Raw genomic sequence first — 144,179 nt, forward strand, 5'->3', positions numbered from 1 at the left:
TTCCATTATCCCATGCCATTCTCCAGAAGTTCTTACTTTGTGGCCAAACTATTCTTTTCCCTCAGATTTCAACAATGGTATCTGCACATCTATGTCTACTTTTTTAACAGCTGCTTTAGCCAATCTGCTCTTTCATTACCCACAATACCTCTGTGAGCCAGAGTCCACATTATCACTATATGTTTATTTTCTTCAGACACTCTATGATGAGCAAAAGGACGTCATACAAATTTACTTTCAATGCTGACAATGAATCACTACATATTATTACTTTTGAAATTCTGCTGTCTTCCACCCATTCTAAAGCCAACAGTGTGACATATAACTCAACTGCATATATACTCAGAAGATTTGATGTTGTTTTTGCAATCTTGAGCCTTAACTGCAGAATTACCACTGCTACACTTGTTGCTTCAGGTTTGGGATCTTTCGACCCGTCTGTATACACCTGTAAATAGTTCATTATAAAATTCTTCAATTCAATTCAATTCAATTTTATTTATACAGCACCAAATCACAACAGCAGTCGCCTCAAGGCGCTTTATATTGTACAGTAGATACATAGAAAAAAAATTACAATCATATGACCCCCTATGAGCAGCACTATGACGACAGTGGGAAGGAAAAACTCCCTTTTAACAGGAAGAAACCTCCGGCAGAACCAGGCTCAGGGAGGGGCGGGGCCATCTGCTGCGACCGGTTGGGGTGAGAGAAGGAAGACAGGATAAAGACATGCTGTGGAAGAGAGACAGAGGTTAATAACAGATATGATTCAATGCAGAGAGGTCTATTAATATATAGTGAGTGAGAAAGGAGACTGGAAAGGAAAAACTCAATGCATCATGGGAATCCCCCGGCAGCCTACATCTATTGCAGCATAACTAAGGGAGGATTCAGGGTCACCTGGTCCAGCCCTAACTATATGCTTTAGCAAAAAGGAAAGTTTTAAGCCTAATCTTGAAAGTAGAGATAGTGTCTGTCTCCTGAATCCAAACTGGAAGCTGGTTCCACAGAAGAGGGGCCTGAAAACTGAAGGCTCTGCCTCCCATTCTACTTTTAAATACTCTAGGAACAACAAGTAGGCCTGCAGAGCGAGAGCGAAGTGCTCTAATAGGGTGATATGGTACTACAAGGTCATTAAGATAAGATGGGGCCTGATTATTTAAGACCTTGTATGTGAGGAGCAGGATTTTGAATTCTGGATTTAACAGGAAGCCAAAACAGGAGAAATCTGCTCTCTCTTTCTAGTCCCTGTCAGGACTCTTGCTGCAGCATTTTGGATCAGTTGAAGGCTTTTCAGCGAGTTTTTAGGACATCCTGAAAATAATGAATTACAGTCGTCCAGCCTGGAAGTAATAAATGCATGAACTAGTTTTTCAGCGTCACTCTGAGACAGGATATTTCTAACTTTAGAGATGTTGCACAAATGAAAGAAAGCAGTGAAGTGAGATTAGTGCTGTAAAACTTCCATAACACTGAACAGATGCCACCACAGATATGTTGAAATCTCAGTCAAAACTAGCAAAGACAAATGAAATCCATGAATCAGAAATGCTGATTGTTGAACAGATAATTCAGTCTGTACATGAGGAGGATCCACTTTAGACTAAACTACATACAGAAACACAGGAACCAGGGCACAGTGTAAATCCAGGAGCTCTGTGTGCAACAGCTGACCTGTATGAACACAAAACACTGATTGAAGTCCACGTTGATGCTTTCTGTCTGTTTAACTTTTACATTTGAAGCAACACATTTTACTTCAAACACACAGATCAGGTAGAAAACTGTGGATTAGAAAACAAATTCATCAAGAAGGTCCTGAAGCAAGAAGTTCATCATTGAATAGAGTAAGAAAAAGGACATGAATCATCCCACGGGTCTGTGCAGTCGTTATGTTATCATCACCTAAATCATGTCTGCATACTGTGTGTGTGTGTGTGTGTGTGTGTGTGTGTGTGTGTTGCTTTTTTAAATCTTCCACTTAGAGTTCAAACTTGGATAGTGATAAAAACATTGCACTGCTTCATTTAATATCTAATTGAACACATCTGTGGTTGAATTTGAATCTTAAATGTTTTGATTTCAAAGATGTGGTTCTGATATGAAGGAACAGAAAGTAAATTGTTGCCATGGATACAGTGAGACAGACGCCTCAGACCCTTATTTTTTATTTCTTTCTTTTATTTTATTGATTCATTTCTTTATTTTTACATTTTAAAAAGTGTATTTGTCTGAATGAACTAATCCCCATTTCCCATGCTTTGTGTCACTGGTCATACTGGGAACAGCCATAGAAAATGTTTGTAAAGAAGAAATCTTAAACATGAGCAGATTCTCAGGCGATTTCTGTTTCCTAACCATTGTTTCAGTAACACGTCCCATCACTACATGTGTGTTAAAGATTTCTTTGGGATCAAAATCATCCACTGACAGTTATCAGTACAAACAGGATGCAAAAATCCAAAGTTCAGACTTCAGAGTTACTAAAACAGAGATCTGAGGAAAACTGGTTCTTCACACGACGTTTCATGTGTGAACAGTAGAGGTGGTTTCATTTTCACATGTAGGTGTTGCAGTGAGGATTGCAGGGAGACATTTGCTGAATAGCTGCAGCTCTGCTCCTGTAGACTGCCTCTGAATGTGTGTGTGGTGATAAAGTCACTTTAATTAAATGTCACCTGTCAGGGAAAACTTTGTGTTGACTGAAGAAAGTTCACTTCTCTTTCATTGCAGCTCCACTCTTATTTTGGATGCACTCATTTGTTTCATAAATGATTTCAATGATTTTGCCACAGCTCTGCATTGTCAGGTCGGAGCATGTGTGCTTTTGATGAAATGCTGATATGATGACGCTTGATTGGGGAAAGATTTCCACAGGTGGTGTTGTTGGTCTCCTTCTTCCAGTTTTCTTGTTGCTGCCTCTCTCCTCGCCTCAGTTGCTGCAGCTGTATCATGTATGTTGTTATGTTACATACAAAGAGGAATTTGTGACATTAAAGAGTAAAGATTCTTATTCTTAAATGAAGATGAATAAAGGTTTTGTGAAATAACTACTGAGTTCTGGTGCCGTCTCTGGATGCCTCGACGAATAAAAGAACCGGGGTAAAACTGATTTCGTAACAATTTATACCTATATTTTTCTATTTCTCTATTTCTCTGAATATTTATCTATCATAACTGTTTCTACACTCACTTTATATGAGTGCTTGTTGTTTCTTGTATATTTGCTGCTATGACAACTCAGTTTCCCTCCTGGATTAATAAAGTTTCTCTGATTCTGAAATACAGTGAGCCATTATATTTGTAGTTTCTAACTAACAATATAAAGGCTCAGCAACCGATAGAGCCACAGCACGTCCCACTGGCAGCTGAAGGAACTTTTAAACAAAGGACTTTGTAATTGAAGCTTTATTTATACAGGTCGGCTCATTGAGACTCAATGTCTCATTTACAAGAGAGACCTGTTCCACACAAACATATTAAAATTACAACAATAAGAGAAAAGTTTGTGTAATGTACTCAGTCACATTAAAAACAAGAACAAGTTCCCAGAGATGGTTTCACAAAAACATGTGTACGTCTTTTGAAGTCTGCAAGTGAAATCAACGGAGAGCCTTAAATCCTTCGGTTATGTTTTCCATGAAGACGGAGCAGAAAAGGAGAACGCCTTCTTCCCAAGCTCTGCATGAACTGATGGAACAGTGAATGTAATGATGTCCTGAGACTGCAGGCTGTGACTAAACTGTTTGCCTAACATGTACTCTGATGAATAGGAGGCAGTAACCCAGAAACAGATTGATAGATAAAATGATACTAATGGACCATCCTGTGTAAGACCAATGAGGACCAGTTAACCAGAGAACACAGAGTACAGTGGTGTGTTAAAGGTTTACAGACAGTTATAAATCTTAATGCCCCATGATGGACAAAATCCAACAGATGAAGAGAGCGAGCAGAGTCATTCATATAAATCATGTCACTGTAATCCAGGGCAGGTAAAAAAAAGGTGGCAGCAACAAGCTTTTTCCTGTGAAACATGATCTGTTCCTGGAAGAGAAGCCCAACTTCAGCCTCAGTGTCTTTATTAGATGTTCAATGTGTGGCTTATAGGAACGACTGTCATCAAGCACAATACCGAGGTATGTGTACGAGGCCACAGTTTCAATAGAAATACTTTGAGCAGATACAGGAGAAGGAAATAAAGCCGGACCCTCTTTCTGTTTGTGAACAACATGACTTTGGTTTTTTCTACATTTAAAGCCAGTCTGAGCCAGCTGAGACTGAATACTATCAACAGCTGCTGTAATGGTTTGAAAACTATGTTGATGGTATAAAATGAACAGATGCATCTAGATTTTGTGCCACACCGTTGACATAAGTAGCCCAGGACAGAACCCTGTGCACTCGTTTAGTGACATTTAAAAAGCTGAAGAGAGACCATTGAGCTGAACGCACTGCTGATGTCCAAAAGAACATTAGAGAAGCAGCCAGCTGCTCGGTCTGAAAGGCCTATTTCCAGTAATCTATGACATAAAATGCTGTGGTCAGCAGCTCAGCTCATAAACCAAGGGACTGGGAGCAGCTGCTGCTGAGTGTTGCTGGAGTTCCTGTGCTGTTAGATCCTCATCCTCTCCACGCAGCTTGGAAGTAGGTGAAGTTGTGCCAGAAGAGTTTTTGTTGTGGTCAACAGTGTCAAAGACTTTGATAGATCAATAAAAAGAGCTGCACAGTAGTTCTTTGCATCCAGCGCTTCATAGACGTCTTTGAGAACTTTTATCGAAGCAGTTCCAGTACTGTGCAGTTTCCTAAAACCAGACTGGAAGGGAGATAAAATCCTATTTTCATCCAGATAACTTTGAAGTTGATTATTTACCAGCCTTTGAAGAACCTTAGATAAGACACAGAGTTTGGAAATTGGCCTGTAATTACTAAATGTTGAAGAATCACCAGCTTTCAGTGGGGGAGTACAGAGGCACACTTCCACATCTGTGGTAAAGCCTTCTGTTGTAGAGAAACATTAAAACTATAAGACACTGGCTCAGCTATGATATTTGCAGCCAAGTGCAAGAAGGAAGGAGAACGATTGTGAGGACGAGTTTCTGGTGTTGGGGCTATTCAAAGCCTTACAAACCTCTTCTACTGTGACAGGTGTGAAGGAAAAGGTATCAGTAAGCAGGAACTACGAGCAGAGTTGTGTGCAAGAGGTTTACCATCAGATACTGTGCTGAACAAAGAACAAGAAGCAACAAAGTGTTTGTTAAAGCAACATTTCAGTTTTGTGTGACACAGGAGTGGAGTCGATATTTAAGTGAGGAGGAAGCTCTGAGGAGTCACAGCTGGCAGAGACACTTTATAGTTTGCCAAAACCTCCTACGGTCGTTTGGACTGTCAGTCGTTAAAGTAAAAAATAGTTACATCTTGATGATGGAGGCAGTAATCCGATTACACAGCTAATGAAAACGTAGCCAATCAGCATCAGAGCCAGACTTCCTGCCCAGGCCTGGTTTCTCTCATGTAGGAGATCGGCCGGTACTGAACCAAACCAGGCCTGTCCCGACCTTTCACCCTGACCTGGCAAAAAGGGGCGTGTCTGTCCACAAAGTAGACACAACTCTCCTGTAAATGTTCCCAAACTGACATTGTCAGCCTGTTTAATACGACCCCAGTTCAAACTGATGCGGGCTCGGAGCGTGAGATTTTAGTGTTTCTCACAGCACCAACTATGCAGTGATCACTCAGGTCGTTGGCAAAAACTGCAGATGTGGAAAACTTACGCAGCATATTAGTTAAAAAAGGGCAATAAGAGCAGATTTATCTGGGTGTTTTAAAAACAAGCAGTGTGCCTTAAAATCATCAGACACAGAAGAAAGCCAGTCCCAATGAAAATCATCCATCTGAAAGACGTCATTAAAATGCAGCTCAGATAAAAGTTGAACCAGAGACGGTGATGTGCTGGGGGAAGCAGGTGGAGGCTGATAGCAGCCAACAACAGTCTGATTTCCAAACAGATCAATAGTTAAGGCCAAGATTTCAAATGGCTGAGGTGCAGATGGAGAGAACAAGACTTGAGCAGCAAGACAGACCTTCACATAAACTTCCAGACCTCCGCCTTTTCTGGGACAGTCTGAGTGCTAAATGTTAAATCCATCAGTTGCTACGTTTTTATCCAGTAAAGATTTGGAAAGTCTCAGAAACAACAATGATACCAGCACCGCTTGAACAGCCCAGATTCCAATCATATCCATGTCAGGAAGCACACGACGTGATGCACGTGTAACCCAGACAGTTTTTAACATCTGCTGGTGTTTCACATTCAGCCAGAGGCCCAGGGTTAGGTTGGATACCAGACAATAATAAAAGCATCGTTATTAGACTCTAGAGCTCGTTTATAGCTGACACCACATGTAGAGTTTAAGTTCACACAGAGACGATGACATTTTTCTAAAACCAGCAAACAATAAACAAGAAATGTAACAAGAGTTTCAGAAGAAGCTGTTTTACAGAGAAATGATTCCCTGAAGACAAAATTATTATTATCATCTTTATTTCTCCAGGTGAAAATTTAATTGAGATTAAAAATGTTGTTTTCAAGAGAGACCTGGCATCATGGCAGCAAGAGTCAGAAATACATCATAATTCAAACAAATACAAAATAGGAAAAACATCCTACATAAACTTCATAAAGTTTCATTAACAGACTTTGAACAATGGACTTCAAACTTCCCCCCAAAACAACAGAAACACATTTGAAGATAATGAATGACATTTATCCCTCTAAAGAAGGACTTAGACTACGATTTAATATGAATGAGAACATGTTCATAAATGGATGCAACCAAAGATTTCATCAATCCCTGATTCAGAGACAACAGAACGTTTGGTTTGATTTCACAAGATAAGAATGACGACTGAGTTGGAAAATTGTTTTACGTTTAGTCAAATCTTTCCTACATAAAGTCGGATTACAAAATCATCCCCTAAGTTTGTTGTTTTATTCAAGGAATTGAAATTATAGAGAAAATCTGTGAAATGACTTAAAGAAAACAAACCACAAAAACTCTATGATGCTCTAAACCCCCTGGTTTAGGTCGGCAAAACTTTACTAGACCCGCCCCTGCACAGTTACAAGCTGTCAGCTACTTAGAAAAGGATCCTGGTGTTATTTGTCTCTCAGAAACAGTTCATAACTTCCCATCAACTCATTCATGTCACCTAAAAGGTAAACCTGTTTCTCAATCACCTCCTCAGCTCTGATGATTCATTTGTGGCTTTAATGTAGTGTTACATCCTGTTTGTTTGCTTCCATCTGTATACATGTCCAGATTCACTGTTATGTTTCTATTCTTACATTGCTGTGTGATCACTGTTCCCTCTGCTGACTGATGTGACCTTTTGTATCTCACACTGATACTTGTCATATTTGTATCTGCGCCTAAAAGATAAAAAGTTTTCCATGCTAAAACACAGCTCCACCTCCTGCAGTTCTCCCTCTGAACCACTAGATGTCTCTGTTATCTAAATGAAGACGTGCAGCACAGCAACCACAGCAGCGCTCAGATCACACGTGTCCTGTTATTATGTATAAAAGCATGAAACAGGTGAGACAGGTGGGATCAATATTAATGTTGTGGAAATATATGAAAAAGCAACAGAAGAGTGAAAACATTTCGTGTTTCTAGAAAGATCTTTCAGCTCACAGCTGCTCACAGACTGTATTTACAAGTGACAAACTGCAACTCTACAGTACATCTACAGTATATATCAAATATATTCTGTATTCAAATCTATTGAGTGATGTTTGAAAGTCTTTCCAGGTGAGTTTGATCCAGGAGGGTCTGAAGCCAGAGTCAGACAGAGACTGTGCAGAGACTGTAGAAGGACAGAGCAGCAGCAGAGCAGTCCAGATACACTGATGATCCTCTGTCAGATCCAGAGGGACACACAGGGATGATGCTGGACTCTACATTGTGTCTGACAGTGGAGCTGTTCTCAGAGCAGTTCACTCTGCAGCACTGACAGTCATCTGCACTTCTTCTCATTCCTCTGTCAGTCACTGCTGGATGAAGCTCTCCTCTCCACCTCCCAGTAACATGGCCCAGTCAGAGCGTCTCTACACACAAGCTGCTGCTGCTTCAACCTCTCTGGATCATCAGGACACAGCTCCTCCTCTCTCAGCACACACACCGTCCTGTTTACCATCATCAGCCCCACCTGCAGAGAGAAGAAGGAAGAGCAGAGGAGATAAACGAGTGTTTCCAGAGACTCTTCATCAGCTGTCAGTCAGTGATGCAGCACATCCAGTATAAAGAGCAGCAGGGACTTCAGTGCTGGGACTGTACTAGGACTCATTGTTGCTTCACTTTTTCTAATCTTTGGATTTTTATTGAAGTTGATGAAAATGTTTTTCCCTCCTAGTTTGAGTTTGGACTTTCATTCATTAGAAGAACCTTGGTGTGTCCACTCTGAGCTCTGTAGGAACCCCAACAACAAGCCCAACAATCCAGATGGACGGTTCCAGCTGTTAACTGGAGGAATTCCATCCAAACATCTGCTCTCACTAAATTCTTCCTCACCTACAGACTGTGTTCTTCACTGCTTTAAACTTGGAAATGAATGCAGTCATTGGTCTGCGTGCTGCTTTGTTCAGAGAGCTGATTGGCTGTTGACAGCGTTTGATCAGAGCGTGTCAGCTGTTACTATGGTGACCATAAAGGTCAGAAACAGGAAGTGTTTGTGTCCAATCCTGAAGCCTGTCACCATTCTCCTCTCACAGCTTCACTGAGAAGCTGCAGCTTTACAGGAAACACTGGATCTTTGTTTCATACTGACTGTGTTTAGTACAATACTGCTGACAGCACCACCCACTCACTCCATCACTCTACTTACAGCAGAGTCTCCAGTCTGTAGTCTGGACTCTGCTGAAGATCAGACAGCTGCTTCACATCTGGATCCTTCAGGTTGTTGTAGTACAGCTCCAGCTGTCTCAGATGGGAGGGGTTGGACTTCAGTGCTGCTGCCAGATAATCACAGCTGATCTTTGACAAACCACAGTCCCACAATCTGTATAAAGAATGAAAGATGTAAGTTTATTAGACAAAGTGTGAGCTTGAAATCATTCAGTGTTTCATCATCTGTTCAGAGCTGAAGAAGGTTCAGAATGTAGAAGTTTAGAAAATGGAAACTCCAAACAGCTGAAGCCAACAGGAAGCAGCTTCAAACAGGAAACTGTGCAGAGTTTCAGACTATATGTCCTGATGCAGCCAGTTGGATTTTGGAGATTTGAAACTCTGTTCTGTGACTAAGTCCTTGAATCATTTCTTCCAGTTGGTCCAACAAGACAGACTAAGTGTTGGACATGTGTTGTGGCTCCATTAGGGGAGCTTCTAAATGTGATGTGATGGCCCCTCTGGGTCTGTCAGGTCACAGGACTGAAGAGAGCTCAAACTGGGCACACAGTTGTTCCAGTCTGGACCAAAGACTCTATACTGGGACTGAGGGACTGCTTTGACTGCACCCACTGGGACTTTTTAAAGGCTCGTGTTCTCACTTAGATCATCGATTTCTACTTGCATTTCTTTCTGGGAAAAATGGGGATTACTTTTAAAACAGGAAGTATTTTCCCCAATAAGCAGCCCTGGATTAGTAAATCACTCCAACATGTTCTCAGGCAGAAGAAGCTGTCTTGTTATGAGGGAGAGAAGAAAAAGATTGAGGCACAGAAACTTGTTGAAAGAGAGATAAAGCAGCTAAAATCAGGTGTAAAAGTAAAGCAGAGGATGAGCTGAATAAAGGACACTCAAGGCTGGCTTGGAAAGGAATGAAGTCCATGGTGGGGATGCAGAACAAGGAGCAAAGATGAATGTGATGCTGAATCAGCAGAAGACTTGGACTCATTTGATTCCAGCTTTGATATCATTGATTTCAATGAAGAGCTTTGTGATTGTAGCAAAGGGTTGGTAGCTCTGAGAGTCCCACTGATGAGGTGTTTGTGTGGAAATCTCTTAGTGGGACCAAAGAGAGAAAAAGCCCTGGTCCTGATGCTGTGGGAGGGAAATGATTGAAGTGTGCTGTGAGGAACTGACTGGGAGATTTTCACACATTTTCCAGTCCTCCTTGGAACAACAGGAAGTTCCCAGCATATGGAAACAAAGGTTAAGTGTCCTATGGCACTCAGTGATGATGGTGCTGTGGCCCCACCACCTCCACCTCTTTGTAAAGGAACTAACTGTAATCTGAAGCTTCAAATGGAACTAAGACTTCCTCCACTAGGTGGCAGTGTCTGATGAGAAAGTGTTAGTGGAGCTGGCCTGGAGTCAGAAACAGGAAGATGCAGGATTTGGGCTGAAATGGGGAAAAGTGGTTCGCACTAGTGCCTTAAAGCAAGAAGGTTGTAGGTTGAAGCTTGTTGGCCTTTCTGTGGAGGTTGGATGTTCTCCCACAGTCCAATGAAATGCTGCTTAGGTTCATTGGTGCTTCTAAATTGGCTGTAGGTGTGGATGTGAGAGAATGCTTCTCTGTCTCTCTCTGTTGGCCCTGTGATGGACTGCTCACCTGTGCAGGTGGACCACGCCTCTTGCCCTATGACAGCTAGGGCACAGGCTGCAGCCCTGTGAGCCTAAGCTGAATAAACAGTTAGCAAAAATGATCCATAGATGGCCTGAAATCCCCCAGTTAGCAGTTTGGTAGATAGCTATGACATGCTAATCCCATCCAGCAGCTGTATTCTACCTGTAAGCTGATCCCTGCTGAGCCAAAGCACTTTTTCATATACAAATTACAACCTTTAATAGAAACCTATTGGTCAGCATCTTATTAGCCTGCTGTTAGCTTCATTCCACAGAAAACTGAGAGAAACTAACAAAGTTGATAAAGAATAAAGAGAAATGTGCTGATTTAAAGCCTTTGAAGTGCTTCAGATGATCTCTGTCCACTTCTGTCCACTCATTCATTCATGTAAGCTTTCTAATGCAGCTTTGATCTTCACAGTCTGCTTCATGAAACTCATTCTAACCCTGAATGTCAGAGTGTTCCTCCTTCTCTTTCCCATCATTCATGCTGGCAGTGGAGGAGATTTGGATGTTGGACTGTGTTTTGGATGATGTGTGTATGTTTGTGTTGGACTGCTGTCTGTAAAGCAAACGCACATTTTGCTTTGGATTTCAGTGTCAGACAGACTTTAAGGTGGAATGAAGAGTTGGAGAGTTTCACAGTGAATTATCCAGTGGAGGATTTTTCTTCTTCTTTGAAGGTTTGAAATGTGAACATTGTTCTGCTGCAGTCAATGGACTAAACCAGAGAAGAAGAAAACAGACTTTACCATGAAGATCCTCAGTGTGGATCAGTATAATATCAGCCTGATGTCTGCAGTTTAGTGTCAGCACAACTTTCACATCATATTCATCTCAGCACAACTAAAACATGCTGACTGACCTCAGAGTTTCAAGTCCACATCCTGGACTCTCCAGGAAACCACACAGATGCTTCACTCCTGAATCCTGCAGCTTGTTGTTAATTGAACACCTGTAGTCATTACTCAGGTCCAGCTCTCTCAGATGGGAGGGGTTGGACTTCAGTGCTGCTGCCAGATAATCACAGCTGATCTCTGACAAACCACAGTCCATCAATCTGTATAAAGAATGAAAGATGTAAGTTTATTAGACAAAGTGTGAGCTTGAAATCATTCAGTGTTTCATCATCTGTTCAGAGCTGAAGAAGGTTCAGAATGTAGAAGTTTAGAAAATGGAAACTCCAAACAGCTGAAGCCAACTGGAAGCAGCTTCAAACAAACACAACAAGAGAAAAAACTCTGAATGTTTCACATTAAAGTCGTACATTTATCATAAAAACAGGACAAAGACTTGAAAAAGTCGTGTTTTTCCTTCCAGGAACCACAAGGCTTCACTTTTAAAGGTGAAGTGTGAAAGAAATGGACATATTTGAAGTCCAACACCTTTTTCCAGTCACATTATTAAAGCAGACAAACTACAAGCTCATTTTCATTCCAACAAGTCATCTTCTGACCTGGACTAACAACACTGGTCTCTATGTGCAGCTGGCTGTGAGACCAGTGCTCAGGGAGCGTCTACAAAGTGCAACACTGAAAGAACATCACACACTCATTTGCTTCCAGCACTTTCACACAAACATCTACTGTCATTATTGTCACCAAACTCTGTGGATCCTTTATTGCAAATTCAAATGGGATCAAATGGTCAGACAAAAGAGGGTTATGAGGAAATATGATGAAATGTTGTGTATTAGCAGCAACTTATTGAATCTTTTTCCTCAGAAACCAAACAAAATGATTGACAAACACGTTTTTACAAACTCAGTGTTGGACTTGGATCAGCAGGATAAGCTGATGTTTAAAGGCGTTTGAGTCTCGCTGTATGAGAGTCCAGTTATTACTCAATATTTATGGATGATGTTCTTTCAGTGTTGCACTTTGTAGACGCTCCCTGAGCCTCACAGCCAGCTGCACATGGACCAGCTGACATTACCCAGCATTAGAGGCAGCTGTAAAAAAATGGATTTTCCTATTTAAATGGTTTTAATTTGAATAAAGCGATGTTGATTCATTCAATCCTGAATCGATTTTTAATATAAATGTATTTTGCCAGAATCTCAGGTTAAAGCTCCCAAAAGTATTTCAACAACAAGCAAACAGATAAAACAGTAAATGAGAGCAGCTAAACACACAAAGATGGAAACACAGAGCGTGGATCGTTCACTCGACGGCACGTACACGGACACGCCGTCGGGGCTGAAAGTGGACAGCTCACAGATCCTGAAGCTGCAGGTTTCATCTGTCTCCAACCAAAACTGACTGAAGCAGCAGCAGAAGAAGATCCAAACTACGCTTTACGTTTGATGAACATCGTCATGAATTCTCTCTGACTTTGACATTTACTTCCTGCACAGCTCTCTCTCAGTGTACTTCAAGAACAGTTTACCTTCAAAAATCTGTTTCCTGCATTATTCACTGCTTATTACGCACCAGTCTGCTGTTGTGTTCACTGCTGTCGGCCTCCGAAAACAAAGCCTCATTTCTGCTGTTCAATACTGAAGAAATGTAAACCTTTTAAAATGATGACAGATTACAAACTCTCAGCTGTGTCTGTAATCAAACCTCTGTAACTTTGCTTCACTTCAGCAGCATCAGCTCATGTTCACATGTTGATTCATGGTTTGCTTCAGTTTTTGATGGACTGCAGAATATTTTGAAGGTTATCTGCTATAAAAAGCCAGAACAGGAAAATCTGCTTCATGTGTTTCTGTTTGATCCTCAGTGACTTTGACACAAAGGCCTCTGCTGTGATGATCACACCTCTGATCAAGTCTCACAGTGTCAGCTTTGTTTTTATACATATGGATATGTGCTGATAAATGATCAGAATTATAATATTTCCCACTGTCTGCTGTGTGCCGTGACCTTTGACCTGCTAAAGACAGTCAGCTGTGGATTATTCATTGTTGTGTCTGATGCTTAGAACTGTGAGGAAGAACACTACACAGTTAATCAGGGTCCCCTCTCTCTGAATCAGGAAAGGTGGGCAGGCCGCGTGTGGGCCGCGGGCCATACGTTGAGTCTCACTGTTTGAAATGTGAACATTGTTCTGCTGCAGTCAATGGACTAAACCAGAGAAGAAGAAAACAGACTTTACCATGAAGATCCTCAGTGTGGATCAGTATAATATCAGCCTGATGTCTGCAGTTTAGTGTCAGCACAACTTTCACATCATATTCATCTCAGCACAACTAAAACATGCTGACTGACCTCAGAGTTTCAAGTCCACATCCTGGACTCTCCAGGAAACCACACAGATGCTTCACTCCTGAATCCTGCAGCTTGTTGTTGTTGGTCGAAGACCAGTAGTCATTACTCAGGTCCAGCTGTCTCAGATGGGAGGGGTTGGACTTCAGTGCTGCTGCCAGATAATCACAGCTGATCTCTGACAAACCACAGCTCTCCAATCTGTATAAAGAATGAAAGATGTAAGTTTATTAGACAAAGTGTGACCTTGAAATCATTCAGTGTTTCATCATCTGTTCAGAGCTGAAGAAGGTTCAGAATGTAGAAGTTTAGAAAATGGAAACTCCAAACAGCTGAAGCCAACAGGAAGCAGCTTCAAACAAACACAACAAGAGAAAAAACTCTGAATGTTTCACATTAAAGTCGTACATTTCTCATAAAAACAGGACAAAGACTTGAAAAAGTCGTGTTTTTCCTTCCAGGAACCACAAGGCTTCACTTTTAAAGGTGAAGTGTGAAAGAAATGGACATATTTGAAGTCCAACACCTTTTTCCAGTCACATTATTAAAGCAGACAAACTACAAGCTCATTTTCATTCCAACAAGTCATCTTCTGACCTGGACTAACAACACTGGTCTCTATGTGCAGCTGGCTGTGAGACCAGTGCTCAGGGAGTGTCTACAAAGTGCAACACTGAAAGAACATCACACACTCATTTGCTTCCATCATCCAACCTGAAGAGGAAACAGAGACGCCTCCCCTTCAAAGTAAAAGCTGCTCCTTTTGGACACAGTATCAAAGAAAGTCTACAGTATAACATAGAAAAGACAGAACAAAGTTTTGGTTGTTTTTAAATTTTGCAGAAATGAAACTACACTAAGCTCAATTATGTGACAGACATTTCATCCCATGTCAGTTTGGCCTCATCCTGGGCCGGATTATCCAGCACACACTCTGACCACAGGCCCAGGGGCCACGCACAGCTGGGCTCCATCCAAGAGACAGGAAACAAACCAACACAATAATAAAAAGCACCATGTGATCTTCTTACATCTTCAAGACAAACATAGTAAAAACATGAGCATATTTGTTTCCTGATAAAATGATGTGACAGGTAGAACAGAGTAAAGTGGTGGTGTTACAGCCTTTCTCCCCTCTGCTGCCGAGGCTGTTAGTCTCTCCCAAACTCAGCTACAGGACTTCCAAATGAATGAAAGCAGCAGAAGTGGCTTTACAAAGGAAAGAGGAAGAGGAGAAGAAGAGGAGAGGGAGGCCACCCTGACCATCACTCCAGCTGAAAACATCACACTTCCATTAAAGTTGGTGAGGAAATGTTGAGCAGGATGAGCTGCTGGCTAATCTGGAGGCTGTAGCAGCAGCTCACAGTCACAGTGGATTTCCACTCATGAAAAAGCTCTGGCTGCTTCATTTCTCATCTCATATCAGAGACTTTAAAGCTTCACTGAAGCTGTACTGTGATGCTTCCATATCCCAGTGAGGCCTCCATAATGATTTCAGCTGTTCTGTACACACACTGTGTGCCCTGTATGGCTCAAAGTCTCTGCAGCCTGTTATTATCTGCTATCATCAGATCTTCATCATCCTCATTCACATCCCTCACACACTCTACAGCCTCATCAGCACTGACTTCATCTTCACTGACTGATGGAGCACAACATGAACCTGTGGAGGCTGAAACACTGTCCTGTCAAACATCTCCCCGTCACCACTCCACTTCTGTCAGCCTTTAAATGAACCCTGCTCAAGTCTGTCACTTCTGTTTGGAGCCAAAAGGAAAAACTGTTGTTCAGTCGTTTGGAAAGACAACATTTCTGAAAGCACTCAAACTTCTTCACATTTGTCTTCAGACACATCCTGAACATTTAGGAACTAAAGAAAGTTTCAAACATCAATCAAAGACCTGAAATATAGAAAAACTACAACAGCCGCAGTCAGTGAACTCACCTCAGAGTCTCCAGTCGACAGTTTGGACTCTCCAGTCCAGCACACAGAAGCTTCACTGCTGAATCCTGCAGGTTTTGGTTTCCACTCATGTCCAGCTCTGTCAGATGGGAGGGGTTGGACTTCAGAGCTGAGGCCACAACTTCACAGTGAGACTCTGAGAGTCCACACCAAGTCAGTCTGTGATGATAGAAAATATAAAATGTGTTATTATAAAAGCAGAAAATCTGCATTATAAACACAGACTGAATGTATATGAAGACAAAACAGAGTGAGGTCATAATCTGATGAATCTGCTCTTCACATCTGTGCTTCAGCTCCTCTTACTGTGTTTGACATGACACAACGATTGAGTCTCTCTCAGACCTGCAGACTTTTAATGAGAATCTTTGTTTGGCTTTAATCTGCAGATGAAGGAGGAAGATGGTGTCACATTTAGGCTTCCATAATGTCCACAGTCTGTCACTGAGATCTGATCCAGAGTCAGAGTGAAGACACACATTTGGACTGTTTCCTGTTTTGACTCCAGAACATTTTGAATGAGTTCAGCTCAGTGAAGAGTTCCAGCTGGAAAGATGATCTCTGTTTGCTACCTGCTGTCAGGTACGACTGTTCACGTCCACACGCAGGAAAAACCTGCTGACTGTTACCAAACGGAGCAGAAATCTCATCACTGGACAATAATGATGAATGAACTCAGAGCTGCTGATATCAGATCTGATTTCAGGGGAACTAAACACAGAAATGATTGGCTCATTTTAGCTTTCTGAGCCATTATCTGCTGCTGTGTCGCTAGTTGGCAGAAAATGATTTGTATTCCTGTTCAGGGCTTCAGTGTTTATGAGTCCAGATCCAGGTGACAGCAAGTCAAAATGATGTTACCTGTCTGTGTCCAGCAGCAGCCTGTATTCACTTTGAATATTGTTATAACCTGACATGGATCAGTTTGTCTTTGATTGGTTTGTAAATGTCACTGTTTCCATTGGACCTGAGTGACGTACAAAGACAGAGAGGGAGAGAAAGGAGAGAGAGGATGGAGACAGCAAAGAGAGAGCAAACACAAACAGGTGAGAGTGGACAGGTGACCAAGGTCAGCAACCAATCAGAGAGCTTCTGTTTGACCCACAGTCACTGATGATGACTGCACATAACCAAGCAGTGTGTTACTCTGATATCAAATATGGATCCTGCTCTTATAATAATGATGATCAGATGATATTATTGTGTTATTTTGTAGCTGAATACGATGTTTGTGTGATTATCAGTGAAAGAAGCAGTGAGGAGGATGGAGAGAGAGAGAGGACAGAGGGTGAAGTTAGAAACACTAAAAGGATTTTTCATGGATTTCATGGATGATTTGAGTGATTTCCAGCAGGACACTTAAACATGTCAGTGGACGTCCTAAAGAACATATTCACTGATATGAAACGTGTCATTGAACAGGATTAATATCAGTGGAAACATGGTGGAAACAGCTGTGACTGCATGGATGTGACACACTTCAAATCTGTTCTCCACTCTTGGATTTGGGATCCATGGAGCTGCTGCTGAGTCTGTACAATAAAGGAATGGTGTGGAAGGTTGCAGCGTACGGACACAAACACTTTGTGGTTACAATCTGATTTTATTTTCAACATTAAACTACTAACCTACACTGATCAATGATGTTAATGATCACATCTGGACTCACCGAGCCTTTCTGCAGTTCCTCACAGCTGGAATCAGTCTCAGTCGTCCCTGCTCTGATGTGTTGTACTTCAGCAGGTCAAACTCATCCAGAACCTCCTCTGACATCTGCAGCATGAAGGCCAGAGCTGAGCACTGGATCTCAGAGAGGTTCTTCTCTGATCTGTTCTCTGACTTCAGGAACTCTTGGATCTCCTGATGTACTGAGAGGTCGTTCATCTCCATCAGACAGTGGAAGATGTTGATGCTTCTGTCAGGAGAGATTTTATCACTGTTCATCTTCTTCAGGTTGTTGATGACTCTCTGGATGGTTCCTGGACTGATCTCTGTCTGACCCAGCAGACCTACTAAGAGTCTCTGGTTGGACTCCAGACAGAGGCCATGAAGGAAGCGAACAAACAGGTCCAGGTGGCCATTTTTACTCTGGAGGGATTTCTCCATGGCTCGTTTAAGGAAATCATCCAGAGAGGACTCGTTGTATTTTTGTCCCAAGAAGTTCTCCAGCACCTCTGTCTTCCTGTTGGTGTGACAGTGGAACTTGAAGACTGCAGCCAGAAACTCCTGAATGCTCAGATGAACAAAGCAGTAGACTGGTTTCTGGAAGATCACACACTCTCTTTTGAAGATCTCTGTACAAACTCCTGAGTACACCGAGGCCTCTGTCACATCCAGACCACACTGCTCCAGGTCTTCTTGGTAGAACATGATGTTTCCTTTCTCCAGATGTTCAAACGCCAGCCTCCCCAGCTTCAGAAGAACTTCCCTGTCAGCCTCCGTCAGCTCCTGTGGACTCGTCTCACGTCCCTCATGGTATTTCTTCTTCTTCCTCTTTGTCTGAACCAGCAGGAAGTGTGAGTACATGTCAGTCAGGGTCTTGGGCAGCTCTCCTCTCTGCTCTGTAGTCAACATGTGCTCCAGAACTGTAGCAGTGATCCAGCAGAAGACTGGGATACTACACATGATGTGGAGGCTCCTGGATGTCTTCATGTGGGAGATGATTCTGCTGGACAGCTCTTCATCACTGAATCTCCTCCTGAAGTACTCCTCCTTCTGGGCGTCAGTGAAGCCTCGTACTTCTGTTAGCCTGTCAACACATGTAGGAGGGATCTGATTGGCTGCTGCGGGTCGGGAAGTTATCCAGACGAGAGCCGAGGGAAGCAGATTCCCCTGGATGAGGTTTGTCAGCAGCTGGCTGACTGATGACTTCTGTGTGACATCAGACAGCAGCTTCCTGTTGGTGAAATCCAATGAAAGTCTGCTTTCATCCAGGCCGTCAAAGATGAACAAAAGCTGAGAGACAGCCAGCTTCTCTGCTGTGACCTTCTGTAATGTTGGATGGAAAACATGGAGCAGCTCCAGAAGACTGTACTGCTCATCTCTGATCAGGTTCAGCTCCCTGAATGAAAGCAGAACCAGCACACTGACATGTTGGTTCTCCAAGCCCTCTGCCCAGTCCAGAGTGAACTTCTGCACTGAGAAGGTTTTTCCAACACCAGCCACGCCGTTGGTCAGAACCACTCTGATGGGTCTCTGTTGGTCAGGTAAGGCTTTAAAGATGTCCTGGCACCTGATTGGAGCGTCATGGAGGGCGTCCATCTTGGAAGCTGTCTCCAGCTGCCTCACCTCATGTTGGGTATGAACCTCTTCACTCTGTCCCTCTGTGATGTAGAGCTCAGTGTAGATCCTGTTGAGGAGTGTTCTACTTCCTGTTTCATCACTTCCTTCAGTCACACGTTCACATCTCCTCCTCAGACTGATCTTATGTTCATCTAAAACCTCCTGCAGACCAACATCTGCTGAAAGAAAGAAAAACAATGAGACTAAAGAGAAAGAAAACTCTTCAATGTCTGAACAACACAAGAAGTCCAGTTTTCAGAAATGAGTCCATCAGCAGACAGATGTTCAGTCTTACTTTGTACACAGCTGCTCTGACTGGCTGTCTGCAGTCCAGCTCTGCTTCTGGATCTTTCTCCACACTGGGGACAGGAGGAGTCTCCTGATGGAGCAGACTGGTCCCAGTATGAGGAGATGCACTGTCTGCAGAACCAGTGTCCACAGCTGGTAGAGACTGGATCCTTCAGGACGTCCTGACACAAAGCACAGCAGGACAGCTGCTCCTCCTCACAAATGCCACTCCTCTTCCTCTTCCTCTCTCTGTGAACACATTTCTTTATCACTAAAACATTTACTGTCAGTGAAAAACATCCAGATGTGACCAAACTGCAGTTCCTCACAGTTCCTTTGATGTCATCAACACTAATGAGCTGCTCTTCCTGTCTGCCTGTCTCATTAAACACTGAGTGATGAATACAAACTCAACACTTCCTGCAGACTTCCTGACTTCACAATAAAAGCTTTCCATCAGAGAGACAGTTATGACTTTCACTGTTTTACAGCCGCTGTGTGCAGCTTATCTGGGTCAGTTCACTCTGAAGCAGCTTAGACGTGTCCGTGTAAATGGTAAATGGCCTGCATTTGTATAGCGCTTTTCTAGTCCCTAAGGACCCCAAAGCGCTTCACACTACATTCAGTCATTCACCCATTCACACACTGGCGATGGCAAGCTACATTGTAGCCACAGCTGCCCTGGGGCGCACTGACAGAGGCGAGGCTGCCGGACACTGGCGCCACCGGGCCCTCTGACCACCACCAGTAGGCAAACATGGGGTTAGTATCTTGCCGAAGGATATTGGGCATGCAGCCAGGAGGCAGCCTGGGATCGAACCACCGACCTTCTGATTAGTAGCTGACCTGCTCTGCCACCTGAGCTACAGCCACCCCGTGGTCTGACACACAGAGACTTCTGATTTTCTCTATTTAAACAAACATGATGAAGATGAGCAGGTTTCTCTTCTAGTATAAACTCTGTGTCTCTGGCTCATGATGGCTTTTCAGGTTTTATGTTTTGCTCTCTCCTGCTATGGTTTTGCCTGCCTGGGTGGAGCTTGTAATGGCCTCTCGCTCTTGGTCCACACAGCTATGATGATTACACCACCTGTTGCTGACTCACCTGGGCTTACCGGTAACCATTTAACGCTGCGGCATGGAGCAGTTTGTCGCTGGGACATTGACCCTCCTGTGTTCATGATCTCAGCTCTTTGCTAAGAAATCTCTCTCTAAATTCACCAGCTGGGTTAACTTTGTGTATACTTTGAGTAAATATTTCCCCGGACCTGGTTACAGACGCTTACCTGTGATTCCTGTGTGTGGCTGTGTGAGTGGAGAGCAGGACAAGAGTGACTGAAGAGGAGTGAGAGTGGACTCCCTTCCCTCTTTTCCCTGGAGCCCTGGACCCCCTCCCCAACTCACTGTACATATATAGAGCACTGTGGTTCACCCCTTTGGTAAATAACCTGTCACCTTTTTGTTTGTCAGAACTCAGTCTGTGCTTGAGTTCCTCTGTTAGCCATGACATTTTGTTGGTTCTCTCTCTTCAGGTCCCTGTAAGTGTTTGATCTAAAACATTATATTTATTCTGCTTTGATTGTTTTGTGTGCTGAGGGACATTGTTGCATGATCCACTTTTTCTTATCACTCAAATATCCTGATACGTTCAGAAAGTTGGAGAGCTCTCCTGGCTTGCTTAGTCTTTGCTCTGTACTGCAGTACTTGCACTGGTTTCACTGGACAAGTCTGCATGTGAATCTACAACTGATCTGACATTGTGGCACAAACACAGTAAACAAACACTACGAGCACCTTGTTTCATGTGCAGTGGCTTTCTTCTCATTCTGTTACTGAACACTGTATGAAAAGCCTCTCACTGCCAGCATCCTTCCAGCCCCACGACAACAAGACCAACTCACATCTTCACAACACCAAGAATTTTTCCCCTTTTCTTTGGAGAAACTGAGAAGCCAATAGGATTGTAGCTCAAACTTGCCCACAGTCCTGCTTCATCACTGCTCACTCCTACCTGTGTTGGTGCTCAGTGGACAGTCATTAGGGTTGCCAACTCCCTGAAAAATAAATAAGGGACACCTCGTGGCCAGGGCCGGGCAACCTAGTTGTCTTCACCCTTCCCAGTGTGGTAGCTCTTTTTTGTGTGTGTGAAATTATTTTTTAACCATTTGACTTGAATTTGATTTAAGCAGATGCATATTCTTTGTGATATGACCATATGGGAAACAAATGATCATTTAGCCATTTATTTTTAGCTCAAAATGACAACATTAACACAGTAAAACAGGTCTCTTTCTTAAACAGAAGCCTGTCATGCTTAACTTTTGAGAATAAAAGTAAATCTTTCTTTAAAAGAACTCTGTCCTGCTTAACTTAAAATTATATAAATTAATAGAGAGCAATAGAAAGAAAAATATTCTTGTAACTGTGCACATTTAGTGCATTTAGTACAATTGGCTTCAGTTGAGGTATTATTTCAGCTTTTCTAAAGCTAATCAGCTGCTCCTGTTTGTAAACCCGCTTTTTCCCATGATTACGCATCATAACTCATCATCATTATTCATCTATGTATTACTTTTATATATTAGTCATCTATTTGTTGTAATCATCTATCCTTGCAGTGATATTCACTGCACATGCCCATATTAACCTTAACCAGAGGGTTTAAAAAACAAACCAGTGTTTACATACCATATCTGCTTCTGCCGTGGCCTGGTGGACAAGAAATTGGGTAAGGGTTCCCCGAGCTTTCACGCCCCTCATGTTCTTCATGTGCCCACCATTAGAAGCATGCCTATGGAAAAAGTGCGCCGGCACACAGTGCAGTGCGCTTTATATGTGTTATGGTGACCTTTCCCAGCCAGGTGTTTCCCTTTTCCCATTCCTCCCTGTACTTTTGCAGCCTTTTTTTATTTCTCTGAGCGAACAAACATTGCTGCTCTAATGCTGGGCTCACACTGTGCGATTTTTGGCCCATTTTGTTAAGTGGGTTTAGAGCTCTGGGTAGCTCCCCAGCTGGGTCTAGACTGGGTCTAGAGAGTATTTTAAATTCAGGGAATTTAAAATAGAAAGTAGCTCGTCCACAGAAGGACTGGTAGCTCCCCTTACGATAAGGGTTCAGATCGCGCGAACAGGTGTGAATGTGAATGTGTGTGTTTAGTTAGTTTGTTTGCTTGTTTTAATCAATTTTAAATCATGCTTTTTATCTGTTTTTGTTTCTAATGTCTCTGTAAAGCACTTTGAATCACCTTGTTGTTGAATTGTGCTATACAAATAAATTTGCCTTGCCTTTAATAACTGTGGATTCAGGTATCCTGAACCCATCTTTGGACATTTGTAATTAAATATTTTAAAACTCCATCAGAGACTCCTGATGTGGCTGTTTGGAGAAGGAAAAGAGGGACAAAGTGGAGCGTCGAGCTGAGGCTTCATTCACTGCAAACCTACAGTTATGTTTTCTTATTTCTGCTGTTTGCATGTTCACAGCTGAAATAAAGCTGCCTCTTTGACTTCATCCTGTTGTGTTTGGGTCCAATCCTGCCTGCCACACAGCGCTACAGGACAAAGTCTAATATTTTTATCTTTTTAATGAATCTTTGGTCATATTTATCCAGGAAAACACAAACATGTAAAGGAGTCATCACAGGTCTCTGACCTCGTTGGTCCAGGTTCAGCACTGAAGTCTGGAGGTTTAGCTTTGGACCAGTCACTCCTCACAGACGGACAGCTGGATCCTGCAGACTGTGACCTCTGACCTCTGCAGACACAAACATGTTTTATTCAATGATCAATTCTCTGATAAAGTGATTGAAGCAGCTGTGATCACACAGACTGCAGATAATGCAGCTGTTTCCTGTCAGTAACAGTCCTCTTAGATTAGAGTTCAGCTTTTTACAGGAAAACAAATGTCCCTGAATGCAACAGTGAGACACAGTCTGCCTGTGTGGCTGTGATAGCTGCCGTTAGGAGCGCTCATGTGTTTGCAGTTAGACGAGGAGATGTTACCATCATGGACACGTTAACAAATCCTGCAGCATCACGTGGCACAAACACTTTGTGTTCCTGTCATCTGCAAGCAACAGGAAGTTCATTAATAAAGGCGGGATGGAGACGTGACTGTGATGGTTCTCCTTCATCCAGCTGTTACACACATCTGGGCTCACAGGACGAGCCTTTGTCTAATACAGCAGCTGCTCTCTGAACACTTTTCTGAAGAGGAGCTGCACAAACCTTTGTTTGCTTTCTAGAGCAGCGTATCAAAGTCAAACTACCCACTGCTAGCAGCTGTTTCTATCATAGTTTAGGATCCAGATGTGTGAGGTCTAGATTTACACCTCTGATTAAAATACATAGTTAAAAACAGCCAATTGTGTCCAAATGTGTCTTAAACCAGATAAACTGACAGTTACAGCTTAGCCTGTGTGTCCTTGGAGACACTGCTCTGCTACAGAGATGCATTTTAGAAACCAGGAAACATCAAAATCATTTAAATCAGAGAGTTCATGTTACTAACAGCTCACCTCTCTGCAGCAGAGACTTTGAAATCAATGATGACATCTTTAGACACGTCACTCTTACAGGACACACTTCTGGGTGGAGGTCCAGGCTGGTTCCTGTGAATAATGATGGAGCAGTGATGTGAGTGCTGAGCTGTGACATGGAGAAGAGTCATGGACAGTTAGAGATGGTCATCTCACCTCTGAGCTTTGGTCTGGCTCTCATGTTCCCCACACAGAGTGCTTTTAGAGGGAGGGACTCCCTCCTCTCTGTCCTCACACTGATCCATGCTGCTCAATTCACATCAGCTCACACACACTTTCTACCTTCACCTGCAGAGGAAACACAAATCATTCATGTGCACATCAACTGAGAGCTGCAGAGGTCGTGTCTGATGTGTTGGAGTAACATCCATCTGAGACGCAGCTTTCATCAGTTCACTACAAAAAGTGTCACAGAGCCCAGTTCAGCCTCCAAATCCTCCATTACTGTAGTCCTACAAAGCAGCAGGTCAAACATGGCTGCAGAGAGCAGCTTTATGTCAGTAACCATGTCCAGGACCGAGCTGACTGCTTACAGAGTTCATACTCTAACTGCTAGCTGCTCTGCTAGCTAAGCTAACTCAGTAACAGTGACTCTGACAGCAGTTACTGTGGAACAGCGGCCGAGCTCAGGACACATTCAGTGTGTTTAGTCTGAGTCCTGGACTCTGATTCAATGGATTCAATCCAGCTCAGAGTTTCATGTGTTCATCAGAATAAAATACATGTACTAATATAGCAGAAGTAATGCTCTGAATGCAGGACTGTAATGGAGGATAAATAAGGTTTTTACAGCCTGAAAGAAACATTCAGTTCATATATTTGTAGACAGTGAAGCAGTTTTTAATACTGCAGCTGTTTCCTTCACCTGTGTGTGTGTGAGCCACACCTTCATGTGCTGCTTTAGAAATATGTGGTCTGACTGCTCAGACTGAGTCTAGGAGGAAAGTTCACACGCTGGAGAAAGTTTTGTTCCTAACTTTGTCAGAGTTCGGCTCCAAAGACAAAGAAGACGGAGCTCACAGTCTGTAGATGGTCCTCAGTGTGTGTGTGAAGCCAAGAGAGCACACAGGAGTGTGTTTATGTCAGCAAATCAGTGTGTGTGAAGAGTCTGAGGGAGTGTGTGAATGAGACTAAACACTGAAACCAACAGTCCAAGAAAAGCGTCTGGATTTCTTTAAGTTTAACTCAATTAAACTTACTTAAGACTAATCGATAATCTACGACCAATAATATTAGATTGGTTTTAGATCTACTGGATTCTAATCACTTAATTGAAGATGATGGTGTGATTCTTTTTGTAGACTTTTATAAGGCATTTGATATGGTCGAACATCCTTTTATTTTAAAAGCTCTACCCTATTTTTCTCAAAGGCTTCTGGTTTGTACCTGAATATTAAAAAATGGGAATAATTAACTATTCATGATTGTGACCTAGTAGCTATTAAAACTGACATTAAATATTTGGGTATTATAATGTCAAAGAACACAAATAATAGAGAAAATCTAAATTTTGAGCAAATTACCCAGAAATCTAAAAAGATTTTAAACAGCTGGCTACAAAGACACCTCTCCATCTTTGGACGTGTCTTGCTTACTAAAACAGAAGGTATCTCTCGATTGATTTGTCCATCACAATGGTTATATGTTTCCAATAGTCTAATCAATAATATAAATCGAATTAATTTCAATTACATTTGGAGAAACAAGCAACATTATGTTAGGAAGAAAGATATAGTGAAGTCATTTGAAGAAGGAGGTTTGAATGCGATAGATTTTGAAGCAATGATGGTTCCATCAAACTCAAATGGTTGCAATCTTTCATAAATAATTCAAACAGTATTTGGTTTTATTTCCCCAAAGTAATTTTGGAGAAGCTGGGTGGCATTGAATTTCTTATAAAGTGCGACTTTGAAATTTCCAAATTAAATTATCCAATTTTCACAAACAGGTTCTCCAGTACTGGAAAATGATATACAAGCATATTTTTTCTCCACATACAAATTTGATTTGGAACAACAGATGTATACGATAAAAGAAAATCCATCTTTTATAAGGATTGGATGGATCATGGCATTTGGACGGTTTTAAACCTTTTAGACAATGACGGAAATGTGTTAACATATAACAAAATCATAGATAATTATGGCATATCATGTACTCAGAGTAAATTCATTAAAGTTGTGAAAGCTAGTGATGGCCCGCTTGAAGCTGACGCTCCGGAGCGTGTGTCGAAAAAAACAACACACTGGTTCAGAAGCACTGTGTCGAGGCCTGCTTCGTTTGGCAAAAGTCACGTGACCAGTGACGTCCGAAGCTTCATTACGCACGTAACTGCTTCGGTACCTGATTCAAACGGATATAAGGAAGTGAATCATCCACGGGATTCGTGGAGTGTGTTGATGGTGACAGAGAGTGAAGAGGTGATCATTCCACTGACAGATATGGAACCAGCGAGGAAGAGAGGACGTTCTGGCGTGTGGGAATATTTTGAGTTGATTTTGCTCAATTCATTTTATCTGCCGAAGTGAAACACCTGAAATGTCCAAAATCATGTTTTCATAATGTAAATATCATTACAGCATATGACTTTAGGAACACTTCCATGTGAATTAAAGCTGATGAAGACTACAACAATGTATTTGACACTATACGTACATTACATTGCTACAGTTTAGAAAATCATTTTGTTTATTGTTTTTAGGTGATAGTCTGCAGGACCCAGGAATACCTGCATATCTACCAGCTTGCAGTGTAGTTCCTGCACTCCACAGCCTCTTCTGTTCCATGCAAGTGGATTTTCTCCAGGGCAGGAGAAACTATTTCTAAGAAAAGAAACAGACTCAGCCAGCGCACAGTAACACTAATCCTCTTTTTAAATGTAAATAACAAAAGGGCTACCTTACATTGATCATGTTTTTACTTTGCAAGTTCTTAATTAGGGGTGGGTTTTGATTATCGCTTTTCTGATTACAATCCATACTAAATTGAATAAAGTGATATTGATTCATTACAATCCTGTGTCGATTTGTAAATTAACGTTATTATGCCTGAAACGCCAACATCTCAGGTTAAACCTCACAACATGTCGTCAAACACCATACAGCTAAAACAGTAACTGGGAGCAGGTTTACGGATTCTGCATACAAACGTGAACACAGAGCGCGGACCCGACGCGTCAGAATCAGATTTTGATGTGTCGTCGGGTCTGCGCTGTGTTTGCCTCTTTTTTTTTTCGCTGGCTTCTGCAGCTGCAGGTTTCATAACGCTCTGTTTACATCTCTAATTAAGTCTTACATGTGTCAGCTTTCTTTTAATAGATACGAAATTATGGATATATAGGCTACTGTTAAATGATCAGAATTGTAATATTTCTGACTGAGGCAAAACTTTCCAGATTCCAATCAAATTGAATCGGATCCTGTATCGAATCAAAATGATTCTACAAATCAGTGACGATGCAGCCGTACTCAGCTCCCTAAGCATTTTCCCTTTCCAGTTCACAATCAATCCCACCCCTAGGTCAAAAATATGTATAGGAATTGGCCTAATCTAATATTTTGTATGAACCTGTCCAGCTGTCCAGTGATTAAACGACAAGTAGATGGAGGCAGGACTCCACAGCAGGGGCATACTCCATAATGTGCTGTGCATTCTCATATGTATATTATATATATTGCTCACTTATTGTCAGTGTTGGGGAGTAACGGAATACATGTACCGCCGTTACGTATTTAAAATACAAAATATGAGTAACTGTATTCCGTTACAGTTACCGTTTAAAAAGGTGGTATTCAGAATACAGTTACTTTGTTGAAATAAATGGATTACACTGCGGTACTTTCCTGTTTCATATTGTCGCGGGTCAGGACTGTTAGGGTTTTGTTTGACAGCTACGTTCTATTGTTCCAGGCGGCAGCGTTACGGTTGCCATGGTTACAGGGCGACGCTCTCTCTCTCTTTCTGCGACTGTGTGTTTCCTGGGTGAGAGAGCGCCTTTTCGTTGTTGTTGTTGTGCTAAGCTAACAGGCAGAATGCTACAAGCATAGCTCTAAAGAATGCAGCATCATGGGCAGTGTAGTCCGTGTTGCAGGGAGAATGGACTGCCATACACGTTATGTGTCTGTGAGCGCGAGGAGGGAGAAAAAGGGGAGTGGAAAGGTACGAGTTGTCGTCGAGGAAAAACGGGAGCTGGAAACATGTAAATATAATAATAACCACTGCAGCCAAGAAGAGTGCCTGACGAGCCCAGTTGTAAGTAAGCTATTAAGACTCGACTGTACACCATGTTCCTGTTTTCCTCCGAAAACAATAACTTCCGTTAGAGCAGCCTTTCAACGTCTCTCTCTGTCTCTCGCAAGAAAAATTGACCCACACAACAAAGTAAAGCTATTTTTCGGCTACGAGCCGACAGGGACCCCGCCGTATTAGTCAGAGGCCCTTTACTACAGTTCGGAGTCGCGGACCTTCAGTAATAGTAATAAATCACACAGCAATAGTACATTCACGTTGTTGTAAAAAGCATGATAATATATTAAGTAATCCAAAGTATTCAGAATACGTTACAGAATACATTTTGGGGCATGTATTCTGTATTCTGTAATGGAATACATTTTAAAAGTAACCTTCCCAACACTGCTTATTGTATTTACCAACATCAAGGAGTTATGAGCAAAGAAAGGCCACACCATAGTGCATGTTTAAATAGGGAAAGTTTATTGATCAAAATGTATTACGCAGATACGCATTACATTTTTTCCAGCCCCCCAATCGAGAAAACAAAACCAATTACATGTTCAAAGCAACGGAACGGTGGCCCAATATCGGAGAGAACTCCACTCTTGAGTGAGCAGTGATGCTTGAGCAGTCCGTTTTATTTTGCAGATTCAAGCTGCTCTTCAAAATTTTCACCACCAGATGTCACCGGAGAGGACTGTGTTGAAAAGCTTCGAGTAATGAACCGTTTTTCAATACAAGCTTCAGTGCTTCGGAAAGCTTCATTTGGCCATCACTAGTGAAAGCCATTCCCCCTACAATGATTCAGATGTCTTCCCCAGATTGAACAACAACCTGTCAACAACATGCTGAGCTGTGACTCTTCTTCCCTCTAAAGTCCTGGTGTTAACACTCACCCTGCATCAGCTTCACCTTTTTTTAAATTGTTTTTACTTTTCAAACCGACGGATCATTTGAAGCCAACTATCGGAAAACCGCTTCAGCTGTGTTTGATGTTTATGCTACAGCCTGTTTACCAATATAATCAATATCAGATATCAGAGCAACAGAAACCTCGGTGATCAGGACGCTGGGACTGAGAACAGGAAGTGGCTCAAACGTCACAGTTTCATAACGTCACCCTGAACTCCACTCACGGAGTTTCTGTCGCCATTGTAGTTTTTAAAGTCCCGTGATGAAGGCGGGTCTTTCTGTGAATCCGCACGCTCATTGGCTAATAGCTCGAGATTGACACATCGTTATCCAATGAGCGTGCGGGAACTTCCGACATAAAGTTGTTTCCTTTGAAAAACCAAAGTCTGATTATTTTTGCCTCCACTGACGGAGCCTGTTGTTCCCGCCACAGAGACACAGTAATGTCAGAGCGGTGTTAACACTCACCCTGCCTCAGCACAGCTCTCACTCTCCTCCTGCTCTCTCACACTAAACGGAGGCTCAGCTAAACTCACTTCCTCTCTACTTACAGGAAACCAGCGGAGAGGAGCCGACCGGCCTCACATTTCACCCACAGACACGAACAGCGTGGAATTATTTTATGTCATAAGAAGAAACATATTCATGTAAACACTCACCTGCGTCACCTCCACCTTCGTCCTCCTGCTGCTCTGAACGGAGGCTCAATACTTTCACTTTCACTGCTGCTCCCTAAACACAGAGGATGCTGGGACTTGTAGTTTTTTCCTTCCGGTGCGGTCTTCCTCTTTGTTTGTTTGTGTTCAAGTTATTTCGATCATGTAAACATCAACAGAACACGTGAAGCCACACAGAGTTTGTATGTCGAGGTGGGTAGGAGGGTTTGAGGGTTTGGGGAGGGGTCAGAGGGAAGAGGTCTTGCCAGTTGTAGGATCTCTAACATTAGAATCTAAAAATGTGTCTCATATAGGTGTTATTTTGGTACTTTACACATCACACAGTTTCAACAACTCCTTATATGGCACAAGTTCCTCTTTTCTGTCTGGCTTCCTGTATTTATTAATATGCTTGTATATTTCTACACTAACTTCCTGTTTTTCAGTCTGGCTGAGCACTTAGTTTGTGAGTCAAAAGTGGCCTTGCTTTACAAACCTTCATTATTAAAGTACATAAAATTATATAATCAGAAAATTAAGCACTAAGAATATATTAATTACATGACAGTTCTTCCCTTTTCGTGTTTCCTAAGAAACACACATAATTCCTGATTTATCCCATTAAGTTTACTCGCATGTTAAAAGGCTAAAATATAACAAAAGAGATTATGCTAAACAAAATGAAACCTTTCAATTGCCCAACCCTATCTGTCCCCTCAACGGGTTGTATGTTTTCAATGTTTCCTTATTATTCCGTCATAATTACTTCTATCCACAACAAATAAATCAAGCTCTAAGACAGCACCTGTGAAATGTCCTAAATCTACTTCCTACACCCCCTTTTTTACCTAGAATCCCAGTTTAAACCCACTTCTGACTTCCCTCAGTGCTCACTGTAAACTCCAAACAGATACAATCAGCTTTTCTGGTAAAAGGTCCTAGATTATTTTGTCAATCTTTGGAAACATCCTCTATAGAGTTAACCCGTTTCATCTTCAAAACTTAGTCCTGGTTTCTTTGCCCCCTTTAACGGGTAGAGCATATCCGGCCTGAATACTGTGTTTGGGCAATTTACATAACATAGAAATCCTGCAACTATTCCTAAAGTCCCTCTCATTACTCTTTATTACTTTTATGCTCACATTTAACCTGTGTCTAACGAGCTTTTAATTTCCTAAACAACACATTTTCTGGAACTATGGTTCTCTGTGCTCTGTGCTTCTTTTGGTTCCCCTTTCTCTGGTTGGTTCCTTTCGGTCTCGGGCTTCCAGGATTCTCACCACCAATGTGGTCGCTGTGGTCGCTATTCTAAAATCCTTCTATCCTTTATATTAACTTTACTTAATCTTCACTTAATCTTAATTTACTTGATCTCAATGTTCTTTAGAATAGAATAGAATTCAACTTTATTGTCATTGCACATGCACAGGTACAGGGCAACGAAATGCAGTTTGCATCCATCCAGAAGTGCTTTAGTGATATAGATATATTACAATATATATTAGCAATAATGTAGATATGTAAGTATATTACAGAAATGGGTCTATTATGTTATAATGTACACGGTATGAAGTATGTTGTGAATATTCTATAACTAAGTATGTACAGGCTGTAGTGAGTACAAGCTATGTGCAGGCTATGAACAGGATATAAATATGAAAAACTATACAGAATATGAAATAAATAACTTTACAGAATCTGAGATATACAGCTATACAGAAATGTGAACTATGCAAGTTGTAAACAGTTGTAGGATTAAAGATTATTGAATGTACAGAATGATTATTTACACAGAGCTATACAGTAGTGCAGTTAAGGTAAGTGAGGGTGTAGATAGTTTCTACAGAGGCTATATAAAGCGCTAGTGGTTGTGAGTGGTGGTTCACTCCATGTTATTATTGTGTGTTTGAGGGTACAGTTGTCCATTGTGGGTGTGTGTATGTTCAGTCCATGAGTTTAACGTGGGTCAGATGTCAGGAGGCAGAGTTCAGGAGTCTGACAGCTGTGGGGAAGAAGCTGTTCCGGTACCTGGTGGTCTTAGTCCGGAGGCTCCTGTAGCGCCTCCCAGAGGGCAGGAGGGTGAAGAGTCCATGTGATGGGTGACTGGGGTCTTTGATGATTTTCCCAGCCCTTTTTAGACACCACTTCCTGTAGATGTCTTTTATGGCAGGAAGTGGTGCTCCGGCGATGCGCTGGGCAGTTTTCACGACCCTCTGCAACGCCTTCCGGTCCGAGGCAGAGCAGTTCCCGTACCAGACTGTTATACAGTTGGTCAGGATGCTCTCGATGGTGCAACGATAGAAGTTCACCAGGATGTCTGAGGACAGGTGGTTCTTCCTCAGAGTCCTCAAGAAGAAGAGGCGCTGGTGAGCCTTCTTGACCAGCTTGGAGCAGTTGGTCGACCAGGTGAGATCCTCGGAGATGTGGACTCCCAGGAACTTGAAGCTGCTCACACGCTCCACAGCCGTGATGAGTTGTGAGGGGTGGATTGTATTGAACGCTGAACTGAAGTCTATAAACAGCATTCTGGCGTAGGTGTTGTGAGCAACACTTTTAATTTTATTAAACACACCCAGGGTCAGATATACACCATCACCATATCAGCATAAAAACAGACAGAGACGTTCCTCTTTCTGTCACATTCTTCCATACATGGCAATTTGTTTCACCTTCCAGATGATTCCTGGGGACTTACAATTTCTTGACTCTTCTTCTGTCACTTGTTACTAGGCAGCTCAAATGCAGTTAGAAGCTAAATGAATTCCAGGCCCTCGGCCTGGCCTATGTTTAAATCATTTGTGTTTGTAAGCGTGTATGCGGTTTAACCTTCTGCTGCTCCAAGTCACTTACACAATAGATCATCGGGACATTGCGCCCAATGAAGCTTAAGACTTTGAATAGACTGAGCATCAACTCTTTCACGAGCACAACATGCAATGTGTGTATACAATGATTATAGCTGCACCTTTAATAAAAGGTTTAGTCTAATGCCAGTAGCTTTAATAAACATTTTAATGCAATGTTAATGATGAAGGCTATATTGTAGCAGTAAAGTATTTTCTTTATTCCCACATTCCCTCTCTTGACCTTTCAAAAAGAAAGGTCACCACACTTCGTGTTGTGTCACTCCTCGGCCCATTCGGCCGCTTCTAAGTCCATCAATGGCATCATGGCCACTGGAACCACCGTTCCAGGGTCCACTGCCCTCGTTATTACCTTTTCCAGCAGTCCTCTGGCGCAAGGAATGACAACAACCGCAGGTGACCAGTATCGCTAAAAAGTGGCAGTAGAAAACATTGCAGACATGAAAAACCCCTTCCATTTCCCAAACACTGAGGTCATCCAGCTGTCCAGCGGATTGTCAATTCCCGAGTGCTCATGCATGGTTTTAGACAGAGTTTTCAGCCCCTCCAGAGCTCGGGTTACTGAGCCATCTGGAGCAGTGTTGTTGGGGATAAAGGTACAACACACTGCTCCAAACATGGCACCACACGCCCCCTTTCTTTCACGCCAACAACATGTCTAGGGCCATTCGATTTTGCACTCCCATCAGCGAGGTCAGACCCAACTGTTCTGTGAACCCCTCCATGGCATCTCTGGTCAGGTTAGAGAGGCTCAGCACATTATAATGGACGTAGTTTATGCGATCAACATTCTTATTTGGAGTTATCCATATGAACATACTTTCAAATCCTGAAGCTAGTTGGTCCACTAGTTTATACTCATCTGGAACTCCCCTGGGTACTCCTATTGAGTCAATCCAGGTAGGCGAGTTCATTCTAGGGTCATAAGCATGTATCCCCTGTGTCCCTCTCTTTGCCAAAATGTGTCTCTTACGTCTGGCCGCCAATGTGCGTGTGTTGCGTTGTGGTATGGCTTTTACTTTGTTCCCGATTAGCATGAGTGGAGCTCCGAGTCGCACCATTGCACATGTCCCTTCACTTCCCATATGGGCACGAACCAAAAGGGTGTTACGTCCACAATAATAATAGAGCCCACTTCTTGCCCATGGTCCAATTAAAGTGTTCGTTTGGCTTACTTTGTTTGTGGTTCTCCCTGTGACTGTGACAGAGCACCAACTTGGGTCAATCTCTCCCAACTTGTACTTTACCGTATCCGTTGAGAATTTAAAGCATGTGTAGTTGTTTCGTTTGGGTATGAATGGTCCTACTTGTGTTTGCTTGTGAATTAGGGGAAATGAGCTGGACAAGATAGTCCAGTTGCCAGTGCTCACCGCTTCTCTAGTAATCTGCAACATGCAGTCATAGCCCCACTTGTCCTCTGGATACAGTGGTGCGGGCTCCGTGAACAAACGTGGTCTAGCTGAAGCACAGGCAACACAATCAGATACATGTTGTTCTTTAGCATTTTGAGCCACCCAGTCCAGCCAGAGGTTACTGTCACTGAAGCCGGTGGCACGCTCAATCAGGTCCTCAGTCCTAGTGTAATCCACCGTCAGGACTGCTCTCCTGTTTGTTTCCTGCTCCTCTTAATGTAATGGTACATTTTATTTTACTTTATCAGACTTACCCAAAATATATATGCTTTCGTTACTTTGCTCCTGTCTCCCTCCAGTACCAGCTGTTTTAATAATTTACTGTTTTAAAGGGAAAAAACCTTGGTCACTTGGACAAGTCTTTGTAATTATTTTCCTCTATCAAATTTAATTGACTTCTACAGTGGCCTGCTTTTGTTAATAGTAACATGAGTAACATCCAACATTTTCTCCCCTTTAGCATTTGGTATTTCCCCCACTATATAATGTACTACCATAATCTACACCCAGTCAATAAAACAGAATTTTCTCAAAGCAAACATCAGCAACCCAAAATCAGCAGGCCCAGAATTAAGTCTTCCGCTCCTCCTGCTCATGGCAAAAGCAAAGCAAAGCAAAGCAAAGCAAAGCAAAGCAAAGCAAAGCATCCCCTTTCTCTTGCCAGCGTGGTGAATTGTTTGTCAGCATTTATTCATCCTACTCTTGGTCCAGTCTTTATCTCAGTGTCCAGTCAGTCCAACCTTTAGTCCACATCGTCAGTCCAGTCACAGTTCAGTCACACACATTCACACCAGATATTGCTGATAGTGGAGATTCCTGCGCAAATAATCAGATTCTCCACCCTCAGCAACGTGAGCTCATTCATTTGTTTTATTTTGTTTTGTTTTTTGTGTTTTTTAGGAAAAGAGTTCTTTATGCTCTTGGACTGGATTGACTCGCTGCAATCATTTTAGACAGGGACTTACAACCTGATCAGGTCCCCACAGGTCAGCTTTTCCTCAGCCAGTTGTAATCTGGAAAAGCTCACCTTATATTTGTTCTCCCGAAAATTTTTACAGCGCTGTTAATTCAATCTTTCAGGCCTGCTTAGAACAAAAATGAGAAAAATAGAGCTGATTATTAGCTCATCAGAGCACAAAACATCATCACCTGACAGGTTTTCTCTAAGTGCACTGTTACAATGTTAAAGGGCCCAGTTCTAACCATGTCCATGTTTAATAAAACTCCCTCTATTAAGATAAGAAAACAACCCAAACCTAACCGACAGAATCAACCCATCACTAAAACAAAAACCCCAAAAATCTCAATCACAGAAAAGTTTTGCCTCAAGTTCTTCAGCGTCCTGACAGTCTGAGGTCAACTGACATAGTCTCACCTGCTCAATACACAGAAAATCTTGTTAAAAGCTGCACAGTTTTGCAGACCATTGATATTCTCATTAAGCCCTTTCTAAAGACGTTATAACCATCTATCATCACTAAATTCTAAATTTCTTTTCCAAATCTGGACGACTGCACGTAGTCACAGACCTGACCACTTTATTTAATTATCCTGTCTGTTACCAAGCCTTTCTTCTCACACAGTCACAGTGTGTCTTTCAGTGCAAGCTTCACTCATCCAGTCAGACAGGAAACACAAGTTCTTCTTTTTCTTTTCCTGTCCCCAGTCATTCAACTCATTTGCATACTGAGTCATATCTCAAGAAGTTGCCGTGACAAGACAAATGCATATTTAAACATCACCACATTATTGAATTATTTTTATTTTCTTTCTACAGTAGTCACTTGTTTTGATCAATCTGTACAGGAGCACTTCTAATTCACTATTCTAAAAACTACTTTAAGCTTTAATCACTTTTTCCTTTTCACAAGAATCACTCTATTGTCATGAAACGTCCCTGAGTTATTCCTCAACTTCAGGGTTTAAGTGTGTTACATTCACACTATTTTAACACTGATGAAAGATAACAAGCTGATTTTCATTGCATGTGTGTTATTAGTCTGGTTTAATCGATGTCTGTGCAGTGGAGCTGCAGATCCACCAGGGCATGTTCTCAAAGCTGCCTTTCCTACACTGCCTTTCTCTGCTATAACTGGATCATTTTTAACTACTTTGCTATGAGTCCAATGATCTTTGTATCACTTTTTCATCACACTAAGTGACTTGGACAAGATGATAAACAGACTCACATGCTGAAGATGCTGTCTAATCTTCATGAGCTCTCTTGTATTTGTAAGTGTTTGTAAGGTTAATACATTTTCTGCTTGTGTGTGTGATTTTGTGTATGTTTCTTTTTGCAGTGTTTCAGACTCCTTCACAATTTTCCCACTTAAGCAGTCAGTTTTCTTTTCCCCAGGTTTGCTAACCCAAATTTAGAGTTCCCACATTAAATAACAGCGTTCCTCCGTGTTCTCACCTACTGCTCTCACTCCTTTGTCCTCTCCCACTTCAACAGTCCAATAACAGGAAGTTCTCTTTCAGCTTTGTCCTGCATTCTCCACTGTCTCTCTTTAACTGCCATGTTATTGCTCTTTGGAGCTGCATTCCTCGTCTTCAGTTAGGAGTGAGAGCTCGCTTGTCAGGTTTAGTGACACATGACACTGTAAACAATTCAGCCAGAAACTTGGCCTGAACGTTTCCAATGATGTTAAACTATAACTTGCTTCCGACTGCTGCATGTAGGAAATTGAGCCAAGTCTGCTTTTCACCTAAAAGTGACAAAACTAAGACATTTTCATTATTATCATCACTGCTTAAACAACACACTTCTCTCTCTCTGGCCAGAAACACCAATTTATGTCATGTATTCACATTCATGAGTGTAAGCGTGTCTTTGTTGCGTGTATGTTGTGTATTCATATTAATATTGAGTGTAAGCGTGTCTTCGTTGCCTTGATGTGTTTTTATAATCAGATTTAATTCCTGCATCTTTGCACTGAGCTGTGGATTCAAACGGTCTCACTTCTGATTCTCTCCAAAAATAATTTCACATGTAACAATTTGTGTATGTGTGCTTATTCATTCATTCATGTAATTATTAGTTTATGCATTTCTTTCTCTCTCTCCCCTTTTTTTAAAAAAAAGAAAAAAAAAGAATTACCTTTCTGTTATGATGCTCTGGACATTTCTAAACCTCCACCAGTTCAGCCTCAATTTTCAATCCAATTCCCCACACGCTCTCACTCGAACTCGTCCGGCTTGACCTCTCACTGGTCCTTGTCCCTTTTCTCACAGTTTCCTGTGTGGCCTTCAAATCTCCAGCAAACACAGGCCCAACTCAGCTGTTTCCTCTTCTCTGTTTCTTCTCTCTTGATCTTTTCAGTCTTTTCTTGTCGGTTAACTCCCAGCATGGCAAATATCACGTCCAGTGCCTTCACACAGTCATGTCACTGGTTAAGTTCCCAGCTTGTAATTCAAAGCTCATGTTCCATCAGTGGTGTTCATACATGCTGCTGCCTGACCCTTCAGTGTTTTAGGTCAGTTGCACTGTCTTTTGCCTGCTGTTAACTCTTCAAGTCCACGGTGTTCTGTCTTCTGTCTTCATCAGGAGATTGACTGTCCTTTAAGCTTCTTCTCAGGATGAGGACAGAATGAGAGGTCAAGCTGTCAAATTTTTAAGCCAAAGTCTGTTTGTCGTCCCAATTCTGTTAATCTATCATTTTGCCGCTGTACTCATGTTTTGAGGTTGAGTAAGTCCATGGGCACCTGTATTAACACACTAAAACACTTATTTAATATCATTTTCCCACACATCAGCCAGTTCCTTTTATGGGCATGCAAAGTTGTTCACTTCCTGCCAGACACAGACACACTCTCTTCTCAGACTTCCTCTTTCCACGCACTCTGCTATGAACCCACGATCTTCACCCCAGTAGTGTTATTATTACTTATTTGTTATTTTGTACAAATCACACAGAATCACTCAGATGCAGTACCCACAACGTTCACACACTTAGAATCACACACTTGTGATAAACTATTTTCATCAAACGTGCTGTTTAGAATCAGAAAGAGGAAGTAGACCGCACCCTGTTAAGTGCGTATACAGCCTCAAACTGAAAGAAAAACAATTAAAACCTCTAATCAATTCTCACATTACACACCAAAATCAAAAATAAGTCACACCAACATTTATTACTGAAATTCTTGCCTAGTTAAACTTGCTATTTAAACAGAGATATTTGTCTTTAATGCCTCAGGGTTTAGGCCCGACACAATATCTGCAGTATGCACAATTCATCCACTATAGACCAAAAAATAAATCAGTTCATCAAAATTCACTAAAAGAAACCCAAACTTTATTTATTATGTTCTAATATATATAAGCCAGCATCTAAAAATCCACAAATTCAGCGATGTTCACAACAATATATTTATAGAATCACCAATGATTAAAAAGATTTCACAACATGCATATTTTTATTTTTATTTTTATTTTTGCCTGTCCCGTTTGGCTCTTTTGCCATCAGAATTGTTGTCTAAAGGCAAAGAAAGATGCCCAACGGATTTACTTTACCAAACTGACCATCCCAGCCTTGCCGTAATGGTCCATTTGATTCACCTTTTATTGTTTATTTTATTTTCACTTACTGAATACGGGACAGACTTGACTGGGGGAAAGAAGGGGAGAAAGAAAGAGGGAAAGAGAAACAGCTGAGAAGAGGGACGGGGGAGAAGGGCAAAAGACAAAAACCAACAGAATGGGCAGAGAAAAAAAAATGCATATATCAATCACCTGGATCACCTGCTGAGAAAGAAAAAAGAAAGCAAGCAGAAGAGAACAAGAGTAATAGAATAAACAACATCACAATGATATATGGGAATATGACAGTAAATACTAAATGTTAAACATTATTGTGCAGCACATAAGATCAACAGAACACAGTGTGCTTTGAGGTAGGAGCCAAAAAGGGTGTAGTTTGTGGGTGTGATCACCCGTGTGTACACCTGTGAGCATGGACGCGCTTGTTTTTTGTTTTTTTTAAAAGGTTCCTTCATGTAATAATCTGCTAGAGGGTGTGGGGGGGCCACAGCCCCGTCCTCCAGGGTGTGAAGCAGGTGTGGAGGAGATCAAAACTCCAGACATCCAGAGGCCCCCAGAACACAAGAGACCAAGGAAGACCAACAGAGGGGCAGCTGCGCCACTGTCCCGGAAAGAGCTGAGGGGAGTCCCAGATGAGGGCTCACTCAGCAGCCGCGGAGCAGAAGCCAGGGGGAGTTGCAGTGACGCGCCCGTGAGCTCCGCCGGCAGCCAGCTGCGCCTGAGTGACCGAGCCGCAGGCCGAGAGGCCGGGGGCACCCCACCTCCGAAGTGGCCCGAGCGAGCCCCAGGCTCCAGGCCCCGATAAGCGGCCGCCAAGGAGTGAGCCGGTGTGTACCTGGACGCCCATCCCCGGACACAAAGAACCACCAACGCACCGATGTCTGAGGGGGTCCGCCACTGGCAGAGGAAGTGGTGGTAGGGGGAGATAGGCCTCCAAACCTTGGAGGGCCTGAGATGTCCCCAGAGAGGTGGCGCCTGACACCCAACCTGACATATAGACACAGACATACAGGCACACACAGATACAAACATCCATTTCCACCCTCATGCTCTCATATGCACTTACTCCACACTCAACCAACGTGGAGACAGACATAAAGAGACGCTGTACACACGATCACACTCCCCAAGCGTACTCTACAAACCGGGTCTAGGTGCCCCCGCCCCTGGAGGGGGGAACTGCACCCAGACCCAGGTGGTGTTTCCCTTTTCCCTGCGGTGGGGGGAGGCAGACCGCCCCGACTCCGCAGCAGCAGGAAGGCTCCACACTCCAGACCGCAGTCGGACGGCCAACTCCTCCTCCTAAGATGCATATTTTCATTTCAATACACACTCCCAGCATCCTTCCAGCCTTAAAAGCGTCAACCAACCAACCAAGTCGAGGTTCCACGCCCGAAACCCGGTTTCTCTCAGTCAAACAAGTGCATAAAATCGTCCCGGATGACAAGAAATGGTCCTGTGACCACTGGCTATTAAGGAATGCCCCCAGTTTTCGCGGTGGCTAACCGAACTAATTCTCCACCGGAGGACTCTGACCCGTGTCCGGGCACAGAGTTGAAGCGTAACCTTCTGAGCAAATGCACTTCTTAGGGATCCCCGCCCCGTTCTAAACAATTTAATCTCTTTGAAAACACCACACAAAACCACACAAGCAATTTTATTGATGTCCAAGCCCGGCTTTATACTCAATAGGGACAAACCAATGACCAATTCCCTATTATCCTATATTCTCTTAAACACACATTGTTTCTTTTTCTCTTTTACCATGAAATACCATATTACCTTTAACTCAGTACTGTCATTCTCAAAGTTTCATTATCATTACTTCAAAGCTTTACTTTATTCTAAAGAATTTAGTTCTACCACTACTGAGCCAATTTAATAGTTAAGATCATCAACTCAGCGAACAGATAATTTAGAATTCATCCAATATGCACAAATTTGCTTTTTCTTTGAACAGGTTTGTGCCTACTTTTAAATCTTTTTAGACCAGTCTCCTGTTCGCCTCATATCAGATCCAACCTTCGGCCACATTTGTTCTCTCTGTTGCAAAGGGAACCGGGCAGGAAACACCAAATATTAAAACCCGATTCTTTGATCCCCATGATAGAACAGAGAAAACCTGACTCATAGTGGTCAAAACATTTATAATTCTTTTTATTCAATCATCCTCTGGAAGAGAGAGCCCTGCACAGCCCAACGGCAGTTGCAGGATCTCTAACATTAGAATCTAAAAATGTGTCTCATATAGGTGTTATTTTGGTACTTTACACATCACACAGTTTCGACAACTCCTTATATGGTACAAGTTCCTCTTTTCTGTCTGGCTTCCTGTATTTATTAATATGCTTGTATAGCTCTACACTAACGTCCTGTTTTTCAGTCTGGGTGAGCACTTAGTTTATGAGTCAAAAGTGGCCTTGCTTTGCAAACCTTCATTATTAAAGTACATAAAAAAATATGATCAGAAAATAAACACTAAGAATATATTGATTACATGACAAAAGCAGTGACCTGTTTGTATTCTCCTGCTGCCTATTTAACCCACTACTCCTCTTAACTTCTATTGTGTTTTGTACCCCATGTCTCCCTTTTGTTCCATTATCCCATGCCATTCTCCAGAAGTTCTTACTTTGTCTCCAAACTATTCTTTTCCCTCAGATTTCAACAATGGTATCTGCACGTCTATGTCTACTTTTTTAACAGCTGCTTTAGCCAACCTATCTGCTCTTTCATTACCCACAATACCTAGGTTGAGGGGGTCAGACCAGCACAGTCTCTTTCAGCACACATGGATATTTCACCAGTCTCATAGACACTGAGAACAATTTGTGTATGAGACTAAAGAAACAGTCCACACATAACTGAACAAAAGGCCTCTAAAGTTCTGTGGTTGCCACATTTCCACATGACTGTTTAATTACAGCAAAAACCATAATTATAATTATCTTGATTGATATTGTAATCTCAATTTTCAACACAATTGTTCATTAACTTAAACAAAGTTACAAGATAAATATATATTCTTAGTGCTTATTTTCTGATTAGATTGTTTTATGTATTTTAATAAGAGAGGCCATTATAAACCAAGCCCAGATGTGAGAAAAAACTAGGTCAGAGGGTGACAGGTCGCCTAGCAACAGAGGCTTTAGTAAGGGGAGGTTAAAAAACAGAAAGTTTAGTGCAGAGCTGCAGAGGCATATTAATAAAATACAGGAAACCAGACAGAAAAAGCAGAACTAAGTAACACACACACACATTAGTCAGAGCAGAAGGAGTTGTTTTGATGGAAACTGTGTGTGTCTGTGTGCGACCTATAGCAGAACTATGTATACCCATTCTGGCTTCTAATGCTTTCAGACCTGAGCGTGTGTTAGTGGGTACAGGTCTCTGTTTCCGGAAATGTACAATAAAGATCATTTTTTGAACTTGACGACTCTGAGTCGGAAGTCAGAGAATTCAAAAGAAGGGAATTTAATAGTCACATAGCATCGGTTTGTCACATAGCATCAATTTGTCACATGGCATCGGTCTGTTAGGTTTCGGGATGAGAACGTGTTGGATGGTTACCTGTCTTGGTCTGGTGGAGGTCTCTTCCCATAAGAAGACTGATGACTTTTTCATTAACACTGAAGTGTTTCTTTCTTCTCTCTCCCCTCAGATGAATACACACTATAACCAAGGACACCTCATAGGGGATCATCTGATTGTGGCTTCTCTAATAATCTTTCTAATAGTAATATTGTTCACTGTTATGTTACAGAGTGAAGTGAGATTAGTGCTGTAAAACTTCCACAACACTGAACAGATGCCACCACAGATATGTTAAAATCTCAGTCAAAACTAGCAAAAACAAATGAAATCCATGAATCAGAAATGCTGATTGTTGAACAGATAATTCAGTCTGTACATGAGGAGGATCCACTTTAGACTAAACTACATACAGAAACACAGGAACCAGGGCACAGTGTAAATCCAGGACCTCTGTGTGCAACAGCTGACCTGTATGAACACAAAACACTGATTGAACTCCACGTTGATGCTTTCTGTCTGTTTAACTTTTACATTTGAAGCAACACATTTTACTTCAAACACACAGATCAGGTAGAAAACTGTGGATTAGAAAACAAATTCATCAAGAAGGTCCTGAAGCAAGAAGTTCATCATTGAATAGAGTAAGAAAAAGGACATGAATCATCCCACGGGTCTGTGCAGTCGTTATATTATCATCAGCTAAATCATGTCTGCATACTGTGTGTGTGTGTGTGTGTGTGTGTGTGTGTGTGTGTGTGTGTTGCTTTTTTAAATCTTCTACTTAGAGTTCAAACTTGGATAGTGATAAAAACATTGCACTGCTTCATTTAATATCTAATTGAACACATCTGTGGTTGAATTTGAATCTTAAATGTTTTGATTTCAAAGATGTGGTTCTGATATGAAGGAACAGGAAGTAAATTGTTGCCATGGATACAGTGAGACAGACGCCTCAGACCCTTATTTTTTATTTTTTTGACTTTTTATTTTATTGATTCATTTCTTTATTTTTACATTTTAAAAAGTGTATTTGTCTGAATGAACTAATCCCCATTTCCCATGCTTTGTATCACTGGTCATACTGGGAACAGCCATAGAAAATGTTTGTAAAGAAGAAATCTTAAACATGAGCAGATTCTCAGGCGATTTCTGTTTCCTAACCATTGTTTCAGTAACACGTCCCATCACTACATGTGTGTTAAAGATTTCTTTGGGATCAAAATCATCCACTGACAGTTATCAGTACAAACAGGATGCAGAAATCAAAAGTTCAGACTTCAGAGTTACTAAAACAGAGATCTGAGGAAAACTGGTTCTTCAAATGACTTTTCATGTGTGAACAGCAGAGGTGGTTTCATTTTCACATGTAGGTGTTGCAGTGAGGATTGCAGGGAGACATTTGCTGAATAGCTGCAGCTCTGCTCCTGTAGACTGCCTCTGAATGTGTGTGTGGTGATAAAGTCACTTTAATTAAATGTCACCTGTCAGGGAAAACTTTGTGTTGACTGAAGAAAGTTCACTTCTCTTTCATTGCAGCTCCACTCTTATTTTTGATGCACTCATTTGTTTAATAAATGATTTCAATGATTTTGCCACAGCTCTGCATTGTCAGGTCGGAGCATGTGTGCTTTTGATGAAATGCTGATATGATGATGCTTGATTGGGGAAAGATTTCCACAGGTGGTGTTGTTGGTCTCCTTCTTCCAGTTTTCTTGTTGCTGCCTCTCTCCTCGCCTCAGTTGCTGCAGCTGTATCATGTATGTTGTTATGTTACATACAAAGAGGAATTTGTGACATTAAAGAGTAAAGATTCTTATTCTTAAATGAAGATGAATAAAGGTTTTGTGAAATAACTACTGAGTTCTGGTGCCGTCTCTGGATGCCTCGACAAATAAAAGAACCGGGGTAAAACTGATTTCGTAACAATTTATACCTATATTTCTCTATTTCTCTATTTATCTGAATATTAATCTATCATAACTGTTTCTACACTCACTTTATATGAGTGCTTGTTGTTTCTTGTATATTTGCTGCTATGACAACTCAGTTTCCCTCCTGGATTAATAAAGTTTCTCTGATTCTGAAATACAGTGAGCCATTATATTTGTAGTTTCTAACTAACAATATAAAGGCTCTGCAACCGATAGTGCCACAGCACGTCCCACTGGCAGCTGAAGGAACTTTTAAACAAAGGACTTTGTAATTGAAGCTTTATTTATACAGGTCGGCTCATTGAGACTCAATGTCTCATTTACAAGAGAGACCTGTTCCAGACACACATATTAAAATTACAACAATAAGAGAAAAGTTTGTGTAATGTACTCAGTCACATTAAAAACGAGAACAAGTTCCCAGAGATGGTTTCACAAAAACATGTGTACGTCTTTTGAAGTCTGCAAGTGAAATCAACGGAGAGCCTTAAATCCTTCGGTTATGTTTTCCATGAAGACGGAGCAGAAAAGGAGAACGCCTTCTTCCCAAGCTCTGCATGAACTGATGGAACAGTGGATGTAATGATGTCCTGAGACTGCAGGCTGTGACTAAACTGTTTGCCTAACATGTACTCTGATGAATAGGAGGCAGTAACCCAGAAACAGATTGATGGATAAAATGATACTAATGGACCATCCTGTGTAAGACCAATGAGGACCAGTTAACCAGAGAACACAGAGTACAGTGGTGTGTTAAAGGTTTACAGACAGTTATAAATCTTAATGCCCCATGATGGACAAAATCCAACAGATGAAGACAGCGAGCAGAGTCATTCATATAAATCATGTCACTGTAATCCAGGGCAGGTAAAAAAGAAGGTGGCAGCAACAAGCTTTTTCCTGTGAAACATGATCTGTTCCTGGAAGAGAAGCCCAACTTCAGCCTCAGTTTCTTTATTAGATGTTCAATGTGTGGCTTATAGGAACGACTGTCATCAACTACAATACCGAGGTATGTGTACGAGGCCACAGTTTCAATAGAAATACTTTGAGCAGATACAGGAGAAGGAAATAAAGCCGGACCCTCTTTCTGTTTGTGAACAACATGACTTTGGTTTTTTCTACATTTAAAGCCAGTCTGAGCCAGCTGAGACTGAATACTATCAACAGCTGCTGTAATGGTTTGAAAACTATGTTGATGGTATAAAATGAACAGATGCATCTAGATTTTGTGCCACACCGTTGACATAAGTAGCCCAGGACAGAACCCTGTGCACTCGTTCAGTGACATTTAAAAAGCTGGAAGAGAGACCATTGAGCTGAACGCACTGCTGATGTACAAAAGAACATCAGAGAAGCAGCCAGCTGCTCGGTCTGAAAGGCCTATTTCCAGTAATCTATGACATAAAATGCTGTGGTCAGCAGCTCAGCTCATAAACCAAGGGACTGGGAGCAGCTGCTGCTGAGTGTTGCTGGAGTTCCTGTGCTGTTAGATCCTCATCCTCTCCACGCAGCTTGGAAGTAGGTGAAGTTGTGCCAGAAGAGTTTTTGTTGTGGTCGACAGTGTCAAAGACTTTGATAGATCAATAAAAAGAGCTGCACAGTAGTTCTTTGCATCCAGCGCTTCATAGACGTCTTTGAGAACTTTTATCGAAGCAGTTCCAGTACTGTGCAGTTTCCTAAAACCAGACTGGAAGGGAGATAAAATCCTATTTTCATCCAGATAACTTTGAAGTTGATTATTTACCAGCCTTTGAAGAACCTTAGATAAGACACAGAGTTTGGAAATTGGCCTGTAATTACTAACTGTTGAAGAATCACCAGCTTTCAGTGGGGGAGTACAGAGGCACACTTCCACATCTGTGCTAAAGCCTTCTGTTGTAGAGAAAGATTAAAAATATAAGACACTGGCTCAGCTATGATATTTGCAGCCAAGTGCAAGAAGGAAGGAGAACGATTGTGAGGACGAGTTTCTGGTGTTGGGGCTATTCAAAGCCTTACAAACCTCTTCTACTGTGACAGGTGTGAAGGAAAAGGTATCAGTAAGCAGGAACTACGAGCAGAGTTGTGTGCAAGAGGTTTACCATCAGATACTGTGCTGAACAAAGAACAAGAAGCAACAAAGTGTTTGTTAAAGCAACATTTCAGTTTTGTGTGACACAGGAGTGGAGTCGATATTTAAGTGAGGAGGAAGCTCTGAGGAGTCACAGCTGGCAGAGACACTTTATAGTTTGCCAAAACCTCCTACGGTCGTTTGGACTGTCAGTCGTTAAAGTAAAAAATAGTTACATCTTGATGATGGAGACAGTAATCCGATTACACAGCTAATGAAAACGTAGCCAATCAGCATCAGAGCCAGACTTCCTGCCCAGGCCTGGTTTCTCTCATGTAGGAGATCGGCCGGTACTGAACCAAACCAGGCCTGTCCCGACCTTTCACCCTGACCTGGCAAAAAGGGGCGTGTCTGTCCACAAAGTAGACACAACTCTCCTGTAAATGTTCCCAAACTGACATTGTCAGCCTGTTTAATACGACCCCAGTTCAAACTGATGCGGGCTCGGAGCGTGAGATTTTAGTGTTTCTCACAGCACCAACTATGCAGTGATCACTCAGGTCGTTGGCAAAAACTGCAGATGTGGAAAACTTACGCAGCATATTAGTTAAAAAAGGTCAATAAGAGCAGATTTATCTGGGTGTTTAGGATCAAGGCGTGTGAGGCTTTAAATAATTTGAGTCAGTTTTAAAAACAAGCAGCGTGCCTTAAACTCATCAGACACAGAAGAAAGCCAGTCCCAATGAAAATCATCCATCTGAAAGACGTCATTAAAATGCAGCTCAGATAAAAGTTGAACCAGAGACGGTGATGTGCTGGGGGAAGCAGGTGGAGGCTGATAGCAGCCAACAACAGTCTGATTTCCAAACAGATCAATAGTTAAGGCCAAGATTTCAAATGGCTGAGGTGCAGATGGAGAGAACAAGACTTGAGCAGCAAGACAGACCTTCACATAAACTTCCAGACCTCCGCCTTTTCTGGGACAGTCTGAGAGCTAAATGTTAAATCCATCAGTTGCTACGTTTTTATCCAGTAAATATTTGGAAAGTCTCAGAAACAACAACGATACCAGCACCGCTTGAACAGGCCCAGATTCCAATCATATCCATGTTAGGAAGCACACGACGTGATGCACGTGTAACCCAGACAGTTTTTAACATCTGCTGGTGTTTCACATTCAGCCAGAGGCCCAGGGTTAGGTTGGATACCAGACAATAATAAAAGCATCGTTATTAGACTCTAGAGCTCGTTTATAGCTGACACCACATGTAGAGTTTAAGTTCACACAGAGACGATGACATTTTTCTACAACCAGCAAACAATAAACAAGAAATGTAACAAGAGTTTCAGAAGAAGCTGTTTTACAGAGAAATGATTCCCTGAAGACAAAATTATTATTATCATCTTTATTTCTCCAGGTGAAAATTTAATTGAGATTAAAAATGTTGTTTTCAAGAGAGACCTGGCATCATGGCAGCAAGAGTCAGAAATACATCATAATTCAAACAAATACAAAATAGGAAAAACATCCTACATAAACTTCATAAAGTTTCATTAACAGACTTTGAACAATGGACTTCAAACTTCCCCCCAAAACAACAGAAACACATTTGAAGATAATGAATGACATTTATCCCTTTAAAGAAGGACTTAGACTACGATTTAATATGAATGAGAACATGTTCATAAATGGATGCAATCAAAGATTTCATCAATCCCTGATTTAGAGACAACAGAACGTTTGGTTTGATTTCACAAGATAAGAATGACGACTGAGTTGGAAGATTGTTTTACGTTTAGTCAAATCTTTCATACATAAAGTCGGATTACAAAATCATCCCCTAAGTTTGTTGTTTTATTCAAGGAATTGAAATTATAGAGAAAATCTGTGAAATGACTTAAAGAAAACAAACCACAAAAACTCTATGATGCTCTAAACCCCCTGGTTTAGGTCGGCAAAACTTTACTAGACCCGCCCCTGCACAGTTACAAGCTGTCAGCTACTTAGAAAAGGATCCTGGTGTTATTTGTCTCTCAGAAACAGTTCATAACGTCCCATCAACTCATTCATGTCACCTAAAAGGTAAACCTGTTTCTCAATCACCTCCTCAGCTCTGATGATTCATTTGTGGCTTTAATGTAGTGTTGCATCCTGTTTGTTTGCTTCCATCTGTATACATGTCCAGATTCACTGTTATGTTTCTATTCTTACATTGCTGTGTGATCACTGTTCCCTCTGCTGACTGATGTGACCTTTTGTATCTCACACTGATACTTGTCATATTTGTATCTGCGCCTAAAAGATAAAAAGTTTTCCACGCTAAAACACAGCTCCACCTCCTGCAGTTCTCCCTCTGAACCACTAGATGTCTCTGTTATCTAAATGAAGACGTGCAGCACAGCAACCACAGCAGCGCTCAGATCACACGTGTCCTGTTATTATGTATAAAAGCATGAAACAGGTGAGACAGGTGGGATCAATATTAATGTTGTGGAAATATATGAAAAAGCAACAGAAGAGTGAAAACATTTCGTGTTTCTAGAAAGATCTTTCAGCTCACAGCTGCTCACAGACTGTATTTACAAGTGACAAACTGCAACTCTACAGTACATCTACAGTATATATCAAATATATTCTGTATTCAAATCTATTGAGTGATGTTTGAAAGTCTTTCCAGGTGAGTTTGATCCAGGAGGGTCTGAAGCCAGAGTCAGACAGAGACTGTGCAGAGACTGTAGAAGGACAGAGCAGCAGCAGAGCAGTCCAGATACACTGATGATCCTCTGTCAGATCCAGAGGGACACACAGGGATGATGCTGGACTCTACATTGTGTCTGACAGTGGAGCTGTTCTCAGAGCAGTTCACTCTGCAGCACTGACAGTCATCTGCACTTCTTCTCATTCCTCTGTCAGTCACTGCTGGATGAAGCTCTCCTCTCCACCTCCCAGTAACATGGCCCAGTCAGAGCGTCTCTACACACAAGCTGCTGCTGCTTCAACCTCTCTGGATCATCAGGACACAGCTCCTCCTCTCTCAGCACACACACCGTCCTGTTTACCATCATCACCACCTGCAGAGAGAAGAAGGAAGAGCAGAGGAGATAAACGAGTGTTTCCAGAGACTCTTCATCAGCTGTCAGTCAGTGATGCAGCACATCCAGTATAAAGAGCAGCAGGGACTTCAGTGCTGGGACTGTACTAGGACTCATTGTTGCTTCACTTTTTCTAATCTTTGGATTTTTATTGAAGTTGCTGAAAATGTTTTTCCCTCCTAGTTTGAGTTTGGACTTTCATTCATTAGAAGAACCTTGGTGTGTCCACTCTGAGCTCTGTAGGAACCCCAACAACAAGCCCAACAATCCAGATGGACGGTTCCAGCTGTTAACTGGAGGAATTCCATCCAAACATCTGCTCTCACTAAATTCTTCCTCACCTACAGACTGTGTTCTTCACTGCTTTAAACTTGGAAATGAATGCAGTCATTGGTCTGCGTGCTGCTTTGTTCAGAGAGCTGATTGGCTGTTGACAGCGTTTGATCAGAGCGTGTCAGCTGTTACTATGGTGACCATAAAGGTCAGAAACAGGAAGTGTTTGTGTCCAATCCTGAAGCCTGTCACCATTCTCCTCTCACAGCTTCACTGAGAAGCTGCAGCTTTACAGGAAACACTGGATCTTTGTTTCATACTGACTGTGTTTAGTACAATACTGCTGACAGCACCACCCACTCACTCCATCACTCTACTTACACCAGAGTCTCCAGTCTGTAGTCTGGACTCTGCTGAAGATCAGACAGCTGCTTCACATCTGGATCCTTCAGGTTGTTCCAGCTCAGGTCCAGCTCTCTCAGATGGGAGGGGTTGGACTTCAGTGCTGCTGCCAGATAATCACAGCTGATCTTTGACAAACCACAGAGACTCAATCTGTATAAAGAATGAAAGATGTAAGTTTATTAGACAAAGTGTGAGCTTGAAATCATTCAGTGTTTCATCATCTGTTCAGAGCTGAAGAAGGTTCAGAATGTAGAAGTTTAGAAAATGGAAACTCCAAACAGCTGAAGCCAACAGGAAGCAGCTTCAAACAGGAAACTGTGCAGAGTTTCAGACTATATGTCCTGATGCAGCCAGTTGGATTTTGGAGATTTGAATCTCTGTTCTGTGACTAAGTCCTTGAATCATTTCTTCCAGTTGGTCCAACAAGACAGACTAAGTGTTGGACATGTGTTGTGGCTCCATTAGGGGAGCTTCTAAATGTGATGTGATGGCCCCTCTGGGTCTGTCAGGTCACAGGACTGAAGAGAGCTCAAACTGGGCACACAGTTGTTCCAGTCTGGACCAAAGACTCTATACTGGGACTGAGGGACTGCTTTGACTGCACCCACTGGGACTTTTTAAAGGCTCATGTTCTCACTTAGATCATCGATTTCTACTTACATTTCTTTCTGGGAAAAATGGGGATTACTTTGGAAACAGGAAGTATTTTCCCCAATAAGCAGCCCTGGATTAGTAAATCACTCCAACATGTTCTCAGCCAGAAGAAGCTGTCTTGTTATGAGGGAGAGAAGAAAAAGATTGAGGCACAGAAACTTGTTGAAAGAGAGATAAAGCAGCTAAAATCAGGTGTAAAAGTAAAGCAGAGGATGAGCTGAATAAAGGACACTCAAGACTGGCTTGGAAAGGAATGAAGTCCATGGTGGGGATGCAGAACAAGGAGCAAAGATGAATGTGATGCTGAATCAGCAGAAGACTTGGACTCATTTGATTCCAGCTTTGATATCATTGATTTCAATGAAGAGCTTTGTGATTGTAGCAAAGGGCTGGTAGCTCTGAGAGTCCCACTGATGAGGTGTTTGTGTGGAAATCTCTTAGTGGGACCAAAGAGAGAAAAAGCCCTGGTCCTGATGCTGTGGGAGGGAAATGATTGAAGTGTGCTGTGAGGAACTGACTGGGAGATTTTCACACATTTTCCAGTCCTCCTTGGAACAACAGGAAGTTCCCAGCATATGGAAACAAAGGTTAAGTGTCCTATGGCACTCAGTGATGATGGTGCTGTGGCCCCACCACCTCCACCTCTTTGTAAAGGAACTAACTGTAATCTGAAGCTTCAAATGGGACTAAGACTTCCTCCACTAGGTGGCAGTGTCTGATGAGAAAGTGTTAGTGGAGCTGGCCTGGAGTCAGAAACAGGAAGATGCAGGATTTGGGCTGAAATGGGGAAAAGTGGTTCGCACTAGTGCCTTAAAGCAAGAAGGTTGTAGGTTGAAGCTTGTTGGCCTTTCTGTGGAGGGTGGATGTTCTCCCACAGTCCAATGAAATGCTGCTTAGGTTCATTGGTGCTTCTAAATTGGCTGTAGGTGTGGATGTGAGAGAGTGCTTCTCTGTCTCTCTCTGTTGGCCCTGTGATGGACTGCTCACCTGTGCAGGTGGACCACGCCTCTTGCCCTATGACAGCTAGGGCACAGGCTGCAGCCCTGTGAGCCTAAGCTGAATAAACAGTTAGCAAAAATGATCCATAGATGGCCTGAAATCCCCCAGTTAGCAGTTTGGTAGATAGCTATGACATGCTAATCCCATCCAGCAGCTGTATTCTACCTGTAAGCTGATCCCTGCTGAGCCAAAGCACTTTTTCATATACAAATTACAACCTTTAATAGAAACCTATTGGTCAGCATCTTATTAGCCTGCTGTTAGCTTCATTCCACAGAAAACTGAGAGAAACTAACAGAGTTGATAAAGAATAAAGAGAAATGTGCTGATTTAAAGCCTTTGAAGTGCTTCAGATGATCTCTGTCCACTTCTGTCCACTCATTCATTCATGTAAGCTTTCTAATGCAGCTTTGATCTTCACAGTCTGCTTCATGAAACTCATTCTAACCCTGAATGTCAGAGTGTTCCTCCTTCTCTTTCCCATCATTCATGCTGGCAGTGGAGGAGATTTGGATGTTCGACTGTGTTTTGGATGATGTGTGTATGTTTGTGTTGGACTGCTGTCTGTAAAGCAAACGCACATTTTGCTTTGGATTTCAGTGTCAGACAGACTTTAAGGTGGAATGAAGAGTTGGAGAGTTTCACAGTGAATTATCCAGTGGAGGATTTTTCTTCTTCTTTGAAGGTTTGAAATGTGAACATTGTTCTGCTGCAGTCAATGGACTAAACCAGAGAAGAAGAAAACAGACTTTACCATGAAGATCCTCAGTGTGGATCAGTATAATATCAGCCTGATGTCTGCAGTTTAGTGTCAGCACAACTTTCACATCATATTCATCTCAGCACAACTAAAACATGCTGACTGACCTCAGAGTTTCAAGTCCACATCCTGGACTCTCCAGGAAACCACACAGATGCTTCACTCCTGAATCCTGCAGCTTGTTGTTAATTGAACACCTGTAGTCAGCACTCAGCTCCAGCTGTCTCAGATGGGAGGGGTTGGACTTCAGTGCTGCTGCCAGATAATCACAGCTGATCTCTGACAAACCACAGCCCATCAATCTGTATAAAGAATGAAAGATGTAAGTTTATTAGACAAAGTGTGAGCTTGAAATCATTCAGTGTTTCATCATCTGTTCAGAGCTGAAGAAGGTTCAGAATGTAGAAGTTTAGAAAATGGAAACTCCAAACAGCTGAAGCCAACAGGAAGCAGCTTCAAACAAACACAACAAGAGAAAAAACTCTGAACGTTTCACATTAAAGTCGTACATTTATCATAAAAACAGGACAAAGACTTGAAAAAGTCGTGTTTTTCCTTCCAGGAACCACAAGGCTTCACTTTTAAAGGTGAAGTGTGAAAGAAATGGACATATTTGAAGTCCAACACCTTTTTCTAGTCACATTATTAAAGCAGACAAACTACAAGCTCATTTTCATTCCAACAAGTCATCTTCTGACCTGGACTAACAACACTGGTCTCTATGTGCAGCTGGCTGTGAGACCAGTGCTCAGGGAGCGTCTACAAAGTGCAACACTGAAAGAACATCACACACTCATTTGCTTCCAGCACTTTCACACAAACATCTACTGTCATTATTGTCACCAAACTCTGTGGATCCTTTATTGCAAATTCAAACGGGATCAAATGGTCAGACAAAAGAGGGTTATGAGGAAATATGATGAAATGTTGTGTATTAGCAGTAAGTTATTGAATCATTTTCCTCAGAAACCAAACAAAATGATTGACAAACATGTTTTTACAAACTCAGTGTTGGACTTGGATCAGCAGGATAAGCTGATGTTTAAAGGCATTTGAGTCTCGCTGTATGAGAGTCCAGTTATTACTCAATATTTATGGATGATGTTCTTTCAGTGTTGCACTTTGTAGACGCTCCCTGAGCCTCACAGCCAGCTGCACATGGACCAGCTGACATTACCCAGCATTAGAGGCGGCTGTAAAAAAATGGATTTTCCTATTGAAATGGTTTTAATTTGAATAAAGCGATGTTGATTCATTCAATCCTGAATCGATTTTTAATATAAATGTATTTTGCCAGAATCTCAGGTTAAAGCTCCCAAAAGTATTTCAACAACAAGCAAACAGATAAAACAGTAAATGAGAGCAGCTAAACACACAAAGATGGAAACACAGAGCGTGGATCGTTCACTCGACGGCACGTACACGGACACGCCGTCGGGGCTGAAAGTGGACAGCTCACAGATCCTGAAGCTGCAGGTTTCATCTGTCTCCAACCAAAACTGACTGAACCAGCAGCAGAAGAAGATCCAAACTACGCTTTACGTTTGATGAACATCGTCATGAATTCTCTCTGACTTTGACGTTTACTTCCTGCACAGCTCTCTCTCTCTCAGTGTACTTCAAGAACAGTTTACCTTCAAAAATCTGTTTCCTGCATTATTCACTGCTTATTACGCACCAGTCTGCTGTTGTGTTCACTGCTGTCGGCCTCCGAAAACAAAGCCTCATTTCTGCTGTTCAATACTGAAGAAATGTAAACCTTTTAAAATGATGACAGATTACAAACTCTCAGCTGTGTCTGTAATCAAACCTCTGTAACTTTGCTTCCCTTCAGCAGCATCAGCTCATGTTCACATGTTGATTCATGGTTTGCTTCAGGTTTTGATCGACTGCAGAATATTTTGAAGGTTATCTGCTATAAAAAGCCAGAACAGGAAAATCTGCTTCATGTGTTTCTGTTTGATCCTCAGTGACTTTGACACAAAGGCCTCTGCTGTGATGATCACACCTCTGATCAAGTCTCACAGTGTCAGCTTTGTTTTTATACATATGGATATGTGCTGATAAATGATCAGAATTATAATATTTCCCACTGTCTGCTGTGTGCCGTGACCTTTGACCTGCTAAAGACAGTCAGCTGTGGATTATTCATTGTTGTGTCTGATACTTAGAACTGTGAGGAAGAACACTACACAGTTAATCAGGGTCCCCTCTCTCTGAATCAGGAAAGGTGGGCAGGCCGCGTGTGGGCCGCGGGCCATACGTTGAGTCTCACTGTTTGAAATGTGAACATTGTTCTGCTGCAGTCAATGGACTAAACCAGAGAAGAAGAAAACAGACTTTACCATGAAGATCCTCAGTGTGGATCAGTATAATATCAGCCTGATGTCTGCAGTTTAGTGTCAGCACAACTTTCACATCATATTCATCTCAGCACAACTAAAACATGCTGACTGACCTCAGAGTTTCAAGTTTACATCCTGGACTCTCCAGGAAACCACACAGATGCTTCACTCCTGAATCCTGCAGCTTGTTTCTTCTCAGGTCCAGCTGTCTCAGATGGGAGGGGTTGGACTTCAGTGCTGCTGCCAGATAATCACAGCTGATCTTTGACAAACCACAGTCCCTCAATCTGTATAAAGAATGAAAGATGTAAGTTTATTAGACAAAGTGTGAGCTTGAAATCATTCAGTGTTTCATCATCTGTTCAGAGCTGAAGAAGGTTCAGAATGTAGAAGTTTAGAAAATGGAAACTCCAAACAGCTGAAGCCAACAGGAAGCAGCTTCAAACAAACACAACAAGAGAAAAAACTCTGAATGTTTCACATTAAAGTCGTACATTTATCATAAAAACAGGACAAAGACTTGAAAAAGTCGTGTTTTTCCTTCCAGGAACCACAAGGCTTCACTTTTAAAGGTGAAGTGTGAAAGAAATGGACATATTTGAAGTCCAACACCTTTTTCCAGTCACATTATTAAAGCAGACAAACTACAAGCTCATTTTCATTCCAACAAGTCATCTTCTGACCTGGACTAACAACACTGGTCTCTATGTGCAGCTGGCTGTGAGACCAGTGCTCAGGGAGCGTCTACAAAGTGCAACACTGAAAGAACATCACACACTCATTTGCTTCCAGCACTTTCACACAAACATCTACTGTCATCATTGTCACCAAACTCTGTGGATCCTTTATTGCAAATTCAAATGGGATCAAATGGTCAGACAAAAGAGGGTTATGAGGAAATATGATGAAATGTTGTGTATTAGCAGCAAGTTATTGAATCATTTTCCTCAGAAACCAAACAAAATGATTGACAAACATGTTTTTACAAACTCAGTGTTGGACTTGGATCAGCAGGATAAGCTGATGTTTAAAGGCATTTGAGTCTCGCTGTATGAGAGTCCAGTTATTACTCAATATTTATGGATGATGTTCTTTCAGTGTTGCACTTTGTAGACGCTCCCTGAGCCTCACAGCCAGCTGCACATGGACCAGCTGACATTACCCAGCATTAGAGGCGGCTGTAAAAAAATGGATTTTCCTATTGAAATGGTTTTAATTTGAATAAAGCGATGTTGATTCATTCAATCCTGAATCGATTTTTAATATAAATGTATTTTGCCAGAATCTCAGGTTAAAGCTCCCAAAAGTATTTCAACAACAAGCAAACAGATAAAACAGTAAATGAGAGCAGCTAAACACACAAAGATGGAAACACAGAGCGTGGATCGTTCACTCGACGGCACGTACACGGACACGCCGTCGGGGCTGAAAGTGGACAGCTCACAGATCCTGGAGCTGCAGGTTTCATCTGTCTCCAACCAAAACTGAGTGAACCAGCAGCAGAAGAAGATCCAAACTACGCTTTACGTTTGATGAACATCGTCATGAATTCTCTCTGACTTTGACGTTTACTTCCTGCACAGCTCTCTCTCTCTCAGTGTACTTCAAGAACAGTTTACCTTCAAAAATCTGTTTCCTGCATTATTCACTGCTTATTACGCACCAGTCTGCTGTTGTGTTCACTGCTGTCGGCCTCCGAAAACAAAGCCTCATTTCTGCTGTTCAATACTGAAGAAATTTAAACCTTTTAAAATGATGACAGATTACAAACTCTCAGCTGTGTCTGTAATCAAACCTCTGTAACTTTGCTTCCCTTCAGCAGCATCAGCTCATGTTCACATGTTGATTCATGGTTTGCTTCAGTTTTTGATGGACTGCAGAATATTTTGAAGGTTATCTGCTATAAAAAGCCAGAACAGGAAAATCTGCTTCATGTGTTTCTGTTTGATCCTCAGTGACTTTGACACAAAGGCCTCTGCTGTGATGATCACACCTCTGATCAAGTCTCACAGTGTCAGCTTTGTTTTTATACATATGGATATGTGCTGATAAATGATCAGAGTTATAATATTTCCCACTGTCTGCTGTGTGCCGTGACCTTTGACCTGCTAAAGACAGTCAGCTGTGGATTATTCATTGTTGTGTCTGATACTTAGAACTGTGAGGAAGAACACTACACAGTTAATCAGGGTCCCCTCTCTCTGAATCAGGAAAGGTGGGCAGGCCGCGTGTGGGCCGCGGGCCACACGTTGAGTCTCACTGTTTGAAATGTGAACATTGTTCTGCTGCAGTCAATGGACTAAACCAGAGAAGAAGAAAACAGACTTTACCATGAAGATCCTCAGTGTGGATCAGTATAATATCAGCCTGATGTCTGCAGTTTAGTGTCAGCACAACTTTCACATCATATTCATCTCAGCACAACTAAAACATGCTGACTGACCCCAGAGTTTCAAGTCCACATCCTGGACTCTCCAGGAAACCACACAGATGCTTCACTCCTGAATGCTGAAGATTGTAGTTGATGCTCAGGTCCAGCTGTCTCAGATGGGAGGGGTTGGACTTCAGTGCTGCTGCCAGATAATCACAGCTGATCTCTGACAAACCACAGTCCTCCAATCTGTATAAAGAATGAAAGATGTAAGTTTATTAGACAAAGTGTGAGCTTGAAATCATTCAGTGTTTCATCATCTGTTCAGAGCTGAAGAAGGTTCAGAATGTAGAAGTTTAGAAAATGGAAACTCCAAACAGCTGAAGCCAACAGGAAGCAGCTTCAAACAAACACAACAAGAGAAAAAACTCTGAATGTTTCACATTAAAGTCGTACATTTATCATAAAAACAGGACAAAGACTTGAAAAAGTCGTGTTTTTCCTTCCAGGAACCACAAGGCTTCACTTTTAAAGGTGAAGTGTGAAAGAAATGGACATATTTGAAGTCCAACACCTTTTTCCAGTCACATTATTAAAGCAGACAAACTACAAGCTCATTTTCATTCCAACAAGTCATCTTCTGACCTGGACTAACAACACTGGTCTCTATGTGCAGCTGGCTGTGAGACCAGTGCTCAGGGAGCGTCTACAAAGTGCAACACTGAAAGAACATCACACACTCATTTGCTTCCAGCACTTTCACACAAACATCTACTGTCATTATTGTCACCAAACTCTGTGGATCCTTTATTGCAAATTCAAATGGGATCAAATGGTCAGACAAAAGAGGGTTATGAGGAAATATGATGAAGTGTTGTGTGTTAGCAGCAAGTTATTGAATCATTTTCCTCAGAAACCAAACAAAATGATTGACAAACATGTTTTTACAAACTCAGTGTTGGACTTGGATCAGCAGGATAAGCTGATGTTTAAAGGCATTTGAGTCTCGCTGTATGAGAGTCCAGTTATTACTCAATATTTATGGATGATGTTCTTTCAGTGTTGCACTTTGTAGACGCTCCCTGAGCCTCACAGCCAGCTGCACATGGACCAGCTGACATTACCCATCATTAGAGGCGGCTGTAAAAAAATGGATTTTCCCATTTAAATGGTTTTAATTTGAATAAAGCGATGTTGATTCATTCAATCCTGAATCGATTTTTAATATAAATGTATTTTGCCAGAATCTCAGGTTAAAGCTCCCAAAAGTATTTCAACAACAAGCAAACAGATAAAACAGTAAATGAGAGCAGCTAAACACACAAAGATGGAAACACAGAGCGTGGATCGTTCACTCGACGGCACGTACACGGACACGCCGTCGGGGCTGAAAGTGGACAGCTCACAGATCCTGAAGCTGCAGGTTTCATCTGTCTCCAACCAAAACTGAGTGAACCAGCAGCAGAAGAAGATCCAAACTACGCTTTACGTTTGATGAACGTCGTCATGAATTCTCTCTGACTTTGACGTTTACTTCCTGCACAGCTCTCTCTCTCTCAGTGTACTTCAAGAACAGTTTACCTTCAAAAATCTGTTTCCTGCATTATTCACTGCTTATTACGCACCAGTCTGCTGTTGTGTTCACAGCTGTCGGCCTCCGAAAACAAAGCCTCATTTCTGCTGTTCAATACTTAAGAAATTTAAACCTTTTAAAATGATGACAGATTACAAACTCTCAGCTGTGTCTGTAATCAAACCTCTGTAACTTTGCTTCCCTTCAGCAGCATCAGCTCATGTTCACATGTTGATTCATGGTTTGCTTCAGTTTTTGATGGACTGCAGAATATTTTGAAGGTTATCTGCTATAAAAAGCCAGAACAGGAAAATCTGCTTCATGTGTTTCTGTTTGATCCTCAGTGACTTTGACACAAAGGCCTCTGCTGTGATGATCACACCTCTGATCAAGTCTCACAGTGTCAGCTTTGTTTTTATACGTATGGATATGTGCTGATAAATGATCAGAATTATAATATTTCCCACTGTCTGCTGTGTGCCGTGACCTTTGACCTGCTAAAGACAGTCAGCTGTGGATTATTCATTGTTGTGTCTGATACTTAGAACTGTGAGGAAGAACACTACACAGTTAATCAGGGTCCCCTCTCTCTGAATCAGGAAAGGTGGGCAGGCCGCGTGTGGGCCGCGGGCCATACGTTGAGTCTCACTGTTTGAAATGTGAACATTGTTCTGCTGCAGTCAATGGACTAAACCAGAGAAGAAGAAAACAGACTTTACCATGAAGATCCTCAGTGTGGATGTAGAAGTTTAGAAAATGGAAACAGCAGAAGTGGCTTTACAAATGAAAGAGGAAGAGGAGAAGAAGAGGAGAGGGAGGCCACCCTGACCATCACTCCAGCTGAAAACATCACACTTCCATTAAAGTTGGTGAGGAAATGTTGAGCAGGATGAGCTGCTGGCTAATCTGGAGGCTGTAGCAGCAGCTCACAGTCACAGTGGATTTCCACTCATGAAAAAGCTCTGGCTGCTTCATTTCTCATCTCATATCAGAGACTTTAAAGCTTCACTGAAGCTGTACTGTGATGCTTCCATATTACAGTGAGGCCTCCATAATGATTTCAGCTGTTCTGTACACACACTGTGTGCCCTGTATGGCTCAAAGTCTCTGCAGCCTGTTTTTATCTGCTATCATCAGATCTTCATCATCCTCATTCACATCCCTCACACACTCTACAGCCTCATCAGCACTGACTTCATCTTCACTGACTGATGGAGCACAACATGAACCTGTGGAGGCTGAAACACTGTCCTGTCAAACATCTCCCCGTCACCACTCCACTTCTGTCAGCCTTTAAATGAACCCTGCTCAAGTCTGTCACTTCTGTTTGGAGCCAAAAGGAAAAACTGTTGTTCAGTCGTTTGGAAAGACAACATTTCTGAAAGCACTCAAACTTCTTCACATTTGTCTTCAGACACATCCTGAACATTTAGGAACTAAAGAAAGTTTCAAACATCAAAGACCTGAAATATAGAAAAACAACAACAGCCGCAGTCAGTGAACTCACCTCAGAGTCTCCAGTCGACAGTTTGGACTCTCCAGTCCAGCACACAGAAGCTTCACACCTGAATCCTGCAGGTTTTGGTTTCCACTCATGTTCAGCTCTGTCAGATGGGAGGGGTTGGACTTCAGAGCTGAGGCCACAACTTCACAGTGAGACTCTGAGAGTCCACACTGAGTCAGTCTGTGATGATAGAAAATATAAAATGTGTTATTATAAAAGCAGAAAATCTGCATTATAAACACAGACTGAATGTATATGAAGACAAAACAGAGTGAGGTCATAATCTGATGAATCTGCTCTTCACATCTGTGCTTCAGCTCCTCTTACTGTGTTTGACATGACACAACGATTGAGTCTCTCTCAGACCTGCAGACTTTTAATGAGAATCTTTGTTTGGCTTTAATCTGCAGATGAAGGAGGAAGATGGTGTCACATTTAGGCTTCCATAATGTCCACAGTCTGTCACTGAGATCTGATCCAGAGTCAGAGTGAAGACACACATTTGGACTGTTTCCTGTTTTGACTCCAGAACATTTTGAATGAGTTCAGCTCAGTGAAGAGTTCCAGCTGGAAAGATGATCTCTGTTTGCTACCTGCTGTCAGGTACGACTGTTCACGTCCACACGCAGGAAAAACCTGCTGACTGTTACCAAACGGAGCAGAAATCTCATCACTGGACAATAATGATGAATGAACTCAGAGCTGCTGATATCAGATCTGATTTCAGGGGAACTAAACACAGAATGATTGGCTCATTTGAGCTTTCTGAGCCATTATCTGCTGCTGTGTCGCTAGTTGGCAGAAAATGATTTGTATTCCTGTTCAGGGCTTCAGTGTTTATGAGTCCAGATCCAGGTGACAGCAAGTCAAAATGATGTTACCTGTCTGTGTCCAGCAGCAGCCTGTATTCACTTTGAATATTGTTATAACCTGACATGGATCAGTTTGTCTTTGATTGGTTTGTAAATGTCACTGTTTCCATTGGACCTGAGTGACGTACAAAGACAGAGAGGGAGAGAAAGGAGAGAGAGGATGGAGACAGCAAAGAGAGAGCAAACACAAACAGGTGAGAGTGGACAGGTGACCAAGGTCAGCAACCAATCAGAGAGCTTCTGTTTGACCCACAGTCACTGATGATGACTGCACATAACCAAGCAGTGTGTTACTCTGATATCAAATATGGATCCTGCTCTTATAATAATGATCATCAGATGATATTATTGTGTTATTTTGTAGCTGAATACGATGTTTGTGTGATTATCAGTGAAAGAAGCAGTGAGGAGGATGGAGAGAGAGAGAGGACAGAGGGTGAAGTTAGAAACACTAAAAGGATTTTTCATGGATTTCATGGATGATTTGAGTGATTTCCAGTAGGACACTTAAACATGTCAGTGGACGTCCTAAAGAACATATTCACTGATATGAAACGTGTCATTGAACAGGATTAATATCAGTGGAAACATGGTGGAAACAGCTGTGACTGCATGGATGTGACACACTTCAAATCTGTTCTCCACTCTTGGATTTGGGATCCATGGAGCTGCTGCTGAGTCTGTACAATAAAGGAATGGTGTGGAAGGTTGCAGCGTACGGACACAAACACTTTGTGGTTACAATCTGATTTTATTTTCACCATTAAACTACTAACCTACACTGATCAATGATGTTAATGATCACATCTGGACTCACCGAGCCTTTCTGCAGTTCCTCACAGCTGGAATCAGTCTCAGTCGTCCCTGCTCTGATGTGTTGTACTTCAGCAGGTCAAACTCATCCAGAACCTCCTCTGACATCTGCAGCATGAAGGCCAGAGCTGAGCACTGGATCTCAGAGAGTTTCTTCTCTGATCTGTTCTCTGACTTCAGGAACTCTTGGATCTCCTGAAATAATGAGAGGTCGTTCATCTCCATCAGACAGTGGAAGATGTTGATGCTTCTGTCAGGAGAGATTTCATCACTGTTCATCTTCTTCAGGTTGTTGATGACTCTCTGGATGGTTCCTGGACTGATCTCTGTCTGACCCAGCAGACCTACTAAGAGTCTCTGGTTGGACTCCAGACAGAGGCCATGAAGGAAGCGAACAAACAGGTCCAGGTGGCCATTTTTACTCTGGAGGGATTTATACATGGCTCGTTTAAGGAAATCATCCAGAGAGGACTCGTTGTATTTTTGTCCCAAGAAGTTCTCCAGCACCTCTGTCTTCCTGCTGGTGTGACAGTGGAACATGTAGACTGCAGCCAGAAACTCCTGAATGCTCAGATGAACAAAGCAGTAGACTGGTTTCTGGAAGATCACACACTCTCTTTTGAAGATCTCTGTACAAACTCCTGAGTACACCGAGGCCTCTGTCACATCCAGACCACACTGCTCCAGGTCTTCTTGGTAGAACATGATGTTTCCTTTCTCCAGATGTTCAAACGCCAGCCTCCCCAGCTTCAGAAGAACTTCCCTGTCAGCCTCCGTCAGCTCCTGTGGACTCGTCTCATGTCCCTCATGGTACTTGTTCTTCTTCCTCTTTGTCTGAACCAGCAGGAAGTGTGAGTACATGTCAGTCAGGGTCTTGGGCAGCTCTCCTCTCTGCTCTGTGGTCAACATGTGCTCCAGAACTGTAGCAGTGATCCAGCAGAAGACTGGGATACTACACATGATGTGGAGGCTCCTGGATGTCTTCATGTGGGAGATGATTCTGCTGGACAGCTCTTCATCACTGAATCTCCTCCTGAAGTACTCCTCCTTCTGGGCGTCAGTGAAACCTCGTACTTCTGTTAGCCTGTCAACACATGTAGGAGGGATCTGATTGGCTGCTGCGGGTCGGGAAGTTATCCAGACGAGAGCCGAGGGAAGCAGATTCCCCTGGATGAGGTTTGTCAGCAGCTGGCTGACTGATGACTTCTGTGTGACATCAGACAGCAGCTTCCTGTTGGTGAAATCCAATGAAAGTCTGCTTTCATCCAGGCCGTCAAAGATGAACAAAAGCTGAGAGACAGCCAGCTTCTCTGCTGTGACCTTCTGTAATGTTGGATGGAAAACATGGAGCAGCTCCAGAAGACTGTACTGCTCATCTCTGATCAGGTTCAGCTCCCTGAATGAAAGCAGAACCACCACACTGACATGTTGGTTCTCCAAGCCCTCTGCCCAGTCCAGAGTGAACTTCTGCACTGAGAAGGTTTTTCCAACACCAGCCACGCCGTTGGTCAGAACCACTCTGATGGGTCTCTGTTGGTCAGGTAAGGCTTTAAAGATGTCCTGGCACCTGATTGGAGCGTCATGGAGGGCGTCCATCTTGGAAGCTGTCTCCAGCTGCCTCACCTCATGTTGGGTATGAACCTCTTCACTCTGTCCCTCTGTGATGTAGAGCTCAGTGTAGATCCTGTTGAGGAGGGTTCTACTTCCTGTTTCATCACTTCCTTCAGTCACACGTTCACATCTCCTCCTCAGACTGATCTTATGTTCATCTAAAACCTCCTGCAGACCAACATCTGCTGAAAGAAAGAAAAACAATGAGACTAAAGAGAAAGAAAACTCTTCAATGTCTGAACAACACAAGAAGTCCAGTTTTCAGAAATGAGTCCATCAGCAGACAGATGTTCAGTCTTACTTTGTACACAGCTGCTCTGACTGGCTGTCTGCAGTCCAGCTCTGCTTCTGGATCTTTCTCCACACTGGGGACAGGAGGAGTCTCCTGATGAAGCAGACTGGTCCCAGTATGAGGAGATGCACTGTCTGCAGAACCAGTGTCCACAGCTGGTAGAGACTGGATCCTTCAGGACGTCCTGACACAAAGCACAGCAGGACAGCTGCTCCTCCTCACAAACACCACTCCTCTTCCTCTTCCTCTCTCTGTGAACACATTTCTTCATCACTAAAACATTTACTGTCAGTGAAAAACATCCAGATGTGACCAAACTGCAGTTCCTCACAGTTCCTTTGATGTCATCAACACTAATGAGCTGCTCTTCCTGTCTGCCTGTCTCATTAAACACTGAGTGATGAATACAAACTCAACACTTCCTGCAGACTTCCTGACTTCACAATAAAAGCTTTCCATCAGAGAGACAGTTATGACTTTCACTGTTTTACAGCCGCTGTGTGCAGATTATCTGGGTCAGTTCACTCTGAAGCAGCTTAGAAGTGTCCGTGTAGAGCCGTGGTCTGACACACAGAGACTTCTGATTTTCTCTATTTAAACAAACATGATGAAGATGAGCAGGTTTCTCTTCTAGTATAAACTCTGTGTCTCTGGCTCATGATGGCTTTTCAGGTTTTATGTTTTGCTCTCTCCTGCTAGCGTTTTGCCTGCCTGGGTGGAGCTTGTAATGGCCTCTCGCTCTTGGTCCACACAGCTATGATGATTACACCACCTGTTGCTGACTCACCTGGGCTTACCGGTAACCATTTAACGCTGCGGCATGGAGCAGTTTGTCGCTGGGACATTGACCCTCCTGTGTTCATGATCTCAGCTCTTTGCTAAGAAATCTCTCTCTAAATTCACCAGTTGGGTTAACTTTGTGTATACTTTGAGTAAATATTTCCCCGGACCTGGTTACAGACGCTTACCTGTGACTCCCGTGTGTGGCTGTGTGAGTGGAGAGCAGGACAAGAGTGACTGAAGAGGAGTGAGAGTGGACTCCCTTCCCTCTTTTCCCTGGAATCCTGGACCCCCTCCCCAACTCACTGTACATAGAGCACTGTGGTTCACCCCTTTGGTAAATAAACTGTCACCTTTTTGTTTGTCAGAACTCAGTCTGTGCTTGAGTTCCTCTGTTAGCCATGACATTTTGTTGGTTCTCTCTCTTCAGGTCCCTGTAAGTGTTTGATCTAAAACATTATATTTATTCTGCTTTGATTGTTTTGTGTGCTGAGGGACATTGTTGCACGATCCACTTTTTCTTATCACTCAAATATCCTGATACTTTCAGAAAGTTGGAGAGCTCTCCTGGCTTGCTTAGTCTTTGCTCTGTACTGCAGTACTTGCACTGGTTTCACTGGACAAGTCTGCATGTGAATCTACAACTGATCTGACATTGTGGCACAAACACAGTAAACAAACACTACGAGCACCTTGTTTCATGTGCAGTGGCTTTCTTCTCATTCTGTTACTGAACACTGTATGAAAAGCCTCTCACTGCCAGCATCCTTCCAGCCCCACGACAACAAGACCAACTCACATCTTCACAACACCAAGAATTTTTCCCCTTTTCTTTGGAGAAACTGAGAAGCCAATAGGATTGTAGCTCAAACTTGCCCACAGTCCTGCTTCATCACTGCTCACTCCTACCTGTGTTGGTGCTCAGTGGACAGTCATTAGGGTTGCCAACTCCCTGAAAAATAAATAAGGGGCACCTCGTGGCCAGGGCCGGGCAACCTAGTTGTCTTCACCCTTCCCAGTGTGGTAGCTCTTTTTTGTGTGTGTGAAATTATTTTTTAACCATTTGACTTGAATTTGATTTAAGCAGATGCATATTCTTTGTGATATGACCATATGAGAAACAAATGATCATTTGGCCATTTATTTTTAGCTCAAAATGACAACATTAACACAGTAAAACAGGTCTCTTTCTTAAACAGAAGCCTGTCATGCTTAACTTTTGAGAATATAAGTAAATCTTTCTTTAAAAGAACTCTGTCCTGCTTAACTTAAAATTATATAAATTAATAGAAAGCAATAGAACGAAAAATATTCTTGTAACAGTGCACATTTAGTGCATTTAGTACAATTGGCTTCAGTTGAGGTATTATTTCAGCTTTTCTAATGCTAATCAGCTGCTCCTGTTTGTAAACCCACTTGTTCCCATGATTACACATCATAACTCATCATCATTATTCATCTATGTATTACTTTTATGTATTAGTCATCTATTTGTTGTAATCATCTATCCTTGCAGTTGTTTATTACACAAAATAAATTATATTATCACACTTCTGGCCACATAGCGCTGATATTCACTGCACATGCCCATATTAACCTTAACCAGAGGGTTTAAAAAACAAACCAGTGTTTACTAGGGGTGCAACGATACACAAAATTCACGGTTTGGTTTGGTTCGATACTTTGGTGTCACAGTTCGATATTTTTTCGATACAAAAAAAGTGTTCATGCCTTTTTAATTTGTCATTTATTAAAATTATAAATATATATTTTAACTCAAAAGTACAGTTTTTAAATTTAACCCTAACCCTTGTGCGTGTTTTTTATTTTGACAGCGAATGCGCACCTGCGGACCACTTATGTGCAGCCCTGGTTATTTAGCTCGTCATATTGCAGCCACAGAAATTCTTTTGTCCATGAAACCATAAAGCTGCACTTTCTTTTTGCCTTATAGTCTGATTTGTCATAACTTCTCCGTTTTGTGGTAAGCTTTTCTTTGGCTGTCACTTCTTCACCCTGACCTGTCTTATTTGGCTAAGCAGAACTAAAATATATATCCTGCTGCTTTTACACACTCACTCACATAAGCTCAGCGATTCTCTGCGCGATCAACCTCTCACATGTTTAAGCTTGCTGCGTGAGATTTCACTTGTCATGTTTGCATAGTAAGCTAACGATTGATAAGACAACGTCAGAGGAATTGGTGCACAAATTATCATCACTCACAGATCAGTGCTGTCGCTCTCTATACACAGTTTGCGCGATTGCAAAGTGAAAGCAAAAAAACAAGCGCAAATTCAAACGCGACTTCAATATGTCACATATTGATAGTGGCTCACCGATGCCAATGACATAATTACCCAGCTACATTTCTGAAAGAATGCAAAAGCATTGACATATATTTTTCCTTCCTACAATAGCCCGACGGGCAGGGCAGAGATAGATTTTGGTAGCCCGTCTGAAAAAAATCGCTAGCCCCGGGACGTCGGGCTAGCGATTTTGCGAGCCCTGTATCTGATTGAGGAATCACTCATCTTTGGAAAAGAGAGTTTATTACAGAGAAATGTCTCTTTCCAAAATAAAAGCTATACTATCCGCTTCTTCTGGGCTATATTCTCAGCAGCATAAGGAGGATCATGTGCTAACAGCTGTCTAAATGACTCGGCTAAAGTTAGTAGCATGCTTGCTTTTTTTTGTCTGCTTCCACTTGTCTTTGCACTAGGATGATGTCGGCGTAAATGTGCAGTCATATTCGTTGTGTTCCCACTAGTGCTTTCAGGTTGATCTCGTTGAAATGACCTTAACGCCACAACACGGCAAATCTCCGTTAACGAGCTACCGCCGATCGCCCCGTGCATGGGGCTAGACGGCCAACACGTTAACGAGCTAACTGCGCTAACACACTAGTTCCCACCCATGTAATTAAGCATTGCGTGGCACATCCAACATACTGTTTTACTTTAGTCCATGACTCGCTTACCTTCAGGGTCATACGTCACATGAAAACCAAAATAATTCCAAACGCCAGATCTGAATGTTGCAAGGAGAGCTTAACTTCTGTCTCGCTAGCTTGCCCTGCGCTCTTCCTTCTGACTATGCTGTCTGTGTTGAGCGCTCAGTGGATCTGCGCTGGACAGTGCAGCCTAGGCGGAGTAGTCGAACGCAGATTCACTGAGCGCTCAACACAGACAGCATCGTCAGAAGGAAAGTTGATAAAATAAATTACAAATGTTGTATTGTTCGATACATATGCGTACCGAACCGAAAGCACTGTATCGAGCGGTTCAATATCGATACGAATATCATTGCACCCCTAGTGTTTACATACCATATCTGCTTCTGCCGTGGCCTGGTGGACAACAAATTGGTTAAGGGTTCCCCGAGCTTTCACGCCCCTCATGTTCTTCATGTGCCCCCACCATTAGAAGCATGCCTATGGAAAAAGTGCGCCGGCACACAGTGCAGTGCGCTTTATAGGTGTTATGGTGACCTTTTCCAGCCAGGTGTTTCCCTTTTCCCATTCCTCCCTGTACTTTTGCAGCCTTTTTTCTTTCTCTGAGGGGAACAAACATTGCTGCTCTAATGCTGGGCTCACACTGTGCGATTTTTGGCCCATTTTGAGACGATTTTTGAGTCGTGCGACCGATTTGGTGATCGGCCCGATTTTGGCCTTCATCGTGCATCGTGTAGTATACGTGGGGTAACGAGAAGCGATTAACACCTCGAGCAGCTCCCGATCATCAATCGCTCGTGAGCCGCTCACACTGCTCACGCGCAAACACGTAAACGTCGGTGAAAAAGACGGAGCAGCACGGCTGTGCAGCGTGTGATCTGGACACAAGCGATGGAGGCACAACTTGTAGAACTTTGGAAAGCTCATCCGAGCCTTTTCGATGTGGCATCACAAAATGATCACGACCACAACAACCGTGAAAATAGTTGGATTTACATTGCTGCTCAATCACAGCTGCCTGATCAATGTTTTTCATTAGCAATTTAGCAAAGTTGATGGTGGTGGTTTGTGTGTCTGTGTGAGTGAAAGACAGAGAGGGAGAGGGAGACAGATTTTCTGTTATAACCTTCATTTTATGGAGGCACAGTGTGAGCACTCAGGTCGCATCAGAGCATCGGTGAGAGTGTGAGACCTGCATCGTGACCTACCAACTTCTAACCCCTGCGAGTCAATCGTGCAGTTTGAGCAGGAGCTGAATAACGTGACTGAAAAAATCGCACAGTGTTTGCCCAGCTTTAGGTGTACTGTCGTCCGAGACTTGCACCGCAGTGTCGGCGTTTGTTTCCCTGTTGGCCATGCTTCTTGTTGTGGTCATCTGTTGTCTTCCGGTATTTTCTCCGCAAGCGACCTTTCCTCGACCAATGAGATGAGCGGTAATCTGAATTGTCATACTCGAATTGTCATAAGTGTGCTGTCAGCTCATTGGTCACAAAGCAGGAGAGGGGCTGGGAATTATGTTTTCAAACAAAGCGTTAATTCCATTAACATTTATAGACTACTTTTGATTCTCACTGTATTACGGGACAAAGTGCGTCCCTTATTAGCTCAATACGGGACGTGTGCTTTTGTTTCTAAATACGGGACGATTCCGTTTTTTAAGGGACGGTTGGCAACCCTAACAGTCATAGCCTGCTGCTAGCATGAATGCTAAACGTACTGCTGTGGATGATCAGCAGAAAAACATGTGGTCAGTTTGACTGTTTGCTGTATTTAAAGTGTTTTTCTCAGTTCGTCTGTATTCAAAGTGCATTCGGGGCTTTAGCTGACAGCTCTTTGTGCTAACAAACTAAACTCTCTTAGTTTAAGCCAGCAGACTTTACCAAACACAAAGCCTGCTGCTGCCTCCATGGGTTAGCTTGTGTGACTGGTGTTTGCACCAATGAAATCTAAATCACACTAATGTGTCCTCCAAGGTGTTTGGTGGGAGCACTGAGTGAAACATAAGAGCTCTGGTTAAGCCTCATCAGCTGGATAGGCTGTCCACCCTAGTCCAGGCTTTAACTCAAATCTCTGATTGGCTTTCTAACAATTACCTTGTTAGAAGAAGACAGAGACCATGATCATAGCTCCTCCTGATCTATATTCTAAAATCAGTCAAGTTGTTGCCCCTTTCTGTTCTTCTGCTGAGCTAAATATTCGAAATCTTGGAATAATATTTGACTCTTCTTTGGGCCTTGACTCACATGTAAAGTCTCTGTCTCGTTCCTGTTTCTTTCATTTAAGGAATATTTCTAAACTGCGACATATGGTCTCCTTAGCTGAACTGGAAAAAATTGTCCATGGATTTGTGTCATCGTGTTTAGATTATTGTAATTTCCTGTTTACCAGCTTGGATAAATCATCTCTTTCTCGCCTCCAAGCTGTACAAAACGCAGCAGCCAGACTACTAACTCGCTCTACCCAGCGAGCTCACATCACTCCTATTTTATGTTCTTTACATTGGCTCCCAATAGATTTTAGAATTCGTTTTAAATGATTGTTTTAACGTACAGAGCACTAAATGGCCCCAGATTATTTATCCAAGCTTCTCACTAAATACACTGCTGCTCGCTGTCTCCGCTCACAGACTCAGAGTTTGTTGGTTGCTCCCAGAACACGTCTGAAGACGAAAGGGGGCGGAGCCTTTCAGTCTGTGGCACCAAGGCTGTGGAACAGTCTACCTCTACAACTACGTTTGGTTGACTCTGTGGGATCCTTTAAAAAACAGTTAAAAACTTTACTGTTTAAACAAGCTTTCTGTTGACCAATGCTGTTTACATTTTTATACTTTTAATTTACATTTAAACTCTATATTGTGTATATTGTGCATTTTGCTATTTATCGTACTGTTTATTTTAATCTCTGTGTGCAGCACTTTGTGACTACCTGTCTATGAAAAGCGCTTAATAAATAAACTTTACTTACTTACTTACTAAAATAACAAACAGGGCTGTGAGAGCAACTGAAGTGATAAAATACTGTTTGAAGATAAAAACACTTTGATGTTCTCTCGTTACCTAACAAAGTCCAAACCCTGTGAACTTTTTTAGCTTTAATAACTGTGGATTCAGGTATCCTGAACCCATCTTTGGACATTTGTAATGAAATATTTTAAAACTCCATCAGAGACTCCTGATGTGGCTGTTTGGAGAAGGAAAAGAGGGACAAAGTGGAGCGTCGAGCTGAGGCTTCATTCACTGCAAACCTACAGTTATGTTTCCTTATTTCTGCTGTTTGCATGTTCACAGCTGAAATAAAGCTGCCTCTTTGACTTCATCCTGTTGTGTTTGGGTCCAATCCTGCCTGCCACACAGCGCTACAGGACAAAGTCTAAGATTTTTATCTTTTTAATGAATCTTTGGTCATATTTATCCAGGAAAACACAAACATGTAAAGGAGTCATCACAGTTCTCTGACCTCGTTGGTCCAGGTTCAGCACTGAAGTCTGGAGGGTAATGTTTGGACCAGTCACTCCTCACAGACGGACAGCTGGATCCTGCAGACTGTGACCTCTGACCTCTGCAGACACAAACATGTTTTATTCAATGATCAATTCTCTGATGAAGTGATTGAAGCAGCTGTGATCACATAGACTGCAGATAATGCAGCTGTTTCCTGTCAGTAACAGTCCTCTTAGATTAGAGTTCAGCTTTTTACAGGAAAACAAATGTCCCTGAATGCAACAGTGAGACACAGTCTGCCTGTGTGGCTGTGATAGCTGCCGTTAGGAGCGCTCATGTGTTTGCAGTTAGACGAGGAGATGTTACCATCATGGACATGTTAACAAATCCTGCAGCATCACGTGGCACAAACACTTTGTGTTCCTGTCATCTGCAAGCAACAGGAAGTTCATTAATAAAGGCGGGATGGAGACACGACTGTGATGGTTCTCCTTCATCCAGCTGTTACACACATCTGGGCTCACACGACGAGCCTTTGTCTAATACAGCAGCTGCTCTCTGAACACTTTTCTGAAGAGTTTAATAGTTTAATTATTTATATAGCACATTTAATTACAACAGGAGCGTTGACCAAAGTGCTGTACAAGAACACAACATACACAATAAAACAACTTAGAGTATTAAAAGCAAACACCAAATATAAATTAACAAACAACTCTCATGCTGTATTAAAAGCCAGTAAATAAAAATGTGTTTTAAGATAAGATTTAAAAAGATTGACAGCTGGAGCCTGTCTGATGTGTAGGGGTAAATTATTCCACAGCTTAGGCGCTACGACTGCAAATGCTCGATCACCTCTATGAACCAGCCTCGACCTTGGTACGGCTAAAAGCAAAAGATCACTTGATCTAAGAGATCTAAGGGGGGTATACGTCTGCAAGAGGTCAGACAAATACCCGGGAGCCTGTCCATTCAGGGCTTTGTAAGTCAACAATAAATTTTAAAATTAATTCTGAAGCGGACAGGGAGCCAATGAAGGGAGGCAAGTACCGGGGAAATGTGTTCACATCTTTTAGTACGTGTCAGAAGACGAGCTGCAGCATTCTGGACCAACTGCAGCCTTGCCAGGCAGGTCTGGCTGACTCCAGCATATAAGGAGTTACAATAGTCCAGCTGGGATATAATAAAAGCATGAATCGCTCGTTCAAAGTTTTTAAAAGATAAAAATGATCTCACCTTAGATAAAAGCCTGAGTTTGAAGAAAGACCGCTGTACAACTGAGCTAATTTGTTTTTCAAAGGTGAAATTGCTGTCAAGTATAACCCCCAAATTTTTGGCATGTGATTTGACAAAAGGCTCAAGACTGTGCAGGTTAAAATTAGAAGTGTTGGGATTGCCGCTTGGTCCAAAAATTATCACTTCGGTTTTGTTCTTATTGAAGTTAAGGAAATTAGAGGCCATCCAGGATTTAACTTCACTTCATTTAACTGAAGTAAGGGTTCTAGTGAGGCAGGACTGTTTCCCTTCAATTGAAGATAGATCTGAGTATCATCGGCATATGAATGAAAACAAATGTTGTATTTTCTAAAAATTAGACCTAAAGGCAGCATATAAATGGAGAACAATATTGGCCCCAGTATAGATCCCTGGGCAACACCACAAGTAAGGGGAGCTGAGGAAGAGATAAAATCGCCAAAGCTCACAGAGAAGGTCCTGTCAGACAGGTATGACCTGAACCACTCTAATGGGGTGCCCTTTACGCCACAATGCTCCAACCGTGAGATTAAAATGCTGTGGTCAACAGTATCGAAGGCAGCGGTCAGATCTAAAAGCAGAAGCACAGCTGAGTCACCTGAGTCAGTGGCTAATAAAAGATCATTAAGAACTTTTAAAAGTGCAGTTTCTGTGCTATGAAGAGTTTTAAAACCAGACTGAAACCTCTCAAGAACATTGTGTCCATTTAGAAAAGATTGCAGCTGAACAGAGGAGCTGCAAAAACTTTTGTTTGCTTTCTAGAGCAGCGTATCAAAGTCAAACTACCCACTGCTAGCAGCTGTTTCTATCATAGTTTAGGATCCAGATGTGTGAGCTCTAAATTTACACCTCTGATTAAAATACATAGTTAAAAACAGCCAATTGAGTCCAAATGTGTCTTAAAACCAGATAAACTGACAGTTACAGCTGAGCCTGTGTGTCCTTGGAGACACTGCTCTGCTACAGAGATGCATTTTAGAAACCAGGAAACATCAAAATCCTTTAAATCAGAGAGTTCTTGTTACTAACAGCTCACCTCTCTGCAGCAGAGACTTTAAAATCAATGAGGAAACCTCTAGACACGTCACTCTGTAGGGACACAGAGCTGGGTGGAGGTCCAGGCTGGTTCCTGTGAATAATGATGGAGCAGTGATGTGAGTGCTGAGCTGTGACATGGAGAAGAGTCATGGACAGTTAGAGATGGTCATCTCACCTCTGAGCTTTGGTCTGGCTCTCATGTTCCCCACACAGAGTGCTTTTAGAGGGAGGGACTCCCTCCTCTCTGTCCTCACACTGATCCATGCTGCTCAATTCACATCAGCTCACACACACTTTCTACCTTCACCTGCAGAGGAAACACAAATCATTCATGTGCACATCAACTGAAATCCTCCTTTCCATCATGTGTGCTGTCCAAATATCAGCTGCTTCTTTCCTGCTTCATCTCAGTGTCAGCTGAATGCAGTCAGACAGCAGTGTGAGGCAGACGAAGCTGCCATCAGCTGCTCTACTATCAGTCCAATCGATGGAGCCACGAAGCACACACGATGCATTCACTGACACACACTGATTTACTGTGACTAGAAGTTTCAGTCAGTTCAACAGGTGTGAACAACATTCTAAACAAATACGTCAAGCTTGGTTTGCAGAGGTCAGACGAGTGGATATCGAGTTTTCTGCCATCCCCAATTTTTTGTTGGTTTGCTCGCAGCATTTTCTTTCTGGTGAGTTCTAAATAAATTCATATCTCTCTTAATAGGCTTTTAGTGTCATTTTGAATGCGCTGAGGTCATAGATAATTAGATAAAGCATCCTAATGTGTGATGCTGCAGAACCCCGTCATGTTGACGGAGAGGCTTATTATTTGGCATTATTGCACTCAAACCAGCATATGAAATGGATGTAACAAATCCAGACTTGGCTCCAATGCTGCACATGGGGCACGACGACATACCTGCGCCTCCAGGAATTTATAATTCCGAAAATGATTCGCCGTGTATGCGCTGACTCCACAGACAAGGTACGCGAAAATATCGGGATAGGACAATGGCAGTAGGCTGTCTGGGTTTCCGCTCCGCTGCCTTATTTCATACGGGTCCACATTATCGATGCACGCTATTTTGTCCAAGTACCGTCTTTTGGCGTCTTGGCGCAATCGGTTGCGATACAGCCCTTTGTCTTTTGCGCTGATTTTAAGCATGGTTCTGACAGTCCTGCTTCCAACACAGTGTGTTTGTTTTGATTTGTGGCCTTCTGACATGGTGCAGCAATCCCACAATGCACTGCGGTGTGACATCAACTCCAAAGCCCTATACGGCAGACGGCAGAAGCGGAGTGGCCAAAGAGTAAACCTTCAAAAGTAAGTACTGAATATTATGTCACTTATTTATGTGCAGATGTTTAATAATGAAAAACATTAAAACATTCCTGTTGGCCACATGTCGGCAAAGTTATGTGACATTAGTGATGTTTGTACTTTCAGCGTTTACTTGGTTTTAAAGCCTCTACTTCAAAATATATATATGTATAGTCGACCTTAATCTTACAGAGAATGTGATGATTTTATGAATAATTAAAGTCAGTCATATATCCACAAACACAACAGGCTGAAAGTCAGTGATGCTGCTCGGTTTGCAGTCCTGAATATCACGGCACAAGCAGGATTCACTGCACTGTTAATGTTAGCTATGTTATATTGCTGCCTCTGTTCGGTGGTGTCGAGCCAAACGGACTTTAACGTGTGTTTGAACGAGCTGACGGTTCACTCGTTAAGCTGAAAGAAAGATGCTTTAATCACAGCAGTCACACATGTGTCCACTGCACCATCTGGAACTCTTCTTGTTTAGCACTCGTAATAACACAAACACTAAATCCTGCTTCTCTGGTGCTGTTGTGTAGCAGTGTGTACACCTGAGACTGTCACCTGTCTGTCTGTCCTGCACTCTCTGTCTGTTTCTTTCTCTCTGATTGTGGAATAAAAGTATGAACATGTGTTTATAAGTTACACTTGTGTTTGAATCCTGCAGCTTATCACAAATTGATTTCCATGTGTGACGACTGCAAGTGTCCAGAGTGAGGACAGACTGAGGGACCCACTGCTGCACATCATCTGTGAGGCTTTGCACCCCTGATGATCCACCAGGACAAACTCAGCAGTGTGTGAGGAAGAGGAGGAGGAAGAGCCAGCAGCAGCTGACAGATGGAGAGAATAGACAGACTGTTCCCTGTTTGTGAAGGACTGCTAGGAAAGTTTAACATAACTGTCTGTGCTGAATCAGTCTTATTAGGTAATGTTCAAATAATGTTGTCATCCCAGTGTTTTCAGTGTGGGAGAAAGTACTCAGGGCCTTCAAGTTACACACTATGAAAGGCAGCAACAAGTTTAATGTTCAGAAACCTAAAGTCTGTATCAGCAGCAGAATGGAGCTAAAAATAAATGTTTGTTTCACTTCTATGAAGTTTTGAGTATTTTGGATCAGTAGCTGCTGTGTTTGTTGCATCATATTGCTGTAATTGTTTATATGCTTTATATATTCTGAGCTAAGTTGATCTATAGTGTTACATCATATTCTATAAGGATGTTATGTGTTTGTAGACTTTCTGCCCAGTTTGACCCATTTAGCAGACGTCAGCCTGTTTAAAGCTCTGATATCTATTCTGTGTGACTTAAAGCAGTTATGACATGGTCTGATTTTCTCACCCAATAAAGGAATATTTCATTTATCAGTCTACTCTTCATTCTATCAGACACAGTTATCACAGCTCGTACATTTGCTTTTTACACATATATGTAAGCACTGAGCCAAATTTAGTAATGCCAACATACTGAAAGAACAACATTTGTTTCTTATATATAATACATCTATATATACACAGTCAAAGATACTTGTCTTTGATTGAAGATTTAAGGTGATAGGAAATATAAATAACTGCTACTTGAATCTTTGACACAGAGTTCAAGCTCACTGCTGTAATATATATATATCATAATAATCTGACAATAAATATAATATTGGCCATATTATATTTACATTACCACAGTGAGATGACTTTAGTCTCATGAACAACATTAGCTAATTGTTATTTACTAGCTAATCTTAAATGACTGTTCAGTACAGAAATGAAGCCCAACAATCATGTTTTACAGTCCTGTGGTCTCAGCCTCAGATACTCAACTAATCAAAGTGATATCATGAAAAAAATGGCTGAGCAACAAAACATTTTTTCTCCATTTCTGTCAAACAATGCTGTATGAAACGTTTCTCGCTGTTAGTATCATGGTTGCTAGGCAACCTGAGCAGCGCGACGAAGGCTAGACCGTCCCATTTCACAAACCTCTCACTTCCGCACTTCTCGTAATTATAGTACGCACCGTACGTAGTACGCGTAGTGCGCGTAGTGCGCGTACTTCAAGCGTGCACTCTCTTAATTGGGAGACAGTACAAACTACAAGTACACAAAACAGGAACGTAGCTCAGAGTGGCGGACACACTCGGCCTCGTTGGTCCAGCTGTGAGTCCGTTACCGTGAACTAGTGATGGGACGTTCTGTATCGAGGCTTCGGAGCGTGTGTCGAGTAATGGAGGGGGCGTTTCCGCGAAGCGCGTATCGAGGCTTGCTTCATTTATGGGAGGAGCTGAAAATGATGACGTCCGAAGCCTCGCTGCCCGGCTGTACCACGTGACTGGTTCATGAAGTGGTTCGAACTTTGCCGCGAGATATGACAGCGATATAAACCCCTCAGACTTCATTCAAAAATGTGGGTGTTTGATGGAGAGTTGCGGTTAGTGAGAGTTTGGAGACCGTTTGGAGGTTTATGAGAGTGAGGAGAGAAAGTCAGGAGAGAATGGAGCCAGCTAAGAAGAGGAGGATGTCCTCCCCTGTGTGGGAACATTTTGATCTTATTCCTCCCAACAAGGTGTGTAAATTTCTACAGAAGATGTATTTTCATGATACTGATGGTGCAATACAATTTATGTTGAGCTGTCTTGACTTTTGTACAAGGTGAAGTGTTTGCTATGTGCCAGGGAGCTGGGATATAACAACAACACCTCATCCATGCTTAGGCACTACAGAGCTTTGCATGAGAATAAGGGGGACACCGATTGTGGAGCAAGACCAGGTGAGCCATCAAATGCCATGATAATATAGGATGCAGTAATGTTACTAAATGATATAACAATATTATACAACTGTTATAAGTTACGTGTGTGATATTTATATTTGTGCTTTATCTTTATTGTCTTTCCTCAGAGAACAATCTCAAATAGATGAAGACCTGGTCAGCATGGTGATTGAGGACTCCCAGCTATTTAGCATTGTGGAGGACAAAGGATTCAAAAGATTTGTTAAATCATTAAATCCTAGCTATGTTCTCCCCACTAAAAAGGTCATAAAAGCAGTGAAAATTTAGTTTTTACAGAATAAAATGTGAACAGGCAGGACTGAGGCTCAAAGCCTCAGTGTGTAGCTGTCCATACCTCAACGTTACAAAAGCACAACTACTGTCCACACCCCAACCACACCTCACCTCACAGTAAATGATCATTTCCATTTCAAGCATTTCCAAATAATCATTTCCCATACTGCCACTATAAATATACACAGTATACTGCCATCACTACAATATACATGTTTTACACACTCCTTTTGTTGTTGACATTTACAGGCTGTGTGCAAAATGCCACACTCTTCAAATTCATGCCAGCTATTATTTTTACGTCCAGTAGGTGTCCTACTAGAGCAAATGAAGCTTCATGAAGCTTCGCGTTGGGGTGAACCAATTGGATGAAAAGCTTCAGTGCTTCATGGGGCTTCATCTGCCCATCACTACCGTGAACTATGGAGCGGCAGATTTGTGCTGTTTGTGCTGGAACTAAGCTGCACACAGCTGATGTTAGCCAGGAAACATTACACACTGACTTTAATGGAGAGACCGGAAATACAAACACACAGTTTGTTGTGTGAAGAAATCAAATGTGAGCTGAACAAACAGTAAAGTTCCTAAAGACAAACTGTTAAAGGAGGAAACAAAGCAAACTTACAGTTTCTTCACACACCAACAAGCTCCGCTCCACACCTGGACACTAAACACGGACACACAAGTGAGCTGCTTCCTGGAAGGAGGCGGGGCTCCACCTGAAACTCACCACAGGTGGGAGGGGCTCAGCTCTGTGTGTGCTGATGTGTTAACTTTAAAAATATGCCGTCTGACTGCTCAGACTGAGTCAGAGTAAAGTTCACATGCTGACGTGTGGAGACATGAAACCTTGTTGTAGCTGCAGGTGTGAACACACTGATCCCAGATCAGCTCTGCTGTATTTGTAACATGAACATTTCTGCTGCAAAGCTTCAAATGTTCAGCATGTTTCTCTGTTTCCAGTCTATAGATCCAGTCACACTTTCTACCTTCACCTGTGCAGTAAAGACTGAGAGCAGAGCTGAAACCAAGCGTCCAATCAGTGAGCAGCATCAACACCTGAGCTTCATTCAGACTCTGTTATTGAAGATGTTGTTGGTACAAAGTTCATCTGCTGCTCACATGAATCCTGTGATGAAAGCTTTATTTCACTGAAAGTTTCTTCAAATCTAATTTCAACCTGTTGAAGTAATGAATCAAAGTGCAGACTGAGAGTGGATCACATGATGTTTGAGGTGTGTCATGTGACATGTTCAGTATTGTCACACATGTCTAGATTGTCCCTGATATCATAACTGCTCAAACACTGATGATTATATTTGAAGAATTATTACTTTTGGCAGCAAAGTTTGAATGGAGCTCTCTGTCTGTGCTGATTTGTCGCCCTCTGGAGGTCAAAGCACAAACTGCATGATGTCACTGTAACCACCACAGAGACAGGAAGTGTTTTTATGACTGAAACACTGAAATGATGCTAACGGCTGTCGTTAGGCTCACTGACAGCAGTGCTGATGTGTTCATGTCAAACACTGGCTCAGGTCAGACTCCTTCATCCTTCTCCAGCGTGAGGCCGCCCTCAGACCCACAGGAGCTCTGACCTTTGACCTCCTGACCCTAACCATTTTAGTCTCATCTTTAAATGCAAATCCATCCAAAATGTAGCCGAGCAAAAGAAGCTGGAAGCTGTTCTATGAATGATGTTCATACCAGAGTTTCTGTTTCCAGCTCAGACGTGTTAAACACTGCTGCTGTGCTACATTTGTCATGTCCTGCTTTCACTACCATCCATGTCAAAGCGCTGAAGTCATCTGATCACTTTAATGCAGTAAAACAGGAGCTGTAAGTCTAACATTTATTTACTATCATCACAAACACACTCTGCTGGATTAACATCCAGACAAAGGGCTGAAAAGCTGAGAATCAGCATTTGATTATTATTATTATTATTATATTTCCTGTTTATGTGGATGTACTTTTCTATCTGTCAGTGCTGAAGCAGGCGTCACTGATCACATGACTCTGAGGGATGTTTCCAGCACCTCGCTGAATCTGAGCCATGAAGGTTTAAGGTATCTGTAAAGGCAAAGCAGGTCTGAGCCTGTGTTAGCAAGCTGTACCTAATAAAGTGGCAGCAAGGACTCAGTCAGTAATGATCAGAGCCAGCAGGGGGCAGCACAGAGAGGTGAAGCGCTGTCAGAGAAGCAGGCTGACATCAGACTGGTCATATTCCATCATCTATACCTGAAATAATCATCAAACACACACAGAGCAGAAACATGTGGAAACATCTGGAGCTCAGTCTCAGTTTGATCCCTCAGAGGTTTACCTCAGTCCTGCTCCTCTGCTTCCTGTTTACAGCGCACACATCATGCTGTGTACTGAGAGTCATGTGGTCAAAGTGAGGCCCTGGTACTCTGACAGAAAGCGAGCACAGTTATCCTAATGTGTGACATCACTTCTAACCAGAGAGCATTCAGCTTTCACAGCAGCCAACATCCTGTCACACTGAGCATGTGCAAACACAGCAGCCGACATCCTGTCACACTGAGCATGTGCAAACACAGCAGCCAACATCCTGTTACACTGAGCATGTGCAAACACAGCAGCCAACATCCTGTCACACTGAGCATGTGCAAACTCATCAGCCAACATCCTGTCACACTGAGCATGTGCAAACTCATCAGCCAACATCCTGTCACACTGAGCATGTGCAAACACAGCAGCCAACATCCTGCTACACTGAGCATGTGCAAACACAGCAGCCAACATCCTGTCACACTGAGCATGTGCAAACACAGCAGCCAACATCCTGTCACACTGAGCATGTGCAAACACAGCAGCCAACATCCTGTTACACTGAGCATGTGCAAACACAGCAGCCAACATCCTGTCACACTGAGCATGTGCAAACACAGCAGCCAACATCCTGTCACACTGAGCATGTGCAAACACAGCAGCCAACATCCTGTTACACTGAGCATGTGCAAACACAGCAGCCAACATCCTGTCACACTGAGCATCTGCAAACACCACTCTCAGCTTCCATCACTCACAAGCTCCACCCTCCACTTAAAAGCCCAGAACAAAGCTTGTGACCAACACATCACAGACAGAGGTGATGTTCACGCTCTGTTTCTGGGTGGGAAACTCACCTGTGGGTGTGGCTGTTCCTCCCCTACAATCTCTGATGTCACAGCTGCTAAATTAGACTGAACTGAAGCCAGACTCAAACAGAAAACATCCTCAAAGACTTAGAGAGAGAGAGCTGCTCCATCTCTGGACCCAAAATATATGTTCCACCACCATGCTGCAATGCATCTTGGGATAGGGTGGGCCCACCTGTGCTTCAAATCCAGGGAGAAGGTGGACACGTTTGTGGGAGGCTAGGATTCTGGACGCCCTTTGCGGCCACGCTGTGATGTCATGGACCTCCAGAGGAAGCAGAGGCTGCATTTAAACCTGCTGACTTAATGTGTTCTGCTCTGACAGCTGCCATGTGTCACAGCGTGGATAATAAAGCCATCAAACTTCACTCAGCTCCAATAACACCATCAGTGTTTGATGTCCAGAGGATTCATCAGCTTTAACCATGATAGAAGCAGGAAGTTAAGATGAAGATGATAAACCACACTGAGCGACACACTGCGAGCAGGTTCGCAGAGATCTGAGCAAGAGCGAATGAAAAAACTGAGCGAGAGGGGCTGTTATTGAATGAATGAAGTCCTCACCTCCCAGCTTCAGTCAGACTGGTTCACCTGTCCCCACACCAGTCACACCACTGGCTGAGAACATGGATCAGCACTTGCACTTGAGAACATGGATAATGTGACTTGGAGCTCTTTTGGTTCAGAGACAGCAAGCAGTTAGGCAAAGAGAGAAGAACTCAGCCTGTGGGGTTCACTGAAAGATGTCATATAAATCCTCAGCACCATCCACAAGCATTTGCATTATTTGCAAAGAACATGGAGAACATCGGTGTATGAACGCAGCAGTACTCGTCTATATTGGAAAACAACATTTACAGCTACATTTACCAGAGGATCACAGACCAGTAAACACAAGTAAACACAAGAGAGATAAACATGTTTGTGAACACAGGTTTGTTCTTACAGATTTATGACTTAATGCCAAACTATTCTGATCTCATTTTAAAATGAAACATGTCCATGTAATGACTGCATTAACCTGATGGGCCTGAGGTCAAGTTTAGGATATAATGTTCATTTCTCCAAAAGATATTTCAGATTGGTCGTACCTGATAAGTAGAAAAAGTAAAAATTATCTTTGAATGGTGTTTTTGTGTTTATTTATTTCTAAATGCTTGGACTGGCCAAAATGAAAAGGTTTAGCAATGAGTACATGGCAGGCACAGCTCAGGTTTGAAAGTCTGAGAGGCTGAGACAGATTGTGCACAGAGGGTTAGTGGATATATTGGCAAGAGGAGGATGAAGGTGGAGCTACCATCATCACCATGTCGCCATATGAGGGCAGTGGGTCTCAGGAGGTTCATAAAAACAATTGTGGGATGACTCACTGTCTTACTTTTCTGGAGGTCATTTAATACTTTAGGTTCAACATTTTCCAACCTGATATCGTAACGACATCAGAAATGAGTCATTCTGTTATGCTGCTGTATCATCGATTGATAGAAATTCATGTTTCTGTAGCTAATCCAAAAAAATCATTGTTGTCTTCATACATTGACAATAATTCTTTACTCCTAAAGCTTCAAACGAGCAGGTTCATATCTCAGTATTTCACCAACAACTGAGGACACTAGAGTGTCATTCCTCAGTGCAACACAATGCAGTTCCTACAGTTTAACAGCATTTGACACATTTCTCTATATAAAAATGTTTCAGGCTAAAAAGTCCGTAAATGTTGACACTAGATCATATGTTCTACTCTTATGTGCACTGGAGTGGGTTGGTGATCAGTCTGTGAGGTGCTATCTAATGATCTACCAACCAAGTTAATAATCCTGTCATAAGATTTGGTTCCATCAATGACAGAAATGGATGAACCAGTGTTGATGTTTGGTTTCAGACTGATGGCACAATGATTGTGACCATGGATGCCGACTTTGGTCTTGGAAGAAAAAGAAGAAGTATTATTGAGCGCTTTCATGGAAACATCATGTTTGTAAGAGACAAAGATGTAGAGGAATATCTGCAGTCTCATCCTGATAGCTCCAAACCAGCTGAGCTGAGGAAATGTTGAAGGAAATTTCATGTCATGCCCCCCCCCCCCCCCACACACACACACACACCCCTATTTTTTATTTTATTTTAAAGATAATTTCTGTCATGTTAAAGTTATTATGGCTGATTGAGGACTACTATTTCCTTTTGTAATTAGGATTGTAGCAACTTTAAAGCCGGAAATTTACTTCAGTCACAAAACCAGCCAAAAAAGACAGGATGTAACTGGTGTAACTGGTGTAACTGGTGTATTTGGAGCCTCCTGTCGTCATGAAATTCCCCTCATGTTTTTGAACATGATTAATGGAGAACGCTGAGTTGTTAATCAATGCTTACGTCATTAACCTACAGTAAACAATGTCACCAAATGTTTCCCAAAAATATTATTTCTCTTATCGACTCGAAACCATTGAGATGATCTTTTTTTTAAACAGGCGAGCAGATCCAACGTATGTCATCAGTGAGCTGGTGAAAAGATACCAGGACAAGAACATCAAGCTGAATTTCATATACGACACCGTGTGTGTGCCGTCCTCACATATACATGTGAGTATTTTCTTTTACTATATGACACAAGAACAACATTTCCTGTTTATAAAACACTGTTTGGTGTTTATCAGACAAATGGAGGAGGAACACCTCGAGGTATTTCCCTGGCTGTCCATGTTTATGGACATAAACTGCAGTGCCAGCTATGATTTATTGGTCAATGTACACAAACTGACACACATGTCATCCTAAGCACATGCACACACTATTCAGTCCATACTTTGATAAACTCTTGTACAGTAAACAGTAAATATGTGTTAATCAGAAATCTTTTAGAGCACACGACGGCTTCCTGGGTTTGGGCTGAACGATGGAGAAGGCATGGAGAGGTTCTTCTCCTTCCTCAGAAGATCTGCAGGAGTCACAAAGAGATGACTCCATCAGATCGACTGGACCTTCTGACTGATGCATTATTGCATTATGGGAGGAGGAAGTCATCGGATCTAGGTACACATGTTTCTGTATTAGTAGTTAAAATGACTCATTTACATTCAAACTGAGAGAGCTGACAGTTCCTACTGATAGAAGTGCAGCTCCTTCAGAGATGGGACAAAGAGGAGAAGGTCACAAGTCTGCTGAGGAGGAGATTTCTGCCATCCTGAAAGAGTCCCCGAGAAACCCAACTTTAATGGAACGTATTCTTGTAGTCGCAAGTGAATCTTTTCTCTTCCATGTTTGTCCAAGTGACTATTTCAGAACAAGACATCCAGCAGTGGATGGAAAGAGAGACAGAAGCTGCCAAACATGCACTTTTGAAAACAAGACCCAAAGGTTTGTTGATTTTGCCTGATTTGTTTCTTATTGGGTACTCAGGAAGCTGACAGTGGCTACTTCCTGTCTTTAGATTCTGTTCCCAGATGGAAGAGGAAGTATGTCATGAAACTGGTCGGGCATTGCACAGCTACAAGCATTTCACCTCATGTCATACTGTGTATGGTTTTGTGTGTGTGATAAATACAATTTGAACTTGAATTTGAAACTGGTTCAATTCAACCAGCTCAGGTAGGATTGAATTAAACTATATTTAGCGTTTTGTTGATATCCCAATCGTAAGAGTTCAAATGTTAGCAAACATAAAGGTTAACAGTTGTGCTTAGTTATGTCGATTATATGATGGGAAAACCTTGCTGTCAGTTTTACATGTGCGTTTTTAAATGTAGATCCCTGAATCACGAGTCACCCACTGCAGACCAAACACAGGAAGTTAACGTGTTAATGTTACCATTTCCAATTACGGTGCCATTCATCTAATCTGGAAATGTTTGTTTTGGGGCGGTGTTGATCTTCCTATTGTGTTTAGGCCAGAGAGTGCTCTTCAAACTACTGACAGACACGCCCACATTACAAGCAGATGGTGTGAGTCTGATTTGATTTTCCAGTCAACACTGAGAGACTGCGAGCACGAAATGAAGCAAGGAAGAAGGATCGCTCTACTCAATCTCAAGCACTTTTTCATTGTCACAGAGGGAAACATTGTATTTTCTGTGTCACTTCCTCACAGAAAAGATATTTGTACCCATTCTGCAGGTAAACTGTTGATGGGACAATAAACAAATTTCACTTTGCAAAATGTTCTGCAGGGAGGTTGTGGTTGCTTCTTTCGACTACCATGACCTGGATGACTGAGAACCTATGCAGACACGTTCTCAGGGAAGGGCTCCACACTTATTGTACTGATTTAACTGAGCTTATTGTCATCAAGCAAAGTTTGCTTTAATGTGTCTCTATTGACAACACAAAGAATTTTTGTCACTATTCATAAAATGTAGAAATCTTCAAATATATCTGAAGTGCTTGGTGTAAATTCAATGATTCAAGCTCCAGTTGGTTGTCATCTTCATTGAAAAATAAATATGAATAAATGATTATAATATATAATAAATAATATCATGTGTTGTTGGTGTTTTCTATAAATGTCTTTTTGAATGTAAATGCTTTGTTTGAGACAGACAGGGAGTCGCTATGAAGCTGTCCAATCAAATCCACGTCTGTAACAGAGACTGAAGAAGATTGTAACAGAGTCCAACAGTCTGCAGTGGCCACCACAGTCCACTGTCTTCACATCACAATTTCAACATGTCTGTGAAGTCTCCTTGCCCTTGGGCTCATGCCTCGATGAACAAGTAGGTAGAGTTCAAATGTGGGTTTTCAGTGAATGTATAAGTGCAATTTACTGTTACTGCTGCTGTTTGTGTTTTGTCAGGTTTGTTTCATTAACATTTCTCAGACAGAAGAAGGTGATATTCCAACAGAGCTGAAAAAGAGAGCCGTCGATTCCTTACATTTCAAGAGCAGAGCAGCTGAAGAGAAGCTGTGACTCCAACGTGAGATGGACCCTGTGATTCATCACCTCCACCAGCAACACACTGACCTGCATTCATCCATAGATGCCACTCAGGACCCTGGTTCCACAGCTGTTCTTGTTCACAGCTGCGTCCAGTTAGAGAGGAAACTGTATAATGCAATGATGATGTTCCAGCGTCATGTTATTGCTCCTCCTCCACATGCTTACCTGCCACAGTTTAACTCCGCCTCTCAGACAGTCATGTCACCTGATCTGCACGTTTTGCTGTACGATGACGTCATCTTGACGTTGACGAGGAGGATGAGAAAAACTAGTTTTGTCCTGCAGATGGCGATCTTGCACCGTGTTCAGAGAGCCGACACTTTGATGGTGCTGGTCTACTCAGCTTACTTTTAGCCTGGGTTGGACTCTATATGAGCAGCTTCCACTCTGGTTTCAGTGTTAAATACACTTGTTTGATTTCACGTGTAAAAGTTGAAAAATAAATATTTTATTCCAAAAATATTTGTTGGTACATTTTCTGAGAGTCAAATATCTTGTTTGATTTGAGGAATGAACTGTTAAGGTGGAAAAAATGAATCAGGTTAAAATAGTGGTCCTTTAAACCACTGCAGATGTATAATGTAATTTAACATGTTGATAATGGTTGTAGTGGGCTTGTAATGTAAATGTGTTCTGATTAAATGTGACATTAATGGTGATGCTGCATAAACCTGATGAAACAGTTCTATTAGTGGGTCTGTGTGATCAGCATCAGTGGGTGAAGGTGAGGCCTTGACTAGTAGAACGTCATGTTGGTGTTTAACAACACGTGAGCCAACATCAGACTCCGAGCACTACGATGCTAAAGATCAGAAGATCCAGTGTGACATCATCGTTACCTGGCAACAGCAGCCCTCAGCCCATCTGACTTTATTGGAGGATATTTACACCAGCAACACTGTTTAGTTTGATATGACGGATTAACAACATGCTGTGATGTCCAGTTCATCTGTAATAGATACTGGATCTAATCAGTCAGCAGATATTTGATCACCTTATTTATAAGTACACTAGAAACAAACACAACTGTGTTGGTGATTCATGCAAACTTGCATATCAGCCTTTTAAGGTTTTGTAGTATTGAGAACAAAGAGGTTGTGTTAGGGCTGAAAAGCCCGACTTGTTCTCCTCTGCAGGTCATCAAATGCACCACAGAAGTTTGTATTTGCAGAAGCCTGTATATGTTTGATGGCTTTATTATTCTCTGTTCAAAGACAATAAATGTGGAAAATGTCTCCTGTAGTATCAGCGTCATTTAAAAATGACTGCAAACATTTAGAGAACATGTGCTGCTGTTTGTCCTACATTTCCAACACTGAACTAACCCTGAAAACGTGATGGCAGCTGGCAGATTGGAGTTCACATGAAATATCGGCTGCATGAAGACTGGAAAATATAGATGATAAAAATATGCAGCCAAACATTTGTGGACATGGATAAACTATCTGATCCAAAAAGCAGGAAGTGACACAGCTAGAAAATGAAAGTGTGTAACAGCTGAAGTCAAATGTAATGCAGAGTTGAATCTGCACTTGGATCCATCTGTGAAAGGTCCACATGTAGGGATCACATGAGTCCTGATGTTTGTCAGTCCAGCTTGAAAACTCCATCTACTGTGGGCTACATATACTGGGCTGGTAGCTCCATAGTGCTGGAAAGAAACTATTCAATGTGCATATTTTAAAATCAGAGGCTCTTCTAACACAGGAGCCATGTTGAGTTTAGATTCCAGCCGACCACCGGCAGTCTGAAATGGAATGAAGCCCATTGACAGCCAGCAGGTCTAAACAGGAATGGAACGCATCCATGGATAATACACCAGTTTATCTGAAGACATCTGTAGCACTGCCTCGGTTCTGGATGTTTCCACAGACTCCTCTGTGCACCTAAAGAAAAGGTCAAAGGTCAGCAGCACATGTAGTTGGGATAAGTTTTCATTTGCAAACAACAGTCGCACTGTGACAAAGTGGAGGAGCAGTTGCAATGCTCTCCATTTGTCCCACATGTGTTTACCTTTTCTTGCACATTGTACACATTATTCTGTTTCTATGTATTTGCTATGATTTGCTATTTGTCAAGTAACATTGCTTCACTCACTATCCCGGGTTTGTTTGTGTAAGCGTTTTGTTGCCGGCAAATCAAACATTCTGCAAATGAAGACAAATACTAAGTTATGTTTCTTTATATTTTATTATGTTACAGATTAAGTCATTTGTTCATACTTACTTTGTTTGTCTTTTCAGTCGTCCTAAGGGTCAGGTGTGGGGAAACGCCCGCCTGGGATTTCCTCATTTTAAAGTCCTGATGATGTCACATATGACATCAGCAGGTAAAACAAAGTGGAGGGGTTTCTTTTTCCATAGAGATGCTTCCTTTTGTTTGTGTTAAGGTTTAAAGGGATTTGTTGAATGTTTTTCCTTTCGTTAATACTGCCATTTAGTTGTGTAAATGTGCATGTTAGAAGTGTGTAGAGGTTTTGTGTTTTTTGGATAATCTGTGTAGCGTTTTAGATCCCTCAGTTGAGTGAGTGGTACTGGCTGGGCAATTGGAGGGAAATTGGTGGCCCTATTTAAAGCAAGTCTCTATCAGATGCAGGAGAGAGGAGAGGTGAGCTGTGTCACCAGATCCATGTTATGTTGAGTTTTGTTAATAGAGTTTATTTGGGGAGGAAGTTTTGTTAAGTTACATTAAATTAACTTCACTGTAAATAAGTTGCTCACCTTGGAAATCTGAAATGTCTGCTTCCCTACCACCTTCCTTGACGTTCGAGTCTGACTACTTCACACGCACAAACTATACAATTATTTTCCTCCAATTTTCACTTGCAGAAATGGTCCTGTGTGATTTCTAGGCTGTGATATGAAAAACTAGTTCCTAATGGCAGCGATTCACTCAGTAAACATGTGTTTCCTTCACCAACCTCACACACAGATCCAATAAGATCAGGAAGTGGGCAGTATAGTACAATATGTGTTATTTTGTGCTGTACTGCCCAAACTAAAGATCTGCTGAAGTGTTGGAAATGATTCATATGTTTATTTTGGACGATACAGCAGAAGATCAGACATGAAAGTGGAGATAACACAGAAGACATGCAGCAAAGGGTCAGAGGTCAGACTGGGCCACTGGATTCAACAATGAGCCAATGATCATCAAGTAGTGACTAAAGCAGAGCCCTGACGTTCTGACATTTATCACACAGTTAAAACAAATGTCTGCTGATGACTTCATCTCATGAAACGACTGATAGATGTCAATTATTGATCAGCTGAGCTGCTGCTGCTGATCTTCTTCATCGTGCACAGAAACATTCAGCTTGTTTCAATCAGTAAATAACTTTGAACTGTTCCCACTCAAAATGCTGTCAGAACAATGATCATTGTTACTCCCCTCGAGTCTTAATAAAGCTCAACTTGTTCTTTGTGTTTAAACTGACATTTATTTCGGACAGGAGGATTCTTCCACATCTTAACATGTAATGATGTCCAACCACAGCCGATACAATGCCGTCAGAACTAAAAGGAAATACAAACTTAAATGAATATTCTTACTAAAGTCCTTAAGCATTATATACAACGAAACATTCCAACAAAATGATCAATAAAGTACACATTACACCTCACACTGCGGCTATTGCATTTACATACAACGATAATCAATAAAACATTTACCTCATTGGCCTCACTCAAAGGGAATAAACTTTCATTTTTACGTGGTGGGGAGGTCCAAAAAAAGGCACTCTTTATTTATCTTTCTGCACACGTGCAAACCTCGTGGCTCGTCTCTTAATTAGCTTGCTGAGTGTGACAGCCAAAAAATGCCCTCTTAGCCACAACACAACTTTAGAAAAGGTTCCTATCTAATTGCACAATTAGCACAAATAACACATTTAAACATATAAATCTAATCAACAAACATGAATTACTATTTATTTCTTAATATTTCAACTCAGGGGCGATTTTAGCCAAAATGAATCAAAGCACCCCCAAAGATTTCTTACTTTTTTGACAATATTTGCTGTTTGTGTGACACACTACTAAAAATATTAAAAGCATACAGTATGTCAATGGAAAATTGTATTCAGTATAATCTTTTAGTGATATAAGTTTTCATATGGTAGAATACTGCATGTAGTTATTTGTATTAGGAAATATTTAACCATATATTTTTAGAGGTGTATAATCAATTGTGTAGTGAGGATGTGTGATCTTTAACAGGCTACAAAGGCTTGGTGTGTATTCCACACCTACATCCTGGGGGCATGGGAAAAGGTCGTACCTTGTTTTATTGTTTTATGGTAGGATTAACGTAGTTACGTTTGTTTTAGACTAAGTGCTTTAACTGCTGGACTTCCTCACCCTTCTCCTGACCAAGGATGTACCTTTTATGACCCTTTGACCAGCAGGACACACACACACACACACACACACACACACACACACACACACACACACACACACACACACACACACACACACACACACATACGTTCAATGGAGTATAAAAATAAAGACAGGGGCGGTTCCTCGCTGGAGTCTCTCAGTAGGGAGCTGCCCTTGCTAGCAAGAACTCTGTGTTTCTTTTCTCTGAGTCTTTACTGAAGAAGTGTTTTAGAAAATTTTCCCTAACACAGTATTTGGTTGAGACGTAACATTTTAACAACAAAAGTATAGATACCCCCCCTCCCATAATGGTTTGTTCCAGCTCGCCTCTCCTCTACTCTGGCTCTAGCGCCCTTTCTGCCAGAGCGATGGCGGCTGAGACGCAGCGGAGCGGAGGTGTAAGTGCCTGGCTTAAAACAGGACATATTAGCTACATTTAACCTTCAGTTACTCTTTATATAGTTAGGTAGGAGTCAGACCATGTTTCTTTTTAGCTGAAAAACATTACACCAGGTAACCTGCAGTGTTGAAAATGTGTTTTCCGATGATGTTTGCTACCCTACAATCCGTCCTGCTCTGTAGTAAAATCAGCGAGATTTGACCGTCCTGTTGCTCCCATTGAAATGCATACAGCCTATTTAAAATCTAAAACTTAAAATTGTCCGTAGCCTGCTGTTGTTACCACTGTCCTGTTTGAAATGGATACTTACTAGCTAACTGACTGGATCAGAATCAGAAAGGGTTTTATTGCCAAATGTTGAGCAGGTTTACAACATTAGGAAATTGCTGCGGTTCTTCAGTGCAAACATACTGTCATAAATTACGCTTAAATAGACATGAAAAAATAAAAATAAGAATAAGAATTAAAAGTGCTACGTAGAAAGATATATACATGAGTGCAGGTGGTGATCAGTGCAAACATGGAATGATGCAGTGAACACAGCGTAGGGTCATGTGTTAGGGGTGGGAACAGTCGTACGTTTATTGTTCATGTGTCCAACAGCAGAGGGGAAGAAACTGTTCTTATGGCGAGAGGTTCTGGTGCGAATGGACCGGAGCCTCCTGCCTGAGGGGAGCAGGTCAAACAGACTGTGTCCAGGGTGAGAAGGGTCAGCTGAGATCCGAGCTGCGCGCCCCAGTGTCCTGGAGGTGTACAGGTCCTGCAGAGATGGGAGTCTGCAGCCAATCACCTTCTCAGCAGAGCGCACAACACGCTGCAGTCTCTGTTTGTCCCTAATAGTGGCTCCAGCGTACCACACGGTGATGGAGGAGGTGAGGATGGACTCGATGATTGCAGTGTAGAATTGCATCATCGTCCGTGTTGGCAGGTTGAATTTCTTCAGCTGCCTCAGGAAGTACATCCTCTGCTGGGCTTTCTTGATGACGGAGGTGATGGTGGGCTCCCACTTCAGGTCCTGGGTGATGGTGGTACCCAGGAAGCGGAATGAGTCCACAGAGGTGATGGGGGTGTCAGTCAGGATGATGGGGGGGAGTGGGGCTGTGTGCTTCCTGAAGTCCACAATAATCTCCACTGTCTTCTGGGCATTCAGCACAAGGTTGTTGTGGCTGCACCAAGACACCAGACGTTCAACCTCCCTCCTGTAGGCAGACTCGTCCCCGTCCGAGATGAGTCCAATAACGGTGGTGTCATCTGCAAACTTGATTAGCTTGACAGACTGGTGGGTGGAGGTGCAGCAGTTGGTGTACAGGGAGAAGAGCAGAGGAGAAAGAACACAGCCCTGAGGGGAGCCGGTGCTGATGGTCCGGGAGTCCGAGACATTCTTTCCCAGCCTCACATGCTGCTTCCTGTCCGACAGGAAGTCAGTGATCCACCGGCAGATGGGATCAGGCACATTCATCTGGGAAAGCTTGCCTTGGAGATGGTCTGGAAGGATGGTGTTGAAGGCAGAGCTGAAGTCCACAAACAGGATCCTGGCGTAGGTTTCTTGGGAGTCCAGATGCTGCAGGATGAAGTGTAGGGCCATGTTGATGGCGTCATCTACAGACCTGTTGGCTCTGTATGCAAACTGCAGGGGTCCAGGAGGGGGGCCGTGAGGGTCTTGAGATAGGAGAGAACCAGGCGCTCAAATGACTTCATGACCAAAGATGTCAGAGCCACGGGTCTGTAGTCATTTAGTCCAGTGATCCTAGGTTTCTTGGGGACAGGGATTATGGTAGAGGACTTGAAGCAGGCAGGCACATGACATGCCTGCAGTGAGGAGTTGAAAATGCCAGAAAACACTGGGGCCAGCTCGTTTGCACAGTGTCTGAGGGTGGCAGGAGACACGCCGTCTGGGCCGGGAGCTTTTCGAGCATTCAGACTCCTAAACTGCTTCCTCACACCTGCTTCATGAATATGAAGAGTTGTGGTGGGAGGAGGTGGTGTGAAATCCTCTTTTGTGTGGGGTGAGGAGGGGGGTGTTGTAGGTGAACGGTTTGAAGGTGGTGATGGCTCTATGGAGGGGGGAGAGGTGGGGGAATGAGTGTCCAAAGTGTCTCTATTGTTGGGGCCGTTGGAGGTGTGAAGGCTGCCTGATGGCTCGTCAAAACGGCAGTAAAAGTCGTTGAGGGTGTTGGCCAAGAGCAAGTCATCAGTGGAGTGGGGGGTTTTAGGCTTGTAGTTTGTGATATTCCTAAAACCTTTCCACACAGAGGCCGAGTCATTCTCTGAGATCTGCTGCTGCATCTTCTCAGAGTGCTGATGTTTAGCAATGTCCACTTCTTTAGTGAACCTGTACTTGGCCTCTCTGTAGCAGTCCCTGTCTCCGCTTCTGAACGCCTTTCTCTTTTCCAGCCACAGCTTTTTGAGTTTAGGAGTAAACCAGGGTTTGTCATTGTTATAATTCACCCTGGTGCGTGATGGCACAATGCTGTCCTCACAGAAGTGGATATAGGAGGTGACAGTGTCCGTAAACTCGTCCAAGCTGTTAGAAGCAGCCTTCATTGTGTCCCAGTCTGTAGACAAACACGTGGGAAGCTCCTCCACAGCCTCGTTGCTCCACAGTTTTTTAGTCCTCACGACAGGTTTGGAGAGCTTCAGCCTCTGTCTGTACGCGGGGATCAGGTGGATCATGACGTGGTCAGAAAGTCCGAGTGAAGCGCGGGGGACCGCGCGATAGGCCCCGCTGATCGTGCTGTAACAGTGGTCTAATGTCCTCTCCTCTCTGGTCGGGCATTTAATATACTGCTTGTATTTGGGAAGCTCATGGCTGAGATTGGCTTTGTTAAAGTCCCCAAGAGCAATAATGAGAGAGTCCGGGAATGTCCGCTCCATGTGCAGTATCTGCTCCGCGAGTGCGCACTGAGCTGCCTGCGCATCTGCGTCTGGCGGGATGTAAACAGCGGCCAGGATGAATGAAGCAAACTCCCGCAGAGAATAAAACGGTTTGCAGTGAATAAAAAGGTATTCCAGAGAGGAAGAGCAGTGCTGAGCAATCACTGTTACATCTGTGCACCAGCCACTATTAATGTAGAAGCAGACACCTCCACCTTTGGTCTTACCAGAGAGAGAGGCCTGCCGGTCCACGCGCAGCAGATGAAAACCCTCCAGCTTGAGTCGGGATGTCCTCACAGAGCCACGACTCCGTAAAACATAAGACACAGGAGGAGGCAAAGTCTCTGTTCATGCTTCTCATCAGGGCCAGCTCGTCTATCTTATTCCTGAGTGAGCGAACATTGGAAAGGAAGATCCCAGGAAGAGCAGTTCGCAGTCCGCGTCTCCTCAGACGCACGAGTGCGCCGGCTCGCTTTCCTCTCTTTCGGCGTCTCACTTTCCTGATCAGAGTCTGCAGTAAATCTGCCGCAGATGCGACAAATATTGGAAGTAAATCCACAGGTGTTGTAGTCCTGTAGTTAAGAAGCTCTTCTCTGGTGTAAGAATATCCAGAGGAGTGCCCAGACACAGAAGTTATGCACAAAAACAAAACAGAAGTAACGCACTGAAGCACCAGGGCATCCAAACGCGGCGCCATCTTGGATTTGGATGCCCATTAACCTTATAACTCCTGGTGTGTGTGTGTGTGTGTGTGTGTGTGTGTGTGTGTGTGTGTGTGTGTGTGTGTGTGTGTTTGTGTAGAGAGAGACAGCCAGGTTCATAATGGATATAAGGAAGTTTTTTTTCCAAAAAAAGGAGCCACATTCAGGTAAAAGTGTAAAATCAAATGATCCGTCAATCAAGAATAATGTTGGATCAGTGTTTCAGTATTTATATCTTTTATGTGGTTGGGTTATTTGCCTTTTGGTTGAAAGTACACTGAGAGAGGACTTTTTGTTAGTGATCTTAATAGGGCTTTGGAGTTGACGTCACGCCGCAATGCATTGTGGGAGCGCAGCGCCATTTTCGGGGTCTACGAATCAAAACAAACACACTGTGTTGGAACGACGACTACAAGAAAGATGCTTAAGAGCCTCTCAAAAGAGAATGAACTGTATAGAGACCGATTGCGTCCAGAGGTGAAGCAGCGGTACTTGCAGAAAATAGCGTGCATTGGAAATGTGGATCCGTATGAAATACGGCCGTGGAGTAGAAACCCTGAAGACCAAGCTCAACTGACGTAGCCTGACATATTTTCGTACCTTGTCTGTGGAGGCTGCGCGTACAAGTCGTCATTCAAACGTAAGTCAGCTCGAGTACTGCGTGTGAAATGCGTTTGATTTCCCTGCAAACATTCACATTAGTGCAGCATAAATTTATTCATGAGGGGAAATTACAGCGAGAACATGTGGAGGCTGTTAGAGGGATAACATAGTGAGTTCAGTGCATTGATGTGACATTGTCCTGAAGGAGTTATTCTTTATGGTTAAAGAAACTGCACTAATTAATTCACATTTATTATAAATAATCCTAATTATACATCTTGCTTCCATGTTTGTATCCTGTGTCACTAAAAATACATTTTATTTTAGTTTTATACATTGATTAATGACCTGCAGAATCTCCTTATCATATTAAGTGATTCATAATTGTCACTTTATGCTTTCTCCATCTTGAAAGTGATGACATCCTTGCATTACATGCTTTAGGTTCATTTTCTGCAGGCAGGTTTCTGACAGAGAACAGACAGATTTACACTATAACATGCAGCGTTCTATAGATGGACACATAAAGAAATGAAAAATGACATGTATGTGCTAACTTTCTAAACACTTTGTTACATTTATGATAAAGTAGATAAAACACATTTGTGTCGGCCTTGGCTCATAGTTCTTGTCTTTAAATGAACTTTGTCTGTGTGTGTTTCAGGTCCTGCACTCTAAGACTGAATGAACCAGCATTGCAGCCATGGGTCACTGTGAGCCTCACAGGGAAGGTTGAAGCCGCCCACTGCACCTGTATGGCCGGAGTCGCAGAGACCTGCAGCCATGTTGCTGCTCTTCTGTTTAATGTAGAAGCAACAGTGTTGATCTGTGGCACAAGGACTGTTACAGATGAACCTGCATACTGGGTTTTGCTGGGTAATGTGACCAAGATACAGCCAAAGGTTGGCCATAAGATGGACTTCTCCTCTTCAGCTGCCCAAAAAAAGGCTCTTGATCAAAACATAAACAGACCATCCGTATTGACAGGTAAAAGGAGCCGTCCTCAAAACAGAAAAATCCCACCTGCTACTGTGGAGGAGTTGTCACTGCTATTGGATACTTTGCTGGAACACAGTAAAGCTGTGGGTTGTGGGAATGACCCATAATGTTTTATCTAGGGGTCTAGATTTATGCCTGTAGTGCACTGCCGTGTAAATAATTTGCATTTACTGAATATCTACTGACTGAGTCCCACTGTTCAAAAGTTGAATAAAGAAACAAACTAATTTTTGCCTCTTTTTTTTTTTAATTAAAACCACCTTATAGAACATCACATCAGTTCCAATGTAGAATCCATGTCATTTATAGTTTACAAATGACAAAATGTTTACACAAAATCACGAGTGTTTACATGATATCACCCACTACTAACATTACTTTATTTACTGTATCTTTTGAAAAAATACAGCAATTTTAACAGCACAAGACTTAAGAATATTTAACAGGAGCAGGTTTCATTCTTCTCTGGTTTTACTACCACACTGTTCACCAAAACGCAGCAAACCTTCACCATCTTATCCTGAAGGGTCACCTCTTCACCCTCACATGGAAGAAGTAATCTGATTGGCATGGTGGTATGTTTGAAGCAGGTCCCTTGTGTAGCGCTGGAACTCAGTCATGATGTTTCATCCATTTCATCGGCTGGTTTGCTGCAATAATGCCAAATAATTAGCAACTCTATAAATAGAAGGTAGTTCTGCAAAATCACTCAGTAGGATGTTTGTTCTAATTTGCTATGAGCTCAGAGCGCATCGAAAATAAAACTAATAGGCTATAAAGAGTGATATGAACATATTTAGAACTTACCGGAATGAAAATGTCTGGAGCACCAACAGATATTTGGAGATGGAAGAGAACTGCACGTCAGCTCGTCTCACAGCTGCTATCCAGGCTGGACGCCTTCGTTTGGTAACATCGATACACGAGCTGCCTCATGTCGCTTCCAGGTTGGGAAAGAATGAAAAGATAAACCCTTTTCAAGCTTATTCTCTTGCCGGTCGTGTGATCGAACATTGCAGCTGACCACACAGCAAATACGAACCATGGCTGTTGTGTGTGCCTTCGCTCCCTTTTCACTTGCGCTAGACCCCCAAAATGGCAGATTGGGCCAAAATCCTTTCCACGCCCACCCCCATGACATCACGCTCCAAAGCCCTATAGTATTTTTTTCATATTAATGTAATTTTTCATCTAATTGAATACAATCTATTTGTGTATGATTGTCAGTCCAAAGAGGGAGAGAGGAAAGAGAGGAATGTGAGGAGAAGCACAAGGTCAGGAAGAAGCAGGTAAGCAAACAGACAGGGAGCAGTGACAGGCACAACAGAAACTGTTAAACTGACAAAGAAAAAAAACCTGATTTTACTCACAATCTGGAAGTTGTGTCCTCCCTATATTAAAGCTGCTGTACAGAATCTGCAAAACAAACTGGGTTGAAACATTTTTGACCCTCTTTAACAACATTCCAACATAACATGATCATTGATCGGGGAGATTAAAATTAATTATATATATTATGTGGTTCAGCCACAACTCTACTAATACCTCAGCCAGTAATAGGTAGGCTAACTTTTGGACCGTCCAGTTGTCTGTATGACTGCCACAATACGTGCACCACATTTGCACACTATCAGAAAGCACCAAATAGCCCTGGTGGAGTGAGGAGCTGTAAAGAGAAGCAGACGCTCTGTTTCTAAAAATGTTTTAAGCTGGTTTCAAAGATTCTGTACTGCAGCTTTAAATGTTTTCCAAAAGCACACAGACACTTATCAGTGTTTCTCACACTTTTTACAGTGTGGACCACCTGATAAAAATGTCAAGCTCTCCTAAGGACCACTATGAAAGCATGAAACTCATAAATCTTACAACACAAAATTAGTATTATTAAATCAGTAAAATTAGCATCTGCAGTAAAGAATCTTTCATACATTGTATACATTCTACCACAGGCAAAGTTGCATCCATTTTTATATATATATATTTTTAAATATTTTGTAATAATTTATTTGTAATAATTTATTCTGTTTCGGGAGTGTTTTTTATGCATCTGTATTATATTATACAAACACATTAAAAGTGAATCTTTGTCCAAAAAATGCACTCAGTTTACTTTTTACTCACTGTGAGCATCATTCATTATTCTCCCCCAGTAATTAAGGTTAGGATATGTATTTCTTTTATTCTAATACATTCTTCTTTTGCAGCATTTAAATAACCTTTATCAGATTTGATGGTTTTGTTACAGACTTTTCAAAAATAGTGTTTTGCTTTTCTTTCACAAATGTTGGGATTAAACTGTGTTAAAATGTACAAAACAGTGATGTCATGTTTTGTGACGAGGACCCAGGCACAGAGAGACTTGATGAATTTAAGAATCTTATGATTTAATAAAGAAATTTGCAGACTTGCACAGAGATGGTAAAATTATGACTGATAACGGAGACGAAGACAACAGACGATGAGGACAGGGAGGAACAGGGGTTTAAATGCACCAAGGAGACAGTCAGAGAGAACTCGGGACAACTGGAGGCATTTAGGGATGCAGGGACTGACAGAGATGGGGAAGAAGTCTCATTGTGACAAGTAAAGTTTATCTTGCCTGGCTGTGCAGCTCTCCTGGTGCTCAGCACCCCCAAAGCTCTGATCCTAGAATCGCCCCTGTTTCAACTACTTATTGTTTCAAACTTAACTATCTAATAAAATGAACTTAAATGCGAGAGTTGCCTATGACGGCAGCTGCAATCATTGTAGAACTCCACAAACATCACGTGTTGTTTTCCACATGTAAGATCAGCAAACATACAGAAACTTCCTGTTGCCACACACGGCCTCTAAAATCTCTTCCACGCTTTCTGTCTGAAGTCCACTCTCTGTGTCGGATCCACAGGAAACAAGATCTTATTAACATGGTTTTCAATGTGTCTCCTTACAAAAAGTCCAACCAATGAACAAATGTGTGTATTTGTGGAGGCCGAACAAAAGCATGACACATTTCTCTGTTTCTATAAACTGGAGTCAAACACAAACATGAAGAGTTTCACTGACAGACTCCAAAATGCCCCCACAGTGGATCAAAGGGAAATCCTACAGTGTGGCCAGAGACTCTTAATGGCTCCAACATCAACACATCCACAATGTTGGATCCAGTTCTGCCTCACAGAGTTACTAAGACACACCCTCTGCCAGCATCACAACAGCTCCACCTGCTTCACCTGCCTCCTCAGCATCTGTACACCTGAAGAGAAAAGAAAGGCTCCAACAGCTCAAATCTACAAAGGATTCATGAAGTTTCATCCAACAATAACATGTTTGCCTTCCACAGTGTGCTGTTAGACACCACTGTACCTCTGCCATTTCAAAAAGAGCAGCTTGGGAACATTTTGGCTCCAAACACTTTGTGTTTAAGTTCTTTGTTTTCTTTGTGAAGCCGACAACATCTGGAGCTTTGTGACTCATAGAAACATCATTTTGTTCTTTCGATGACAGCAGATTGGGACTGAATAATCAATCACTATCAAACCAATAAAGACAAAAATGCTGATTTTACAGGAACTTTGTTGGAGAAGCTGTAAAGACATGAAACTGGTGGAGATCCCAAACCAGTTGATAGTGCTGGTTATTCCAAATAAAGCGGTTTCCCTTTGAGATGAAACGACTTTCTGTCCTGGGCCCTGTTTCAGGAAGCCGGTTTAGTGCAAACTCTGAGTAAGTATACGCTGAGTTAACGAAAACTCTGGGTTTTCGGTTTCACAAAGCGAGTTTAGATTAATTCTGAGTGAGTTACTATGACAACACACTCCGTGAAGCTAACCTGCCCCCTAGCAGGTTTACTTCAACTAACCCTGACCTTCTCCGCCTCTTTGTCGGAAACCTGACTGTAGGAAGTGTCAGACATGGCGTGTCCCTTCCTTGAAGAGCCAGTAGATGTTGAAGCCCAAATTCTCTGCAGAGCTCTCCGCCGGGAGAGAGTGATCAGAGCGCGTTTGGACATTTTATCATTTCCTGATGATTTCCTGTGTGAACGTTACCGTTTTTCAGCACAATCTATAATTTATTTGAATAACATCCTCAGGACTAATATTGCTCATGTGACACATCGCGGACATCCTCTCAGTTCTGTACATATTATTTGTATTGCACTTCGGTTTTTTGCAAACGGGAGCTTTCTGTATAATATTGGTGACGCTGAGCACGTTTCCAAGGCTACCGTCTGTCGGGCAGTCAGGAATGTTACAGTTGCACTGAAACGTCTCCTGTACTCGTCTGTGGTGTTCCCCGGTCATAGACCCACAAGATTTATCAAAGAGGGATTCCACAAAATTGCAGGTATCAGGATGAACGAAACTTAATTCATGATGTGGTGATACTTGGACTACTACTTAAATGTTACATTTATTCCCACGGTTCCCAGGCGTGATTGGCTGTAGAGATGGCACTCACATTCCAATCATTGCTCCTTCAGTAAATGAAGGAGACTATGTGAACAGGAAGTCTTTCCACAGCATTAATGTACAGGTACATAGTTCCCTGTAGCATTTCAAACTAACAAATTTCATTATAGTAATGGATGCTAATTTGTGTTCTCTGCACTGTGAAGATCATATGTGATGCTGCCAACATTATCACAAATGTGGAAGCCAACTGCTCAGCCTCTGTGAGTGGTGGTGGTGGTGGAGGACCCCCACCTGTTTTTCGGGCCTCCACTTTTTTTCTAGTGGCTATAACGGGTCGCATATGAGCATACAGACTAAGCAAATATGTACTTGTAATGTGCTCAGATAATTTCAATAAGTGCTTACAGAAAGAAAATTAATGTAGCCTCTAACTGCAATTGATTTACATCGGACAAACAGACCAAGCACTATGGCTCATAATACAATTACACCTTACCTGTTTGGACTATATTTTTATATTTCATTTTTACTTGCTGCCAGGAACGTTTGGGGCCTGTTGGGTTGCACCTGCGCTCAAATCACATCACAAAATAAAATGTATGAAATAAAAAATAAAATAAAATATAATAAAATAAAATAACGTGTTAAATGGGTGGGAAATCCCTAGATCAATGTTTAAATTAACACTCACGCATTGACTCTGTCGGCTATGTTTTGCCATGCATGCTCCCTTTCTTTTGCAGCTGAGGCTGTGTTACTTTTTTTCCGCAAAATTTGCATGTTATCTGCATATACTGCCATCAGAATTTCGGCCTCAAGCGCTGTAAGATACATTGACCGCGCCTTCTTTCCCTCCGTCTCCATGGTGACTCGCTTAATCTGCGCTCCACTAATCAGGGCTTTATGTATCCTCGTGCGCGCGCTTAATTTGGGGTTAAAGCAACTCCGCGTTGATTGAACTAATTGTTATCAGCCTTTCTGAAACCGAATATTCCGAGTTGGACAGTTCGGGGTTACTCAACCCCGTGTATCATTTTTAACTCTGAGTTTTCTAAACCGGCTTCCTGAAATAGGGCCCTGATATATAATAAAGATGTTGTTGTTTTTGAGCCCCTGTATTAAAAGTAGTTTAAAGTCAGCTTGAGTTTGATGTCTTTATGTCAAAGCTGCTCATGATGTTGAGCTGCTGATGGAATAAAAACAGTGAAAAATCTCCTCAATATAAAAGCATGTAGTCCAGACTTAAATGTAGCCTGTTGTTAGCTGAGGTCCACACACAGTGTTTGACAGTGTAAAGTGTGTGAAAGGGCTGCTGGTGGAGCTCACTAGGATGAGCAGGTGACCATGTGCCACGAGGTGGAGAGCAGCTGGCCTGGCTTTGATTCTGACCCGGGCCACGCCCCCTTTCTCTCTCCCTCTGCTTTGCTGTCACTTATCTTCACTGCTCTGTCCAATTGTTACGTTCCCCCCGAAAGGGTCTAGGCATGCGAGTGAGGGGACCAGTAACAAATGAGTCCAGAACAGAATGAACGGAAAACAGACCAGTGTTTTTAGTAAATAAAATAGTCTTTATTATAAATCATCTTACCATAAAGAGCCGACAACGCCGTTTTACCAATAACACTCGGAAAAAGAGAAAAATGGTTGCAACAACAAAGAACACAACAACCAAACAAAGACTCCACACCACGAGGAGGCACTTCCAGGGGCCCACAAGCCCACCCTACTCATGTAAAGCAGCTATGCTGTTTGCACAACCCCACACACTTCGAGCAGGCCAACCACACGCACGCACGCACGCACGCACGCACGCACGCACGCACACACGCACGCACACACGCACACGCACACGCACGCGCGCACGCACACACACACACACACACACACACACACACACACACACACACACACACACACACACACACACACACACACACACACCAACCAGAGAACACCCCACACCCTGTTCACAGCTCATCCCCAGTTTATATGACCTCAGAGAGGTGATTGCTGACTGGGCCCAGGTGGCAAACGAGGCTAATCAGAAGCAGCTGTGTCCTGGGGAGAGAGGAGAGTGAGAGAGAGAGAGGGGGTAGGAGTAACGGTGGACGCGAATAAAACGCCCCAAACGCCCCTAATTTGACGCGTGTACATTCGCGTCTCAACGCGTGTCCAAGAAAAATCCATCGCGCCCCAAAATATCATATTTTAACGCGCGTGAACCGGAAATGTGGGAGGGATGTGGGAGGAAGTTGTGCCAGACCGATATCTTTGCAAGATGGCAGCTGTCGAGCTAGCGCTTGAAGAGAGAGTCTCCCTTCTCTATGTACTGTGGAGAGCAGAGCAGCAGCGTAAAAGACGTCCTCGCCGTACCTGGGTCCATCAGGTCCTCCAGAGGCATGAGCAGTTTGGTGAGTTTCACCACTTGCTCCAGGAGCTGCGCCTGGATGACGGCCGATTCCAGCGCTATCACCGTCATTCACTCGGCCAGTTTGAGGACCTGCTGTCCCGCGTCGGTCCCAGAATTGCCCGCCTAGACACCAATTACAGGCGCTCAATCCCACCTGCAGAGCGCCTGTCCATCTGCCTGCTGTTATCAGTCCATACAATGGGCGTTATCAGCACAAATCAGTCCCATAGATATGGGCCATCTCCTGCTAGATTGTTCAGAAGGTTGTTCTCATCCATCCAGATGGAGGATCACTAACAGGAGCGTGGGAAGACTCCAGAATCCACTCTGGCTGGAATCCGGTGGATATGCAGTGTGTACAGGTAAGACCGTTTAAACGGACAGCATTTATAGAATGACTATTAAAAGTCAGCGAGTGTCAGTAATGTTAATGTGGTTATGTTAGTAATACACCGAGTGCTAATATAACAGCTTTAAGATGCATTTGTAGATATTATTACGTGTTTTACCATCTTTATGGTGCTAGCTTAAAGTTACGGTGTAAACGTTAGCTTATATTGGAGTAAAGCTGTTACTGTTTAAACGATGTTAGCACAGAAATATTAGCTTCTGTCATGACTGATGAAGTTACTGGTTAATAAAGTTTCCAGTAAAGTGTTTAATCGCAGCCACAGACTGACAGCAAATATCTCGATTAGCTTCAGTGCATCTATGATAAATATGTGCAAGTTTCAGTGCTTCGTTTAAACTGTATGATACTTATACTGACCCAGGGTCAGTGTAAAATACAATCCCAGCTGTGTGAACAAAGCCTGGCTCCTTTAATCCTGCATGACAAACCTCAGGATGCAGGTTATTATTACTCTTTCCTGCTGCCACACCTGTCACACCTGAGAGTCAGCTAGAAACTTACAGTGACGTGGACATCATGCAAAGACTGCCAGACTCTGTAATACTGCAAATGATCAGTGACTCAAGTTAACACTAAACTTTAAACAGCACCTCTGTGTCTCTGTGTGCTGAACATTTAGGATTGAGTCAGGCTGCATCAGCTGAAGCTGTTATTTGTATATATCAGTATTTTTTATTCAGGTGTGGGGAAAATACGTAAGACTGCAGTGAAGCGATGCACCAGATTAATCCCTGGCCAAAGGTATCGTACTTAAATCAGACTACTGATCCAGCCACATCAGCCTTTTGTGAGGTCTGTTTAAAGTAGACTAAAAGTGAACTGCAGGTTCCTGAGATGTGGACTGTGAGCACAGAAACACATGTTCATACATACAGCTGCAGCAAACTTACATTAATTTTAAATAGATTTGTTACTCTGATGTCTGTCTCTGTGTTAGTCCTCTGACAGACTGGTGACCTGTCCAGGTGTGCTCTACCTATGACTACTGGGACAGGCTCTAGCCTCTGTAATAGAAATGTTCTGTTATTCTCATTTAAAGTGTTTAAGTGCTTATGCATATGCTTAGTTGTGATAAACTGTTCAGTGAAAGTTTCTAAAACTAGATGAACTTACTTCAGCGTCAGCAGTTTGAGAAAACAACTCCCTTTACAGGTGCTGATAAGGCCAAGGGCACAAAACAGCACAACCATTGATGCGTTAGGTTTCATAGCGAGACACGTGAAGTGTGGTAGGATCAGTTTGTAACTTCCTCCCTCTTCCTTGGAATGCATAAAGGAGGAGGAGCACCACTTCTGTGGCAGCGCTGACATGACTGAACTGTGATGTTTGATGTGTGTTGGCGCAGTAATAAAAAGCTTGATCACAGCTCTTTGCAGACTTTATTTTAAAAATTCCACGACACCCCCCACCCTCCCACTGTGAACCTGAATTGAATATTCAGAAGACATTTGTTTAAATAGTTCTACAAATCTGAGCCGTTGTTGTGTCCTTGGATTGTGTGGTAATAATATTAGAGCCTGCAATCTTTCTTACTGAATCTCTACTATGAGTCATGTTACCTGAGATTAATTCTATGTTTACCTGTCAGCCTGGACGAATGTGCTGTGTGAAGGAAATGAAATCAGATCTGAACTGCGTACATTTAAGGAACCTGTTCATATTTAATATGAACCAGTGATTTTTTGATTGCTGATTCCAAGAGAGTCTTTGTGGAAATCCTGTTTGGCTTTTTGTTATTTTAATTCTCTTCTCTGTTTTCCAGAACAGTTCTCCACAGTCGCTGTCCACATGGGTCAGTGGGACCAAGAAGCACTCTGCTAATGTGGGACTCTGACCAGCAACATCCAGCAGGACCCAGACAGCGTTTTCTATCTCCCAGCTGGAGGTTTTGTTTGTCTGTGACTGGAGAGTCAGATTTTTGTTGAGCTTCACGCTTGCAGAGGTAAGTCAGTTTGCAGAGATCCCTCCCACCCTGGCTTTTATGTGCTAGATTTCTTATCTGAAACAGTAATATTTCAGTGACTGCTGCTTATACCACAGGTTAATACACTCTACTGATCCCTGATAGGAGAATCATCAATTTTGGCAACAAAGAAGCCTGGTGGATGTTTGTTTACAGTCTGATGATGGGACATCATGCTCTGCATCTTCAACGTTTGCCTCCTCATTATTATTCATACCCAGTAATGTGAAGTATGCTTATATCTACTATAACTGAACCAACCTGGTGCTCTTCATTTATGGAGGCTGTTGAGTCTGAATGTTGGATGTTGTGTATCTCGTGTTCTCTGGGCTTTGTTGTCCTCAGTCTTTTCGCAGGATCAGAAAACAAAACCAGGAGGTGCGTAAATGTTTCTTCTCCATGATGTTTCTTCAAATGTTTCTTCTGGATGATGATAAGACTGTGACACGGGATGCCACCTTTGGTCTTGTGATGAAGCAAAGCTCAGGAAGAAGTGTGATTAAATGGTACCCACATGTGTGCTGCTGAGAAGGATATACAGGGGCACCTGCAGCCAAATCCAAGCCTCAGGTTAGTTGTAGTTGCAGAACGCTATAGACTGAGACAGCTGAGGCATCAAATGTTTGATTAAACGGATGAAAAAGAGAAGTTTCTTCCCTATAATTATCACTTCTTAAAATCTGTAGCAACTTCAAGTCTGTCAGCGTGCTGAGCATGCTCAGAATGTGACAATATATTTTTGTTCAATATTTAATTTCTTTCAGTTGCAATTGTTAAATGAACAAAAATATATATATTCTTATAATTTAGCAAACTAATTTATCAAAAAAATATACATACATATATCTGTATTAGTTTTAATAAGTTAATTTGACAGCTGTATTGAAAATACCATATTGTATTCATACAGAATCAGTTTGGTATCATTGTTTGTCTGCTCACTGATTGTTGAAACTAAGAGCTACTTTGATCTGTTTAGATCTAAAGTATCCAAAGTTGAGCTCTGATGTTTCTTCACCCCTGTGTGTGATATGTGATTCCTACATGCTGGCAGAGCAGAGCAGCAGTTTGTGCTCACAGATGGTGACGGTGTGGAGAGACGGTGGTGTTTCCTCAGAAGAACCAGCAGAGTCACAAAGGACACCAGTCCATCTCACCACCGTGACTCGCTGACTGATGCTCGTCTGCACTGCACAGAGGAAATCAACTGACCGAGGTTTGTCCAGTGACGTGTTATGAAATGTATATTTGTTTTATGCTTACAGATATGTTTTTCTTGACAGAGGCTCTGCAGAGGTTAGACAAAGCAGAGAAAACATGTGCTTTACATTTTACTGTGATTTATTGAGATATTTGTTGCCTGATGTTCAGCAGGAATGGAGAAATAGAATCAAAGGCAGATGTTTTTGCTGTTTTTGTAATGATGTAAGTAAATCTTCAATATTATTTATTTGCTTGGTTATATTAGGAGTGTTTCTGAGTGAGGGGGAGGAGTCATCATCCAGGTAAAGTGACGTAGATCAGTGGATACACGTGTCTCCCCTTTAAAGGAGACGATCCAAGTCATCCTTAAATGTTAGTGCTTTCAAATACACAAACATTTTTAAAGGACAAAAATGAACATCCAACTTTGACTGTAATACAAAATAAATCTTTGCATGTGTGTTTTCAAACTCTCAGATGGGCAGCATATCAGTCTTGGACTGTCTGACCTGCAGCACTGAATGACCACCACACACGAGCATGTTCCTGCAACATTCAGCATCTGATCCTTCATCTGTGTGCTTCTGCTTTTGGTAAGTACAGTTACCCAACTCCAGTAACTCTAAACACATGCCATCCATTTCTAACGGCCTGGTTACTTCCTGTCAGTTACTTTAGAAACCATGTGGTCACCTGACCTAACACTCTTTCTTCTTCTTCTTCCCCTTAATGTTCAAGTGTCACATGTCAAACAGCTGGAGAGGAGACTACAGCAGTGTACTGGGATGTTTCGCCAACACGTGCCAGATGCTGTTCCTTCATGGTGACATCACCAGAGACAGCCCCGCCCACCTCAGGACCTCGCCATTGATCATGATGATTATAATGATGACAGCGAGCGGAACTAAGACTGTAAAAATCCACGACCAGAATGTTTCTTTCTAATTATGAATGAATACTGAGAGCCTCTTTCTGTGTTTTGTCTGTTTTGTTTTTTTTCCTCATTTGTTTCTAACAAAGTTCACAAACTCACACAGTTTACATTCTGTATGTTTCCATCTTTACCAGCCACACTCTAACTGCATTTAAGAAAATAATCCTTAGAAATCGTCATTTTTCTCTTTTGTAATTGATGATAATTCAGTGAATATACTGCGCTGCTTCCTTTTATTGCGTCACACATTGCTTTAAGTTTTTCAGTGTCGTTATTTTTTACTGCTGTTTGAATTCTCTGTATGTTTGACCCTGTAGACTGTTTGATGGACTGCTTGTCTTCCTGTTTGTAACCGCCGCCTGTTTTTGACTAAAGATTTGGATTTCTGACTTCAACACAGCCTCTGCGTGTCCTCCCTTTGTGTCCTCTTCCTCTGTGAATGTGTTGCATGTGTCACAGATTCATTTTTATTAACAGCTTTCCCACAGTGAGTTGCATCAGCATTCATTCACAGCACATTTCAGAAGGATTCAGATTAATACAGTGATCTTACAGTCAGAATGATCCTGACAGAGTGCCACTGTAAATGATCTTTCATCAGGTAAATGTTAAAGTTCAGGAGCAGGAGTTATGAAGAATCATACTGGCATTAGGACTAATAATATGTACTTACAAAGTCAAGGTTTTTAATTATGCTAGAATATTGGAAGACAATCAACTTTTAGTGTTTTCCGCATATTAATTATTCTGAAATAGAGACGTGACCCTAACTGTACAGAAGCACTAAACAACTGACACTCTAACAGACATCATTGGCCTGAGCCGTCATGCACAGTGAGTCTGATCCTTTGCTGTGAGAGTCTGACAAGCATGTTTCTGGTCAGTTTGGAAGAAATAATATCACAATGTTGATCTTTCTTTCAATATTCCTTCTCTTTTACAACATAAACTGTGATCAAAGCTACTTATGTTCACAGCATGTAATAATACTGACAGTCCAGGGCATTGTGGTCTGTTGAGCTAGGGTTAGGGTTAGCAATTCAGACATATGTAATCAATATTAAACGTCTCTGACGTGGGCCACTGTCCGCAGTGTTGGGAAATCCATACCAGGCTGGAACGAGTCAAGGTAGGTGAGCATCCACGAGAAGACACAGCAGATGCATCCTACTAATACTGACAGGACCAGGAGACTCCAGAAACCGAGCATCTTCTCTTCAGTGCCATCCTCTCCTGTCACCCTCTCTGCCCGCAGCTGAGTATGGGGTAGATAAGGGCGCAGAGAAACCCTTATTACTAATTTGTATTATAATTCAATTTTCATGAAATATTCATATTCAGTATCGGTCCTTTTATATTATAACCACGTATCCACCCAGGCTCATGGTGGGGCAGGGCTCTGTCCTGGGATGCTTGAGTACAAGGTAACGTACACCCTGACCAGGTATCCAGTCTGTCAGAACTGTTTTCAATATTTGGTTCAAAAACATGAGTGACAACAAAAATCCAACTAGGATTCTTGCATATGATGAATGAAGTCTGTCTTTGACTGTATTGTCCAGCTGATCCATCAAACCCCAGCAGGTGAACCTTATTCATGACATAACACGGCAACAATGTAAAAAATGAAACAGCAACAGTCTAAATGTAAAGTGCATTCTAAACTCCTCTTCAATAAATCATATGCAAAGAGTCATTCAGGACTGTAAAACGTGAACTACAGAACCCAGAGTCTTCATCATTAAATCTCTGGTTGCTTCATTTTTCTATCCTATATCAGATACTTTAAGGTTAGGTTAGGTAAAGTTGCATTCTCATGGTGAGGCAAAGTGCTTTATGTGTGTGTGTGCGTGTCATGAACGGCTATAAAAGGCCTATAATTACAGAACAAAGCGGGGTTTGAGTTCGAGTTGCGGCAGACTGTCACTACTTGTAAATGGAACGCAGCCTTCCTGCGGCGGACAGCTAATAACAGGAGTCGGACGCGGTCCACCCAAGTCCACAGCAACCACCATAGCAACCGCCTAGCATGACCTTAAAAACATATTCTGTCTTCATAACTATCAAAAACATGAAATGATTTGCAAAGTGTGAAAGTGTTACAGCTGCAGAGAGCTATGGCGGTATCTTTGGAAGCTGTTTGCATAGCTAATAATATACGATGTAACCATGGAGACAGTCAGTCACGTGAGCTAGCGGTGCACGTTTACTACAGTGAATAAGGTGATTGCGTGCACAGCGTCCACACGCTGCAGAGGGTAAAGACATTACTTCAATATTGTTTTATATTGATATATATTTGCCTTCTGTTGACCATCACCTCAGGTTCACCATCACAGTTTCAGCATACAGATGCACACTGTCTAAATATGAACACATTCAAAAACTCATGTCTCAGAAATAAGCACAGCTGTTCATGTTTGTCATTAGAGTTTTATTTGTAAGAAAATTATGAACTTCATATTGTGCATCAAATAAAAGAACATTTCACAACTCTGAGTCAACAGAAACAGGAAACAGAAATGTCTCTAATGTAGACGTGTACAGTGTAGTGTAAGCATTAAAAGATCATAAAGGAAAAACTAACATTCATGTGAAACTAATTGTAATAAAAAATGAACAGGTGCTTTATAGATGTAAAAGAAAGAATCTGAAAACAACACTTTTTTGGTCTAAGTGATCAAAGTAGAAAACAGAACTGATGTTCAAGAACAAACCGTAGCTGCACTAATATTACACATCTCCATTGTTGTGGTGAACAGACATGTTGCTTTTAAAACCACATGCAGTGTGTGACCGTGACTGTTCACTGAGACCATGAACGCCACTTCGCTGAAGCCTTCGCCTTCGTCTTCTTCTTCTTCTTCTAAATTGGAAGCAGAAGGAGCACGAGCTGCTTTGATCTACTGAAAGGAAAAAGCAGAACATCTGAGCTGAAACCATTAAGACAGGAACAATCATTCAATGCAGTCTCTCAGGTGGCTTAGCCTGTTACAACTGTTGATACAAGCTAAATACGGTTAGCACACAGTGTCAGGGAGCTCCAGTGTGGGAACTAGTGGCTTGAGGTTTGTAGTCATTTAACTTTCATCCATTCATTTAATTCAGGAGGAAGAAATGCCAGGTTGGTGCAGGCTGGTTACATGCATTTGGTCCCATGCTGTCTTTAACTAAATGACTTGGTTCACTTTATGGCTGGGCTGTATGTGGGGTTATATCATGTTATTTGGGCAGGAGTACCTGTCCTCTGTTAGACTTAGAAAGTTTCCCCATAAGTAGAGTTTCTAACTCTTCTAGCACATCTGTGGCTGACAGCTTTTTGGTGGCTCTTTTTACCCCACACTGGCTGTGAGTGTGTAAATAGCCCCACTAGTTCTTTTGGGTTGCAGTTAACTTGGGAGGAAGAGGTGGGTCTGCCATGACTAGATGAATAACAATTATCTGGGATACATAAATTTCATAATGCATGCATGTATCTCTATAAACCTGCCTGAGGGCTGCCATTTTTACATTCAGTTATTTCTTTGTTGAATCTAAATGTGTTACAGTTAAAGTGAAGCACTGGTCAGTGTAAATGGCTCATTGGGACACAGAATCCTTTAAATTAAACCCTATCACCTGATATCGAGTGTCAAACAATATCAAAGCTGTAAACGCTGTTTACAGTCAGAATTTATAAAACTATGATTGTAAATAAATTCAAACAAGTGAGCTTTTCTCTTTGTGCTGAACATCAACACTGTGATTTCTTAGACTGTAAGCTTTACTTTAGCACAACCAGTTGTAGAAGCTGCCACTCCAAATGTCTTTGATAACAAGAAAAAAATACCTTTTCAGTCCACGGCCTGAAGTTCTTCTCTGACATCTTCTGCAATCGGCTTTGTCTGCTGGTTTGAAGACAATAAACCACAAAAAGATGATTTAGTCACTTTGTCTGCATCATGCAGCTCGAATGTGTCGTGTAACGATGTTGAATAGCCGTCGTTATCCCTCTGCTGTGTCAGTAGGATTGTACTGTACAGCATCTCATTGATATGTGAGGAATGCTAATGTAACACGATAACAGACTTACATCATTAAAACATAAAGGACAGGAGATATTTAGATATTTTTATATTTATATTACAGTTTATAACTGACAGATATTACTAAATAGATAGAATTTACTAAATAGCTGGATGAACATGAAAAATATGTCTATAATAACAAATGACCATGAGAGCCAGTAGAATTAATTCAACTGGACACTCAAAGACGTCCTTAAATGCTCTTTAAGTGGCAGAACAGACGAACAAACAGTTAATCGCTTACTTGAGATGAAATCTGCTCAGCTACTTTGAAAACAGCTTCTAACTGGTTCCTCCTTTAACAGGATGGCTGCTCAGGGGTAAGGCCATCATGCAGTCCAGCAACCTTTATGGTTCTGCTTTGATTCACCAGGAACTATTAGGGAAACCTTCCAGCGCCTCCTGTGAAAGACACAGGCATAAACACACAAACATTTATTAACATGTTCCACAGTCTTCCAGTTTGATTTTCTCATCCTGTGGACAACAACGTACATGGATGCAGGTTTATTGTTAACTTTTGTAAGGTTCATTTAGTGAACATATCCAGCTGCAGCTCCACTGTGATCCTGAACTGGATAAGCACTTAAGAAATGTGTCAATAAATGGACATACATCAACTTACTATATTTATCCAAACAGACGGGACCAATAATGCTTCACTGAGTTAGAGACTTTAACAGTCTCTTCTATGTAAGAATGTCTCGTGCTGATATACCTGCAAACTTGACAACAAAGGTTTTTCAGACTGCATGTAGCTGTCCTCTATGTCAGCTCACACATTTACATTCATGTCACACTTATTTCTGCTTTCCCATTTTATAATTATTACTTACATTTTGATTAGATACCTTGAGTTTGTAAATGATCAGATTACATAATTGGAATACAATGTATCCAATTCAGGGTTGCAGGAGGATGAAGCCTATCCCAGCTGATACAGGACAAAGACAGGCTGCCAGTTTATTGCAGGGCTAACACGATATGTGTAACAGAAAATCCACTTAAATGTTTGATATTTCTTATAATAATCATAATTATGACTATTATTTAAAGGTTTCTTTATAAATACATTTTGATTTTTTTATAACCCCTAAAATATAAACCTGAGCTGTTTCAGATTCTGACCTCTGACCTCAGTGACCTGCTGTGTCCTCACTGCAGCTCCCTCTTGGAAGTACGTCTGCTTCTTGTCGTCCCCCAGTGATGACTGCCTGCCCTTGATATCACGTACTGTACCTGAGGAACAAAAAAGGACAAACACTTGCCTTCATTTAAGAAGTACATTCATACAGAGGTAATCTATGGAAACACACTAGTTCACCCTCTGGGAGAAATCAGTTCCTGTGAAACATTTCTGTAAATGAACATCATGTGGAGAATGAATGAGTTCTTCAGGTGACTCAGCAGTCCCACACTGACAAATGAAATCTAGTTAAACTATTAAGCATATGTTCCCCGCGCGTCGATAAGTGAAGCAGAGGGAGCCTGACCATGCGTCACACATTTGACGAGTTGGGAGTGAAAACGTGTTGGCATTTGGGTCCTTCTTCCCCTCATCATAGTCTGCCACGCAGGCCGTGGCAGAAAAGCCCACTAAAATAACGCCCACCAGACCAAAGCAATGGTTTTGACTTGGTCAGCATTAACCCCGCCCCCTGACTTTGATGGTTGAAGCTGACAAATAAAATGTACTTATGAACAGCGATGCAGGGACAGGAGTAGCAACATGAATTAAATAAATACATCATTAAATAATTCATTAAATGTGTTAGTAAAATAATTAAAATAGAAAAAAACCAATAATTGATTAAATATGTAATTAACTAATTAGAATTGTACATAAATAAATAATGAATTGTTTTTAATGAAATTAATGGCTAATTAATTATTAATATATTTCTTTAATTGATTATGTACATTTTTTTAATTAATTACTGAAATAGTTAATTCATTCATTCATTCATTTATTTAATACAACCATAAAATTATTGCAAGTTTAATCAAAATAAATGTAAGACATCAATATTAAAGGTTAAATTATGATAATGAATACATGCAACTATAACTGATTATATAAAAATGAGGATTTCTTAAGCTAAAGCCAAAGTGCTGACTCATTTTTCATGTTACTCTCAAATGTTTCCCTAATAACAATAACATAATTACACTTTAGCCACAAGAGGGCAGCAGCATTAATACAAGTCACATGTATATAAAGGTACAGTGATTATATTACAGTAATTTTGACAAAAACAAAGCAGAAGTTGATGGCAGTGTGTTTTTCCATGACAGAATAATTACGCACACCCCACTTTGCAGTTATTTATTTGTAAAAAATGTTTGGAATCATGTCTGATTTCTTTGAATGAATGATTTTCGTTCCACTTCTCACGTGTTCACCACTTTGTGTTGGTCTTTCACGTGGAATTCCAATAACATTGATTCATGTTTGTGGCTGTAATGTGACAAAATGTGGGAAAGTTCAAGGGGCCGAATACTTTTGAAAGCCACTGTAAAGTTCACTATCAGTAACATCACAGCACCCACCCAGCTGTATAGAAACTCCGTCATGCTAGCTAGTAGCAGTACGAGTTATTGTAACTGACTGTAAAAAGTCAGCACAATGAAAATAAACTCCACCTAAACTTGGTTTATATCTGACCCAGACAGACTGCAGGTCATAACTTCTTACCTGAAGTTCAGTTCACCTGACACTCGGACCGGCGGCCGCCTCGGGTCTCTGCTCCTCCTGCCTCCCCTTTCCCTCATCCACCTGCTGCCTCTGTGGAAGCTCCGCCAAAGCCACCACCAAACAACTGAGTTATTTTTACACATCGACCAGCATCCGGCCAATCCACCACCTTCCATCGTTTATACCGTTACAAAAACATTTAAAAAACATCATCGGTCCATAAAAACGAAAAATCACCATCAGTATGCCTGATGGCCAGTCCAGCTATGGTCGTGCCATCAGTTAACCCTTCACGTGCCAGCTGTGACACGCGTGCCCAGGGTTGCCGACCCCTGCTCTAAAGCATCTGATTTGGATTCCTGAGATCAAATATATTTTCCTTTGGCTTTGTTTTCTTCCCATTTGTGGCTTTAATGTAGTGTTACATCCTGTTTGTTTGCTTCCATCTGTATACATGTCCAGATTCACTGTTATGTTTCTATTCTTACATTGCTGTGTGATCACTGTTCCCTCTGCTGACTGATGTGACCTTTTGTATCTAACGGTGTGTTCACACCGAACGCGATGGACGCGAAAAAAAAGCCCCAAACAAAATTTGACGTGTGCACATTCGCACCTCTACACGTGTCCAAGAAAAATCCATCGCGCCCCAAAATATCATATTTTAACGCGCGTGAACCGGAAATGTGGGAGGGATGTGGGAGGAAGTTGTGCCAGACCGATATCTTTGCAAGATGGCAGCTGTCGAGCTAGCGCTTGAAGAGAGAGTCTCCCTTCTCTATGTACTGTGGAGAGCAGAGCAGCAGCGTAAAAGACGTCCTCGCCGTACCTGGGTCCATCAGGTCCTCCAGAGGCATGAGCAGTTTGGTGAGTTTCACCACTTGCTCCAGGAGCTGCGCCTGGATGACGGCCGATTCCAGCGCTATCACCGTCGGCCAGTTTGAGGACCTGCTTTCCCTCGTCGGTCCCAGCATTGCCCGCCTAGACACCAACTACAGACGTTCAATCCCACCTGCAGAGCGCCTGTCCGTCTGCCTGAGGTTAGTAAAACTATTTAATACGGTAGTCCTTTATTGATATCTGTGCTAATATGCTAATCCATCCAGTTATACACTGCTAACATGGATGTGCTATGCTAACAGTGAATGCTGTCGGTGTTTACTGAAAGCAAACTGTGGTACAGAGACGACTCTTTATAATATTTCTAGTGATACTCAGAAGGTCTCATCAAGTCCCGATTTAATTCGATTTATGCTGTTATCAGTGTTTGAATGATAGCATGGCTGTGGTGTCACATCAATGTATGCGCTCGGTGTTTGCTGATATCAAACTGTAGCATTAGGACCACTGAGTTAACCTTTGTAGTGATACTCACTCCTTTTTATTTAGACCTGGTTTAATTCTGGGATAGTTGAATATTTGTATATAATCCCTGCAGCTGTCAGACTCTATAGCAGGGGTCACCAGCCTTTATTAAAACAGAGTTAGATAAAACTGTGAACAGTTTGGTTCATCTCTAGTTACATGGTTCTATCTTGATAAGCTATGTCTTATCACAGATTAATTTTTCAAAAATATTAATGATTTAAGCAAGGAAAGGGCTACATGTCAACATACAACTCTTTATTTCTATTAATGTCTTACTTCATTCCTACCTGATTGACATGTTTAGGAATTATGAGTGATTGGCTCACTGTAGTTGTGAAAGTTGCTACCAATCAAATTATGATATGTTAAAGTTAAAACAAAACACAACTGTTTTAGATATTATCTAATATACATTTTGTAATTATCCTTATAATTACAAAATGTTTTATGTAAGATTTAAGTTTTGTGATTTATATCTGACATCACAAAAGTATTTTGGAATTTGAATAATGTATTTTGTAACTGCAGTACACATAATACTGATTTTGAACAATCTTGTCCAGGTTCCTTGTCACCGGGGACTCCTTCAGGACCATCGCGTTCAGTTTCAGAGTCGGTGTGTCCACGGTGAGCCAGATCACCCCCCAGGCAGCGACGTCCATCTGGGACTGTCTAGTGGACGACTTCATGGCTGTGCCTTCACCTGGAGACTGGCGGTCCATCACAGAGGGATTCCAGGAGCGCTGGAACTTCCCTCTGTGCTGTGCAGCTCTGGATGGGAAGCACGTCCAGACAAAGGCACCCCATATATCATATAGGAGACACACACATTGATATACACTAAATATTCATTTCATTTCTTTTTTGTGGTGCCCAAATTGATGCACCTGCTTGATTTTGTTTAAACAATTATTGCACACTTTCTGTAAATCCAGTAAACTTCTTTTCACTTCTCAAATATCACTGTGTGTGTCTCCTGTATGATATTTAACTGACATTTTTTATTGTAACAACCAACGATTTATACAGGAAAATAATGTCTATTAACAAGGTTGCCCAAACTTCTGCATCCCACTGTATCAGTATATTTTGTCATTAGTATAATATGAAATAAATTCTACATGTGTCAAGTCGTGTGCCAACATTTGCTGTGTAGTAGAACTGAGACATTAGTCATTATAAACATTTATTTGAAATAATATTAAAAGTCTCAAACAGAAAAACATTAAACATAAATATATAAAATATAAGAATTTACAGAGAGACAGGAATAAAAAGGACCAGCTGCTCTCCAGAGCAGGAACAAGGCTGAGGAGGAAATGCTCCATTGGAGACTGGTGTGGCCTCTTCAGGGACTCCAGGATGGCCAGCTCCACCGCCGATGGACCGTCCTGGGACCCGTCCCTCATCTGCCTCGGAGCCGTCCTCCTCTGTGGGCCTGTAAAACAGCACAAAACACAAAGAAATGAGAAGGCTGCTACTAGATTTTAATTTCAACATTGAAAAAAAAACAAAAACAATAACAGGATATAATCAGATTGGTTGTAGATATTTAGTAAAGGTGATCACAAGGGAATCCCACCGACTAAAAAGGTATCAGTGCTTGCTGTACATATCTGTGGGTGCAGCAGCAGGAGCTCAGGGACTGGGGATGCTCTGCTGCAGAATCAGTTGGTTCTATCAATACAGTATTAAATGTTAACAGGTTGGATATAATAATCGTAGAGTAGACAGTGGTCCCTCATTTATTGCAGGGGTTCTCAGAATAACTAGCCCCTGGTCACAGTTCTCACAATTGATTCTCAAAGTGCAAACCTTTGTAGATTGCAAAACGTAAAAGTATTATTATGCCGCGGTTTGTCTTCATCTGCCCGCCACTTTCGTGCGCCTTTTTCCCTCACGGTGCAGGTGTCTATTTCCGAATGAGGCTCATAGTTATGGGTGTTTTTGTGCTGTTTTTTCTATTGGACGCGATGGTTATCAAAACCAAACGTGATAAATTTGGCAAGCGCAGGAGATTTGTCAATCAGGCTGCAGAATGCAATGCTGTACTGTGCAATAAAAAATCAGCGAAAAAGCAAAGCAGTGACGGATGAACAGCGGGACCACTGTGTGCTGTTTATTAATAAACAATAAAATATATTCCTAAATGACAACATGCATAAAAGCAGAACGGTATTTGTACGTCAGTGGGAAAATAGCGGTGGCTTGCTAGCTTTTGTGCGGCTTCCCGGGTCAGTGAAAACTTTCAAAAGAGAAATGAATGAACTTACCAGGTTGCCCGATCTCTTCACATATCTTCCTCCAAGCTCGGTCCTTTTTATTCCTGTCTCGGTACTGAAAGCAGCTGGTGTTGTACAGCTCCGAGTTGTTTGCTACCGCATTGATTAGCCTTCCCCTCCATTGAAGTATGAAAGGCTTTGGCTGGATCTGCCCCTTTGACCTAGGTAACAGCCACGTCACCAGGCTCCTGATTGGTTGTCGCGGCGCGATTTGACGCTGGAGTTCAGATTTTTCCAACTCGAGCGGTAGACGCGAAACGCGCGCATGCACAAAATGCAACACAAAAACTCACGCGCGTGGTTTTATTCGCGAGTCAAACGCGCCAGACGCGCTACACTGACGCGCGTTTCACGCGTTTTGGCGTTTTCGCGACGCAAATCTGCTTCCGAATTTTCGCGGGACCCGCAATCGCGCGTCATCGCGCCTTTCCATTGACTTTACATGTAAACCTGACGCTCTATTCGCGTCCATCGCGTTCGGTGTGAACACACCGTAAGAGAGGAGGAGGCGGAGAAAAGCACCACACCCACACAAGGGCTGTATCAAGAGGCCCAGCTAGGGCCGTAACACCAATAAAGCTGAAAAAGGCCCCAAATCAAAGAAATCTGCTGCAGCCTCTGAAATGTCTTCTGTTTCCTTCCAGAGGCCGACGGCTTTTTCACCGTCATACATACATGAAACTATCAAAGCTGACAATCATTTCATTCCAATAACATCTAATGGTACATATATATAGACACAGGACTACAAGTAAATGGCTCTCAGCATCTGGCTGTGGTAACAAATGTCCCTGTTTTGTGTTCAAATTGTGTGCATGTTTTAGACATGTGTCACATGTAGAAACACAAAAATCCCACAATGACACAAAGATTGGTTTGACACAACTGTGCAGCTGTAAGTTGTTTCTAATGATCCATTGAAGCTCTTCTAACATTCTGGAGACGATCAGTACATGAATCTGTTCAACACGACAACAATTTGACTCATGAAGCATGAGATTCTGTTTGTCATCTTGTCCAAGTCACTAGTAAGATGAAAGTGACACATAGACTAGTGGACGAATATTATTTTGGAGGACAGATGGTTGCATCATAGAGGAGAAAACAGGACGCTGATGAGGGGTCTTGAATGAGTGAGCTGATTGTTGAGTTTCTGATGTGTGAAGAAGTTTTAACATGGCACACATTTGGTTACATGAGAAGAAAGTCGTTATGTGATGAGACAACAGGGTTATGTTGTGTGGTGTGAGGTGTGTGGCTGAGTGGATGAATGTTTGAGATTAATCTGGCTGATGATTTGTCTTTTGTTGCAAAGTTGAACCTGCCAGTTAGGTTTGGTATGATTTCCCCTCCTGGGATGAAGAACACGTGTCATGACTTAACAAGGCCTTTCTTTCTTTTTTCCTTTTTATTCTGTTACTTTCACAGTGCACTGAAAGTTTGTTGCTAAATCTCTGTCATTTAAAGCACATCTGAACATTTGAACAGGAAGAACTACACAACATGTTGTTGGGAACGGTTGCAAAGTGAGTTTCTCCAAAATTAAAATGGGCTCAGGAGAAAGCCACTTATTGGGACGATTAGGAAGCGAGTCCCTGTCTGAAAGGATTCAGCGGTGATCCAGTCGAAATTCTTTTTCTTTTTTTGAAATGGCGTCATATTGCTGAGGGTGGAAACGAAATGCGACGATAGATTCCACTATCAGCACTGAATGAATAAATGAATAAAAAATGAGTGAAAAAAATGGGGAACTGACTGGACTGCTGAAAGCTGACAAGAGTTGACTGACTTAACACCACTATGCAAAGGTTAACCCCCACCCAGATGTGACAAAGGGGTGGATGTATCTCTGTGTGTCTTTTGTTGCAGGAGCAGGAGGAGACCAGAGGAGGAAACTTTGGGTCACATGACTGTGTGAACTCTGCAAATTTAAGCTTTTAGCTGTAATTTTTCTGTGTGTCTGTGAATTTACCAGCAGTGTGTTATTCATGATCCTGTATTACTCACAATGCAGACGTCACTGTGAGAAAGTGTGTACACACCTGCGCAGCGCTAACATTTACATTACTTCTCTACAGCAGAGGGTTAATCATGTGATTTGATCATGTGATTTACAGCAGGACACAACTTAATAATGTTTTTCTACCACAGGATTACTGAGTTTTTGTGTGAAGGAAACTGTGTTGACAGGCTGTATGTTGGTGATGAAATTACACTGTGTTGTTGAGGAATGTGAATATTACAGTGGAGATGTGAATACAGTGTGAGAGACATACTGTGCTTTTACAGCAGAGTGTTAACTTTATGACCTTTTACAGCACCTCTGGAGTCTGGTGACCCAGGCCTGACCTAGGATGCTACTGCTAATGTTTCTCTAATGTGCTTGTAAAGGATTCAGCACAGACAGACAAGTGACAACTGAGCAGATGTGCAGGGTTATAGAATAGTTAAAATGGGCTCATTATCTGACCACTATTGAGCTCATAGTGATGAAACAAGTGAGTGACGAACTTAAGGAAAGTCACTGATTACAATGTGGGATGAAGTTGAGATGATCGATGATTTGGAGCAAATTATGGCACAAAAGCAGGAGTTTAATGATTTAGAATAAACCTGCAATGATACTTGTCTCTGTGATGCTGAATACTTTATTACTCTTATGAGCTACAGTTGTTTGCAAATGTGAAGTTTGTTTTAACTTACAGGGTTTTGTCTACAGGCAAGGATACAGGCTCCTGGTGGAGCTGGGAGTTGAACAATCTTAACATTTAACCACTGACTAATGTTTCTTTGACACAGGGTTACAGGTTTGGAGTGGAGCTGCTCCAAGAGAAACCCTGGAGAATTTTTCAGAGACAATGTGTAACATTCTTGTGCGTGTCTCATTGTGTGGAGTTGACACATGGCGAGAGCCGTGTGGCAAAAGAGGAGTGTCAATATTTTAACTTGCAGATGTTGTGACGTGCCCTGAGAAGGAGTGACTGAAGGAGATCATCCACAAGATGGAAGCTGAGGCCTGGAGAGAGGCTTCAGGAGGATCATAGAGGAGCAGAGATCACCTTCAGCACAGCAGACATCCCACAGTGAGCTGTGCTACTGAGCTTCCAGAAGATCGTCGAGAGGAGACTTTGAACAGCAAACAACCAGAAGGAGTGAAAGAGATTCAACGTTGACGACGAGGAAGACAACTAGGGTGTACGATGTGCTCTGCCCTAATTCTTCAGCGGCGTTGGAACAGAAGCAGAAGGATGAAGGGAGCGTGCCAAGCTCTAATCGACGGTGCAGAAGTTCAGCGATGGAATTGTGATTCTGTGAACAGCACAGACGCCAGGTGACTGGGAAATAGCTGACAGCACTTTTCCCAAGGATGGAGATCACCTAAAGTGTGTCACTGTGCCATGCAGACTTGATACTGCAGAGGGGCTTTTGTTTACATTTGCATCATGTGTTACACTTTTTTAATCTTTAATTTTAAATTGAAACTAACATTTAAAATCATTTGGTACAATGTGGAAAGAGGAAGAGTATTTCCAGCAGGAGCAGAAACGTCTGACTCAGCATGACGATGCTGTTGGTGGATACTGAAGAGCTCAGCCTGTCAAGACAGGATTAGGTTATCGTTTTTAAACATGTTTATTCAATTATATTCTGAGGCCAGTTATCTGGTATAATCTTTGGAAGTCTATTAAAATAAAAATGAAATCAGATGTGTGGTCTTTTGGTTGTTTTTGTTTTGTTCAATAAGCAGATGTTGGTGTTTCAGCAATGCAGTAACTTAAGTTTAAAAGGCTTGTTAGAAACTATGAAACACATCATACAGACTTGTGGACATTAGAAGACGACTAATAATCATCATGAATAAGACTAAAGGCAGGAAGGTGTCCTTTATAACTAATAATATTAATAACTAATAATATTAATATCATAGTCTGTCTGCAGCTGAGACAATACAAACTCAAACTGTGGGGAGAAGATTATATCACTTCAGTTTAAATTGACCTGGAAGCGCCACATTTTCACAGACTTCTTTATTTACAGCATTTTTTACGTGCTGTATAGATTATACAGTTAGGTCCATAAATATCTGGACAGAGAGAACTTAGTTTCTGATTTTGGTTCTGTACATACACTAAAATCAATTTTAAATGAAACAACTCAGATGTGTTTGAAGTGCAGACGTTCAGCTTTAATTCAGGGGGTTGAACAAAGAGATGCAGAAAAATGTGAGGAACTAAAGCATGTTCAACACAATCCCTTCATTTCAGGGGAAATGTGGAGGAAAAATTAGAAAAATTAAATAACTTAATGAAATTAATTAAATCATAAGATTGTCAGCTGGTAACCAGCTGAAAACCAGCTCCATGCGACCGCTTATCCTGGTCCCAGTGTTAGTGTCAGTGAATCCAGTTAACAGAAAGATATCCTGGATATACTTGACTGACTTTTTAGACTCAAGATTAATAATCATTATAAAAATTATAGTCTAACATCCAGAAATCTGCACGATGTGTTTCATTATGTCTAACAAGCCTTGTACAGTTAAAGCTAACAGTTACTACATGACTGAAACACCAACATTATCTCTTTTATTAAAACATGCATATTAGGGCTGGCATCGTCACTCATGTCTAGAATCTATTCGATCCACGATTCCATTCAATTTGATTCAATGTGAATCGGGGAAATTTTGCCTCAGACAGTCAGAAATATTATAATTCAGGTCATGCATCAGTACATTTCTATATTTTTATATCTACAAAAAGTAATCTGACACTTGCGAGACTTTATCAAAGGTGTGAGCGTCACAGCAGATGCCTTTGTGTCAAAGTAGCTGAGGATCAAACAGAAAAACATGAAGGTTTTCCTGGCCTGGGATTTTATACAAATATTCTGCAGTACATCAAAAACAAAAGAAAACCATTAATGAACATATGAACATTACCTGATGCTGCTGACGTGAAGCAGAGCAAAGTTGCAGAGGTTTGATTACAGACACAGCTGAGCATTTTGCAATTTTGCATCATTTTAAAAAGTTTAAATTTGTTCAGTATTGAACGGCAGAAACGAGGCTTTGTTTTCAGAAGTAAGTAAAAGAAAAAAAACAGCGGCCGACAGGCTGTAAGAACGGTAGACTTGTGCGTAACAAGCAAGCGAATAATGCAGAAAACAGGAAACTGTTCTAGAAGTACAGAGAGAGAGAGAGAGAGAGAGAGCTGTGCATGAAGTGTGATTTTATCCTGGTGGCAGCAAAACAATCAGAGGGAATTCATGACGACGTTTATGTGAAGTGTAGTTTGGAGCTTCTTTTGCTGCTGGTTTACTCAATATTGTTTGGAGAGAGATCAAACCTGCAGCTTCAGAATCAGCGCAAAAAGGGCGTAAACACAAAGCGCGGAGCCGCCGAAACATCAGAATCAGCGAGCTGTCGGCTTTCAGCTCGTGTCCGTGCCGTCAGGTGAGAAAGTCACATCTCACTGATTCTGATGCGTCGGCGGCTCCGCGCTTTGTGTTTACGTCTTTGTGCAGAATCCCTGTTCCTGCTCTCATTTACTGTTTTAGCTGTTTGGTGGTTGTTGAAATTTTGGGAGGTTTAACCTGAGATTCTGGCGTTTTGGCCAAAATAAGCGCAGATACTGAAGGACCCGTCCCATCCTGGCAACAAAACTGTTCCAACTTCTGCAATCTGGTAGAAGGTTCCGCATCATCCGGGCAAGGACAGAGAGACTCAAGAGGAGCTTCTATCCCCAAGCCATCCGGGCCCTAAACACACACACACCCGCCCTCTCACATCATCTATAATTGACTGAGACAGGACTCTTCCAGACACTCTAAACGAAGGCACAATGTACATTCCAAATTCCTTTTTAAATATGTTTATATTGTCTATCCTCTAAAATAGTCAGAGGTCTATTCATATTAATGTACAGAATTCACCTGCTTGCTGCTACTACTGCACATTCACCCAGTGTATATACTATATGTATATACAATATTCTTCCTCTACCCCCCCCATTTTTGCACATGTCGAGGAGCGTGTCAGGCTACATTTCACTGTGTGTTATACTTGTATAACTACATAGCAAAATCTCCAGTGTTAAATTAACACTAGAGTGTCTATATGGGTCCACACCTCTGAGTGTTAAATACAACACTGTTGAGTGTTAAATTAACACTTTTGACAGTGTTATATGTTTAAAAGTAACCTAGTCAGTTTTGAAGATTAACTATGGCTAATACTGAGCAGTGCTGATTTTCTAACACTGGAATATTTCTAACATTTTGAGTTATTTTCCAGTGTTGGAAAATCAGCACTGGTTTCAGTTACTGCTGTTGATATGTTAAGAGTAAGAATAAGTTCAGATTCTCTTAAAGATAACAACACTAATATGTTAACAATTGTTGGACTTGTGGAGGTATTTTGAGAACCCTTATAAACATCTGAAGGAAAAATATTCTTTAATCATAGATGCAGACTCGTGGAAAAAATATTGATTAATCATTTTTATTTGATTTTGTAGAGTTAGAACAAACAGATTGGATTTTCAAAATCAGTCAGTTTCTTGGGGTCTGAAGCAACAACAGAACAGGGCTCTGAATTTTTGGAAGAAGCCCTTTTTTTCTTCTTTTTCTCCTTGATTTTAATGTTGTTAGACTTCTCTGAATTATTAGTAAAAGAGACAACTGGCTCAGACATGGATAGACATACAGAAGGGAGTTCCTCACTAGGAAGATCATCAGACGTTGCCAGACTTTCAGAAGCAGGCTCTTTAGTAGGAAGAACATCAGCCTTTGTTGAACTTTTGGAAGGAGGTTCGTGAGTGGAAAAAATATCAGCAATTCGTGAACTTTCAACTGGAGGTTGGGAAGTGGGAAGAACATCTGACTTCAGCAGACCTTCAGGATGAGGTTCTTTAGTTGGAAGAACATCAGACACTACTGGACTTTCACAAGGGGGCTGGAAGATCTGGCATATGCTCGTCTTTGCTACATCAGAAATTGCCCTGAGTAGTCCTGGTGCAAAGTTTGCAATGTGGCTCTTTTCTGAATATTTCTCTCTGACTTCAGACAGGATACTTTGCACCATGTCATCTCTGATGGACCTTGAGAAGATGGCCTGGTTTTCCATTGTTAGGAGAGATTTGGACACTCGATCCAAAGTGGCCTTTGTCACACTGGTGGAGAGGATGCTCAATTTTTGGGAGGACATGTTCAGTAGGGGGTAAGAAGGAAGCTTCCAGAAGCCATGCAGGACACGGGGAACCACCTCTATCACCACGTCTGTTGCAGTGAACAGTTTGGAGGTTTGTGCGTCCTACTGCCTCTCTTTAAGGAGGTCAATGTACTTCCTGACATTGCTGAGGAGCTTAGGTGTTCTGCAGAATAAAGTTATAAGAATGATCTTTTACACCTATTTAAAAAAATAACAGAAATTTTGAAATACTGTAGCTGGACTGTTAATGATTTTATGTCAGAGGTGACTCACTGAAATTTAGGAGGTATGGCCTCTGGAAATTCCAGCAGCATCCGGGCTTGAAACTCGATGTCCCTCATTTTATTTATTGTGTTCACTGCCCACACCTGAAACAGAAAGCATGTTTACATTGCAGTTTTGTTGAGAGGTTAAAAAAAAAAAAAAGATCTCCAAATAACTAAAACTCTTGTGAGTTTTCTAGTCTTACCAGTTTCAGAAGAGGTTTGGCTTCTGTTTCTTCCAAACCCTCCAATTCAAACTCCCAAAGTCTTCAAAAGAAAACAAAAGAGAGGTTTTCTCTCAGCATTTACACTTCAGCACAAACCGTTTCAGGTGTGAGGTGGATGGTCTGTGTAACAGGGCGGCCCTTAGCGGCTGGAAACACAGTGAGACAGACCAAGGCAAGTGTAGTGGAACAAAGTATTTATTTGCTATATGGCTCTCCTTAAAACAATTAACTTGTCGAGCTTCTTCACAGCACAAAAATCCCCTAATGACAACTGGCAGCCTTAAATATGTTCAGCTGTCACAGACTTAACCATTATTCCACTCTCAGGTAAATTCTTAAATCCCAACCTTCCACCACAGTATACAATATATCAATAAGAATAAATAAATACATAAATACATCTTCACATTTACATATTAATAAATATTTCACACTTTAATGTTACACAAAACCCAATATTATAAAAACCCAGAAACCCAAGCACAAAAAGATTCACCACACTCTTTACCCATGGTCTCTCCCGGAACCTTTAAATGGTGTCTGGACCCCCGGGGAAACATTTGCCCAAACACCTTGAAGAGGACACAGGCAAGAAAGGTGAGTAATCATTAACTTACAAACACTTATTTGCACCACTTTTATCCCTAGATTTCACACACACATTTGCATTAGTTTTCCTTACTGGTAAACCTTAATCACAATCTCAATCACCATTCTTCTCTCCTGACAGACAACCACTAGTGATGGGCAGATGAAGCCCCATGAAGCACTGAAGCTTTTCATCCAATTGGTTCACCCCAACGCGAAGCTTCATGAAGCTTCATTTGCTCTAGCAGGACACCTACTGGACGTAAAAATAATAGCTGGCATGAATTTGAAGAGTGTGGCATTTTGCACACAGCCTGTAAATGTCAACAACAAAAGGAGTGTGTAAAACACCTATAGTGTAGTGATGGCAGTATACTGTGTATATTTATGCTGGCAGTATGGAAAATGATTATTTGCGGCAAAGTTCGAACCGCTTCATGAACCAGTCACGTGGTACAGCCGGGCAGCGAGGCTTCGGACGTCATCATTTTCAGCTCCTCCCATAAATGAAGCAAGCCTCGATACGCGCTTCGCGGAAACGCCCCCTCCATTACTCGACACACGCTCCGAAGCCTCGATACAGAACGTCCCATCACTAACAACCACCACATTCCTTGATGAGGAGCAGCTGTGCAGGATCTGAAACAAGGCCACCAACTGATTTTAAAATTCCCAATAAATAGTCAATAAATATTTAAACTTCTTGTGTGCAAATCCATGCTTAAAGTGCAATGCTACATAAAGTGCTTGATAAGGTGCTTTTAATAAAGTGAAAGGTGTGCTCTAAAGTGCTATACAGACAATACAATATAAATAAATGCAGTAAGGGAGTCCTCTTCCTTACAGTCTGTAGGTGTCACAGTAACTCACTGCTCTCTGACTGTCTCTTTGCTCCTCTCCACCAAAAGATCTCCCATATCTTCTGCAGTGAGGCTTGATGGTATTTGGTTTTCCTTCTGAAGTCTGAGGAATTCCGTCATCATTGCAATCTAAAAATAAAAGGAGACATTTAATCAGCATCACTCCCAGGTCTTCAGAAATCACCTGACATTTTATCTCAGTTTTGGTTTGGATGGATCTGGGTCTTACCTGAGCCCTGTAACCTGGTAGATACCAGCAGATCTCCACAGCTGTGTTATATATGGGTGTGTTGAACAGCACCTGTCAAAGAAATAAGAAATTACTCATTGTAACTTAAATTGATTCTCAGTTTGTCAGCTTTTTAAAACTACATCAAATTCTTCAAAAATGCAGTAAAAACAAAAAGTGTCACATACCCTGATGGGTTTGTAGATCCCTTTACTGGCTTCCATTAAAACGCTGCTGTTCTACCACAGTTGGGGAAGAGAAACTTTCCAAAACTCTTCAAAACTTGTGTAAGATCAAATGTAGATATGAAAATACTCCTGACTTGATGGTTTTTCTTGCACAGATGAGCTCTTTTTGAAGTCTGATGCAGATTTAAAAATGCACAATTCTAAAACAGTCACCATGGAAACATTTGATCCCTGCTTTATGTCATTAAATTAAAAGAAAACACTCTATTTTACACTATATGTTGTTCATTATATAAGTAAATAAGGGTAGGCTACAGCCGTCCTTAGGTCACTCCTGTGAAAAGATGCATACAAACTGGTGAATCAGAAAAGAAAGAAAGCCAACCTGCAGCATTATGTCCTTTTATGTTATTTCAATTCAATTCAGTTTTATTGATACAGCACCAAATCACAACAACAGTCGGCTCAAGGTGCTTTACTTTGTAAGGTAGACTCTAAAATAATATACACAAGGAGAAAAACCCAACAATCATATGACCCCCTATGAGCAAGCACATTGGCGACAGTGGAAAAAAACTCCCTTTTAACAGGGAGGAAGCGGCGGCAGTAACAGGCTCAGTGAGGGGCGGCCATCTGCCAGGAGTGGTTGGGGTGAGAGAACGAAGATGGGACAAGAGGCATGCTGTGGAAGAGAGACAGAGATTAATAACAAGTGTGATTCAATGCAGAGAGGTCTATTAACACATAGTGAGGGAGAAAGGTGACTGAAGAAGAAATACTCAATGCATCATGGGAATCCCCAGCAGCCTACACCCATTGCAGCATAACTAAGGGAGGATCCAGGGTCACCTGATCCAGCTCTAACTATATGCTTTAGCAAAAATTAAAGTTTGAACCCTTATCTTAAAAGTAGAGATAGTGTCTGTCTCTCAAATCCAAGTCTGGAAGCTGGTTCCATAGAAGAGGGGAGAAACCAGTTGGCCTGCAGTGTGAGAGGGCAACACGTTCTCACTCCCAACTCGTCAAACGTGTGACGCATGGTCAGGCTCCCTCTGCTGCACTTATGGACGCGCAGGGTACCCCCCTCGCGTCGGGAATTGACGTGAAGGGTCCTCCGATTGAAGAGATTGCTGCGGAAGTGCCTGTTGTCCGTATATTTAGACATTTTCCAAATCACATTGTAGTGACGTATACGGAACACAATAAATTATATAATATAAACAACTACCTGAAAAACAGGTAGAACGATACTTTTGTATCGTTTATTGCATTTACGGAGGGAGTGATGTATGCTGGGTAATGGCACAGCTAGCGACCGGGTGACTTTATTCACCCGCTTCGGCTGTTATCAGTCCATACAATGGACGTTATCAGCACAAACCAGTCCCATAGATATGGGCCATCTCCTGCTAGATTGTTCAGAAGGTTGTTCTCATCCATCCAGATGGAGGATCACTAACAGGAGCGTGGGAAGACTCCAGAATCCACTCTGGCTGGAATCCGGTGGATATGCAGTGTGTACAGGTAAGACCATTTAAACGGACAGCATTTATAGAATGACTATTAAAAGTCTGCGAGTGTCAGTAATGTTAATGTGGTTATGTTAGTAATACACCGAGTGCTAATATAACAGCTTTAAGATGCATTTGTAGATATTATTACGTGTTTTACCGTCTTTATGGTGCTAGCTTAAAGTTACGGTGTAAACGTTAGCTTATATTGGAGGAAAGCTGTTACTGTTTAAACGATGTTAGCACAGAAATATTAGCTTCTGTCATGACTGATGAAGTTACTAGTTAATAAAGTTTCCAGTAAAGTGTTTAATCGCAGCCACAGACTGACAGCAAATATCTCGATTAGCTTCAGTGCATCTGTAATAAATATGTGCAAGTTTCAGTGCTTCGTTTAAACTGTATGATACTTATACTGACCCAGGGTCAGTGTAAAATACAATCCTAGCTGTGTGAACAAAGCCTGGCTGCTTTAATCCTGCATGACAAACCTCAGGATGCAGGTTATTATTACTCTTTCCTGCTGGCACACCTGTCACACCTGAGAGTCAGCTAGAAACTTACAGTGACGTGGACATCATGCAAAGACTGCCAGACTCTGTAATACTGCAAATGATCAGTGACTCAGGTTATCACTAAACTTTAAACGGCACCTCTGTGTCTCTGTGTGCTGAACATCTAGGATTGAGTCAGGCTGCATTGACTGTGGGACTTTAATGTGTTAAAAGTAGGTTCAAGACGGCTCAGAAACATTTGAAGATTAAAATTTAGCATTATGGCTGCTGGTGGTTTGTAAAGCCTCTACTCAGCTGTATTTTTGTTACTAATTTATGTTTGTTGTTGTTTAACACAGATTTCAGAAGAGCAAATATGCTTAATAGTTTAACTAGATTTCATTTGTCAGTGTGGGACTGCTGAGTCACCTGAAGAACTCATTTCATTCATTCTCCACATGATGTTCATTTACAGAAATGTTTCACAGGAACTGATTTCTCCCAAAGGGTGAACTAGTGTTTTTCCATAGATTACCTCAGTATGAATGTACTTCTTAAATGAAGGCAAGTGTTTGTCCTTTTTTGTTCCTCAGGTACAGTACGTGATATCAAGGGCAGGCGGTCAACACTGGGGGTAGACAAGAAGCAGACGTACTTCCAAGAGGGAGCTGCAGTGAGGTCAGAGGTCAGAATCTGAAACAGCTCAGGTTTATATTTTAGGGGTTATAAAAAAATCAAAATGTATTTATAAAGAAACCTTTAAATAATAGTCATAATTATGATTATTATAAGAAATATCAAACATTTAAGTGGATTTTCTGTTACACATATCGTGTTAGCCCTGCAATAAACTGGCAGCCTGTCTTTGTCCTGTATCAGCTGGGATAGGCTTCATCCTCCCGCAGCCCTGAATTGGATACATTGTATTCCAATTATGTAATCTGATCATTTACAAACTCAAGGTATCTAATCAAAATGTAAGTAATAATTATAAAATGGGAAAGCAGAAATAAGTGTGACATGAATGTAAATGTGTGAGCTGACATAGAGGACAGCTACATGCAGTCTGAAAAACCTTTGTTGTCAAGTTTGCAGGTATATCAGCACGAGACATTCTTACATAGAAGAGACGTTAAAGTCTCTGACTCAGTGAAGCATTATTGGTCCCGTCTGTTTGGATAAATATAGTAAGCTGATGTTTGTCCATTTATTGACACATTTCTTAAGTGCTTATCCAGTTCAGGATCACAGTGGAGCTGCAGCTGGATATGTTCACTAAATAAACCTTACAAAAGTTAACAATAAACCTGCATCCATGTACGTTGTTGTCCACAGGATGAGAAAATCAAGCTGGAAGACTGTGGAACATGTTAATAAATGTTTGTGTGTTTATGCCTGTGTCTTTCACAGGAGGCGCTGGAAGGTTTCCCTAATAGTTCCTGGTGAATCAAAGCAGAACCATAAAGGTTGCTGGATTGCATGATGGCCTTACCCCTGAGCAGCCATCCTGTTAAAGGAGGAACCAGTTAGAAGCTGTTTTCAAAGTAGCTGAGCAGATTTCATCTCAAGTAAGCGATTAACTGTTTGTTCATCTGTTCTGCCACTTAAAGAGCATTTAAGGACGTCTTTGAGTGTCCAGTTGAATTAATTCTACTGGCTCTCATGGTCATTTGTTATTATAGACATATTTTTCATGTTCATCCAGCTATTTAGTAAATTCTATCTATTTAGTAATATCCGTCAGCTATAAAATGTAATATAAATATAAAAATATCTAAATATCTCCTGTCCTTTATGTTTTAATGATGTAAGTCTGTTATCGTGTTACATTAGCATTCCTCACATATCAATGAGATGCTGTACAGTACAATCCTACTGACACAGCAGAGGGATAACGACGGCTATTCAACATCGTTACACGACACATTCGAGCTGCATGACGCAGACAAAGTGACTAAATCATCTTTTTGTGGTTTATTGTCTTCAAACCAGCAGACAAAGCCGATGGCAGAAGATGTCAGAGAAGAACTTCAGGCCGTGGACTGAAAAGGTATTTTTTCTTGTTATCAAAGACATTTGGAGTGGCAGCTTCTACAACTGGTTGTGCTGAAGTAAAGCTTACAGTCTAAGAAACCACAGTGTTGATATTCAGCACAAAGAGAAAAGCTCACTTGTTTGAATCAATTTACAATCATAGTTTTATAAATTCTGACTGTAAACAGCGTTTACAGCTTTGATATTGTTTGACACTCGATATCAGGTGATAGGGTTTAATTTAAAGGTTTCTGTGTCCCAATGAGCCATTTACACTGACCAGTGTCAGTCTAACTGTAACACATTCATTATTTAGATTCAACAAAGAAATAACTGAATGTAAAAATGGCAGCCCTCAGGCAGGTTTATAGAGATATATGCATGCATTGTGAAATTTATGTATCCCAGATAATTGTTATTCATCTAGTCATGGCAGACCCACCTCTTCCTCCCAAGTTAACTGCAACCCAAAAGAACTAGTGGGGCTATTTACACACTCACAGCCAGTGTGGGGTAAAAAGAGCCACAAAAAGCTGTCAGCCACAGATGTGCTATAAGAGTTAGAAACTCTACTTATGGGGAAACTTTCTAAGTCTAACAGGGGACAGGAACTCCTGCCCAAATAACATGATATAACCCCACATACAGCCCAGCCATAAAGTGAACCAAGTCATTTAGTTAAAGACAGCATGGGACCAAATGCATGTAACCAGCCTGCACCCACCTGGCATTTCTTCCTCCTGAATTAAATGAATGGATGAAAGTTAAATGACTACAAACCTAAAGCCACTAGTTCCCACACTGGAGCTCCCTGACACTGTGTGCTAACCGTATTTAGCTTGTATCAACAGTTGTAACAGGCTAAGCCACCTGAGAGACTGCATTGAATGATTGTTCCTGTCTTAATGATTTCAGCTGACTGGTTTCAGCTCAGATGTTCTGCTTTTTCCTTTCAGTAGATCAAAGCAGCTCGTGCTCCTTCTGCTTCCAATTTACCGTAGAAGAAGAAGAAGAAGAAGAAGAAGAAGGCGAAGGCTTCAGCGAAGTGGCGTTCATGGTCTCAGTGAACAGTCATGGTCACACACTGCATGTGGTTTTAAAAGCAACATGTCTGTTCACCACAACAATGGAGACGTGTAACATTAGTGCAGCTACGGTTTGTTCTTGAACATCAGTTCTGTTTTCTACTTTGATCACTTAGACCAAAAAAGTGTTGTTTTCAGATTCTTTCTTTTACATCTATAAAGCACCTGCTCATTTTTTATTACAATTAGTTTCACATGAATGTTAGTGTTTCCTTTATGATCTTTTAATGCTTACACTACACTGTACACGTCTACATTAGAGACATTTCTGTTTCCTGTTTCTGTTGACTCAGAGTTGTGAAATGTTCTTTTATTTGATGCACAATATGAAGCTCATAATTTTCTTACAAATAAAACTCTAATGACAAACATGAACAGCTGTGCTTATTTCTGAGACATGAGTTTTTGAATGTGTTCATATTTAGACAGTGTGCATCTGTATGCTGAAACTGTGATGGTGAACCTGAGGTGATGGTCAACAGAAGGCAAATATATATCAATATAAAACAATATTGAAGTAATGTCTTTACCCTCTGCAGCGTGTGGACGCTGTGCACGCAATCACCTTATTCACTGTAGTAAACGTGCACCGCTAGCTCACGTGACTGACTGTCTCCATGGTTACATCGTATATTATTAGCTATGTAAACAGCTTCCAAAGATACCGCCATAGCTCTCTGCAGCTGTAACACTTTCACACTTTGAAAATCATTTCATGTTTTTGATAGTTATGAAGACAGAATATGTTTTTAAGGTCATGCTAGGCGGTTGCTATGGTGGTTGCTGTGGACTTGGGTGGACCGCGTCCGATTCCTGTTATTAGCTGTCCGCCGCAGGAAGGCTGCGTTCCATTTACAAGTAGTGACAGTCTGCCGCAACTCGAACTCAAACCCTGCTTTGTTCTGTAATTATAGGCCTTTTATAGCCGTTCATGACACGCACACACACACATAAAGCACTTTGCCTCACCATGAGAATGCAACTTTACCTAACCTAACCTTAAAGTATCTGATATAGGATAGAAAAATGAAGCAACCAGAGATTTAATGATGAAGACTCTGGGTTCTGTAGTTCACGTTTTACAGTCCTGAATGACTCTTTGCATATGATTTATTGAAGAGGAGTTTAGAATGCACTTTACATTTAGACTGTTGCTGTTTCATTTTTTACATTGTTGCCGTGTTATGTCATGAATAAGGTTCACCTGCTGGGGTTTGATGGAGCAGCTGGACAATACAGTCAAAGACAGACTTCATTCATCATATGCAAGAATCCTAGTTGGATTTTTGTTGTCACTCATGTTTTTGAACCAAATATTGAAAACAGTTCTGACAGACTGGATACCTGGTCAGGGTGTACGTTACCTTGTACTCAAGCATCCCAGGACAGAGCCCTGCCCACCATGAGCCTGGGTGGATACGTGGTTATAATATAAAAGGACCGATACTGAATATGAATATTTCATGAAAATTGAATTATAATACAAATTAGTAATAAGGGTTTCTCTGCGCCCTTATCTACCCCATACTCAAAGAGCTGCGGGCAGAGTACATATTATTAGTAAGTGCATATTATTAGTCCTAATGCCAGCATGATTCTTCATAACTCCTGCTTTGAAATACTGAACTTTAACATTTACCTGATGAAAGATCATTTACAGTGGCACTCTGTCAGGATCATTCTGACTGTAAGATCACTGTATTAATCTGAATCCTTCTGAAATGTGCTGTGAATGAATGCTGATGCAACTCACTGTGGGAAAGCTGTTAATAAAATGAATCTGTGACACATGCAACACATTCACAGAGGAAGACGACACAAAGGGAGGACACGCAGAGGCTGTGTTGAAGTCAGAAATCCAAATCTTTATTAAAAAACAGGCGGCGGTTACAAACAGGAAGACAAGCAGTCCATCAAACAGTCTACAGGGTCAAACATACAGAGAATTCAAACAGCAGTAAAAAATAACTGGACACTGAAAAACTTAAAGCAATGTGTGACGCAATAAAAGGAAGCAGCGCAGTATATTCACTGAATTATCATCAATTACAAAAGAGAAAAAGGATGATTTCTAAGGATTATTTTCTTAAATGCAGTTAGAGTGTGGCTGGTAAAGATGGAAACATACAGAATGTAATGAAATTTTTGGGGGTAACTGTGACCGAGGACCTGTCCTGGGGCAACCATATCACCTCAGTTGCACGGAAGGCCCAACAGCGCCTCTACTACCTGAGGAGACTGCGGAGCGCACACATTCCTAGATCTCTGATGTTGAACTTCTACAACTGTGCCATCAGCAGCGTCCTGACGTATGGATTTCTAGTGTGGTTCCCCAGCTGCACCAAGGCCGATCAGCAAGCACTCTAGCGGGTGGTGAAAGAAGCTGGCAGAATTATTGGAACAAGTCTGCCAGAGATCAGTAATATCTTCCCCACTCGCTGTCTGAGGAGGGTGCACAGTATCCTGCGGGACCAACATCACCCTGCGCGCCACCTTTTCTATCTGCTGCCCTCAGTGAGAAGGTACAGGTCTATACAGGCCAGAACATCCAGACTGGCCAGACAGGCTCCTGAACTCTCTGCCCCCCTCTCACGGACAATAACCATATCCAACTTCTTAATAGCACTGAACTGGTCTGCATTGTTGCATCATATCTTTATTCTCTTTCCCCCCTCCTGCCCCCCCCCCCCTCTTTCTTAAATAGATAACTATCGTATCTAACATCATATCTCACAGTACAATAATATTGAATGGGTTGCATTGCTGTACTTTGTCACGTTTCTCAGGTCTTTGTCTGAATTTCTTATGAACATTACTTGTCATGTTCTTATGTTGTTGCTAAGGATTGTCTTATTGCACTGGAGTCACACTGGGTTAAATTTTTACACTTGGGTTTTAAGGGGTATTTATTATTTTCTTCATTATTGTATTTGTATGGAAGCCCCAAACGCAATTTCATGACAATAAATACTTAAATCTAAATCTAAATGTAAACTGTGTGAGTTTGTGAACTTTGTTAGTAACAAATGAGGTAAAAAAAACAAAACAGACAAAACACAGAAAGAGGCTCTCAGTATTCATTAATAATTAGAAAGAAACATTCTGGTCGTGGATTTTTACAGTCTTAGTTCCGCTCGCTGTCATCATTATAATCATCATGATCAAGGCGAGGTCCTGAGGTGGGCGGGGCTGTCTCTGGTGATGTCACCATGAAGGAACAGCATCTGGCACATGTTGCTGAAACATCCCAGTACACTGGTGTAGTTTCCTCTCCAGCTGTTTGACATGTGACACTTGAACATTAAGGGGAAGAAGAAGAAACAGTGTTAGGTCAGGTGACCACATGGTTTCTAAAGTAACTGACAGGAAGTAACCAGGCCGTCAGAAATGGATGGCATGTGTTTAGAGTTACTGGAGTTGGGTAACTCTACTTACCAAAAGCAGAAGCACACAGATGACAGATCAGATGCTGAATGTTGCAGGAACATGCTCATGTGTGGTGGTCATTCAGTGCTGCAGGTCAGACAGTCCAAGACTGATATGCTGCCCATCTGAGAGTTTGAAAACACACATGCAAAGATTTATTTTGTATTACAGTCAAAGCTGGATGTTCATTTTTGTCCTTCAAAAATGTTTGTGTATTTGAAAGCACTAACATTTAAGGATGACTTGGATCGTCTCCTTTAAAGGGGAGACAAGTGTATCCACCAGAGGCGGAGCCAGACATTTGAAACACCTGGGGCTTAGCCCAAAAGGGTAGTATGCATGTGGGACTTCATATAGGGAAAAATATATATCACATGTGCAGGACACCTTAAACTAGTTTTTTAATTAAGCAGCAAGGCAGAACAAAGTCGGGGCTGTATCAAGACACGAGGACTAAACCCCAATTCAACCAGACCCAGAACTGATCCGGAATTAAAACAGGACTACAACAGTTCAAAATCAGGACTACTGAGGACTTAACCAAGACAGAACCAGAATCAGAACTAGATGATAGTAGCACTAAAAATCATCATAGACCTGCACTACACTTGTTTTTTTAATTCTACCAAAGTCCACTATTTAGATTGAGAAAAGTTTATATAATTATTATAATTTGAAAAATAACAAACCTAAAAAGAAACACTAGGTACGAGATACATGAGGACCTATGATACGGTGATACTTTTGGCAAACGACCATTTGACTAACATGTGTGTCTCACCTGCTCTTGGTCATCTCTGTTCTGTCCTCATTCTCCATCTCCCTCTCTGTTCCTCTCTCCCTCTTTGTGCTGACAATCATCAAATATACAGTTGAAACCAGATATTTATGTACTCTTCAGATCAAAACACAAACACTTTTTTAATTGTAAGATCAAATCAGACTAAATGTTTATTTTTTTAGATTGATAAATATAAAAACATATTTGTTAAATTTAAGAAAGAGAGAGAACCTATCTGTATTTCTTAATTGAAAATGGCACCAAATTGTATTCAAATTGAGCCACACTTATGGAGCTCCACAGTTCTTTTCCTGGTGTTTTGGTTGACATCTCTTGATGTTCCCATGTCACAGAAACAGGCTCTGTGTTTTGTCTTATATGCATCCACAGGTGTGCCACCAGTTTACTCACATGGGCTCTACTAACCTATCAGAAGCTTCTGCAGCTCAGAATGGAATCGTCTGGAGTTTTCTTATTAATTAGCAATAAACTTAGTGTATATGTACTCCTAAATTTGATGAAAGTGATTAAAATAGACAGCTCCCTCTTTTTATTCTGACATTTAACTAATTCAAAAGATATTTCAATATTTATCTAAAACAAAAGTTTACTCTAAATTGATGTTGTACAGTAAAAATGTACTGCCCTGCGACAGACTGGCGACCTGTCCAGGGTGTACCCCGCCTTTCGCCCTATGACAGCTGGGATAGGCTCCAGCGCCCCCCGCGACCCTGAAAAGGATAAGCGGAAGCGAATGGATGGATGGACAGTAAAAATGTCCTGCTGTGTACTGAAACCCCTCTTGTTTTGCATAGAAATATACTGAACAACATACAAAGTATAATATATAAAATAACATTTACCTGAGTTTTTTCTTTGAAAGAAGCCTCTAATGTCCATTCTTATATTTCAGTACATAACTTAAACCGATTTAGTCGGGGAGGGTAAGAACTGAAAATATGAAATAAACACACGTAAGCTAAGACTCTCTAAAAAAAAAGCATTTGTTCGGCTTTTCATTTTGCTATTTGTTGATTCACTTGAAGAGCAAGTAACGTAATATTGGTCAAGTGATCAGTTTGATATCAATCTTTCATGATTCACCATCATATTTACATTATTTGTACGGTACGAATGATTTGCTTTGGTACCTGGTCAAACTTAAGCTCTCCTTAGTATGGCTGGCTCCGTTTCTCCAACAGCGCACACAGGCGGCAGCTGCCCCGCCCCCTCGCTCAGTCGCTTAGTGCCTGAGCTCGGATCATACCAATATCAGGGGGATTCACGCACAGTCGTAAATTCCCACAGTGTGCACTATGTGCTTCGAATATTGTGTGTACTTTTTGTTTTATACAGTTGTCAGCCAGGCATCTAACTATGAAAAATTACACTCCAAAAGACCCCGGGCTTCTGACAAAACAACCCGGGCTTAATAAGCCCAGTAAGCCACCCCCACGCTCCGCCCCTGATCATCACAGATATGTACGCTGCAGTGAGGGCTTTTAAAACGAAATTGTGCCTGTGGCAGAATCAGATGCTACAAGGAAACCTGGGCCATTTTCCCTGTTGCCAAACGATGAACATGCAAATCTCTACTGCTGTGTTCCCATGTGCACAGTTTGCTGGAAAACTCTGCGTACTCAGTACTGAGTTTACCCGGCGGTTTGCCGACTTTGATGCCCAGAAATGTCGATTTGAACTGCTCAGTAATCCTTTTGCAGTTGACGTGGCAAAAGCACCAACAAACCTCCAAATGGAGCTGATTGAACTCCAGTGTAGTGACACGCTGAAATCAAAGTATGATGCTGTGGGCGCTTCACAATTTCCACATTTCATCCCTGACACAATGCCTGGGCTCCGCACCCACGCTGCTCAGATGCTCTCAATGTTCGGCAGCACTTACCTATGTGAGCAACTATTCTCCTCAATGAAGATGGCCAAAACATCTCACAGGAGATGTCTGACCGATGAACACCTTCACTCGATCCTGAGGATTTCCTCAGCTCAGAGCCTGAGCCCAGACATTGAGGAACTAGCATCCAAGAAGAGGTGCCAGGTATCTGGCTTGGACGCATCAGAGTAGATCAGTGTGTAGCAAACTGAGCTATAATTACCATTTTCTTTGTGCAATTTGTCTTGCTACTCCCAGACATGGGCTTGAATGGTTTCACGTTTAATGATATTTTTATTAGTTAAGTGGTTTATTATTGTTATTTTATTTTTACATTTATTATTAGCCTGGGGAAAAAGTTTACTGCTAAAATTTAAATCAGAAGGCTGCAAATACAATTTTTATTTAAGAAATGCATTCCAGTGATATGTTATTTAATTGGAATTTCAATTTTGCATGTGTGCAATATTAAGTTATATATGTTTATATAAGTTATATATCGTTCAGTATTAAGCGTTGCTTATTCCATATTCAGTTTTTCAGCAAAACTTATTTGAGTCTGTAAGAAAAGGTTCCTTGTTATATCTGGAGGAAGATTTTTTTTCAATAAATATTAATGTTAGCCCGCGACTTTGTTCCAGTTTTGAATTTTGGCCCACTGTATATTTGAGTTTGACACCCCTGGTGTAGATATTGTCCCTGGGACATCGTGTAAATGTTGTCCCTGGGACATCGTGTAGATATTGTCCCTGGGACATCGTGTGATAGCTTGTTAATAATGGAATGAAAATTATTGATTGTTATTAACTTGTGAAAAAGAAGTGTAACAAATCCACATGTTATGTTCTTACATCCTTACAGAAACTGTGACTCCTTCACAATGTCAGGTAAATGTCAACTCATGTTGAATAATCAACCAATCAAGCCTTTTATTATCACATGCAATGTTACACGTACAACTGCAATGGAAATTTCACCCCCTTCTGACCATACATATATTGCTTAAACATCACATTGGGAAAACAGGTCGGAAACAGTTAGGAAGGTCAGAAAACAATTTAATTAATAGATGAGGGGAGAGGAGGAGAAAAAAGAACTACAACCAGACAAAGCTCCTAGAAGACTGAAATGGATGATGGTTGCAGCATGCAAAAAGAAAATGATATCTGTTGACTACAGCATATGCTTTCTCACAGATTACCTTGTGGGAGTAGCTGGACCAAACTCTATTGGTATTTCAAGTTTGAAATCCCTGTTTGACCAGACAAACATTTCAGATGAGGTACCTCTTGACATAAAAATCCTTTTATGTTGTCATAAAACTAATGTTAAATTCTGCTTTAAATACACTCCATTGTACAATTTACTTAATGAATCGTATTCCTTAGTTCTGTTTTTATTTATATGTATTTATTTATTTGTTTTATAAGGTAATAGATGGCCTAATCTATTTGCAGTGTGAGGTATGTTGAAAAGCTGTTTTGATCATAATGACATAGCATGTTTACGTTTTTTGTAATGTATTTGAAAACATAGGTGTATTTATGTTATTTTTGTAAAATTTCCCTCACATTTATCCAATACCAAGCCAAATCACTGGAAAAATTTTGGATGGGTCCACAAGAGCACAAAGTGCATACTTTTTGAAGGTATGACTTGGACTGTGGTAACTACACTCAACAAAAGTATAAACGCAACACCTTTGTTACTGCTCCCATTCCCCATGGGATGGACGTAGAGACCTAAAATTCATTCCAGATACACAATATAACCATCCCTCCCAAACAGTGGTCACAAATCAGTCCAAATGTGTGGTAGTGGGCACATCTGCTATATTGAGATAATCCATCCCACCTCACAGGTGTGCCACATCAGGATGCTGATCTGACATCATGAGTAGTGCACAGGTGTACCTCAGACTGCCCACAACAAAAGGCCACCCTGGAATGTGCAGTTTTTTGCGCTATTGGGGGTCTGGGGACCCAGAACCGGTCAGTATCTGGTGTGACCACCATTTGCCTCATGCAGTGCAACACATCGTCGCATGGAGTCTATCAGATTGTCAATTGTGGCCTGTGGAATGTTGGTCCACTCCACTTCAATGGCTGTGCGAGGTTGTTGGATATTCATGGGAACTGGTACACGCTGTCGTATACGCCGGTCAAGCACATCCCGAACATGCTCAATGGGTGACATGTCCGGTGAGTATGCTGGCCATGCAAGAACTGGGACATTCTCAGCTGCCATCTGCCCTGAACAATGTGAACCATGATTCATCCGTGAAGCGCACACCTCTCCAACGTGCCAGACGCCATCGAATGTGAGCATTTGCCCACACAAGTCTGTTACGGCGACGAGCTGGAGTCAGGTCAAGACCTGGAATGAATTTTAGGTCTCTACGTCCATCCCATGGGGAATGGGAGCAGTAACAAAGGTGTTGCGTTTATATTTTTGTTGAGTGTATGTTCTTATCACAAAGGGTTTATAAGTTGCCACTATAAACAAACAGCATTTTCCAAAATTGAAGCCTTGTCAGAAGAACCTGAAAAATACCTTTCTGAAACCTTTTCTGTGTAAAGACTTGCTCAAAAGCAATGCACACAGATTAAAACATTTCTGTCTTGGCCAACTGATAAAGAACACCAAAAATTGAGTGGTGCGTGTTGAGTCTGTGGTCTTGATTTGTTTCGTACACACTATAGAACTTAATTAATGTAAACAAAAAATGACACTTTCTATATGTTTGTGTATCTGCAGAATTAATTACAAGTCTCACCTGACAAGCTTTCGCAGTTTTGCAGTGTCATTCTTGACAGAAAAACATACTTGTCACATTCGTTTTATTTCCAGAAAAACATCTTTCAGATGTATGAGAAATTGATTGGAGCCTGTCTGGAAAACGGCAGCCACTGGACCTTGTTTGTAAGTTGTGTGGAGCAGGGAAATTATTTTACTGCTATTGTTAAATAATTGTCATCATTACCATTGCATTAATAATATAATCTGGAGTTTATATTGCATTCAGGGGTTGAACAGTGTGTGTCTTTCAGAAAGGCTAAAAGTAACAGGACAGGAAACAGGCTTGGAGAGTTTTGCAGAAGTGAAAGTTATTTTGAGCAGCAGGCTAAAACGAGGCTTTAACAATGTAACAGATAGCTTTAAGAAGGCCTTAAGATGTTATGCATACAGTTATTATGTTGACCTTGTATTTCAGGTGCAGTTATGACTATTTTATACACAATGCATATCTGTGCTTATTAAAGAGTTGGAGCTCGGTCAATTAATTGGGGGTCGGAAGCTTTGTTCGGCGCGATGTTCGGACAATCTATTGTGCAAGTGACTTGGAGCCATAGAAGGAATTGCAATACATGCTTACAAAACACTTATATATCAGATCATTTTATATTAAGGTTTTAGTAGAGGTTCTTGGTTAAAACATTTATTTAGTAGAAGACATACACATAGTCTCAGTGAGCCTCTGGTCTGGTGAAAAGTCAGAAGTGCAACAGGTGAATTGAGAAAGAGCATGTGAGGTCGTGACACACACACACATGAGTTAAATTTATTTAGAGGAGAGATTAGTCATGTCTGGTTGTAACTGCAAAAGTGTCTCGGTAAAAGAGGAACCGTCCTTGTTGTCTCGGCAAGAAAGAGGAACAATTTACTTTAAGACAAGAACGGAAAGTACCAGCCATGAAAATAGAAGATGATCTTCTGGGGTAAAAGCCATTGTGGTGTTGATCTGATCTATGTATAAAATGTATCTGTGACGCATGAAGGGGCGTCAGTAAATCAAACCCTGATGCTATAAAATATCTGTTTATGCTTTGATTAAGTCGGAGATCACTTGCTGTCGGCGTACAGAGTATCTTCCCACACGTGTGTATTCATTAAAATCATTGTTTGACCAAGACCTTCTGGACCAAGGGTGGTTTGTACTCTCCTTCCTCAATTTTGAACCTTAACAGTTGCACAGATTTTGCACTCTCTCTAGTGCATGATACTTTTCGGTGTCCCTCATTAGGAAAGCTCAAGGCCCAAGCCTACCATATCCATCTTTTTACAAAACAGTTTTGTGACATACCCAAGAGGACCATAGTCTATATGAATTCATTTGGAGAGTCGGAGGTCAGAAAAAGTGCGGTGTTGAAAAACTGGAGGTAATTAATTAACATATTTAACATAACATATTTAATTTAATTGAAATCATTACCGAACGTGGTTATTGATTTCTCTATTTATTTGTAATAACTGCGATCTCTCAGCTCATTTGCTTCAGCAAGAGGCTGCACTGGAGAGTGGACCTTGTCACATGTGAGCCACCCACATCAAGAGGATGGGAACTCATGTGGAGTGCATGTCATAATGGTACTGAAAACTAGCTTTAACCTATATAAGTAATGTTTACATTTTTGCCTATTCGGTTTTTAAAGCCTTAGAGGCAGGATGGTAAAATCTCAATTTTTTTTGTAGATTGAACCATTTCAGCAGTAATGCTTTGCTTTGGTTGCTCTGTTTTTTTTTCTTGGGGGAGGGGGGGGGGGGGTGTTAAAAAACCCATTTCTTTGTTAATCTAATTTTTTTTCTTATTTTTTTTTTTTCTTCGTCAATTATTAGTTTGCCCAATCTCTCATTGACGGTAAAACACAAGTGGAGGAGTACAACACTGAAATCCCAAAGCTCAGGTCCCGACTTTGCCACTACTTATTTTCCTCAATAGGTAAAGATAAAATTAGCTGCCTTCTTTTTCTCTAACATTGGAAAATGTAACTTGTACTTAAACAAATTATATTTTGCAGATCAAACTAGGAAGTGCAGTCAGTGCTGGTGTGTGATTGCAGCCAAAGACCGGGTACGCTATGACATGTCCTTAGCCATATAGATTGTTTATATAATGGACTTTGTTCATTTGTTTTTTGTTTGTTTATTTCTTTTTTTTTTTTAATTCACAGGTGCAGTGCCAGAAATGTGGTGCATACAAGCACATGCGTTGTTCAAAGTCCGTTTGTGGCATCTGTATCTTCTGTGAGAGTAAGTCACAATATAACTAAACAATGTCCAAAAATGTTTAAAGTGAAAGATTTTTCGTAATTTTGCCTTTGCACACCAGGACTGTGTAATTAAAGTGGACGTTTCAAGATCCAGTTTTTACACAAAACTATTTTAGACATAACTGTGTCGTATTGTGGGGATTTCCCTTCACAATTAAATTGATATAGTGCTGTTTATATCATTCTTCTTTATGTAACAGCACAGTGCAGCACAGCAGAGGGAAAGGAGTTGTGCAGCATAGTAGGTGGCTATACAGGAGGAGCAATAGAAGTAGCCAGCGAAGAATGTCATCAGGGAAAGCATCAGGCAGTGACTGACAAAGGAAAAGTTCCTAAGGGAGAGAACATCTCCAGCAAATCGACAAGTAACAGTGAGATAGGAAGACTGACAGTCAGAGATGAAGGAAGACTGACAGTCAGAGATGAAGGAAGACTGACAGTCAGAGATGAAGGTACACAGACTGAAGACAAAGAAAAAGAAACAGAAGTATACGGCACAAGTCTGAGTACAGATAATGCTGCTGATGATGATGTTGACAGGATCGATGCAGATACAGAATTCCAAACTGATTCAGAAGGAACTAGTACAGTTTACAGAGTGCATGGTCGCTTATCTGTACCAAGCTCAAAAAAGAAAACCTACACAATAACAGAAGACAAGATCAAGCGCAGAATCAACACAGAGAACATGTCAGTTCAGGTTTTCAGAGGTTTGATTGGGGTAGGTATACATTTCGTGATTTTGATGTCACCTGAAATAAATCCGGGTTACTCGTATCAATGAAGTGACAATGTGGCTGGAAATTGTGCATTTGCTGCAACATATACACAATTACACCATGTAAACAAAAGCATTTAACTTTGTGCGTGTGTGTGTGTCTCTCTCTGCTCTTTTGGTGTTTGCACTTTTTCTTTTTTAGGGCCGTAAAGCCAAACTGCCCGCAATGATTCTTGACAGGCCTAAGAAGGCCAAAACTAAAGTAACGGCCTCCTGAGTGAAGAGGAGACTGGGGGAGCTAGCCCTCGGGTTTGCCGGAAGATTGGCCTGCGATGTCACAACAGACATGGTCTGTAAAGGCATCGACCATTCAAGTGCTGATATGACAAAGTAAGTTAGTAAAACAATATGAAAGTTGTATCTTTTTTGGTATTATTTGTCA

At 41.7% G+C, this 144,179-nt stretch overlaps 5 protein-coding genes, 4 long non-coding RNA genes and 1 pseudogene across 18 annotated transcripts; 4 read left to right on the top strand and 6 right to left on the bottom strand.

Annotated features, from left to right (window-relative positions):
• Positions 1-7,605: 7,605 nt before the first annotated feature.
• Positions 7,606-58,394, bottom strand: LOC146712411 (ribonuclease inhibitor-like). The gene is made up of 6 exons (XM_085436444.1): positions 58,369-58,394; positions 52,278-52,367; positions 13,781-13,978; positions 11,434-11,628; positions 8,890-9,063; positions 7,606-8,214 (listed from the first exon to the last, which is right to left on the bottom strand). The coding sequence occupies exons 1-6, from the start codon at positions 58,392-58,394 to the stop codon at positions 8,205-8,207; spliced, it is 693 nt and encodes a 230-aa protein (XP_085292570.1). The 3' UTR covers positions 7,606-8,204.
• LOC146712412 (protein NLRC3-like) lies at positions 15,719-29,710 on the bottom strand. Of its 2 annotated transcripts, XM_085442656.1 has the most exons (7): positions 29,653-29,710; positions 24,005-24,136; positions 23,828-23,920; positions 22,963-23,064; positions 19,318-19,559; positions 17,410-19,201; positions 15,719-15,899 (listed from the first exon to the last, which is right to left on the bottom strand). In XM_085442656.1, exons 2-7 carry the CDS (start codon positions 24,091-24,093, stop codon positions 15,719-15,721), a joined length of 2,499 nt encoding a protein of 832 aa, XP_085298782.1. In that variant the 5' UTR covers positions 24,094-24,136; positions 29,653-29,710. The 2 variants fall into 2 exon arrangements, with proteins under 2 accessions (XP_085298782.1, XP_085298792.1); XM_085442666.1 differs by lacking the exon at positions 15,719-15,899 and having other exon boundaries at positions 17,406-19,201.
• Positions 58,395-59,962: 1,568 nt separating the features above from the next.
• Positions 59,963-78,081, bottom strand: LOC146712413 (protein NLRC3-like). The gene is made up of 7 exons (XM_085442642.1): positions 78,023-78,081; positions 73,192-73,323; positions 73,015-73,107; positions 70,741-70,842; positions 63,561-63,802; positions 61,653-63,444; positions 59,963-60,143 (listed from the first exon to the last, which is right to left on the bottom strand). The coding sequence occupies exons 2-7, from the start codon at positions 73,278-73,280 to the stop codon at positions 59,963-59,965; spliced, it is 2,499 nt and encodes an 832-aa protein (XP_085298768.1). The 5' UTR covers positions 73,281-73,323; positions 78,023-78,081.
• Positions 78,082-102,452: 24,371 nt separating this feature from the next.
• Positions 102,453-107,158, top strand: LOC146712414 (uncharacterized). Of its 7 annotated transcripts, none has more exons than XR_014917030.1 (7): positions 102,453-102,619; positions 104,432-104,611; positions 104,710-105,202; positions 105,687-105,848; positions 106,101-106,207; positions 106,313-106,428; positions 106,574-107,158. It is a non-coding gene; the product is annotated as an uncharacterized LOC146712414 (long non-coding RNA). The 7 variants fall into 7 exon arrangements; XR_014917034.1 differs by having other exon boundaries at positions 104,738-105,202; XR_014917029.1 differs by having other exon boundaries at positions 104,432-105,202.
• Positions 107,159-109,182: 2,024 nt separating this feature from the next.
• LOC146712415 (uncharacterized) lies at positions 109,183-112,007 on the bottom strand. Of its 2 annotated transcripts, XR_014917038.1 has the most exons (4): positions 111,965-112,007; positions 111,081-111,238; positions 110,599-110,656; positions 109,183-109,675 (listed from the first exon to the last, which is right to left on the bottom strand). It is a non-coding gene; the product is annotated as an uncharacterized LOC146712415 (long non-coding RNA). The 2 variants fall into 2 exon arrangements; XR_014917037.1 differs by lacking the exon at positions 111,965-112,007 and having other exon boundaries at positions 111,081-111,357.
• A 2,231-nt stretch (positions 112,008-114,238) lies between these two features.
• LOC146712416 (uncharacterized) lies at positions 114,239-117,129 on the top strand. Its single transcript, XM_085442712.1, has 2 exons — positions 114,239-114,571; positions 115,463-117,129. Exons 1-2 carry the CDS (start codon positions 114,312-114,314, stop codon positions 115,731-115,733), a joined length of 531 nt encoding a protein of 176 aa, XP_085298838.1. The 5' UTR covers positions 114,239-114,311; the 3' UTR covers positions 115,734-117,129.
• Positions 117,130-123,701: 6,572 nt separating this feature from the next.
• Positions 123,702-126,449, bottom strand: LOC146712417 (uncharacterized; annotated as a pseudogene).
• Positions 126,450-128,125: 1,676 nt separating this feature from the next.
• Positions 128,126-131,781, top strand: LOC146712418 (uncharacterized). 2 transcript variants are annotated; one of them, XR_014917039.1, is made up of 5 exons: positions 128,126-128,270; positions 129,345-129,436; positions 130,162-130,319; positions 130,744-130,801; positions 131,742-131,781. It is a non-coding gene; the product is annotated as an uncharacterized LOC146712418 (long non-coding RNA). The 2 variants fall into 2 exon arrangements; XR_014917040.1 differs by having other exon boundaries at positions 131,745-131,778.
• Positions 131,782-134,867: 3,086 nt separating this feature from the next.
• Positions 134,868-135,577, bottom strand: LOC146712419 (uncharacterized). Its single transcript, XR_014917041.1, has 3 exons — positions 135,527-135,577; positions 135,306-135,421; positions 134,868-135,163 (listed from the first exon to the last, which is right to left on the bottom strand). It is a non-coding gene; the product is annotated as an uncharacterized LOC146712419 (long non-coding RNA).
• A 3,954-nt stretch (positions 135,578-139,531) lies between these two features.
• Positions 139,532-144,014, top strand: LOC146712420 (uncharacterized). The gene is made up of 9 exons (XM_085436467.1): positions 139,532-139,617; positions 140,819-140,890; positions 142,040-142,128; positions 142,234-142,336; positions 142,586-142,688; positions 142,768-142,820; positions 142,921-142,999; positions 143,220-143,740; positions 143,940-144,014. The coding sequence occupies exons 2-9, from the start codon at positions 140,834-140,836 to the stop codon at positions 144,012-144,014; spliced, it is 1,080 nt and encodes a 359-aa protein (XP_085292593.1). The 5' UTR covers positions 139,532-139,617; positions 140,819-140,833.
• The last annotated feature ends 165 nt before the right edge of the window (positions 144,015-144,179 follow it).

The sequence above is a fragment of the Copadichromis virginalis genome, linkage group LG3 (assembly GCF_057382275.1).
Source record: "Copadichromis virginalis isolate Kocher_CV1m ecotype Utaka linkage group LG3, C_Virginalis_male_GT1.1, whole genome shotgun sequence".
NCBI classification, from domain to species: domain Eukaryota; kingdom Metazoa; phylum Chordata; class Actinopteri; order Cichliformes; family Cichlidae; genus Copadichromis; species Copadichromis virginalis.

Bases quoted from the DNA above. Each gene is read 5' to 3' on its own strand.
- LOC146712412 (XM_085442656.1), bottom strand. From the start codon at position 24,093: ATGGATCAGTGTGAGGACAGAGAGGAGGGAGTCCCTCCCTCTAAAAGC. The intron at 23,065-23,827 runs GTGAGCTGTTAG...TTGTGTCTGCAG, and splicing joins AAAGTCTCTGCTGCAGAGAG to AGGTCAGAGGTCACAGTCTG. The intron at 19,560-22,962 runs GTCAGAGACCTG...ATGTGTTCACAG, and splicing joins GCTGAACCTGGACCAACGAG to AGAGAGGAAGAGGAAGAGGA.
- LOC146712416 (XM_085442712.1), top strand. From the start codon at position 114,312: ATGTACTGTGGAGAGCAGAGCAGCAGCGTAAAAGACGTCCTCGCCGTA. The intron at 114,572-115,462 runs GTTAGTAAAACT...AATCTTGTCCAG, and splicing joins CGCCTGTCCGTCTGCCTGAG to GTTCCTTGTCACCGGGGACT.
- LOC146712420 (XM_085436467.1), top strand. From the start codon at position 140,834: ATGTATGAGAAATTGATTGGAGCCTGTCTGGAAAACGGCAGCCACTGG. The intron at 142,129-142,233 runs GTAATTAATTAA...GCGATCTCTCAG, and splicing joins GCGGTGTTGAAAAACTGGAG to CTCATTTGCTTCAGCAAGAG. The intron at 142,821-142,920 runs GTACGCTATGAC...TTTAATTCACAG, and splicing joins TGATTGCAGCCAAAGACCGG to GTGCAGTGCCAGAAATGTGG.
- LOC146712413 (XM_085442642.1), bottom strand. From the start codon at position 73,280: ATGGATCAGTGTGAGGACAGAGAGGAGGGAGTCCCTCCCTCTAAAAGC. The intron at 70,843-73,014 runs GTGAGCTGTTAG...TTGTGTCTGCAG, and splicing joins AAAGTCTCTGCTGCAGAGAG to AGGTCAGAGGTCACAGTCTG. The intron at 63,445-63,560 runs GTAAGACTGAAC...TCTTTCTTTCAG, and splicing joins TCAGAGCAGCTGTGTACAAA to CAGATGTTGGTCTGCAGGAG.
- LOC146712411 (XM_085436444.1), bottom strand. From the start codon at position 58,394: ATGACGACGTTCATCAAACGTAAAGC. The intron at 13,979-52,277 runs GTCAGTCAGCAT...TTCTTTATACAG, and splicing joins TGTGGACTTGAAACTCTGAG to ATTGGAGAGCTGTGGTTTGT. The intron at 9,064-11,433 runs GTCAGTCAGCAT...TTCTTTATACAG, and splicing joins TGTGGACTTGAAACTCTGAG to ATTGTGGGACTGTGGTTTGT.